Consider the following 144,179-nt stretch of genomic DNA (forward strand, 5'->3'; position numbering starts at 1 on the left):
AGGCTAAGAAGTGTCAAATAGGCCTAAACAGAGTGACTTACCTTGGACACCAGGTGGGTCAAGGAACTATCAGCCCCCTACAGGCCAAAGTGGATGCTATCCAAAAGTGGCCTGTCCCAAAGACAAAGAAACAGGTTCAATCCTTCTTAGGCTTGGCCGGTTACTACAGACGATTTGTACCGCACTACAGCCAAATCGCTGCCCCACTGACAGACCTAACCAAAAAGAAACAGCCAAATGCTGTTCAGTGGACCGGAAAGTGTCAGAAGGCCTTTAACAAGCTTAAAGCGACACTCATGTCTGACCCTGTACTAAGGGCCCCAGACTTTGACAAACCGTTCCTAGTAACCACAGATGCATCCTAGCGTGGTGTGGGAGCAGTTTTAATGCAGAAAGGACCTGATCAAGAATTCCACCCTGTAGTGTTTCTCAGCAAAAAACTGTCTGAGAGGGAAAGCAACTGGTCAGTCACTGAAAAAGAATGTTATGCCATTGTCTACGCTCTGGAAAAGCTACGCCCATATGTTGGGGACGGCGTTTCCACCTGCAAACCGACCATGCTGCACTAAAGTGGCTTCACACCGTCAAAGAAACGAAAAAAAACTTCTTCGGTGGAGTTTAGCTCTCCAAGATTTTGATTTCGACATCCAACACATCTCAGGAGCTTCTAACAAAGTGGCTGATGCACTCTCCCGTGAAAGTTTCCAAGAATCAACTGGTTAAAATCGTCCTTGAGATGTGGAAAATATTGTTAGTCTTTATGTACTTGGTAGTATATTTAGAGATGCATGTGTCTTATTAACTCTGTTTTCCTAGAGCTCCAGGAAGAAATCCCAGCCAGTGTTTCACCCTAGCTGAGATTTGGGGGGCGTGTCATAAATATAAAGGGAAGGGTAAACCCCTTTGAAATCCCTCCTGGCCAGGGGAAAGCTCCTCTCACCTGTAAAGGGTTAAGAAGCTAAAGGTAATCTCGCTGGCACCTGACCAAAATGACCAATGAGGAGACAAGATACTTTCAAAAGCTGGGAGGAGGGAGAGAAACAAAGGGTCTGGGTCTGTCTGTTGGTCGTCTTTGCCAGGGACAGAACAGGAATGGAGTCTTAGAACTTTTAGTAAGTAATCTAGCTAGGTATGTGTTAGATTATGATTTCTTTAAATGGCTGAGAAAAGAACTGCGCTGAATAGAACAACTATTTCTGTCTATGTATCTTTTTTGTAACTTAAGGTTTTGCCTAGAGGGGTTCTCTATGTTTTTGAATCTAATTACCCTGTAAGATATCTACCATCCTGATTTTACAGGGGGGATTTCTTTATTTCTATTTACTTCTATTTTTTATTAAAAGTCTTCTTGTAAAACACTGAATGCTTTTTCATTGTTCTCAGATCCAAGGGTTTGGGTCTGTGGTCACCTATGCAAATTGGTGAGGCTTTTTATTCAACATTTCCCAGGAAAGGGGGGGTGCAAGTGTTGGGAGGATTGTTCATTGTTCTTAAGATCCAAGGGTCTGGGTCTGTAGTCACCTAGGCAAATTGGTGAGGCTTTTTACCAAACCTTGTCCAGGAAGTGGGGTGCAAGGTTTTGGGAAGTATTTTGCGGGGGAAGGACGTGTCCAAACAGCTCTTCCCCAGTAACCAGTATTAGTTTGGTGGTGGTAGCGGCCAGTCCAAGGATAACGGGTGTAATATTTTGTACCTTGGGGAAGTTTTGACCTAAGCTGGTAAAGATAAGCTTAGGAGGTTTTTCATGCAGGTCCCCACATCTGTACCCTAGAGTTCAGAGTGGGGGAGGAACCTTGACACTGGGAAATGCTGGAAGAGTGTGGAATCACATTTCAAGGGTTCTGTATGAAAAGTGAAACTGTATAGATCTATAGTGCAGCCCACAATGCTGTAGGGGGTAGAAGGATGGGCGATGGAGACAGCAGATACAACATCTACACATGTTTGAGATGAGATCTCCTCATGTCATAAGAGGAGTTACACAAAGAAACAGATTTCAAAAGGAGAGTATTAGGATTGAAATCAAAGTCCTTGATGTGACTGACAAAATCCAGGAAGCTCCATTTTACATGTGTCTAAACCAGGAGAAGATGAATGAAGAGAATGAGGTGAAGGTAGCATGTCAAGAGAGGGTGGTAGGAAAGAGACTCTGAGCCAGAGCTTCGCGAACCAGCTGAGCGGCGGAGAACCAGCTGAGCAGCGGGGACAGCAGAGCAGCACACAGCAGGAGTTTGCCTGGGAGTTCGCCTGGAGGGAGCCCAGTGAGGCTTACGTCTTGCAAACTGTTCTGAGGAAGCTCATAGTAGGAAGGTGATATGGAAGGGGGGGGTTCAGCTGTTGTGACCTGCACTGGATGTGCTATGTTTGTCTTTCTTCCACAGGGCAGAAGCGACTTTGTCTGTACAAAGTGCAAGCTGGTCTCCATATTGGAAGAGAAGATTGAAGGTCTGGAGCAACAGATAGCAACCCTGCGTTGCATACGGGAAACTGAGGATTTCCTGGACGAAACTCAGGATAGGCTTCTAGGGGCACAAAGCTCTACAGATATAGAGCAGGTTGCACAGAGGAGCCAAGAGACCAGTGAAGAAGCTTGGCAACATGTGACCTCCAGAAGAGGTAAGCGGAATGTCCGGGTTCCAGTAACACAGACACAGGTAACTAACCGCTTTCATGTTCTCTCCACAGGTATCGTTGCGGAGAGTGGACCAGATGATATGTCTGGGGCGAGAAAGCAGAAGGAGACTCCGCTGGTTGGAAGGCATGAGATGCGCTGTCCTGAGGTTGGGGGTTCCACGACCACCACCCCCAAGAGGAGAAGGCGGGTGGTGGTGGTCGGGGACTCTCTCCTCCGGGGGACTGAGTCATCTATCTGCCGCCCTGACCGGGAAAACCGAGAAGTCTGCTGCTTGCCAGGGGCTAAGATTTGTGATGTGACGGAGAGACTGCCGAGACTCATCAAGCCCTCGGATCGCTACCCCTTCCTGCTTCTCCACGTGGGCACCAATGATACTGCCAAGAATGACCTTGAGCGGATCACTGCGGACTATGTGGCTCTAGGAAGAAGAATAAAGGAGTTGGAGGCGCAAGTGGTGTTCTCGTCCATCCTCCCCGTGGAAGGAAAAGGCCTAGGTAGGGAGCGTCGAATCGTGGAAGTCAACGAATGGCTACGCAGATGGTGTCGGAGAGAAGGCTTTGGTTTCTTTGACCATGGGATGGTGTTCCATGAAGGAGGAGTGCTGGGTAGAGACGGGCTCCATCTTACGAAGAGAGGGAAGAGCATCTTTGCCAGCAGGCTGGCTAACCTAGTGAGGAGGGCTTTAAACTAGGTTCACCGGGGGAAGGAGACCAAAGCCCTGAGGTAAGTGGGAAAGCGGGATACCGGGAGGAAGCACAGGCAGGAATGTCTGTGAGGGGAGGGCTCCTGCCTCATACTGGCAATGAGGGGCGATCAACAGGTTATCTCAAGTGCTTATATACAAATGCACAAAGCCTTGGAAACAAGCAGGGAGAACTGGAGGCCCTGGTGATGTCAAGGAACTATGACGTGATCGGAATAACAGAGACTTGGTGGGATAACTCATATGACTGGAGTACTGTCGTGGATGGTTATAAACTGTTCAGGAAGGACAGGCAGGGCAGAAAAGGTGGGGGAGTAGCACTGTATGTAAGGGAGCAGTATGACTGCTCAGAGCTCCGGTACGAAACTGCAGAAAAACCTGAGTGTCTCTGGATTAAGTTTAGAAGTGTGTGCAACAAGAGTGATGTAGTGGTGGGAGTCTGCTATAGACCACCGGACCAGGGGGATGAGGTGGATGAGGCTTTCTTCCGGCAGCTCACGGAAGCTACTAGATCGCATGCCCTGATTCTCATGGGTGACTTTAATTTTCCTGATATCTGCTGGGAGAGCAATACAGCGGTGCATAGACAATCCAGGAAGTTTTTGGAAAGCGTAGGGGACAATTTCCTGGCGCAAGTGCTAGAGGAGCCAACTAGGGGGGGTGCTTTTCTTGACCTGCTGCTCACAAACCGGGTAGAATTAGTGGGGGAAGCAAAAGTGGATGGGAATCTGGGAGGCAGTGACCATGAGTTGGTTGAGTTCAGGATCCTGACGCAGGGAACAAAGGTAAGCAGCAGGATACGGACCCTGGACTTCAGGAAAGCAGACTTCGACTCCCTCAGGGAACGGATGGCCAGGATCCCCTGGGGGACTAACTTGAAGGGGAAAGGAGTCCAGGAGAGCTGGCTGTATTTCAAGGAATCCCTGTTGAGGTTACAGGGACAAACCATCCCGATGAGTCGAAAGAATAGTAAATATGGCAGGCGACCAACTTGGCTTAATGGTGAAATCCTAGCGGATCTTAAACATAAAAAAGAAGCTTACAAGAAGTGGAAGGTTGGACATATGACCAGGGAAGAGTATAAAAATATTGCTCGGGCATGTAGGAATGTTATCAGGAGGGCCAAATCGCACCTGGAGCTGCAGCTAGCCAGAGATGTCAAGAGTAACAAGAAGGGTTTCTTCAGGTATGTTGGCAACAAGAAGAAAGCCAAGGAATGTGTGGGCCCCTTACTGAATGAGGGAGGCAACCTAGTAACAGAGGATGTGGAAAAAGCTAATGTACTCAATGCTTTTTTTGCCTCTGTTTTCACTAACAAGGTCAGCTCCCAGACTGCTGCGCTGGGCATCACAAAATGCGGAAGAGATGGCCAGCCCTCTGTGGAGATAGAGGCGGTTAGGGACTATTTAGAAAAGCTGGACGTGCACAAGTCCATGGGGCCGGACGAGTTGCATCCGAGAGTGCTGAAGGAATTGGCGGCTGTGATTGCAGAGCCACTGGCCATTATCTTTGAAAACTCGTGGCGAACCGGGGAAGTCCCGGATGACTGGAAAAAGGCTAATGTAGTGCCAATCTTTAAAAAAGGGAAGAAGGAAGATCCTGGGAACTACAGGCCAGTCAGCCTCACCTCAGTCCCTGGAAAAATCATGGAGCAGGTCCTCAAAGAATCAATCCTGAAGCACTTGCATGAGAGGAAAGTGATCAGGAACAGCCAGCATGGATTCACCAAGGGAAGGTCATGCCTGACTAATCTAATCGCCTTTTATGATGAGATTACTGGTTCTGTGGATGAAGGGAAAGCAGTGGATGTATTGTTTCTTGACTTTAGCAAAGCTTTTGACACGGTCTCCCATAGTATTCTTGTCAGCAAGTTAAGGAAGTATGGGCTGGATGAATGCACTATAAGGTGGGTAGAAAGCTGGCTAAATTGTCGGGCTCAACGGGTAGTGATCAATGGCTCCATGTCTAGTTGGCAGCCGGTATCAAGTGGAGTGCCCCAGGGGTCGGTCCTGGGGCCGGTTTTATTCAATATCTTCATAAATGATCTGGAGGATGGTGTGGATTGCACTCTCAGCAAATTTGCGGATGATACTAAACTGGGAGGAGTGGTAGATACGCTGGAGGGGAGGGATAGGATACAGAAGGACCTAGACAAATTGGAGGATTGGGCCAAAAGGAATCTGATGAGGTTCAATAAGGATAAGTGCAGGGTCCTGCACTTAGGACGGAAGAACCCAATGCACAGCTACAGACTAGGGACCGAATGGCTAGGCAGCAGTTTTGCGGAAAAGGACCTAGGGGTGACAGTGGACGAGAAGCTGGATATGAGTCAGCAGTGTGCCCTTGTTGCCAAGAAGGCCAATGGCATTTTGGGATGTATAAGTAGGGGCATAGCGAGCAGATCGAGGGACGTGATCGTTCCCCTCTATTCGACATTGGTGAGGCCTCATCTGGAGTACTGTGTCCAGTTTTGGGCCCCACACTTCAAGAAGGATGTGGATAAATTGGAGAGAGTCCAGCGAAGGGCAACAAAAATGATTAGGGGACTGGAACACATGAGTTATGAGGAGAGGCTGAGGGAGCTGGGATTGTTTAGCCTGCAGAAGAGAAGAATGAGGGGGGATTTGATAGCTGCTTTCAACTACCTGAAAGGGGGTTCCAAAGAGGATGGCTCTAGACTGTTCTCAATGGTAGCAGATGACAGAACGAGGAGTAATGGTCTCAAGTTGCAGTGGGGGAGGTTTAGATTGGATATTAGGAAAAACTTTTTCACTAAGAGGGTGGTGAAACACTGGAATGCGTTACCTAGGGAGGTGGTAGAATCTCCTTCCTTCGAGGTTTTTAAGGTCAGGCTTGACAAAGCCCTGGTTGGGATGATTTAACTGGGAATTGGTCCTGCTTTGAGCAGGGGGTTGGACTAGATGACCTTCTGGGGTCCCTTCCAACCCTGATATTCTATGATTCTATGATTCTATGAAAGCTGAGGAAGTGATGTCTGGATTGCATCAAAGAAGATAAGCAGATGGACTTTATTACTGCCTCGGACAGACGAAAGTGGTGGATATTTGCACAATGATTGGACAGTTGCTGGGACAGGTAGAAAAAGTGGTTTACCGAACCCAGACCATCCAAACCACCTCCCTGTCCACTGAACAACCAGCATGTGTGGGGAATGTGGCAATCTGGGCTGTCAGGCCTATGGAAGTCTTACTCCTGAAATTTATAAAGGCTCCTCTAGGGTGCAGCTAATCTCCTCTAAGACTTCGGAGGCCTGAAAACTTGCAGTGTGCCAAGGCCCTGAACTCAGCCGGGGTGCCCAAGCAGTTCACACCTTCTGCATCCTACTGTCTTTGTAGACACAGCTGTTGGTGTGTGCCGAATGGAGAAATAAAAATGTAAATCCTGAATTGTCTGTGCACTAATCTATGTCATGGTAACGTGCCAGGTCCAGGTTTGGAGTCACAGAGAGGAAGGCTGGCCATGCTGAAACACTGGACTTGGGTTTGGGAGATTTGGTTTCAATTCCACAGCTGTGCCACTGGCTCCCTGCATGACCTTGAGCAAGTCACTTCATCTCTCAATTCCCCATCTGTAAAATGAAGGTAATAATCATTCCTTCTCTTCTCCCATGCTTTGCCTGTCTCGCTAATTCAATGGACTGTGCCCCAAGGAGTTCCCAATCTGGGTATCTGTACCGTACCTAGCACAGTGGGACCCCAAATTTTCTTGCAGTCTCTAGGTGCACATGTGTAAACCAATAAGAGTAATGATGTACGTGTAAATATTTGGGGCACATTTAGTGGAGTCCATTAAGATGCAAAGATGCATAGCTGTCTTTACCGCATGGCCTTGGCAATTCTTGTGCTTTATACAAACGAATAGTGCTGTGCCCAAAGAGCACAATGACTTCTGCTTGCCCACAAATTTCAGAGCTTGAGGGAATTCTGTAACAGTACCAGCCATGCATTGGCTGGCCTGCGTGAAATGAAGTTTTGACCTTTAATTTTAGTGGAGAGAGAACAGGAAGCTCTCTCCAATTTGGCACAAATCAGCAGTCTCTGCAGAGAGGGCAGGTCAGAATGCATTTGACCCCTTTCTAAATCCAAGGACTGGCTCTGGCCATGGAGTGTGAGGCAGGGTGGTGGGCAGGGCTGTTAATCTGTTGTCATTGTCTGTCACTTCTGAGTTTTGGATAAGGAAAGGGCTTCAGTCTCCTGAGCTGCCTTTTTTACAAGTGCTACATTGATTTTAAATAACATTATCTGTCTGCATTCTGTCTGTGGGCAGTCACAAACAGCCCTGGTCTGTTCCCACTGAATAGGTGCCTGATGAAGGAGGCTTGTACTACTCGCACAGGCCAACCTCATGATTTATCGAAGCAGTTAAACTAAATTTTAAACTTGCCACTTAATTTATGCATATTTCTAAAGCACTTTGAGATCTGTGGCTGTGGGTGCCATGGAAGTGCAGAATATTAATGCTGGATGATCTGCCGGCCAAGCATACTGTATGTGCACCATTGGATTTTTCAGCAGCATTCAGCTCATGAGATGCTGCTGACTCACCTTTGAGATCTTGCAGGAGTGAATAGGAATGCAGGTGTCTTTCCTCTCAGGTCAGCCCTGAGGAGTTGGGAAGGGCAGTTACACCTCCACCTCCAGGAGTGATAGCAGGGTCCAGTGGACAGGGCTCCGGTCTGCGAGACAGGAGACCCGGTTCTGTTTCTGGTCTGGCCATTGACTAGCGAGTGACATCAGGCAGGTCACTTCCCTCTACCCTTGGTCTCTTTAGACTGTGAATTCTGTGGTGGCAGAAATTCTCTCCCGATGAGTTTGTACAGTGCCTAGCACACTCAGGCCCCGAGTGCTGCTACTGATTCAGGGATCTCAGCTGTGTGGTTCAACAAGTCTTTCTACACAGCTGCCACCTGTTTAACAGACATGTGAAGCCCAGTCATGGCATGGTTCATGAGATTCTGCCTTCAATCAAATATAGCAAAATACTATTGACATATCTTTTTCCTGTTAATTATAAATCCGTGACTTTGTCTATAATCCATTAGGTTAAAAAACTGTCCTATTTACTTTGGTTTGAAGCCAGGAAACCCTAATACTGCACAACAGGAAAAAAGTGTTTTTGGTTTCTTAGAAATGTAAAGGTTTGGCATATGCTCTTTGAAACGTTGAATTCTCTTACAATTGCTCATTATGTAGAAAATTCCCAAGCTTTTTCTCTTGGTGAAAGTTGCAAAGCGACAGCCAATTGAAGATGTGCAGCTGACAAGGCCAGAAGAATTAAGAGAAATGGAATAACTTGGTGCCTCTATTAGATTAGCATCTGGACCCTGTGAGGAAGGATGGGACAAACAGGATAAAGTGATCAAATATAATTGGTAAAACGTTTATAAAAATATATATACATATAAAGAACCTACCTGGTCTCTGCTGGATCTAACAATCTCTCCTTGAAAATGAAAAACTGAAGCGTTTCTTTATATTGATTTAGTCGGGGATCGGTCCTGCTTTGAGCAGGGGGTTGGACTAAATGACCTCCTGAAGTCTCTTCCAACCCTAATCTTCTATGATTCTATGATATTCAAAAAACATTTCTGAAGTATTTCTGGTGGCGTTCCGCAGGAATCGGTTCCCAGTGTTCGGGGAGATTTTGGCAAACCAGTAAAGAACCTAAACCACTATTGCTTTTTGCTAACAGTAGTCAAGTTAGCAGGCCATACTGAGCCATTCTTGCTTATTGCTAAAAGTAGCCAAGTCAGCAGGTCGTAAATTGGTCATGCAGCGGCCTCAGTGTAACCAAGGCAGGAGGGGAGGGGGTTTTGGGTGCCATGGACAGGGCAGCTTGACTCCATGTCCTATCTGCTGAGAATGTTGAAATTGCTGATCTAAGTATTTTAGAAAAAGAGAGAGTCTGTCTATATGTGCCCCCAGGAGTGTTTCTCAGGGACCTAAGGCATGGACATTCTGAAAAAAAAAAAAAAAAAACATATCTGGTAAACTGATGACCATAAGAAAATCTCTTGCTTGATCTTTAAAAACTGCTTGCTTAGCAAGTTTTCTTTAAGGGATATGTCATTCTATTACTAATGTATAAATAAAGGGGAAAAGTTTGAGGTCATTGGACTTCTCAGTAGGGGCTTTTCAGGGACACTCCCTCTGGACGCATCTTCGGGTCCCCACCGGCAGACAGAAGCAAGGCCAGCAGAAGCCTGTTATGGTGCTGCTTGAAAGCCACTCTCAACTTTGGTAATTATCGCAGGTTGGGGATGTTTTACTAACCTGTTGCAAATGTGTGTAAGTGCTTGAGACTAAGGGTATGTCTTCACTACCCACTGGATCGGTGGGCAGCGATCAATCCAGCAGGGATCGATTTATCGTGTCTAGTCTAGATGCAATAAATCGACCCCCGAGCGCTCTCCCGTCGACTCCTGTACTCCAGCACCACGAGAGGTGCAGGCGGAGTCAACAGGGAAGTGGCAGCAGTCGACTCACCACGGTGAAGACACCACGGTAAGTCGATCTAAGTACGTCGACTTCAGCTACGTTATTCACATCTATCGGTCGGATGGCCATGTCTCCCTTGATTTATTTCCTGACGCCACCTTGCACACAGTAAAAATGACCAAGAGCTTTGGGTTGAAAGAACCCTGGGTAACACCAGCTCTAGGCTATTTAACATTTTTAGCGACCTGGAAGGAAACATAAAATCATCACTGATAAAGTTTGCAGAGGACACAAAAATGGGGGGAGTGGTAAATAATGAAGAGGACAGGTCACTGATACAGAGCAATCTGAATTGCTTGATAAGCTGGGTACCAACAAACAATATGTGTTTTAATATGACTAAATGTAAATGTATTATCTAGGGGAAAGGATATCGGCCATACTTACACAATGAGAGACTCTATCCTGGGAAGGAGTGACTCTGAAAAAGATTTGGGGACTGTGGTAGATAATCAGCTGAACATGAGCTCCCAGTGCGACGCTGTGGCCAAAAAGACATGATCCTGGAGTGCATAAATGGGGATCTTGAGTAGGAGCAAAGGGGTTATTTCACCACTGTATTTGGCACTGGAATTGACCGCTGCTGGAATCCTGTGTCCAGTGTTGGTGCCCACACTTCAAGAGGGATGTTGATAAACTGAAGAGACTTCAGAGAAGAGCCATGAAAATGATGAAAGGATTAGAAAACCTGCCTGACAGTGATAGATTCAAGGAGCTCACTCTGTTTTGGCTGGAAGTTGAAGCTAGACAAATTCAGACTGGAAATAAGGTGTACATTTTTAACAGTGAGAGTAATTATCAATTGGAACAACTGACCAAGCATTGTGGTGGATTCTCCATCACTGACCATTTTAAATCAAGATTGGAAGTTTTTCTAGATGATCTGCTGTGAGAATTACTTTGTGGCAGGTCTCTGGCCTGTGTTATCCAGGAGGTCAGACTAGATAATCACAATGATCCCTTCTGGACTTGAAATCTATGACTATAATGTTCTTCAGAGAAAAAGAGAATGGAAATTACAGCAAATTTTGCATCCCAAAATGACTTTGTAATATTGTAACATGAATTAATATGAACTATCATGCCACATGTTGGGACTTCAAAATTTTGTAGAAATCAGCTAGTTACTGACTCCCATGTATATTAGCTTAAACTTCTATGCTGGCAGTGTAGTGCTGTAACCCTCTTGTTAAGAAACATGACACACATGACAATGTTGCACATTCTTGTCTGACAATAAACACTTCCAGTCTTCGCAGCGGATAACCGTCCTCTACACTGAACTTCATACAGTGATATTGTTATCAGAAGACAGTTTGTTGTAGTGTTATGTAATACCTTCTCTTTACATGGTGTTTCTTACCCAGAAGTTCTCCCTATAGTCTCAAACAAGGCTTCAAATTCAACGGTCAGAAATGCACATGCTGCTCCCATGAGGTCAGGGGTTCATGGAGGCAGCCCATTCAGGAATTGGTATTTGTCTGCCACGTGGGTTTGTACCTTCCGAAATTCATTACTTTGCACTGGTGATTTTGGAGGACACAATTCATAAAGGCTTTCATATCACAGCCAGGTGTGTTTGCCAATGGGTACACTTGAGGGTCGCTAAGTCTGTCATCTATAGCCACTAGTTTAGCAACGTGGATATAACTTATTGTCCATACCCGCTGAGGGCAGGATAGATAGATAGAGAGAGAGAGAGATTAGATAGATACATGCTCCCATTTACCTTCCTTTTAAGTTAGAGATCATGGATCTATCTGGGGATCCTGTACTGAGCATCCCATTGATCAGACAGGAATACCTGGTACCAAGGACCTGAAGGCATAGCCTCTGTGAAGCCAACCTGACTCTTCCTCCTCTCTTCTCTTTCCTCTTTCCCAGCTCAGAAAGGCATTTGGAAGTGAAGAAGAGCTGTGGGTGTAAGTCCTGGGACCAGGGATTGGAGGAACATTTCCACCTGGCTTCTCTTCCTGTTGATTATGATGAACTTTTTCTAAAGCAATGTCTGTGCTAAAGAGCGAAACGCTGTCGGTCAGATGGTTTTGTTCTTACATTCATTTTAGAGGAATGTCCTATATTATAAAAGAATTAAACCATCACTCTAAACATGGCATCCCATCAGTACAGTGCTGTGTTACAAGCCAGATCTCTGTACATTGTACATTCGTAAGCTGCGTGTGCAAGCTCCCAATAGCCATATCAGCTACTGACCATGGACATAGCCAGGGAGGTGCACACCAGGCCTTATAGGCATGCATATACGTAATTTGCCTGCAGACAGCTTATTTCCATCAGGTTCATGCAAACCTAGATATACAATAGCACAGGCCTAACTTTGAAAACCTAGATTTAATTGTTGCAGATGTTGGTTATTATTAGCCATTATTTGTATTAGAATAATGCCTCTGAGTCCTAGACATGGACCAGAACCTCAGTGTGATAGACTGTTGAGCTCCTTAGGGCAGGGACCCACCTAAGTACAAGATAAGAAATACCAGATGGTGACTAAAAGGAGACAATATTGGTGGTAGCCTGTAGTCACAGCACATCAGCAGTGTAACTGTCGTTGAGTTTATTGTAGGCATCACAGCAGAGGAGAATTTTAAGGAGGGATCTGGATGCAGATAATAAGGTAGCTTTGCAGATGTTTGCAGGGAGTACCTCCCATGCATGAGCGGCATGAGGAACAGCTGTTTTTTTAGCTGATACTGTGGATACGAAAACAAAAGGAATTTCAGGGAATACATAAGGGTTGTTGGCTTCAATGGGAGTTTTGCCCGAGTAAGGGGAGCAGGAGCTTCCAGGCAATAAGAGCTGGTCTGATATGCAGTGTGAATAAGAATAGGTTGCATTTTTAAATTTGTCCTCCCTTGGTATTTCTCAGGAGCAGTGATGCACATTGCTCATACGCAACACACCTGTGAGCTCTTCCAGAGGGAGCATTGCTGCATAGCGCTCTTTGGTGAGGGTGCTACCCGAGATAGCAATATGGCAGCATTATGCGGCTACCACTTCCTGGCATGCACTGTATGTGGATCAAACACCATCTCAGGCTCCGCAGCATGTGTAGGAAATGGAGATTGAAGCTCTCTCACAGTGTTTCCCAAGCAGCTTTGTGCAGTTCAAGTGTCCCAGCTGTTTCTTTGTGGTCAGTTGATAGCTGTTTTGAGACTTAGTTCAGAGTCTGTGGTTTGCTATTTCTTGTCGGGAGTTCTCGAGCAAACATGTCTGGCAGTTTGGGCTTTTTCCTGCCATGACTCAGTTCTGAAAACATACAGCGTCCAGAGAGGTCCTAGACAGAGGTCCCAGCCAGGCCCTGCTCAGCCAGCAGAGTCTGTTCGCACAGGGGGGAGGGATAGTTCAGTGGTTTAAGCATTGGTCTGATAAACCCAGGATTGTGAGTTCAGTCCTTGAGGGGGCCATTTAGGGATTGGGGCAAAAATTGGGGATTGGTCCTGCTTTGATCAGGGGGTTGGACTAGATGACCTCCTGAGGTCCCTTCCAACCCTGATATTCTATGATCTGGCCATTTTGGTCTGGAACTTCAGCAGATGAGCTGCAGTAGCAGAGCCCTAGGAGAACAGAATAAGGAATCACTGTTTGAGTCCTCAGAGTAGAACAATATCAGCTTGCGACTGTTCCCCAGAACCATTCAGGTATTTCTGTCCTCCTCAGTCTACAAGAGCCTCTTGGGGAGCATTGGAGTAGCCTGCAGCCCAGATAATGTCATGGAGTGCATTTAGGATTTGTCCTGTGGGAAACAACGGGAAAGATCAGTGATCCACCACCACAGGTCTCCACACTAATGACATTAAACTGAGAAGACAGAGGCATTTGAGCATGTGCAGTACAATGGCACATGGCTAAAGAGCCTGCATATAGAGGATTAACCCATTTGACAATAATGTCATGGACTTCCAGGGCCTCGCCTTAAAAGTGCTTCTCATTGAATGGTAATTTTTGCATTGCCGTGGGAAACTTCAGGCTTGCAAAATCTGTGCACATCTTTGGCTAGATACTTTCACAGGAACTCTGGGACACTGTCACTCTTTATCTCACTCATTATATTCCACAATATCTTAAAATGAAGGGCTTGCATAACAAGTTACAGGTCTGATTACATGTTGAATGCTGATTGTCTCAGCTGATGTGCCATGCACATGGGACTAGCTGCTATTCGTCCTTGCCATGGTCCTGTTCTCCAAGAGATTCAGAATGCCTTCAGTGGGACTGTGTTCATGTACAAGAAACAATATATAAAATGTGGTGTTTGTGTTATCTCTAGCTGAGATGTAGCCATCCCTAGAGTAGAACACGGCAGCTACTTAACAGTGAACAATGGAGTAAAAAATAAATGTCTCGTCATGCTTCTATCCAGAAGGATCCCAACGTACTTTACAACCTTAAGAATCTGATCTGAAGGGATTGTTGCCTGCAACACTGCACTGAAAGGCAGCTAATGTTTCACAGCCCAGAACACTACAGAAAATGTAAACCAGGAAGTGAAGAATGCCACAGTAGCCAGCTGAAGCTGTAGGGGATTTTTGTGTCTAGTTTACATCACTGCTGGACTTGGGTCTTGCTTGAAGATTTTCCGTCAAGGGTACTGATTCTGCCCAATTCTGGTTAGTGTGTGGGGGATTACTGCACAAAGTGCTATAGGCACAGCCAAACCAATTACAACTCCAGAGGACGTGTAAGTAGCAATAATAGTTATTCCATACATGTAACAGACTTGGAATGATGGTCCATATAGTACTTTACAGACCAGGTACATCTGCTGATAACTGGTATATCCATAAAAATCATGGAGCAAGTCCTCAAGGAAACAATTCTGAAGCACTTAGAGGAGAGGAAAGTGATCAGGAACAGTCAGCATGGATTCACCATGGGCAAGTCATGCCTGACTAATCGAATTGCCTTCTATGATGAGATAACTGGCTCTGTGGATGAAGGGAAAGCAGTGGACGTGTTGTTCCTTGACTTTAGCAAAGCTTTTGACACGGTCTCCCACAGTATTCTTGCCAGCAAGTTAAAGAAGTATGGGCTGGATGAATGGACTATAAGGTGGGATGAAAGCTGGCTAGATTGTCAGTCTCAACGGGTAGTGATCAATGGCTCCATGTCTAGTTGGCAGCCAGTATCAAGTGGAGTGCCCCAAGGGTCGATCCTGGGGCTGGTTTTGTTCAATATCTTCATAAATGATCTGGAGGATGGTGTGGATTGCACCCTCAGCAAATTTGCAGATGACACTAAACTGGGAGGAGAGGTAGATATGCTGGAGGGTAGGGATAGAATACAGAGTGACCTAGACAAATTGGAGGATTGGGCCAAAAGAAATCTGATGAGGTTCAACAAGGCCAAGTGCAGAGTCTTGCACTTAGGACGGAAGAATCCCGTGCAGCACTACAGACTAGGGACCGAATGGCTAGGCAGCAGTTCTGCGGAAAAGGACCTAGGGGTTACAGTGGACGAGAAGCTGGATATGAGTCAACAGTGTGCCCTTGTTGCCAAGACAGCTGTCATAAATATAAAGGGAAGGGTAAACCCCTTTGAAATCCCTCCTGGCCAGGGGAAAGCTCCTCTCACCTGTAAAGGGTTAAGAAGCTAAAGGTAACCTCGCTGACACCTGACCAAAATGACCAATGAGGAGACAAGATACTTTCAAAAGCTGGGAGGAGGGAGAGAAACAAAGGGTCTGGGTCTGTCTGTTGGTCGTCTTTGCCAGGGACAGAACAGGAATGGAGTCTTAGAACTTTTAGTAAGTAATCTAGCTAGGTATGTGTTAGATTATGATTTCTTTAAATGGCTGAGAAAAGAATTGTGCTGAATAGAATAACTATTTCTGTCTGTGTATCTTTTTTGTAACTTAAGGTTTTGCCTAGAGGGGTTCTCTATGTTTTTGAATCTAATTACCCTGCAAGATATCTACCATCCTGATTTTACAGGGTGGATTTCTTTATTTCTATTTACTTCTATTTTTATTAAAAGTCTTCTTGTAAGAAAACTGAATGCTTTTTCATTGTTCTCAGATCCAAGGATTTAGGTCTGTGGTCACCTATGCAAATTGGAGAGGCTTTTTATCCAGCATTTCCCAGGAAACGAGGGGGTGCAAGTATTGGGAGGATTGTTCATTGTTCTTAAGATCCAAGGGTCTGGGTCTGTAGTCACCTAGGCAAATTGGTGAGGCTTTTTACCAAACCTTGTACAGGAAGTGGGGTGCAAGGTTTTGGGAAGTATTTTGGGGGGAAGGACGCGTCCAAACAGCTCTTCCCCAGTAACCAGTATTAGTTTGGTGGTGGTAGCGGCCAGTCCAAGGACAACGGGTGGAATATTTTGTACCTTGGGGAAGTTTTGACCTAAGCTGGTAAAGAGAAGCTTAGGAGGTTTTTCATGCAGGTCCCCACATCTGTACCCTAGAGTTCAGAGTGGGGGAGGAACCTTGACAACAGCCAATGGCATTTTGGGCTGTATAAGTAGGGGCATTGCCAGCAGATCGAGGGACGTGATCGTTCCCCTCTATTCGACACTGGTGAGCCCTCATCTGGAGTACTGTGTCCAGTTTTGGGCCCCACACTACAAGAAGGATGTGGAAAAACTGGAAAGAGTCCAGTGGAGGGCAACAAAAATGGTTAGGGGACTGGAACACATGAGTTATGAGGAGAGGCTGAGGGAATTGGGGATGTTTAGTCTACGGAAGAGAAGAATGAGGGGGGATTTGATAGCTGCTTTCAACGACCTGAAAGGGGGTTCCAAAGAGGATGGCTCTAGACTGTTCTCAGTGGTAGCAGATGACAGAACAAGGAGTAATGGTCTCAAGTTGCAGTGGGGGAGATTTAGGTTGGATATTAGGAAAAACTTTTTCACTAGGAGGGTGGTGAAACACTGGAATGTGTTACCTAGGGAGGTGGTGGAATCTCCTTCCTTAGAAGTTTTTAAGGTCAGGCTTGACAAAGCCCTGGCTGGGATGATTTAATTGAGGTTTGGTTCTGCTTTGAGCAGGGGTTGGACTAGATGACCTCCTGAGGTCCCTTCCAACCCTGATATTCTACGATTCTATGACACCTCACTTTTGCTGGAGGAGGTCCTGTGACATTCCCCCCTTCTGTAGCAGTGCACACAGAGTAAATGTTATTTCTTAAGGAGTCATAACCCCCACAACCAAATCTAAGTATATACATGTATACATCGTCTACATGTCCAGTTTTCTGAAAAACACTAGTGATCCTCTCCTTTCTTACTGTATCTCCTTAAACAATCTGTAAAATCACTAACCTACTGTGCATAGCAGTAGTGACTACCTGGCATGAGCACATTGACAGGAAATGATGTGTTGACTCCATACTCATTAGCCTACTCCAAGAAAAGGAACAAATAATTCAGATCGTCAGCCGCAGTTACATGAGCCGCACAGACTGGCCCATGCCCAGCATGAGAGGGGAAGGTCTGGCCCTTGTTGTTCTGCTCCTGCCATCAGCACAGGTCATCTAGCTCTTGGTTCACTGTAGCCCTATGCTCAGGGAGCACTCAGGGCAGCCTGTTCTGCTTTGTACAATGCCAACTCAGAACAACTCAATTCAGGGCTGGATGAAGGAAATCTGGAGCCTTCAGCACAACACAACACTGGCACCCCTGCATGGCTCTGCCTCTGCCCTGGCCTGGTCTCCCCACCCCTGACACCACTTGGAGCAATAGGGGGCTCCCCTCTGCTCCCAGAGAGGCAGGACGTTGCAGGGACCACCCCCTTCCCCACCTGCCACCCAGAGCCCTCCTCTCCAGTGTTGGTAGTGTCAGGCTGCCCACAGCAGTAGCCCCTGGAGTTATGTGTTGTGATGCGTAATGATGTTCCCCCTTTTGGAGCTATTGTTTTAGGCACTCTGCAGATTCAGGTAGAGGTCACTGCATTGGTTGCACTTGGGGCACATTTTTAAACGTTGCTTTGCTACCCTGAGGTCTACAAATGTATCCAAAGCTCAGCTTCTGCTGTAAAACCATGTTCCAGAGACCAGGACCCCCAGCGTGAGCTGAGAGTTCCTGTGGCTCAGTCCAGCCTTGTCAACAAGGAAAACCACATTTTGCAGCACGGTCATGCCAGGCTTCGGGTGCACAGCTCTGCCTCTGTGGTGGGTCGATATGCTGAGCCCAGTGTGCTAGCCGTGTCTGCCCCATTCAGTTGTGCATACTGTAACTCCAGCTAGTGCTTCAGCTACTTCAAACCCCAGTCGCATGTGTGCACTGAATTGAGACTCTCAGCTGTGCAAGGGGGGTGGTGTGAGTTTGGCTTTCTCGGGATACCTCTATGGCTGCAGGCTTAGGGAAGTTAAGCACTGGGATAAATGGCCTAGGGAGGTGGTGGAATCTCCATCATTGGGGATTTTTAAGAGCAGGTTGAGCAAACACCTGTCAGGGATGGTCTAGATAATATTTAGTCTTGCCATGAGTGCAGGGGACTGGACTAGATGACCTCTCGAGGTCCTTTCCAGTTCTATGATTCTATAAGTTTGGCTGCATTAGATGTGACTTTCCATAGTTTTGAATGTTTGAGATTCTTTGAGTTTTTCATGTATACATGTAACATTACAGAAAGGTAAATACTTTCCACCACAGAGACAGTGCAGCCTCACAAGTTCTGGATAGATATTCATGATGTCTCACTGATTTCCATACCCAGTTTGTACACAAGCATGCTGTTTCTAGTTGTCAGCTCTGCAAAAGCTCTGGGCCCAGACAGTCAAAGCTGCTGCTGACCACAGGGTGTCCTGGCTGCATGTGTGGAGCCCCATTCCCAGCAGTGGAGACACAGGTGTCAGCGAGGGCAAAATCAGAAGTCAATCAGGCTGCACAGGTGTAGCTGAGGGGATGGTTTAGCCTCCAGAGCCTCTGTTATTGGACATAGGAACATAGTGTTACCAGGTGTCTGTTTTTTGACCAGAACACCTGGTCAAAAAGGGATCCTGGCGGCTCTGTTAAAAGTGCAGTCGGCGGCACAGCGGAGCTCAGGCAGGCTCCCTGCATGCCCCGGCTCTGTGTGGATCCTGGAAGCAGACCGCATTTCCCCCCAGCTCCTAAGCAGAGGTGTGGCCAGCTCCGCAGCTCCCATGGCAGGAACTGCAAGTAACGGGAGCTGCGGGAGCAGCACCTTTGGATGGGGGCAGTGTGCAGAGCCACTGGCCACGCTTCGGCCTAGGAACCGGATGGAAATGCCGGCTGCTTCTGGGATCCACCTGAGGTGAGTGCTGCCCAGAGCCCACACTCCTCCCACACCCCAAACCCCATGCCCCTGCACTCAGTCCCCTCCCACACTCAAACTCCCTCCTGTACCCTAACCCTCTATCCCAGCTCTGAGCCCCCTCCCCTCCCACACTCAAACTCCCTCCTGTACCCTAACCCTCTATCCCAGCTCTGAGCCCCCTCCCCTCCCACACACAAACTCCCTCCTGTACCCTAACCCTCTATCCCAGCTCTGAGCCCCCTCCCCTCCCACACTCAAACTCCCTCCTGTACCCTAACCCTCTATCCCAGCTCTGAGCCCCCTCCCCTCCCACACTCAAACTCCCTCCTGTACCCTAACCCTCTATCCCAGCTCTGAGCCCCCTCCCCTCCCACACACAAACTCCCTCCTGTACCCTAACCCTCTATCCCAGCTCTGAGCCCCCTCCCCTCCCACACACAAACTCCCTCCCAGAGCCTGCACCCCCCTCCTGCAGCCCAACCTCCTGCCCTAGCCTGGAGCCCGCATCCCTAACCCTGCACCCAAACTACCTCCCAGAGCCGACCCCTCGCACTCAGAACCCCTCAGCCACACCCCAGAGCCTGCATCCCAGCCCAGACCCCGTCAGCCCTTCCACACCCCAACCCCTGCCCAGCCCAGTGAAAATGAGAGATTGAGCAAGGGTGGGGGAGAGCGAGTGGCAGAATGGTGGGGGATAGAGTGAGTGGGGGTGGAGCCTCAGAGTGGGGGGGCAGGGCCTCGGGAAGGGGCAGAGCAGGGGTGCAGAAAGGATGTTCAGTTTTCTGCAATCGGAAAGTTGGCAACTATATAGGAACAGTCAAACCTGACTCTGCTTGCAGGATTCGTAGTTAGAAGAAACATTTCTCTAGCTGCAAACGGATCGTGTTATCTGCCACTGCCTGTGAGATGCAATGAATGCTGAAAGCCAAGAGCCATTCCTGCAAGGTCACCTTTAAGGTAGAGCCACATTTTAACCTACTTATTGAAAAGATGTGTCGTTTTCGATGTCTTGTTGAACACGGTACCTTAGTGGGTTTGAGTGGCATGTGCCCTTATTTTTAAAGCACTGCTGAGGAGATGCAACAAACAGTTGCACATTGAGGCAGCTGAAGGAAACCCTTGTGATTTTTATGAGCTGGAGCTCTGAGCTTTTCAGGTATTTTCCCATAACCCTCTAAGTCTTTGCTCTTTCCCCTTTTTCTCCCAGGGAAGAAATGACTTGACACAGCACATGCTTACCAATGAGTTTAAGCCTATGTGGACTTGCAGAGGTAAAGGATGGGGCTGTTATCAAGTTCTCGTTTTATGGCAGCACAAGATTCTATGTTCTTGAGACCCCTAGTCCAGCCAATCAATAGAGCACCAAATATTGAGGAAATTAGATGAATTTCAAGTGTAATGCATTCCACCCACCTGAATCTTGTACTCTTAAAAACCTCTGCCTTGTAGGTAATGTGCCCTGTGGCTAGAGCATGGGCCTGGGACTCAGGAGGCCTGGGTTCTATTCCTGCCTCTGCCAATGGCTTGTTGGGTGACCTTGGCCATGTCACTTTGCCTCTTTGTGTTTCAGTTTCCCCTCTTTAAAACAGGGATAACAAACCATACGTTTTGTAAAACACTCTGAAATCTACTGATGAAAAATGCTGTATAAGAGCTAGGCATTTATTTATTTATTATTAAATCCATCTGACAAAAAGATGCTGAAGCAGAAAAGCTTTGAAATGGTTCCCTAATCAACTGGGCAACAAAGTGACCTACTCTCCACAACTGCCGTATTTGTGAGAACTGTGCTGGACATTCTTAGTCAATGAGTATCTTCTGCATGCTGACTGCAAGATGTGGTCATCTATCACCTTTCCTCACACCTGCAATGCTTTGCAAGAACTGCTTTTTTAGGTTTTATGATTCCCCCCACCAGTCATTGTTCCTTAGTAAGGACACAGAAAGGCCAGTGGTGGGTTTAATGGCATTGTGCTCTGCTAATGCATAAAAATGTCACAAGTAAAGAGATGTGAGGGTAGCAATTTTCCTTTTATACACTAGTATATTAGACTTATGTATATTAAGGGGTAATTTTAAATCACTTTTCTTGTCAAAGGTGTGAAAAGTTTCCATCTTTGAAACAGTCTCAGAGGCACTTGGAGGAATGTGCTAATTTATCTGGTGAGACAGTTTCAAAAGACATTTATCAAGCTTGAATACCTAACAGTGGGACCGGTGATCATATCATAGCACTGAGGAGACAAGGCACTGAACAGAAAGTGCTTTCAGTACAGCAGGGCCATACAATGGCCTGGCTGGAGTCTCGGGATCTGGCTTCCCCAGCTGAGGCCAGCACAGAGCTCTTAAGAAGCTCCTGGAGCAGAGCTGCAGAGGGGCTGGCTTCAGGCCTGCTCAAAGCTGCAGCTGGCCACTCGCCCTAGTGGAGGCCACAGCCAGCTTCACTGACAAATGGGTAGAGCACCATCAACGTTTTCAGAGATCTCATAGAATCATAGAATATCAGGGTTGGAAGGGACCCCTGAAGGTCATCTAGTCCAACCCCCTGCTCGAAGCAGGACCAATTCCCAGTTAAATCATCCCAGCCAGGGCTTTGTCAAGCCTGACCTTAAAAACCTCTAAGGAAGGAGATTCTACCACCTCCCTATGTAACGCATTCCAGTGTTTCACCACCCTCTTAGTGAAAAAGCTTTTCCTAATATCCAGTCTAAACCTCCCCCACTGCAACTTGAGACCATTACTCCTTGTCCTGTCCTCTTCTACCACTGAGAATAGTCTAGAACCATCCTCTTTGGAACCACCTCTCAGGGAGTTGAAAGCAGCTATCAAATCCCCCCTCATTCTTCTCTTCTGCAGGCTAAACAATCCCAGCTCCCTCAGCCTCTCCTCATAAGTCATGTGTTCTAGACCCCTAATCATTTTTGTTGCCTTTCGCTGGACTCTCTCCAATTTATCCACATCCTTCTTGTAGTGTGGGGCCAAAACTGGACACAGTACTCCAGATGAGGCCTCACCAATGTCGAATAGAGGAGAACGATCACGTCCCTCGATCTGCTCGCTATGCCCCTACTTATACATCCCAAAATACCATTGGCCTTCTTGGCAACAAGGGCACACTGCTGACTCATATCCAGCTTCTCGTCCACTGTCACCCCTAGGTCCTTTTCCGCAGAACTGCTGCTTAGCCATTCGGTCCCTAGTCTGTAGCGGTGCATTGGATTCTTCCATCCTAAGTGCAGGACCCTGCACTTATCCTTATTGAACCTCATCAGATTTCTTTTGGCCCAATCCTCCAATTTGTCTAGGTCCTTCTGTATCCTATCCCTCCCCTTCAGCGTATCTACCACTCCTCCCAGTTTAGTATCATCCGCAAATTTGCTGAGAGTGCAATCCACACCATCCTCCAGATCATTTATGAAGATATTGAACAAAACCGGCCCCAGGACCGACCCTTGGGGCACTCCACTTGATACCGGCTGCCAACTAGACATGGAGCCATTGATCACTACCCGTTGAGCCTGACACTCTAGCCAGCTTTCTACCCACCTTATAGTGCATTCATCCAGCCCATACTTCCTTAACTTGCTGACAAGAATACTGTGGGAGACCGTGTCAAAAGCTTTGCTAAAGTCAAGAAACAATACATCCACTGCTTTCCCTTCATCCACAGAACCAGTAATCTCATCATAAAAGGCAATTAGATTAGTCAGGCATGACCTTCCCTTGGTGAATCCATGCTGGCTGTTCCTGATCACTTTCCTCTCATGCAAGTGCTTCAGGATTGATTCTTTGAGGACCTGTTCCATGATTTTTCCAGGGACTGAGTTGGGGCTGACTGGCCTGTAGTTCCCTGGATCCTCCTTCTTCCCTTTTTTAAAGATTGGCACTACATTAGCCTTTTTCCAGTCATCTGGGACTTCCCCCGTTCGCCACGAGTTTTCAAAGATAATGGCCAGTGGCTCTGCAATCACAGCCGCCAATTCCTTCAGCACTCTCGGATGCAACTCGTCCGGCCCCATGGACTTTAAGGCCAGAAAAGGACCATGATTAGATCATCTGGTCTGAGCTGCTAACACAGGCCAGAAAACCTCTCCCAGTGATTCCTGATCAAGGCCAGCAATTGTCGATAGGATTAGAGAGAGAAGCACCATTGTTCAAATTTCCTTATGTATTGCCGTGTAGCTAGGGCTTTAGCTGGGCTGCTAGAGGGAGTCAGAAATGCTAGACAATTTGCACCAACTTTATAAGGAGCCATTTTAAGCCTGTAAATATCAAAGTGCCTACACAGTTGGACTAGATGACCTACTGAGGTCCCTTCCAACCCTGATATTCTAGGATTCTACGATTCTATACACAGTTGACCTGGGACTGCCCGTGCTTGTGCTATTTGCTAATCAGATATAACCAAAAGCTGTAGCACCATGAGGGATTGTCAAGGTTCCTTCCCCACTCTGAATTCGAGGGTACAGATGTGGGGACCTGCATGAAAGACTCCCTAAGCTTATTCTTACCAGCTTAGGTTAAAAACTTCCTCAAGGTACAAACTTTGCCTTGTCCTTGAACCCTATGCTGCCACCACCAAGCGTGTTAAACAAAGAACAGGGAAAGAACCCACTTGGAGATGTCTTCCCTCCAAAATAACCCCCCAGGCCCTACACCCCCTTTCCTGGGGAAGGCTTGATAAAAATCCTCACCTATTTGCATAGGTGAACACAGACCCAAACACTCGGATCTTAAGAACAATGGAAAATCAATAAGGATCTTAAAAGAAGAATTTTAATTAAAGTAAAAGAATCACCTCTGTAAAATCAGGATGGTAAATACCTTACAGGCTAATCAGATTCAAAATATAGAGAATCCCTCTAGGCAAAACCTTAAGTTACAAAAAGACACAAAAACAGGAATATACATTCCATTCAGCACAGCTTATTTACCAGTCATTTAAACAAAAGGAAATCTAACTAATTTCTAGCTAGATTACTTACTAACAAGTTCTAATACTCCATTCCTGTTCTGTTTCTGGCAACAGCAGTATACAGACAGACACAGACCCTTTGTTTTTCTCCCTCCTCCCAGCTTTTGAAAGTATCTTGTTTCCTCATTGGTCATTTTGGTCAGGTGCCAGCGAGGTTACCTTAGCTTCTTAACTCTTTATAGGTGAAATGGTTTTGCCTCTTGTCAGGAGGGACTTTATAGTTCTGTATACAGATAGGTGGTTACCCTTCCCTTTATATTTATGACAGGGATATATGTATTTTTTTTTTACTTCCCAAGGGAAGTGTTGAGTCTAAATTAGCTTTAGAAAATGATCTCGGGTGCAGCCTTACTTGGGCAGAGGCTATTAACACTCCATCAGATTTGCCGGACCAAATCAGTCAAGAACAGATGAATATCTTAGACCAAGTATCTGCCATCTGGCTTTCTTTTGGTAAGAAGAAAATATACATTATATGATGAAAGTGATGAAGGATCAAAGTACAGAGCTCTGATAATGCATATTTGCTAAATAGCACATGGGCGTCGGGAGATGGATTTTATTCTGGTCAGAATTACTGTGGCACTGCTCCCGGAAACATGCTGTCTGTGATAACAGGGATTCACCTCTGCGGGTCTCACTGCAGGGTCCTGGCCTGAATCTGCAACTGAACTAAGTACAAATTACTGATGTTCCCTAGGTCCATACATGTTAATGGAGTGGGGAAGGTTTACATGGAAAACTTTTTTAATACTTATAGCATTTTGCAGATGAGTTAAATATAAGGCACCTGATAACTATTTAAAAAAAAAAAACACCACAAAAAGGCCTGACTTTCTCAAGGCTTTGCAGCATTTTCTGCTTCGTTTACATATGTAAGTATGGTACCTGCATCTGAGTGTTTGCATGTTCAATAACAGTAATTGTACTGATGATTTGCATGCAGCTTCTTGGCTTCTGATGGCTTGAAAATCAAGTTCTGAAACTGGATCTCATAACCCCTGAGTATAGGAAAAAGTGACTCAGAACAACTGATGGATCAAAAACACTCTCTCACGAAATCCAGTTCTAGTAAAAAAGGAACTAGGAAAACAAGGGCCTGCTCAGTATGATCCTGGAGGTTAAATGTTACTTCTCATTTTGAGTTTTCATGAATTACAGAGGCTGACCCAGCTTCCTATTGCTAATATGCTACAAAGGAGTGCTTCATGATGATGTTCATGTATTTCTAAATAGATGAATGTGGAATGCTACTAGATAAAACCAGCTGATATTTCCAAATGATACTTGGCTGCCATCTACTGCCAATCCAGTGGCCTCCCTCCTTCACTGTCTCCTTTCCCAGACTTATCGTCTCAGGAAATGAGCTCTTAGGCTCCCTTCCTATAACCAATAGTGTGTGGGTGCAGCCGCTCACCTGCTTGCTTTCGATTGCAGCACTGGGGCCTTGGCAGAAGCTGGCTTAGGATTCTGAGAGCAGAAATCTACAGGTAATGCAAAGGGAAAGCTCCCCTCTTACAGCCAGTGGTAGATGGTATAGGTAGCTTTGGCCAAACATGGTTTTTTTTTTTAGACAAAACCTTTTTTCACCAGAAAGGTATTTTTGTCTCAACTGAAACATTTTTTGAATGGGTCTTAAATTCACAAAATTGTTTTGTCAGAAAAACAGAAAAAAATCCATAAAAGTTGAAAAGTTTTGTTCAACATTTGAAATGGAAGATTTGATAATTTGTTTTTTTTTAATTTGCTTCAGTTTTATGTTTTGAAAAAAGGATTTTAAAAAATTCTCAAATGAAATAAAAAGGATTTGCATGACTCTAGATATAGCGATTCTTCTTGGGAATCTATTCCCTTCCTCCTGGCCTTCAAAACTTAGAAAAGCTATCCACCTCTGTTTATCCCAAAATAGGATCCACCTAGGAAGTTAAGACAAAATAAGAAAGTGGCTCATGTCACGTGAGACCCTTTGTCTGAGGACCCACAGATCAGCCAAGGTTAGGCGTTCCACTCACCAAAGCTTTGTCTACACTAGCGCTTTTGTCGGTAAAATCTTTGTTAGTCAGGGGTGTGAAGAAACCCTCCCCCCCCCCCAACTGACAAAAGTGCCTGTGTAGACAGTGCCACGTCTGTGGGAGATGCTCTCCCACTGATGTAGCTACTGCCACTCCTGGGGGGTGGTTTAATTATGCCGGTGGGAGAGCTCTGTCCCACTGGCACAGAGCAGCTACATGGGTGACCTTACAGCTGCACAACTGCCATGGTACAGCTGTGCTGCTGTAAGGTCTGTAGTGTAGATGTAGAAAACTAGATGATAATTACAGCCCATATTAGAGAGGAAAGTTCCTGAATAACCCCTTTTTACTGAGTCCATGAGCTTACTAAAGTTAATACAAGGTTCTTTTTGGGTCAACTTTTAACTTGAATAGTGCATCTGATGAAGTGAGCTGTAGCTCACGAAAGCTTATGCGCTAATAAATTGGTTAGTCTCTAAGGTGCCACAAGTCCTCCTTTTCTTTTTGCGAATACAGACTAACACGGCTGTTACTCTAAAACAGGACTGTGATACAGGCGGGCCAGGGAACAGTAGGAGAGTGCTAGATATATAAGCTCAAGGCTAATTAAGGCGTGGTTCCCTGTAGACTAGGGGTATGTCTACATTACAAAATTAGGTCGAATTTATAAAAGTCGTTTTTTTTAGAAATCGGTTTTATATATTCGAGTGTGTGTGTCCCCACAGAAAATGCTCTAAGTGCATTAAGTGCATTAACTCGGCGGAGTGCTTCCACAGTACCGAGTCTAGCGTCGACTTCCGGAGTGTTGCACTGTGGGTAGCTATCCCACAGTTCCCGCAGTCTCCGCTGCCCATTGGAATTCTGGGTTGAGATCCCAGTGCCTGATGGGGCTAAAACATTGTCGCGGGTCGTTCTAGGTACATATCGTCAGGCCCCCCTTCCCTCCCTCCATGAAATTAAGGGCAGACAATCGTTTTGCGCCTTTTTTCCTGAGTTACCTGTGCAGACGCCATACCACGGCAAGCATGGAGCCCGCTCAGGTAACCGTCACCCTATGTCTCCTGGGTGCTGGCAGACATGGTACTGCATTGCTACACAGTAGCAGCAACCCCTTGCCTTGTGGCAGCAGATGGTACAGTACGACTGGTAGCCGTCATCGTCATGTCCGAGGTGCTCCTGGCCATGTTGGCCAGGAGCGCCTGGGCAGACATGGGTGCAGGGACTAAATTTGAAGTGACTTGACCAGGTCATTCTCTTTAGTCCTGCAGTCAGTCCTATTGAACCATCTTATGGTGAGCAGGCAGGCGATACGGATTGCTAGCAGTCCTACTGTACCATCTTCTGCTGAGGAGCCAAGAGATGTGGATAGCTTGCAGTCCTTCTGCACCGTCTGCTGCCAGCCAAAGATGTAAAAGATAGATGGAATGGATCAAAACAAAAAATAGAGCAGATTTGTTTTGTACTCATTTGCTTCCCCCCCTCCCCCATCTAGGGGACTCATTCCTCTAGGTCACACTGCAGTCACTCACAGGGAAGGTGCAGCGAGGTAAATCTAGCCATGTATCAATCAGAGGCCAGACCAAACTGCTTGTTCCAATAAGAACAATTACTTAGGTGCATCATTTCTTATTGGAACGCTCCGTGAAGTCCTTCCTGAAATACTCATTGATGTAAAGCCACCCCCTTTGTTGATTTTAATTCCCTGTAAGCCAACCCTGTAAGCATGTCATCAGTCGCCCCTCCCTCCGTCAGAGCAACAGCAGACAATCGTTCCGCGCCTTTTTTCTGAGCGAACGCCATACCAAGGCAAGCATAGAGCCCACTCAGATCACTTTGGCAATTAGGAGCACATTAAACACCACACGCATTATCCAGCAGTATATGCAGCACCAGAACCTGCAGAGCGATACCGGGCGAGGAGGCGACGTCAGCGCGGTCGCGTGAGTGATCAGGACATGGACACAGATTTCTCTGAAAGCATGGGCCCTGCCAATGCATGCATCATGGTGCTAATGGGGCAGGTTCATGCTGTGGAACGCCGATTCTGGGCTCGGGAAACAAGCACAGACTGGTGGGACTGCATAGTGTTGCAGGTCTGGGACGATTCCCAGTGGCTGCGAAACTTTCACATGCATAAGGGCACTTTCATGGAACTTTGTGACTTGCTTTCCCCTGCCCTGAAGCGCATGAATACCAAGATGAGAGCAGCCCTCACAGTTGAGAAGCGAGTGGCGATAGCCCTGTGGAAGCTTGCAATGCCAGAGAGCTACCATAGAATCATAGAATCATAGAATATCAGGGTTGGAAGGGACCCCAGAAGGTCATCTAGTCCAACCCCCTGCTCAAAGCAGGACCAGTTCCCAGTTAAATCATCCCAGCCAGGGCTTTGTCAAGCCTGACCTTAAAAACCTCTAAGGAAGGAGATTCTACCACCTCCCTAGGTAACGCATTCCAGTGTTTCACCACCCTCTTAGTGAAAAAGTTTTCCTAATATCCAATCTAAACCTCCCCCACTGCAACTTGAGACCATTACTCCTCGTTCTGTCATCTGCTACCATTGAGAACAGTCTAGAGCCATCCTCTTTGGAACCCCCTTTCAGGTAGTTGAAAGCAGCTATCAAATCCCCCCTCATTCTTCTCTTCTACAGGCTAAACAATCCCAGCTCCCTCAGCCTCTCCTCATAACTCATGTGTTCCAGTCCCCTAATCATTTTTGTTGCCCTTCGCTGGACTCTCTCCAATTTATCCACATCCTTCTTGAAGTGTGGGGCCCAAAACTGGACACAGTACTCCAGATGAGGCCTCACCAATGTCGAACAGAGGAGAACGATCACGTCCCTCGATCTGCTCGCTATGCCCCTACTTATACAGCCCAAAATGCCATTGGCCTTCTTAGCAACAAGGGCACACTGCTGACTCATATCCAGCTTCTCGTCCACTGTCACCCCTAGGTCCTTTTCCGCAGAACTGCTGCCTAGCCATTCGGTCCCTAGTCTGTAGCCGTGCATTGGGTTCTTCCGTCCTAAGTGCAGGACCCTGCACTTATCCTTATTGAACCTCATCAGATTTCTTTTGGCCCAATCCTCCAATTTGTCTAGGTCTTTCTGTATCCTATCCCTCCCCTCCAGCGTATCTACCACTCCTCCCAGTTTAGTATCATCCGCAAATTTGCTGAGAGTGCAATCCACACCATCCTCCAGATCATTTATGAAGATATTGAACAAAACTGGCCCCAGGACCGACCCTTGGGGTACTCCACTTGATACTGGCTGCCAACTAGATATGGAGCCATTGATCACTACCCGTTGAGCCCGACAATCTAGCCAGCTTTCTACCCACCTTGTAGTGCATTCATCCAGCCCATACTTCCTTAACTTGCTGACAAGAATACTGTGGGAGACCGTGTCAAAAGCTTTGCTAAAGTCAAGAAACAATACATCCACTGCTTTCCCTTCATCCACAGAACCAGTAATCTCATCATAAAAGGCGATTAGATTAGTCAGGCATGACCTTCCCTTGGTGAATCCATGCTGGCTGTTCCTGATCACTTTCCTCTCATGCAAGTGCTTCAGGATTGATTCTTTGAGGACCTGCTCCATGATTTTTCCAGGCACTGAAGTGAGGCTGACTGGCCTGTAGTTCCCAGGATCCTCCTTCTTCCCTTTTTTAAAGATTGGCACTACATTAGCCTTTTTCCAGTCATCCGGGACTTCCCCGGTTCGCCACGAGTTTTCAAAGATAATGGCCAATGGCTCTGCAATCACAGCCGCCAATTCCTTCAGCACTCTTGGATGCAACTCGTCCGGCCCCATGGACTTGTGCACGTCCAGCTTTTCTAAATAGTCCCTAACCACCTCTAACCACCGGTCAGTCGGGAATCAATTTGGAGTGGGCAAATCTACTGTGGGGGCTGTTGTGATGCAAGTATCCCACGCAATCAAAGATCTGCTGATATCAAGGGTAGTGACCCTGGAAAATGTGCAGGTCATAGTGGATGGCTTTGTTGCAATGGGATTCCCTAACTGTGGTGGGGCCGTAGATGGAACCCATATCCCTATCTTGGCATCGGAGCACCAAGCTGTTGAGTACATAAACCGCAAGGGGTACTTTTCGATAGTGCTGCAAGCTCTGGTGGATCACAAGGGACATTTCACCAACTTCAGCGTGGGATGGCCGGGAAAGGTGCATGACGCTCGCATCTTCAGGAACTCTGGTCTGTTTCAAAAGCTGCAGGAAGGGACTTTATTCCCAGACCAGAAAATAACTGTTGGGAATGTTGAAATGCCTATAGTTATCCTTGGGGACCCAGCCTACCCCTTAATGCCATGGCTCATGAAGCCGTACACAGGCAGCCTGGACAGTAGTCAGGAGCTGTTCAACTACAGGCTGAGCAAGTGCAGCATGGTGGTAGAATGTGCATTTGGATGTTTAAAAGCGCGCTGGCGCAGTTTACTGACTCACTTAGACCTCAGTGAAACCAATATTCCCACTGTTATTACTGCTTGCTGTGCGCTCCACAATATCTGTGAGAGTAAGGGGGAGACATTTATGGCAGGATGGGAGGTTGAGGCAAATCGCCTGGCTGCTGGTTACGTGCAGCCAGACACCAGGGAGGTTAGAATAGCACAGGAGGTTGCGGTACGCATCAGAGAAGCTTTGAAAACCAGTTTCATGACTGGCCAGGCTACGATGTGAAAGTTCTGTTTGTTTCTCCTTGATGAAACCTACTGCCCCTTGGTTCACTCTACTTCCCTGTAAGCTAACCACCCACCCCTCCTCCCTTCAATCACCGCTTGCAGAGGCAATAAAGTCATTGTTGCTTCACATTCATGCATTCTTTATTAATTCATCACACAAATAAGGGGATGACTACCAAGGTAGCCCAGGAGGGGTGGTGGAGGAGGAAAGGAAAATGCCACACCGCACCTTAAAAGTTTACAACTTTAAAATTTATTGAATGCTAGCCTTCTTTTTGGGGGGGGCAATCCCCTGTGGTGGAGTGGCTGGTTGGCCGGAGGCCCCCCCCCACCGCGTTCTTGGGCGTCTGGGTGTGAGGGCTATGGAACTTGGGGAGGAGGGCGGTTGGTTACACAGGGGCTGTAGTGGCAGTCTGTGCTCCAGCTGCCTTTGCTGCAGCTCAACCATACACTGGAGCATACTGGTTTGATCCTCCAGCAGCCTCAGCATTGAATCCTGCCTCCTCTCATCACGCTGCCACCACATTTGAGCTTCAGCCCTGTCTTCAGCCCGCCACTTACTCTCTTCAGCCCGCCACCTCTCCTCCCGGTCATTTTGTGCTTTCCTGCACTCTGACATTATTGCCACGCATTCGTCTGTGCTCTGTCAGTGTGGGAGGACAGCATGAGCTCGGAGAACATTTCATCGCGAGTGCGTTTTTTTTTTTCTTTCTAATCTTCACTAGCCTCTGGGAAGGAGAAGATCCTGTGATCATTTAAACACATGCAGCTGGTGGAGGAAAAAAAAAGGGACAGCGGTATTTAAAAAGACACATTTTATAAAACAGTGGCTACACTCTTTCAGGGTGAACCTTGCTGTTAACATTACATACATAGCACATGTGCTTTCGTTACAAGGTCGCATTTTGCCTCCCCCCTCCACTGGTGGCTACCCCCTCAACCTTCCCCCCTCCCCGTGGCTAACAGCGGGGAACATTTCTGTTCAGCCACAGGCAAACAGCCCAGCAGGAACGGGCACCTCTGAGTGTCCCCTGAAGAAAAGCACCCTATTTCAACCAGGTGACCATGAATGATATCTCACTTCTCTGAGGTTAACACAGAGAGATAAAGAACGGATGTTGTTTTAACACCAGCAAACATACACTGCAATGCTTTGTTGTACAATGATTCCTGAGTACGTGTTACTAGCCTGGAGTGGTAAAGTGTCCTACCACGGAGGACACAATAAGGCTGCCCTCCCCAGAAACCTCTTGCAAAGGCTTTGGGAGTACATCCAGGAGAACCGCGAATGCCAGGGCAAATTAATCCTTTCACAAACTTGCTTTTAAACCATGTACAGTATTTTAAAAGGTACACTCAGCTTAGGTCCCTTCTCCGCCTGCCGGGTCCAGGAGGCAGCCTTGGGTGGGTTCGGGGGGTATTGGCTCCAGGTCCAGGGTGAGAAACAGTTCCTGGCTGTCGGGAAAACCGGTTTCTCTGCTTGCTTGCTGTGAGCTATCTACAACCTCATCATCATCATCATCATCTTCTTCGTCCCCAAAACCTGCTTCTGTGTTGCCTCCATCTCCATTGAAGGAGTCGAACAACACGGCTGGGTTAGTGGTGGCTGAACCCCCTAAAATGGCATGCAGCTCATCATAGAAGAGGCATGTTTGGGGCTTTGACCCGGAGCGGCCATTTGCCTCTCTGGTTTTCTGGTAGGCTTGCCTCAGCTCCTTAAGTTTCACGCGGCACTGCTTCGGGTCCCTGTTATGGCCTCTGTCCTTCATGCCCTGGGAGGTTTTGACAAAGGTTTTGGCATTTCGAAAACTGGAACGGAGTTCTGATAGCACGGATTGCTCTCCCCATATAGCGATCAGATCTCGTACCTCCCGTTCAGTCCATGCTGGAGCTCTTTTGCGATTCTGGGACTCCATCATGGTCACCTCTGCTGATGAGCTCTGGCCAGCGTGGCAAGCTGCAGGTGACCATGCAAACAGGAAATTGAAATTCAAAAGTTTGCGGGCCTTTTCCTGTCTACCTGGCCAGTGCATCTGAGTTGAGAGTGCTGTCCAGAGCGGTCACAATGGAGCACTCTGGGATAGCTCCCAGAGGCTAATACCGTCAAATTGTGTCCACAGTACCCCAAATTCGACCCGGCAAGGCCGATTTAAGCACTAATCCACTTGTTGGGGTGGAATAAGGAAATCGATTTTAAGAGCCCTTCAAGTCGAAATAAAGGGCTTCATTGTGTGGATGGGTACAGGTTTACATCGATTTAACGCTGCTAAATTCAACTTAAAGTCCTAGTGTAGACCAGGGCTAGGGAAGGTGGCTGCAGGTTAATTGGAGCATAAGCAGTCAATTAAGGCCCTGTTAGGAACCTAATAAAACCCACTGTGTCAGGCAGACAGAGGAGGAGGAAGGACTGGAGTTTGAAGGTGTGTTGAGAGATTTGGAAGACCTGAGAATTGGAGTAAGGGAGACTCTGCCCAGCAGGACAGGGAGACTCCCTTCCCCCCAGCATCTAAGCACCGAGGATAACCCCACGTAAGGGGGATGAGGGTAAGAAACCCACAGGGGTTGAGAGGGGCTGGGACTCAGAGCAAGGAGCAAACCCAGACCCCTCCCCTGCTTCCCCCCTTACTTACAGACTTTAACCTTCTTTTTGTTAAGCTAAATAGTGGAGCTCCTTGATTGTTACCATAAGACTTATTTTCTGATCCTTTAATAATTCTGATGGCTCTTCTCTGACCCCTCTCCAGTTTATCAAAATCCTTCTTGAATTGTGGGCCCTAGAACTGGACTCAGTATTCCTGCAGATGTCACACCAGTGCCGAATATGGAGGTAAAATAAATTCTCTGCTCCTACTCACAATCCCTTTGTTTATGCATCCAAGGATCACGTTAGCCCTTCTGGCCACAGTGTCACATTGGGAGTTCATATTATCCACCTCAAACCCCAAATCTTTTTCAGAGTCACTGATTCCCCAAGTAGAGTTGCCCACTGTGTGAGTGTGGTCTTCATTCTTTGTTCCTAGATGTATACATTCACATTTAGCCATAGTAAAACAAAAAATGTTTGCTTGCAACCGGTTTGCCAAGCAATCTAGATTACTCTGTATCAGTGACCTATCTTCTTCATTATTTACCAGTCCCCCAATTTTTGTATCATTTGTAAACTTTCTCAGTAATAATTTTATGTTTTCTTCCAGTTCATTATTAAAAAATGTTAAGTAGCACAGGGTCCACAATCAATTCCTGCAGAGACCCACTCAAAACAAACCTGTTCAATGATGATTCCCCATTTACAATTACATTTTGAGACCAGTCACATAGCCAACTTTTTATCCATTTAACATGTACCATGCTCATTTGATAGCTTTCTAGTTTTTAATCAAAATGTCATGTGACACCAAATCAAACTCCTTACAGAAATCTAAGTACATCACTTACATTACATCAACACTACGACCTTTATCAACCAAACCTGTAATCTCATCAAAAAAGATATCAAGTTAGTTTGACAGGATCTATTTTCCAAAAACCCATGAAGATTGGCATTAATGAAATTAATCAAGTCCAGTATCAGCCACTCCACTGTCTTACTTGGGATCTTTTTCAGACTGACAGGCCTAGAATTACCTGTGTCCCTCTATTTACCCTTTCTAAATATATGCTTAGGTCAAGGGAAGGCCTACCATCAAGGTTTCATGGGTGAACAAAGCCAGCACAGCATTCATTATGACATGGGGCCTGTATGAACAGGTTAGAATCCTATTCAATTAAACAAATTCACCTGCTGCCTTCCAACGGTGTACAGAGGAATGCCATATGGCTCCCACAGGTGAAATGTGTACTCCATTTGTGGGTGATGTCCTTGTGTGCAGCTGCACCTTGAACACATGGAGAATGTCAGGAGATTATTGCAACAGTTACAGAAACATGGAATTAAACTGAAAATTTCTAAATGTGACCATTTAAGAGACAGAGCAAGCCCTTGCCTGGGAATGGTAGAGCTGCTGGATTCTGTAAGAAGGAACTAGCACACACTTTGGCTATCCATGTTCTTCCAAAAAGCATGATAGGAGAACTCGGGAAGCTGCCACACCTTGCTATAAAAGGTACATTCAAGACTTCTCTTGAACAGCTTGTTAACTCTTCTACTGGAATCTGACACGCAACAGTATCAAAAGTGGACTCAAAAAAAAAGAGGAAAGCCAAAGGATAAGGGATGGGCTCTGGACAGATCCCTCCAAACAGTCCGTGAGCAACACCAAAATATTTTAAACCGGCTAATTGCCTCCCTGAAATAGCCATTAATAATAGCATAAGCTCATTCTGCCTTATCCTTTATAATACATCTAAATGCTTCCAATAAGGGATTAGGTGCCATCTCATACCAACGTCTGGAAGGTAAACCAAGAGTCCTCGGTTGGGGTGAAGAACACAGACTGCAGCAGGGAGGAACTGAAGAATTATCACCTTCATTCAGGAAAGGTGGAATTTCTAGTTTTGAAATTGTCTGTAACTGATGCATTTTGTGACTACCTTGTGGGGCTGCGCACATATTATATCATGAATATGGCCCTGTTCCAACTACAGGAAGGATTCTTGTCTTATTCTTCAGATGGAAGAGTTGAGATGCAGGGAATGAGCATGTCTTTCCTGTCCAGGCTGCAGCTGTCTAGTGATTGCAGGTAGGAGACCCAGGTTCCAGCCCTGAGTGCCTGGGACTCTGAGTCCTCGTCTCCAGAACAACTTTATCTTTACTCCCCATCCTCCCCTTTCCTTACGGAGTGAATTCCAAATTGGAACTATATGGCTCTACAGGTAGAGCAGTCTGTTTCCTGTTGCATCTGGAGACGAAGTGGGCTCTGTGTACAGCTAGTGTGGCTGAATAATGGTCATTGATTGTCAGATTCATCTACCAGCTACCTGGGGCTCACTGTAACACAGGAAACATTCCTCAGAAGGGGCAACTCTGACTTCAGCTAACTGCAAAACAAAACAGCTCAGCAGAGTTTCCCAAGATGGTTGTTAATCATGCTAAAGATAAGGAGCAGCGGACAGGCAGAAGATTACCATAGGCTGGAAACGCCCAAGGCAGGCTAATTCTGCTGGTTGCTGGAAACAGTCAAATGCTGTCAGTCTGTGAGAACCAAAGGCTAGACTCCCTGCCAATAACGGAAAGTGGTGTACTTGTTATGAGAATGTGTTTGAAAGTGACAGAAGATCCACTCTACTTGTACTGTCCCTTGTGAGCCTGATTCTCCTCTCCCAGCCTCCCAGTGCAATGCCAGGATCCTTCCCTGGCTCCAGAGGCTGATCCTGACCTCTGCCAGTGGACATACTGCCGGTCATGGCCACGGTGCCCCAGTGCATGCTGAAGGTGAAGCTGCCCAGCTGTCACGGCAGCCTTTGCGACAGGCTCAGGAGCTTTGCTACAAGCTTCCCAGGATAAGTGTCCGTTCCACCCTGCAAGAGACAATTGGTTTCTAGAAGTAATTGTCTTTCCTGTTTTACTTTGACTCGGACTCTCAAGTTGCTTGTCACTGGGTGGTCTGCCTCCCACTTTCCCCTGCTGGCCAGAGGTCACTCTGCAGATGGCCTGCCTCAGTTCCCCTCTGCCCCTCCCTCCTTCAAGGGGCTTCACAGGCTTTCATGAGCCCAGTGACAATAGCCTTTCGCAGGGTCTGGTTTGCTGATGTTCACAAACATAAATCTCTCCCTCACCTTAAGCTGGGCACAGCCCTAAACTCCCCTGCTCTCAGGCTCATCCATGCCAGAGCCTGGCTCGCTCTCTGCACTCTCACAGCTTCGTGAGCGTTCCCATCCACCTGCACCTTCCTGCTGTGCTTTATGGGGGAGTCAGGTCATCCCGGCTTGGATACATCTCCTCAGTAACTAGGTCTGGCAGGCCCCAGGCTGCTAGCCCTGAAGAAGCCAGCCACCCTGTTACACTTCCCCTGCCACGAACTTACCACACACTGAACCTGTGACAATGGGCTCCAACTTGCTGCTTTTCTGTACCACACACTTTAAAAGTGCCTGTTAGTAACAGAAAATTACACACCCTTCAGTTCAGAGCGTGCCCTTTGATACTTGCTTCCTCGTCTGAGTATCAGATTCCAGACACCGCCGGCTTGAATCTCAATGCTGGCTCAGTCCTTCACCCTGCGGTAAATGCCTGGAATCCCTTTGAAAACTGTTGGTGGAGACTTTTGAATAAAACTTTAATAAGGAAGTTCCTGTACTCTCTGGTGTGCAGGGACATTAGAGATCCCAAGGCAATTTTGAAAATTGTGGGCTTTGACCCTTGTGTCTGGCTGATTTCCCCTTGCCAAGTTTCTGTATAAGGCATTGTGTGTTTATTTGTGCAGTCCCTCTGTCCTGAATAGCAGCACGTCAGTGGAGAAGCTGTTTATGTGGGGCGTGAATGAATGAAATATTATTTATATTCTTACTGTTTTGTGACTCAAAGAATTACCAATGAAAAGACAAAACATTTCCTATAGTGCTGTACTGGACTATTCCCATGTCCTGGGTATTTTAGAAAGGCTTCTACACAGAGGCAAGGGGGAAACATTCCCAACACATGTGAGAAGGTTTAGCATTTCTCATTCTCCAATTGTTTTTTGCTGGACTGAAAGGCAATTATTTTATGGAAGATTTACCAAAGCAAGCCTTGCAGTATTTCACTCAGCTCTGCTCCTAAGCAACTCATTGCTATTTTCTCTTCCTGTATAGTCACCATTTCTTTTTTCAGAGTAACAGCCGTATTAGTCTGTATTCACAAAAAGAAAAGGAGTACTTGTGGCACCTTAGAGACTAACCAATTTATTTGAGCATAAGCTTTCATGAGCTACAGCTCACTTCATCGGATGCATACTGTGGAAAGTGTAGAAGATCTTTTTATACACACAAAGCATGAAAAAATACCTCCCCCCACCCCACTCTCCTGCTGGTAATAGCTTATCTAAAGTGATCACTCTCCTTACAATGTGTATGATAATCAAGTTGGGCCATTTCCAGCACAAATCCAGGTTTTCTCCCAGTGGCTAAGTCCTGGATTTGTGCTGGAAATGGCCCAACTTGATTATCATACACATTGTAAGGAGAGTGATCACTTTAGATAAGCTATTACCAGCAGGAGAGTGGGGTGGGGGGAGGTATTTTTTCATGCTTTGTGTGTATAAAAAGATCTTCTACACTTTCCACAGTATGCATCCGATGAAGTGAGCTGTAGCTCACGAAAGCTTATGCTCAAATAAATTGGTTAGTCTCTAAGGTGCCACAAGTACTCCTTTTCATTTCTTTTTTATCCATGCTTTTAGGGCCACAGAATTCCCTATGAATGCAAACAGAAGTGTGTGGTCCATGTTTACTTTGTATATTACCTGTAGTAAACAGGGTTCTTTCTGCTCACTCTCTACTTTAAAACACTTTTGTGATCTGAGACAGTTTTGAACTCGGGAGGCTGTTTCCCCTTCTGCTCCTGTTCCAGCATACGCACAGAGAAGTTAGATATGCATAAATAGTTTTGTTGGAAGGTTGTAAAGTAACAAAACTTTTTCTTAGGAAGCTGCCCACTTTCCGTGTGTCTATTTTGGGTTCTTCTGTGTTGTTATGAGTTCTAAGGCAGAGAGGCTCAAATCACCCCACCTTAGTATAGGTCTCAGTGTCTGCTGACCTGACAACTGCTCGGTCCACTTCTGGACAGAGCCCCCTGTCTGCCAGCAGAACCAGGAAACACCTGCCATTTAAAGTGACAGCCTATAATCTTAACAGAATTTTCAATACACCACACTGCTCAAACCAAGAGCATTAAATCCAAGCAGCCTCTCTTACCAAAGGAACAAGAAGTACCCTATGTTGATGAGCAAGGCAAATCCACTGAGGCAGCTGTCAAATTATACCATTGGTTTGCTGTATAACCAGGGCCAAATTGATGCATATACTGTAGATGAATGTCTAGGGCCCCAGCTACTGGAGTTGTGGCAATATCAGAATCTCTGCATCCTGTTTTCAGTTAAGATCTCTAGCTCTCATGGTGCCTCACTCACAGCTAGATCAATACAGCACAATAGTAAACAGATTAAATCTGGCTAAATGATGGATCTTTAAAAGTAATTGCAAACAGGGAGATGTCAGCCCATGGGGAGGTTTCTAGTGGGCTCCCACAGGAATATAATTGTTCCTCATATGCTATTCAATATCTTTTTTCAGTGATCTGGAAGAAAACCACTTTGCAGATTATGGAAAAGTTAGTGAAAGGTCAGTGTTACAGACTGAGATGGATCACTTGGGAAGCAGGGCCCACTTGAACGATGGGTTTTAGTACAGTCAAATGGAAGGTCACACTTACAAAATGGAGGCTGTATCCTGCTAAGCAACATCTTTGAAAGGAGTTAGGGGTCATGGTTAGAACTGGGTGAGCAACCAATTTGAGTTTAGTGGCTGAAGAAGGTCAACCTAAAACAATTTTTTGTGGCAAAATAAAAATTTGAAAAAATCATTTTAGCTGTGAGGGGCTTTTCACCTTTTCTAACTTTTTAATAACACTGTGTGAACTTGCAAAACATTTTTTTTCCAAAATGAAAGTCAAAACATTTTGATTCAGAAATGCTAAAATAAATTATTTTGACATTCTGATTTTTTTTATTTGACTGAAACAATGTGAATCCAACCCAAATTTGCAAGTTGTTTTCATTGACCCAAATCTGCATTTTGGCCCAAAAATGATTTGCATGAAAACATTTGCCCAGTTCTAATTAGGGTGGACAAGCAAGTGAACCTGAGCTCCCAGTGCAATGCTGTACGGAAAAGATCAAATGCAATTCTTGGATCTATAAGTGGACGGATATTTTTAATAGCAGGAGGGAGGCTGTATTGCCTCTTTAAATGGCATAAGTCAGATCTTTACTGGAATACTAAGTCCAGTTCTGGTGTCTTTTTAAAAAGGATGTTGACAAATTGGAAAGTGTTCATAAAAGAGCTACAAGAATGATCTAAGTTCTGCCTTTATATTGAGAGCCTAGAAGGGGATAATACAGTTTCTTGTCTGAACAAAAAGATGTTTGAGGTGATTTTAATCACAGCCTGTAAATACCTACCTGGGAGAGATTGCTGATTGTAGATGGCTCTTCAATCTAGCAGCAAAAGTATAACAACATCCAGCGGTTGGAAGCTGAAGTTAGACAAATCCAGATGAGAAATGAGGTGCACATCTTGAACAGTGAGTGTGATTAACCATTGGAGCAATTTACCAAGGGCTATGATAGATTCTCCATCCCTTTAAGTCTTTAAATCAAGACTGAGGTCCTTCTAAAAGATCTGTTCTAGCCCAAGCAGAAGGTATGGGCTTGGTTCAGGAATCACCTGTTGGAATTCTATGGACGGTGCTATAGAGACGGTCAGACTAGATTATTTTAGTGATCCCTTCTGGCCTGGAAATTCAGGCTTAAAACCCTGAGCCAAGTGTAACCAGTGCAGTGATGTCTGTGAGAGGCAACAGCTCTATGGGGGGAACTGTTCCATGCATTTCAGTTAGGTGTTTATTCCCAGCCCCACTGCTCGGGGAGAAGGCCGGGCCTGGCAACACCACCTCATGAGATTCAGTGTAACAGAAGGGGATGGGTGAGGTGAGGTCAGCCCTAGCATTCTAACAGATACACCCCAGGTGCTCAGGTACATATTGGGACAACTGTCCTGCAACCACCCCTGCTTTTGCCTGGGGTGAAGGGACCTGTTCCTCCATTCCCAAGGCGGGTAAAAGGGGACTCATGCTTCTCTGGGTGGTGAGTGGGATGCCCTGATACAGCCGCAGCGATGGGGGGAGGCTGGGCCATCTCACAGGTGGGGCCACCATGGACACAGTTCTGTGACCCCCAGGTGGCCTTAGAGTGGCCTTGTGTGACACGGTAGCCAATGGCATAAATTGGGTGGGAACCAGACGATCCATTACCTGGGAACTTTGGTGAATGAAACTGCTAAAATGGAACAAAACAACGTTTTGAAATTTCCCATGAAACCAAATTTGGAAAAAAAAGTCAGGTGAGTTGAAATGTTTTGTTTCAACTTTATCAAAACAAAATGTTCTGATTTCAATGTTCTAATCGTTTTTAAATGTTCTTTGTATACAACACAGAACCTTTTGTTTAGTCATTCAAAATGAAAAATCAAAACTTTTCATTGGACATTTCAGCATAACCGAGAAGCTTCATTCCAGGGTTTTGGCAGTTGACCCATTTTCCAAATGTTTAGATTTTAGCAAAAATGGCACTTTTCATAAAAAAACAAAAATTGTAACAAAACCTTTCTGAGCAGCTGTAGCTGTAATGCCCCTGTACATCACAGGCTCATTCCCATGGCAAGCCTGCCAACTATCTTGTGGGGAACAGGTGCTACTCCTGAATTTCTTGGGCAACTCGAACTCTCACTAAAAAAGTTGTATGATGGCAATCAAAGACCGAGCAATTTAGCACAGCAGGAGGGGAAAGTGAGAGGCTAGCTTAATGAACTGTCTCTAACTGCAGTTATGGATAACAAGAATTCACACCTGTAACAAAGTGGTATACACCTGTTCTCAACTCAGAAGATGCATGGCATTGAAAATAAAGAACAGAAATTTCACCTGAGTGGCACAAAACCTGTGAGTTCCCACCATCGCCCTAAGCAGTCTTCAGTGCAATCTTTTTTTCAAATATTACAAATTTGTTGCCATTTTGCTAAAATTTTACAGCAGTTGTTTATGGGGAGGGAAGGCAAGTGGCCCTGGGATGCACCATCACCCATTCCCCTGTCCCATCTTAGAAGGTACAAAAACCTGCCCTTTATGTATGATGAAAACAAAGAAATGAGGTATGACTTAATTTGCTTGCTCATGGAACCATTTGATATTTCACTCATATTGAACTCCTATTGCCACCTGAAGAGTTGATGAAAGTACAGTGTATATTTATATCATACACAGGACTAAACAAGGCTAAGGAAGAGACTTACAATTAAATTGGGATTCTTAAGTTTTCCAGTACATTTGAAAAAGTCACAATTATTGTCAGGCTTGACAAAGCCCTGGCTGGGATTATTTAACTGGGAATTGGTCCTGCTTTGAGCAGGGGGTTGGACTAGATGACCTTCTGGGGTCCCTTCCAACCCTGATATTCTATGATTCTATGATTCTATGATTGGGAAATACCCTAAACACATTACCTCACTTAATAACTAGGGCAGAGTCACAGCATCCATCACTAAAAAAGACCCGACTGCTGCAGTTTCTGTGTTGGACTAGTTCCACCATAAGTTTGGCATCAAAACCATAGGGTGCACCTATAGTGCAAGGAAAGACCCACAGCTGGCCTGGGTTAGCTGACTTGGGCTTGCAGGGCTTGGACTATGGGGTTAAAACTTGCAGTGTAGATGTTGGGGCTCAGGCTGGAGCTCAGGCTCTGAGACCCTTTTAAGGGAGTGGGTCTCCAGGGCCTGGGCTCCAGCCCAAGCATGAATGTCCACACTGCTATTTTTAGCCCTGCAAGCCTGAGTCAACTGACCAGGGCTTTAAGACTCGGTGTCACAGGTTTTTTTATTGCAGTATAGGTGTACCTATAGAGAACTGCAAGGTGTTTGGGTTTCCCTATCTCCCCCTGCCTTGGATAAGTTTTATTTCCTATGTTGCATGAAAAACATCTGAGTGACGTATTTGGAGTCACCTCAGAATTGGCCTACCTTCCTGTGCCCATAAAATTGCATGTGTCAGTAATGGTGGGCACAGTTAATGTAACCGAACACCCAAGTACCAGTGACTGCACTCACAAAGCCAATGCTCAGGTGTTGAAATGACATTCATTGTGTTAGTTAACCCAAGTTATTGGGCTCAATACAGGGATAACTGGGTTAAATTTAATGGCCTGTCTTATACCAAAGGTCAGAGTAGATGTTCTAATAGTTCCTTGTGGCCTTAAAGTCTACAAAACTACACTGAATCAACACTTTAAATTGCTAACTTTTCCTATAAGACAGGGTTATAAATGGGGCTGGTCCTAAACCAAATGGTGTCCCAGGCAAGGACCATCTTCTGCACACCCCTTCTCCATTTGTTAAACTTTGGAATACCTTATTTTTTATTACATCCGTAGCCCATTTCATGACTTCGATGCATGATTTGCATGCATGATTTATCATAGAATCATAGAATATCAGGGTTGGAAGGGACCCCAGAAGGTCATCTAGTCCAACCCCCTGCTCAAAGCAGGACCAATCCCCAATTAAATCATCCCAGCCAGGGCTTTCTCAAGCCTGACCTTAAAAACTTCTAAGGAAGGAGATTCTACCACCTCCCTAGGTAACGCATTCCAGTGTTTCACCACCCTCCTAGTGAAAAAGTTTTTCCTAATATCCAACCTAAACCTCCCCCACTGCAACTTGAGACCATTACTCCTTGTCCTGTCCTCTTCTACCACTGAGAATAATCTAGAACCATCCTCTCTGGAACCACCTCTCAGGTAGTTGAAAGCAGCTATCAAATCCCCCCTCATTCTTCTCTTCTGCAGACTAAACAATCCCAGTTCCCTCAGCCTCTCCTCATAACTCATGTGTTCCAGACCCCTAATCATTTTTGTTGCCCTTCGCTGGACACTCTCCAATTTATCCACATCCTTCTTGTAGTGTGGGGCCCAAAACTGGACACAGTACTCCAGATGAGTCCTCACCAATGTCGAATAGAGGGGAACGATCACGTCCCTCGATTTGCTGGCTATGCCCCTACTTATACATCCCAAGATACCATTGGCCTTCTTGGCAACAAGGGCACACTGCTGACTCGTATCCAGCTTCTAGTCCACTGTCACCCCTAGGTCCTTTTCCGCAGAACTGCTGCCTAGCCATTCAGTCCCTAGACTGTATTGCATTGGGTGCATTGGGTTCTTCCGTCCTAAGTGCAGGACCCTGCACTTATCCTTATTGAACCTCATCAGATTTCTTTTGGCCCAATCCTCCAATTTGTCTAGGTCCCTCTGTATCCTATCCCTGCCCTCCAGCTTGTCTAACACTCCTCCCAGTTTAGTATCATCCGCAAATTTGCTGAGAGTGCAATCCACACCATCCTCCAGATCATTTATGAAGATATTGAACAAAACCGGCCCCAGGACTGACCCCTGGGGCACTCCACTTGACACCGGCTGCCAACTAGGCATGGAGCCATTGATCACTGACTGGTGATGCCCCACCCCTTATCTATCCAGCAGAGCATGGCTGACAACACTCTAGGAGGCTCGAGGAAAATGTAGTTCTCAGAAAGTCTAGAAGGTTCCACGAGATTCTACAATGGTCCAGGACATTCAAGGAAGTCAGTGACAAATGAATCCACATATAGAATACCTGAAACATTTTACTTCAAGCATCCATTTTCCCTTTTGTCTCTAACAACAAAAACAGCCCCCGAGCCTGGAGCGCCCCAAGCCCGGCACCCCAGGTGGTCACCTAGGTTACCTGTCCCTAAATCCAGTCCTTCTTATAAGCATTATCACCGCTGCCTGAGTCTTCATTCTGTAGCAGGCTTGGTGGAATCCCCCGATATCTTCTCTGCAGTTCATCATCCATATGCATGTATCACACTCTAGAGCTCTTCGGGGAATAGGAGGGTGGCTATTGAACGCATGTTGATTAGAAATGACTGGAAAGCCAGAGATCGCCTTTGACGTTGTCAAAGAAGACTGAATTGTTTATTGATTCTGGATTATGATAAGTGGGCATAGAGGCTACTACAGAGCTGGGATTTCATCTGCATTAATCCAGCCTCTTCCTTTTATTTTATGGTCATGACGTATTTCTCTTGGGTTTTTTTTTCCTCCTGTTTTCTCAGGAGGATAAGTTAACACTCATGTAGACAAACAGCATGTTTTTTACATATATCGTATAAAAGTAATTGCAGTCAGTGTTAATAGATTTGATATGCTGCGTGTCAATAATGTGCTTATATCTCCATGAATAATTTATAAATGCCCATAGTTTTCCTTGGCAAAAACCAAGGTGTTTGTCTGTGACTATTCACACAATATTGTTCATAGCCTTGCTTAACATATATTATTCTCCGAGTATTAATGGCACACTTTAACCATTTAATTTTTAAGGTTTCTGTAAATGTGGTATTGACCTTGAGATTTCATCTTAACCCACAGTGCTTGATCTGATAATGCCTATCTTTATTTACACAGCATAATATTGGTTATGAGCTAATCACAATTTCCTAAGGGTTTCCAGTGATTTTACTGGCATTTATTAGAACAGGGCTTAAAATGTAGTTGCAATTAATTAAATGCTGGCTATCCAAAAGTCTAATTTGCAAACAGAATTTTACCAAGATAAAGTTACTGTACCATGTTTTTCATTGTAATTTTTTGTATTTTGTTTGCAGCTTAATCAGCATTAAGTTTAGATTAGTTTTCTTTGACCATTTTTCATCATTATGTTGTGAAGAACAAAACACATTAACTTTCCCTCATTTTTCACTCTGCTTATAATGGGGTAACCCTACCATATTGTCAACAGAGCAAGCTGGTGTCAGGGTGTGCTGTATCTGGAGCTGATCAGCAAGTCGTCACCTACATTGTTTGGCAGCTCATCAAAACTGAGACTCTTTATGGGCATGTACCTCTTTCGATGAAAGTTTCTGAGGTCTGGGATAGTGAGTGGGGAAAGGGAAAGGGAGGGAGAGGGGGTGAAGTTTCCCAGGCTGACGCCTCACCTGGGGGCTAAATCATGAGAGTTGCTGGATCTTTGGAAATTGTTCCCAACAGGGACTGGGCTAGAGGGCTTCTTGGGGCTGCACATCTCAAAGGCCTGTGCACTCAGCTTAATCTTCCTCGCTGGATCCTGGTGTGGAGGGAGCATGTCAGATGCCCCTGCCCCAGAATGGTTACTGTTAGGGTAAAAATGTGTTAAATGGCCTCTTCCTGCATGTGGGGCAGTCCCGTAATCTGGCTGGTGCTTATTTGGACACTTTGTTTCTCTTCTGAAAAACCAGGAAACACACACACACACAGTTTGGTGATAAGGCTTTTGTTCCACACAATCAGCTTTTATTTTTCAAGTGAGATTTTACTTAACTGATGAATCTTTTAAAAGTGTTCAAACACGAATTTTTGCTGTTGAGGGCACTGAAAGGTCAGCATGTGACCACATGTAATTATACAAATTACACCATGTTATAGTTTGCAGAAAATGCTTTTGCCCTGCTTTTTAGTTTCCTTTTTTTTACACACACACACAGAGCTCCACAATCTCAGCATATGTGATTCAGCTTTGGCAAGTAGCAACTGTGTACGTTCTGCATCAGAAAAGAGAGCTCCTCTGGTACATGGGTCATTCTTCCTACAAAGTCTGTGTTTGTGCCCATTTCCTGAGAGCAGAGCCAGGCCCGCTGGAGGCTCTTGGAGGTATAACCCAGGGCCCAAGTGTGTCTGTAAGTACTACCTGGCAATATTTACAGATATATGATACCAGTCCTGAAATTACTGCTTCCAGGACACAGTAAATTGAAGCAAAAACAATGAGGAGTCCTTGTGGCACCTTACAGACTAACAAATTTATTTGGGCATAAGCTAGAACCCACTTCATCAGATGCATGGAGTGGAAAATGCAGTAGCAGCTATATATATATATATACATAGTACATGAAAAGATGGGAGTTGCCTTACCAAGTGAGAGGTCAGTCTAACAAGACAATTCAATTAACAGTAGGATACCAAGGGAGGAAAAATCACTTTGTTAGTGGTAATGGGGGTGGCCCATTTCAAACAGTTGACAAGAAGGTATGAGTAACAGTAGGGGGAAATTAGGTTTTGTAATGACCCATCTACTCCCAGCATTTATGCAGGCCTAATTTGATAGTGTCCAGTTTTCAAATTAATTCCAGTTCTGCAGTTTCACGTTGGAGTCTGTCTTTGAAGTTATTTTGTTGAAGAATTGCCAGTTTTAAGTCTGTTACTGAGTGACCAGGGAGATTGAAGTGTTCTCCTACTGGTTTTTGAATGTTGTAATTCCTGATGTCAGATTTGTGTCCATTTATTTTTTTGCATAGAGACTGTCCAGTTTGGCCAATGTACATGTCAGAGGGGCATTGCTGGCACATGATGGCATATATCACATTGGTAGATGTGCAGGTGAACGAGTCCTTGATGGTGTGACTGATGTGCTTAGGTCCTGTGATGCGTCCCTTGAATAGATATGCAGACAGAGTTGAAACCGGGATTTGCTGCAGGGTTTGGTTCCTGGGTTAGTGTTTTTGTTGTGCGGTGTGTAGTTGCTAGTGAGTAAATTCAAGGACAGACAGTCATGTTTGTAGAATCTCAAGCATGGCTGAAAGCCAGCAGATACCAGTGTGAATGATGCTACGCTGTCACAGTCAGAAATACCAGCATACTTCCTGATAACGTTTTCACCATTACAATCCCTATGTGCCATGTGTTGTCTGGAATATCTCATCCTGGGTATCTGTGAGTTGGCCATACCCTCTGATGTTTCTGTCAATGTGAAGCACTGGCCTGGTGAATCATTCTCTACAAACATAGGGATTACTTTGATTCACTAATTTTCAGATCAGTTTACAAGTGACAATGTTTGTGTTTGTTTTTCCAAACTGCCAGCCCTTCAAAATCACTCTGGGATCTAAAAATCAGTCCTGTTCTTTCTGGCTGGTATTTAATCATTTGTAATAAACACTCTGTATGTAACACTCCAGTGCACATAAATTCCCTTCAGGTTCTGCCCTGGGTTACCCAGACATCCTCACTGATGACAATGCAGCTGCACAGGTATAATCAAGACACAATCTGATGAAACCCAAATTCCTTCCCTCACCCCTGTCTTTGCTCTGCAGGCCATAAGGGAGCAAAAGGAAAAGGGGCTTTGATTTGGCCACCTCAAAAGGGCCTCCTGTCTGTGTGAGGACTTTGGAAATGGGTCTGTGTCTAAATACCTTAATGATACTCAAACAGATGCCCCTGTACTCCTCAGCATTCTCCTGCCTGCATGTAGAAACATACCCTATCACTAATGCATTTAGAGCAGATACAATCTACAATAGTTAAAACAAGAGACCTTCTCTTGCACTGAAAATCTGCAGCATGATTGTCTGCCAGTGGTGTGAGTGCAATCAGTTTACAGAACTGAATGAAAAACAAGTTGTTTTTAAAAAAAAGAAATTAATAGCCCACATTTCTTGGTCTTTAACATTCACATCCATAAGTAAGTATATGGAAAAGAGCAGCCATATGTTTTTAAAATACTTTCTGTTGGTGTTTCATTTCAATTGATCAAAAAATAGCATAAAGATTTTTATTTGAACATTCCTTATTTACATAAGCATCTTAACTAAAGGTGCTATTTCAATATTATTATTCACACTTAATGTGTATAACACCCTTGAACTTGCTTATTAAGTTTCAGCATATTTAAAAGCACATTGAACACCTGTCCTTAGCCTCAGTGACAGACTGACTGATAGAATATGATTCAATTTGGTCAGAGTTTATTTCCTTCATCACATAAAAAGGAGATAGACGTGTTAATAGAATAGACAGTGTGGGGGAGAGAGGAACAGTGTTACAGGGAATTTACTTCAATGTTTCCCTTATAATATGTGCCACTGCAAGGAATCTCAGTGATTGTCTTCTAAAGAATTTCCCCAGATTTGTGGGGCTAACTTATGACTATAATTTTGTTCAGGCTCAGAGAAATGCTACTCCTTGGCTGGGATAATGAAAGGGCCATCAATATAGCCCTCTGGGAAATTATTTTGGAATTCAAAGTGATAGAGGGCTGAATTTTCAAAACATTGAATGGAAGTTGCATGCATGAAATGTAATTAGTCGTACATGTGATTTTCTATAATGCTATAGACACAGTTTTCATAGTGTTACATTTCATTACCACTCAGTATTGCATGCAGAGAAAGTGCCTTCTGTGGGTTTTTGAAGATTCAGCAACAGTTAGGAAAGGAAGGGAAACAAGGAAGCATTGAGAAACAAGGTGCCTTCATTTGTTGCTGTCTCACATGTTCCCATCAGTTTGTAACAAACGAAACACAATGAGGGAGATTTCACCACTATCGCTGAACTCTGCTATTAGGGCTAACACAAACCAGAATCATCTCCAGCAGCCTTTCAGATTGTTGAAATTGAATAAAGGATGATGAAAAGTGTGTACTGTGACAAAGTTCCTGCTCTACTTTGGTGGGTCTTGCGCTTATTGGCGGATTTGCTCACCTTGGAGCTTCACGGCAGCCCTCAGCTTGGCCGTTTTTCTGAATTCACAGTCCAGGTCGACTCCTCCTCTGTCTGACCAGGAGTTGGGAGGTTTGGGGGGAACCCGGGCCCACCCTCTACTCCGGGTTCCAGCCCAGGGCCCTGCGGAATGCAGCTGTCTAGAGTGCCTCCTGGAACCGCTGTGCGACAGCTACAACTCCCTGGGCTACTTCCCCATGGCCTCCTCCCAACCCCTTCTTTATCCTCAACATAAGACCTTCCTCCTGGTGTCTGATAATGCTTGTACACCTCAGTCCTCCAACAGTCCGTGTTCTCTCTCTCAGCTCCTAGTGCCTCTTACTCCCAGCTCCTCACATGCACAGCGCAAACTGAAGTGAGCTCCTTTTTAAAACCCAGGTGCCCTGATTAGCCTGCCTTAATTGATTCTAGCAGCTTCTTGATTGGCTGCAGGTGTTCTAATCAGCCTGTCTTAATTGTCTCCAGAAGGTTCCTGATTGTTCTGGAACCTTCCCTGTTACCTTACCCAGGGAAAAGGGACCTACTTAACCTGGGGCTAATATATCTGCCTTCTATTACTCTCCTATAGCCATCTGGTCTGGCCCTGTCACAGTATGTAGAATACAATTGAAACAATTACATTCCATCTACCTAGGACAGTGGAGAATAATTACATAGCTGCATATAACAATCTCAATACAAATGGATGCGGAGCAAAATAGTCAGTACTACAGATCGCACAAGACAACAGCTGCTACTTGTAACCAACATGAAGAATAAAAGGAATAGCAAGAATCTTGTTCCTGTGCACAGTCTGAGAGCACCATTTAATACTGTGAAGCTGAGCCAAGTGTTTGTGATGTTATTAAATCTGCTTATATAGAAAGAAAAACAAACAAAGCTGGGAAAGTGATTGACAATGATCTTCACCTTTCAACAAAGAATCGGGAGGATTACAAAGAGCAAGCACTTATTTACTAGGTTTCAGCAGAGTGCCTGCCATTTACCTCCACCAAAGTCTCAACACTGGAAAATCAGGAAAGAGGAAAAATATTTTTTGCTGCATTTTTCACCGTCATGATGCTGGAGTTGAGGTGGAGTTGCACTGATGAGGTCCTTCTACTCCACCGGTGGAAGGAGGACAAATTTGGCTTGGTTGCGTAGGGTTATGGTTCCTGCTTCCAATGGTGGTGGTTGTGAGCTCAAATCTCTCTGCTTCCTTAGCGGACAGAGTAAAAGTGGCTGTACCTGTACATTTCCTAGCTGAGTGCTTAAGGCATTGGGCTTGAAATCCACTGGGGTTTCCCTGTGCAGGTTTGAATCCTGTCTGCAGTTTGGGGAGTCGTTTAGCCTACATAACACAGGAGGTCAGACTAAATGATCACAATGTTTTCTTCTGGCCTTGGAAACTGGGATACTCTTCGCCTCTGTATTGTTGGCTTCCCTTTCTATTGTAGAATAAGACAGCTCTGTAGTGGGGCGGTCACCCCGCTCTGGCCCCAAAGGGGTTAAAACAGCCCTGGGAGAGGGCTGCCTGGGGGAGCCAATAGTAAAAGCAGCCCTGGAGAGGGCTGCGGCTGGAAAAAGCTGAGTGAGAAGCTGACCATGGGTGTGGCCAGCTCAGTCAGGGCCCAGCTGTCCCTTATAAGAGGGCTGGGGGCCAGGAGAGAAAGAGTCTCACTCTAGCGCGGGAGCGAGGTACCTGAGGTAGAGCAGTGCTGGGAAAGGGCAGAGGGAGCTGGGGAGCTCCAGCCTGGTAAAATCCCAGGCTGAGGCCTTGGTGAAGGCCTATGAAAAGGTCCTGGGGCTGCAGAGGGGCAGCCCAGAGATAAGCTGGTCCTAACCCCTTGCCAATGATGATTGGCCGTGACATTGCAGTCTGCCCCAGTGAGCGGGGGCTAGATGATGACTGGCAGTAGCCACTGAGGCAAGGTGGGTTTAGAGGGTTGGGGGTTCCCAGGGAGGGGAGACCCAGAGTGTGGGGTGCTGCTGGGGCAGAACCCCAGGGTAAGGGGCACTGGGGTCCGGGAGGGAGATGGGGGCCCTAAGGCAGGCGAGACACCAGCCTGCAGGGGGTGCTCTGGGCTGGAAGAGCTAATTCCCAAGGCTGCCAGCAGGAGGCGCCACACCAGTGAGTCGTCGCTTTGCTACAAGCTCTGCCTTCAGAGCAGGCACCCGGGCTGAGTGACCTCTCGCGCACGTGTCTGGGCGAGGCTAGAGCGTCACAACACGAAGGTGCCGAGGAAAGAGCAGTCCATAAACCACAGCAGTGCTACTGCAGCGGCCCTTTCCTGCGGCGCTGTCACTGCGCGTCTCGGTACTGGGCTCGCGCTTTCTTTAAACCCTGCCACTCCTACCCCTCCCTGCCCAGATTCCGGCCCAGAGTCAGGAGAGCGCCTGAATATATGATGAGGGCCATCTCTAATCAGCAAAGCATTTATGCGTGTGCTGAGCCTTCACTGACTTGAGTAGGATGCGGGGATTGCTTTTCTAAATCAGGGTCTTGGTCCCCTCCTTTTTCCTTTCCTCCGTGAATTGGCATGGCTTTGTAAGCTCTCACTAGCAGAAAGTGCAGCCTGTGGAGAGTCACCTTGCAAAGCAGGAGCCAGGGGACCATCCGGTGATCAGCGTAAGTCCCTCCTCGCAGCCCATGTTTCTGTTTCTCATCTAGTACACACCTCTGACTCTACAGGTTCCTTTATAGGTAACTAAGAACTGAATCATAGAAGATCAGGGTTGGAAGGGACCCCAGGAGGTCATCTACTCCAACCCCCTGCTCGAAGCAGGACCAATTCCCAGTTAAATCATCCCAGCCAGGGCTTTGTCAAGCCTGACCTTAAAAACCTCTAAGGATGGAGATTCCACCACCTCCCTAGGAAACCCATTCCAGTGCTTCACCGCCCTCCTAGTGAAAAAGTTTTTCCTAATATCCAACCTAGACCTCCCCCACTGCAACTTGAGACCATTACTCCTTTTTCTGTCATCAGCTATCACTGAGAACAGTCTAGATCCATCCTCTTTAGAACCCCCTTTCAGGTAGTTGAAAGCAGCTATCAAATCCCCCCTCATTCTTCTCTTTCACAGACTAAACAATCCCAGTTCCCTCAGCCTCTCCTCATAAGTCATGTGCTCCAACCCCCTAATCATTTTTGTTGCCCTTCGCTGAATTTGTTCCAATTTTTCCACATCCCTCCTTCATCCACTGTTCTGCTTTGCTCAGAATGACTTTCCACAGTGAAGCTCCTAGTTTGTGTTTCCTGGTTGTAACATCTCCCTTTCTAACGACTTTTTCCCAAGGTGAGACATCAGAAATGTTCTGAGATAAGAAACACTTGTGTCTCTTAGATATGCCTCTTGCTCATTCAGTTTATGCTACTGGAAAGAGGAAGAATTGCAACTGAAGAAGCAATAACTTAAGTATTTGAAACTGTTTTTAAAATGATCTGCTAGAGGGTGAGGAGGAAATTGCCAAGACAGGAAATGTGAACTCAAGTGGGAAGAGGAGGGAGGGAAAAGAGGACAGGGAAATGGTGACTGCACTGAGAATGCTGAGCCATGCACCCAAACGGAACAGAAGGTTCAAAACTAGCTCATCACCATCATTCTGTCTGTGATGTAGCTACGCAGGGCCACATGCTCATCTGGCATAAATCAGTGGACCTCCGTGGACTTACACCAGCTGAGATGGGCCCCAAACTGCGTTAGAATCAAAATCTAACGCGGAGGTGGAGGTGGTTTTGGCTCCAGATTTTCAAAATCAAAACCCAGGGCTAATTCATATCCCAACCCCATTTTATCCTGAGCATGAGGGTTCAGAGTTCAGACAGGTGGCTCTTGTTCACCTCTGCCCCAAAGAGATGGGAAACCGGAAGGGTTTGGGCTTGGTAAATGTGAAACGTTGGATGTTCTGCTCTGGCTTCCATGCTCCCCAACCCCTAAAGTTTCAGCCTTCTCTAGTCATAGCAGAATCCTATCCAACAGTGGTAAATGTCCGATTGGGTCCAGGTGTGCTGAGCACATGGCAGGTGAAAGCCACCAGTGAAACTCCAAAACGACACAATTCCTCTGTGGAACTAGGACTGCAGAGAGTCAGGCAGGGCTTAGAGTCAGAGCCATAGAAGAAAAGAGCACAGGAACAGCCCTTGCATGGGAGCATAATGTTGCTAGGCTCTGTCTTTAGTGTGCTCAGCACTGCCACAAACAGTCTTCTGCCCACGGCTGCTCCCCCAGGATAACTCGCCCTGCATCCTCCTCAACACTGTGAAATCAAGGAATGGATGAGCTTATGCAAATGGTACTCCACCCCCCAAGAGGGGGCAGCTATGTTGATGCGAGAAGCCCTGCTTTTGACATAGAGCCATCTACACCAGGAGGGTGGTTGGTATAACTGCAGATTCACCCCCGAGCGGCATAATTACACAGACATATGTTTGTCAGCAAGGTTGAAACTCATCTGTCTGGAATGGGGTTGCAGATTACAAATTGAAAAGCAACTAGGAAAAACCATGCCTGAGACAGGAAAGAGATGGCATGGCATGACACCTGGTCAGGAATACACAGGGTTGATAAAGGGCCCTAAGGGAACAACTCCCCAAGGCAATGTCTGACCTGTCCTAGGTTGGTCACACATGCTCCTGGCAGGTGCCTGGCCTTTTCCTTAGCTTTGCAACACTCGTAGAGTTAACTCAATTGACTGCAGAAACTCTGCCCAGAGCACCTCGCCCAGAGCACCTCCCTCAGAGGAGTTAAGGAGCTGCCCAGGACACCAGTGGGGTACTGGACCTGGCTCCTAGTGCAGACTGAGCAGTGAAGGGAGCAGGAACAGGAGAGCCCTGAGGAAACCCCATTACACAGGAATATTTCCCCCCACGGTCATTCCCACCCCTGTGGAAAAGCCCCAAGTGCTGTATCCAGCTAGGTGCTGATAGCTACCTCCGTTTGTGTTGGCATTTGTTCCTAGGTAACTCCTGCAGCCTTGCCTCTATGAGCTACAAGTCCCAGGATGCACTGGGAAAAGAGGAGAAGAGAGAATAGACGGAAAGGAAGGATGGGAGATCTGCAAATCGTGAAGGGAATAACCTTACCTCTGCTGTTATCGCACTTCCCAAGCCTCCCTCCAAGGGCTGCAGGGACAACACTCAGACCATGAGGAAGCCTTGCCACACAGATGTATCACCATGCACACGTGCACACACACACACACTCCTGGGCTGTTCCAACCCCTCTATCCAGGGGGAAGCGGTAAGGCCAGGTGGAAGGTCTGCTACCCAGAGGTATCTCCTGGAGGGCGCACCCTGTCCCTCACATTGCTTCAGCAACACTGGAGGCTATAACTGGGCGATGGCACGGGGAATCGGTGCCAAGGCATGTGTATCAGGCTAGCAGCCAGACCAGCCTAGGCTGACTAGATGGTCTCTGTGGGGCCTGCCTGGCTGGTAACTGGGTGTAATTTGCATTATCAGCAGGTTCCTAGCTAACATCAGACTAAATGGGTTTCAGGTTTGAATGCTCAGCTCTTTCTGTGGAGCTTAAGCCGTTTTTGTTCAATGTTAGAGGATTATTTAGGGTTAAGCTAGTATTTGGTTACTTAAAGCTCTTATCTTACCTAGACAAATTGGAGGATTGGGCCAAAAGAAATCTGATGAGGTTCAACAAGGATAAGTGCAGGGTCCTGCACTTAGGACGGAAGAATCCCATGCACCGCTACAGACTAGGGACCGAATGGCTCGGCAGCAGTTCTATGGAAAAGGACCTAGGGGTGACAGTGGACAAGAAGCTGGATATGAGTCAGCAGTGTGCCCTTGTTGCCAAAAAAGCCAATGGCATTATGGGTTGTATAAGTAGGGGCATAGCGAGCAGATCGAGGGACGTGATCGTTCCCCTCTATTCGACATTGGTGAGGCCTCATCTGGAGTACTGTGTCCAGTTTTGGGCCCCACACTACAAGAAGGATGTGGATAAATTGGAGAGAGTCCAGCGAAGGGCAACAAAAATTATTAGGGGTCTGGAACACATGACTTATGAGGAGAGGCTGAGGGAACTGGGATTGTTTAGCCTGCAGAAGAGAAGAATGAGGGGGGATTTGATAGCTGCTTTCAACTCCCTGAGAGGCGGTTCCAAAGAGGATGGTTCTAGACTATTCTCAGTGGTAGAAGAGGACAGGACAAGGAGTAATGGTCTCAAGTTGCAGTGGGGAAGGTTTAGGTTGGATATTAGGAAAAACTTTTTCACTAGGAGGGTGGTGAAACACTGGAATGCGTTGCCTAGGGAGGTGGTGGAATCTTCTTCCTTAGAAGTTTTTAAGGTCAGGCTAGACAAAGCCCTGGCTGGGATGATTTAATTGGGGATTGGTCCTGCTTTGAGCAGGGGGTTGGACTAGATGACCTCCTGAGGTCCCTTCCAACCCTGATATTCTATGATTCTATGATTCTATCTTTGGGTTTCAATACATTACCAAGCACAACGTGGAGAGAGCATGAATATATATGACAGGTTTCAGAGTAACAGCCGTGTTACTCTTCTGTATTCACAAAAAGAAAAGGAGTACTTGTGGTACCTTAGAGACTAACCAATTTATTTGAGCATAAGCTTTTGTGCATACTGTGGAAAGTTTAGAAGATCTTATTATATAATACAAAATATACAAAATATACAAAATGCAAGGATAAGTTCCTGGGTTAGTGGTTCTGTTGTGTGGTATGTGGTTGCTGGTGAGTATTTGCTTCAGGTTGGGGGCCTGTCTGTAGGCAAGGACTGGCCTGTATCCCAAGATTTGTGAGAGTGTTGGGTCATCCTTCAGGATAGGTTGTAGATCCTTAATAATGCATTGGAGGGGTTTTAGTTGGGGCTGAAGGTGACGGCTAGTGGCGTTGTTATTTTCTTTGTTAGGCCTGTCCTGGAGTAGGAGACTTCTGGGAACTCTTCTGGCTCTGTCAATCTGTTTCTTCACTTCCGCAGGTGGGTATTGTAGTTGTAAAAATGCTTGATAGAGATCTTGTAGGTGTCTGTCTCCGTCTGTGGGGTTGGAGCAAATGCGATTGTATCGCAGAGCTTGGCTGTAGACGATGGATCGTGTGGTGTGGTCAGGGTGAAAGTTGGAGGCATGTAGGTAGGAATAGCGGTCAGTAGGTTTCCAGTATAGGGTGGTGTTTATGTGACCATCGTTTATTAGCACTGTAGTGTCCAGGAAGTGGATCTCTTGTGTGGACTGGACCAGGCTGAGGTTGATGGTGGGATGGAAATTGTTGAAATCATGGTGGAATTCCTCAAGGACTTCTTTTCCATGGGTGCAGATGATGAAGATGTCATCAATATAGCGCAAGTAGAGTAGGGGCATTAGGGGACGAGAGTTGAGGAAGCGTTGTTCTAAATCAGCCATAAAAATGTTGGCATACTGTGGGCCATTTGGGTACCCATAGCAGTGCCGCTGATCTGAAGGTATACATTATCCCCAAATGTAAAATAGTTATGGGTAAGGACAAAGTCACAAAGTTCAGCCACCAGGTTAGCCGTGACATTATCGGGGATAGTGTTCTTGATGGCTTGTAGTCCATCTTTGCGTGGAATGTTGGTGTAGAGGGCTTCTACATCCATAGTGGCCAGGATGGTGTTATCAGGAAGATCACCAATGGATTGTAGTTTCCTCAGGAAGTCAGTGGTGTCTCGAAGGTAGCTGGGAGTGCTGGTAGCGTAGGGCCTGAGGAGGGAGTCTACATAGCCAGACAATCCTGCTGTCAGGGTGCCAATGCCTGAGATGATGGGGTGCCCAGGATTTCCAGGTTTATGGATCTTGGGTAGTAGATAGAATATCCCAGGTTGTGTTTCCAGGGGTGTGTCTGTGAGGATTTGATCTTGTGCTTTTTCAGGGAGTTTCTTGAGCAAATGCTGTAGTTTCTTTTGGTAACTCTCAGTGGGATCAAAGAGTAATGGCTTGTAGAAAGTGGTGTTGGAGAGCTGCCGAGCAGCCTCTTGTTCATATTCCGAACTTTTCATGATGACAACAGCACCTCCTTTGTCAGCCTTTTTGATTATGATGTCAGAGTTGTTTCTGAGGCTGTAGATGGCATTGTGTTCTGCATGGCTGAGGTTATGGGGCAAGTGATGCTGCTTGTCCACAATTTCAGCCCGTGTATGTCGGCGGAAGCACTCTATGTAGAAGTCCAGTCTGCTGTTTCCACCTTCAGGAGGAGTCCACCTAGAATCCTTCTTTTTGTAGTGTTGGTAGGGAGGTCTCTGTGGATTAGTATGTTGTTCAGAGGTATGTTGGAAATATTCCTTGAGTCGGAGACGTCGAAAATAGGATTCCAGGTCACCACAGAACTGTATCATGTTCGTGGGGGTGGAGGGGCAGAAGGAGAGGCCCCGAGATAGGACAGCTGCTTCTGCTGGGCTGAGAGTATAGTTGGATAGGTTAACAATATTGCTGGGTGGGTTGAGGGAACCATTGCTGTGGCCCCTTGTGGCATGTAGTAGTTTAGAAAGTTTAGTGTCCTTTTTCTTTTGTAGAGAAGCAAAGTGTGTGTTGTAAATGGCTTGTCTAGTTTTAGTAAAGTCCAGCCAGGAGGAAATTTGTGTGGAAGGTTGTTTTTTATGAGAGAATCCATTTTTGAGAGCTCATTCTTAATCTTTCCCTGTTTGCTGTAGAGGATGTTGATCAGGTGATTCCGCAGTTTCTTTGAGAGCGTGTGGCACAAGCTGTCAGCATAGTCTGTGTGGTATGTAGATTGTAATGGATTTTTTACCTTCAGTCCTTTTGGTACGATGTCCACCTGTTTGCATTTGGAAAGGAAGATGATGTCTGTCTGTATCTGTACAAGTTTTTTCATGCAGTTGATAGATTTCCACTCCATACGGCTAAATGCAGTGCCTTGCATAATGACAGGTTTCAGAGTAACAGCTGTGTTAGTCTGTATTCGCAAAAAGAAAAGGAGGACTTGTGGCACCTTAGAGACTAACCAATTTATTTGAGCATAAGCTTTCGTGAGCTACAGCTCACTTCATCAGATGCACACCGTGGAAACTGCAGCAGACTTTATATATACACAGAGAATATGAAACAATACCTCCTCCCACCCCACTCTCCTGATGGTAATAGCTTATCTAAAGTGATCACTCTCCTTACAATGTGTATGATAATCAAGGTGGGCCATTTCCAACACAAATCATAGAATCATAGAATCATAGAATATCAGGGTTGGAAGGGACCCCAGAAGGTCATCTAGTCCAACCCCCTGCTCAAAGCAGGACCAATTCCCAGTTAAATCATCCCAGCCAGGGCTTTGTCAAGCCTGACCTTAAAAACCTCTAAGGAAGGAGATTCTACCACCTCCCTAGGTAACGCATTCCAGTGTTTCACCACCCTCTTAGTGAAAAAGTTTTTCCTAATATCCAATCTAAACCTCCCCCACTGCAACTTGAGACCATTACTCCTCGTTCTGTCATCTGCTACCATTGAGAACAGTCTAGAGCCATCCTCTTTGGAACCCCCTTTCAGGTAGTTGAAAGCAGCTATCAAATCCCCCCTCATTCTTCTCTTCTGCAGGCTAAACAATCCCAGCTCCCTCAGCCTCTCCTCATAACTCATGTGTTCCAGTCCCCTAATCATTTTTGTTGCCCTTCGCTGGACTCTCTCCAATTTATCCACATCCTTCTTGAAGTGTGGGGCCCAAAACTGGACACAGTACTCCAGATGAGGCCTCACCAATGTCGAATAGAGGGGAACGATCACGTCCCTCGATCTGCTCGCTATGCCCCTACTTATACATCCCAAAATGCCATTGACCTTCTTGGCAACAAGGGCACACTGCTGACTCATATCCAGCTTCTCGTCCACTGTCACCCTTAGGTCCTTTTCCGCAGAACTGCTGCCTAGCCATTCGGTCCCTAGTCTGTAGCTGTGCATTGGGTTCTTCCGTCCTAAGTGCAGGACCCTGCACTTATCCTTATTGAACCTCATCAGATTCCTTTTGGCCCAATCTTCCAATTGGTCTAGGTCCTTCTGTATCCTATCCCTCCCCTCCAGCGTATCTACCACTCCTCCCAGTTTAGTATCATCCGCAAATTTGCTGAGAGTGCAATCCACACCATCCTCCAGATCATTTATGAAGATATTGAATAAAACCGGCCCCAGGACCGACCCTTGGGGCACTCCACTTGATACCGGCTGCCAACTAGACATGGAGCCATTGATCACTACCCGTTGAGCCCGACAATCTAGCCAGCTTTCTACCCACCTTATAGTGCATTCATCCAGCCCATACTTCCTTAACTTGCTGACAAGAATACTGTGGGAGACCGTGTCAAAAGCTTTGCTAAAGTCAGGAAACAATACATCTACTGCTTTCCCTTCATCCACAGAACCAGTAATCTCATCATAAAAGGCGATTAGATTAGTCAGGCATGACCTTCCCTTGGTGAATCCATGCTGGCTGTTCCTGATCACTTTCCTCTCATGCAAGTGCTTCAGGATTGATTCTTTGAGGACCTGCTCCATGATTTTTCCAGGGACTGAGGTGAGGCTGACTGGCCTGTAGTTCCCAGGATCCTCCTTCTTCCCTTTTTTAAAGATTGGCACTACATTAGCCTTTTTCCAGTCATCCGGGACTTCCCCGGTTCGCCACGAGTTTTCAAAGATAATGGCCAGTGGCTCTGCAATCTCAGCCGCCAATTCCTTCAGCACTCTCGGATGCAACTCGTCCGGCCCCATGGACTTGTGCACGTCCAGCTTTTCTAAATAGTCCCTAACCGCCTCTATCTCCACAGAGGGCTGGCCATCTCTTCCACATTTTGTGATGCCCAGCGCAGCAGTCTGGGAGCTGACCTTGATAGTGAAAACAGAGGCAAAAAAAGCATTGACTACATTAGCTTTTTCCACATCCTCTGTCACTAGGTTGCCTCCCTCATTCAGTAAGGGGCCCACACATTCCTTGGCTTTCTTCTTGTTGCCAACATACCTGAAGAAACCCTTCTTGTTACTCTTGACATCTCTGGCTAGCTGTAGCTCCAGGTGCGATTTGGCCCTCCTGATAACATTCCTACATGCCCGAGCAATATTTTTATACTCTTCCCTGGTCATATGTCCAACCTTCCACTTCTTGTAAGCTTCTTTTTTATGTTTAAGATCCGCTAGGATTTCACCATTAAGCCAAGCTGGTCGCCTGCCATATTTACTATTCTTTCGACTCATCGGGATGGTTTGTCCCTGTAACCTCAACAGGGATTCCTTGAAATACAGCCAGCTCTCCTGGACTCCTTTCCCCTTCAAGTTAGTCCCCCAGGGGATCCTGGCCATCCGTTCCCTGAGGGAGTCGAAGTCTGCTTTCCTGAAGTCCAGGGTCCGTATCCTGCTGCTTACCTTTCTTCCCTGCGTCAGGATCCTGAACTCAACCAACTCATGGTCACTGCCTCCCAGATTCCCATCCACTTTTGCTTCCCCCACTAATTCTACCCGGTTTGTGAGCAGCAGGTCAAGAAAAGCGCCCCCCCTAGTTGGCTCCTCTAGCACTTGCGCCAGGAAATTGTCCCCTACGCTTTCCAAAAACTTCCTGGATTGTCTATGCACCGCTGTATTGCTCTCCCAGCAGATATCAGGAAAATTAAGGTCACCCATGAGAATCAGGGCATGCGATCTAGTAGCTTCCGTGAGCTGCCGGAAGAAAGCCTCATCCACCTCCTCCACCTCATCCCCCTGGTCCGGTGGTCTATAGCAGACTCCCACCACTACATCACTCTTGTTGCACACACTTCTAAACTTAATCCAGAGTAATCCAGGTTTTCTCACTCCCCCCCCATACAAACTCACTTTCCTGCTGGTAATAGCTTATCCAAAGTGACCACTCTCCTTACATTGTGTATGATAATCAAGGTGGGCCATTTCCAGCACAAATCCAGGGTTTAACAAGAACGTCTGGGGGGGGGGGGTAGGAAAAAACAAGGGGAAATAGGCTACCTTGCATAATGACTAAGTCAGTTCCAGTCTCTATTCAAGCCTAAGTTAATTGTATCCAATTTGCAAATGAAATCCATTTCAGCAGTTTCTCGCTGGAGTCTGGATTTGAAGTTTTTTTGTTGTAAAATAGCGACTTTCATGTCTGTAATCGCGTGACCAGAGAAATTGAAGTGTTCTCCCACTGGTTTATGAATGTTATAATTCTTGACATCTGATTTGCTACATTTTATGAAAACATGGTTTATATTTACCAAGTGCACTGGGGAAGGAGTTCTTGCACTTTATAGGATTGTCCCCCCCATATTGATATTTTTAGACAAGTCTCCCGTGTTACATGCAGGATTCCAGGCATGCAGGAGCCTCACATTGTTCTACATCTTCCTTGTGGCTCCAGTTCTCATATTTAAGGTTCACATTTCAATGTGCTTAAAAACCTTCCTAGATCAAATACTGTGTGTCCAGCAATGTCTAGATACTTTCTGCTCTCTCTCATCAGAGAGCTCTGCAGCATGTGGTGCAATCTCTGCATACTTGGTGGTGGTCCATGAACTCTAAACAGTATGTCCAAGTCTATATCAACAAGTTAGTTCACTTTGATGATCACCAGGAAAAGAGAAATAACTGAATATGAGCCACCTCTGTTTTTAATTAATTTCCCTCACTTTTTAGTACATAGTCCAACAGCAGAAGATGTCACTGTCAGTGTTCTGTCATGTTTTCTTTTGATCTACCAAAGCAGTGCTTTACAAGGTGGGTATTCCGTTTCTTGTAATTATGAGAAGGAGCATTAGTGTGGAGAGGATATTTTTCTGCAAGAAATACCTGTAGAGATCACAAGTGAACATCCCCGTGTAACATGCTGTCTGTCTGTAGTGGTAATGATCAGTTAGTGTCTGTCCAAAACAAGGATAATTGCCTGCTATTTATGACATCTTCCAGAGTCCCTCCTTTGCCTCATTGGGTAGTGGCACCAGCTGGCCTGGGTCTGAGGACTGCCGGTGTCTGGCTGTGTGTGTGGCCCATGTTCATTACATCAGCAACTTTAATCATGAAGTGCACCTTGACTCATGACTAATTTAATCAGGAAGACAAGCCTAAGTTTTGGGGAACAGAAAAAGTAATCATTTCCCAGTATTATTTATTATAGCTAAGTGGTTAATAGCCCAAACTGGCAAATTTAAATGTAAATTCTCTCTGTCAGCAATCCCTTTCGTAATGAAGGCAAATGGTGTGTCCCTTTCAAAGCCCTGTGCCTGACTGACTTCTTGGAATATTACCCCAGGCCATATCTGACAAGGTGTGTCTGGCCTCGCCTTTCCCCAGGGAGCCTTCTGATTTGAAAAACTGACAGTTCCTGCCTAACACGATGATACACCTAATGTAATGTGGGTACAAATGTACAGAAAACATCATTTCCTCCAATGGGATGGGTACAGTTATTTGTTGCAGTCAAAATAGGAGGAGGATGTTGGTGAAGGGTTATGAAATTCCTGTATCTGTGTCAATTATAGAAGAGATTATGACTGTTAAATTATCTCAAGAAATTGATACATTTTGGATGAAATTCCAGTCCTTGGCCAATCACAGATCACCTGCACTTCTCTCATCAGACATTTTGTAGGCTTCGTTGCAGAAGTGAATTTTAAAGGAGGTCAGTGCAGTGTCTTTGCTCCCTTCAGTTAGCAACTTCCCATCTGTCTGCAATCAGGACATGGACGGTCAGCCCTAATAGTCAGAACAGTGGTGGTCAGGGCTCGTGGTCAGAGCTAGGGTCAGGAACCAGGAGTCAGAGCCAAGGGTGGGAGCTGGAGTCAGGAACTGAGCAGGGGAGCAAGGCTGGGAACAGGGCTGGAGCAGGACTGAGACCAAGGCAGATACAGCAGTGATCGCAGCTGCAGATGTAAGCATTGAGTACCAGGCATCTGCTGCTGCTGGGCTTAAGAGCTTGCTTGCTGGTTCCCCTCAGCAATCAGGCGGGTTGTCCTGCCAGGCAGGATTCTGCTGTAGCTCACGTATGTTCATTAGTCTGCCTGGAGACTGAGCTCGCTAGCCCCAGGCTCACAGCTGCAAGCATCATTCTACAACCACTGTGTAGTTTTATTTTGAAACTGCCTTGGTCACAGCATTTGCAGACCTTCTAACAGTCAAAATACTAGAGTTTCTAAACTAATTAGTGATTTTGGTTATCCAGCGTGAGACTTTCACAGGGCCTGATTTGAGAGGCTGAGTGATCAGGACTTTATGAAAATCCAGCCTGTACTAAAGGAGCCTCAGACTGGACACCGCAACTCCCTAGTCACTTCTGAAAACGTTCACCCTCGATCTTGAGTCAGTACCACCATCTGGGGAGAAGAGAAACACGTCCCTCTGGAATCTCCCGCAAGAGGCACTTGCCATTTTATCACATCACTTCTATTTTCTCTATGTGCAGGACTGATTCAGTGAGCTCAGGGCTGTTAAAAGGGCCCAGTTGAAGGCATGTTTTATGACAAAAAAGCTGTTCTCTTCTTTCAAAAAAGGAGAGAAACCAGATAGATGAAAAGGAGTTTGTGGGTGTGTGTGTGTGGGGGGGGAGGGGGCACGGTTGAAGAAAAAAAAGGTAACTACCTTGGTTTTGCTTTGCAAGGTGTGCATCTTTTCATGTTCAGCTCTTTCTTACAATAGAGCCATGCATGTCCCTTTATGTTGAACTACAGTTATATTTTAAAAATAAACTCGAGATTCAGAAAATAATTCACACTGACATTTATGTATACGTCATTGCAAACATTTGACAGTTTGGAATATGCATTTGGGTCAATGTGCAAACATAATTTCAGTTTGAATAACTCTTCTTCAAAGGTGTCAGAGGAGCAACCTTAGGTGCTACGAGTCCTCCTCTTCTTCTTCAAAGGTATTATAATCCACTAAAAAAAATCCTGTGCAGCTTCACTTGAAACAAAATAAACCATCAAAACCATGATCTTCTGCTTGCTAAAAGCAAAGAAGTGAAGTGGTCTTGCAAAAAAAAAAAAGTTTGTCAAAACCTGTAAACTTTATAAGATTGGATTTTTGTATCATAGCAGCAATGCATTTTAGCCATTGGATCGATCATTGTACTGGTACACTTCTGTCACTTTAAAATATTCATAACACCCCAGTATTTAAAAAACAAAACAAAACTCCTTCAGTTTCTCAGAGTACAATAAAAATTATTTAATGTATGTGAGAAATGGTTGGTTTTTTTCAAAACAATTAATCTTGTGTCCCTATAATTACTTTTTAAATACATTTTACTGAAGAAATCAAAAGAAAAGATTGAAATTTGTGATAAACAGAAAATAATGAAATACAGAACTGTTATTCAAATCATTCAGTGCATGTAACAGTTTGGAGCGTGAAGTAGGATAATTAGATGTACTCAACAATAGCGACACTTTGAAAGGCTAAGGGATGGTGTACATTAGAAAACTATATTGACCCAGCTAAAAAATCCACATCCCTAAGCATTGTCATTAAGCCAATCTAAATCCCTGTGTAGACAGTGCTATGTCAATAGAAGAATGCTTCCAAACTATCACCTCGTGGGGAGGCAGGTTTATTACAGCAGGAGAAGATTCCCTCCTGTCACGGTAAGTGTCTACACTAAAGTGGTACAGTGATACAGCTGCAGGCTGCTGTAGCATATGAAGTGTAGACATAGCCTAGGTAGACCAAACGCCTGAATAATTGATCCTTTTATTATTATAGGATCTGACCTGAAGCCCACTGAAGTCACGGGAAAGGCTCCCAGGATTACAGTGGGCTTTGGATCAGATCCACAGTCACTTTAATGATTCATCTGATGATACAGGAATACAAAGGCTGTTCTGAATAAAGCTGGTCTTACATTACAAGTATATGGCACTTCTTTCACATCTCTTGCCTTAACTCTTCATATTATGATGATAACCTCTGTGTTTTCAACTGAAATGCAGTGACACTAATGTCCATCTGGCCTAAAAATCCACAACTCTGAAAAACAAATTATTTTCTGCACAAATTTATAACCTACTTCTTTATCCCCAGTGTACCTTCAAGGCCAGAACTCCAGCAGGTATCATGATTCAGAGACACTTAAGGCCAGAAGGACCATTGTGATCATCTCTAATCTGCCTTCCTGCAGAACACAAGCCATAGGACTTCCCTGAATTAGCTCTTGCTCAGCTCCCATAACTGTGAATGAACTAGAGCAGGGGTCGGCAACCTTTGGCACGCAGCCTGTCAGGGAAATCCGCTGGCGGGCCAGGTTGGTTTGTTTACCTGCAGCATCCGCAGGTTCGGCTGATCACAGCCCCCACTGGCCGTGGTTCACCGCTCCAGGCCAATGGGGGCTGCGGGAAGCAGCGGCCAGCACATCTCTCATCCCATGCTGCTTCCCGCAGCTCCCATTGGCCTGGAGTGGCTGTCTTCTTTCAATTCCGAATTTGTTTTCCTCCAGTGTCCAGTTGTAGGATCATGTTATAACTTTATCTGCTACACTGAAGAACCCTCTATTTGAACATTTCTGCTCCCTGTGTAGGTACTTACAGATTGTGACCCCATCACTGATTAAGCTTCTCTTTGATTGAACTCCTTGAGTCTATCACTGTAAGGCACGTTTACAAATCTTTTAGTCATTCTCATGGATCTTTTCTGAATCACCTTCAGTTTTTCAGCCTCCCTCTGAAGTTTGGCCATCAGAACTGGATATGGCATTCGCATAGCATTTGCACCAGTGCCAAATGCAGAGGCAAAATAAACTCTCTACCGTACTCAATATTTCTCAGTTTATACACCCAAGGATTGCATTAGCCCATTTAGCCACTTTATCATACTGGGAGCTCATTATATACCATGACTCCTAACTCTTTTTCAGAGTCACTTTCCCAAGGTAGAGTCCCCCATCCTGTAAGTATGGCCTATGCTCTGTGGGGCCCCTGGACGATCAAGATACAAAAGGGGCACTTAAAGACGATAAATTCATCGCAGAGAAACTAAATTAATTCTTTGCTTCAGCCTTCACAGCTGAGGATGTTAGGGAGATTCCCAAACCTGAGCTGTCTTTTGTAGGTGACAAATCTGAGGAATTGTCACAGATTGAAGTGTCACTAGAGGAGGTTTTGGAATTAATTGAGAAACTTAACAGTAACAAGTTACCGTGACCAGATGGCATTCACCCAAGAGTTCAGAAAGAACTCAAATGTGAAATTGCAGAACTATTATCTATAGTTTGTAACCTGTCCTTTAAATCGGCTACTGTACCCAATGACTGGAAGATATCTAATGTAACACCAATATTTAAGAAGGGCTCTAGAGGTGATCCTGCTAATTACAGAACGATAAGGCTAATGTCAGTACCGGGCAAATTAGTTGAAACAATAGTAAAGAATAAAATTGTCAGACAGATAGAACAACATAAATTGTTGTGCAAAAGTCAACATGGTTTCTGTAAAGGGAGATCATGTCTCACTAATCTATTACAATTCTTTGAAGGGGTCAACAAACATATGGACAAGGGGGATCCAGTGGACAACTTAATTTACGTAAGAGCCTTTGGTGAGGGACCTTGTCAAAGGCTTTCTGGAATCAAATTTTATAAAGGTTACAGTTTTTGACAATTTTTTTTCTTATCATGGGATAAGAGGGAAGATCCTTTCATGGATTGAGAACTGGTTAAAAGACAGGGAACAAAGGGTAGGAATAAATGGTCAATTTTCAGAATGGAGAGGGGTAAAAGTGGTGTTCCCCAAGGGTCAGTCCTAGGACCAATCCTATTCAACTTATTCATAAATGATCTGGAGAAAGGGGTAAACAGTGAGGTGGCAAAGTTTGCAGATGATACTAAACTGCTAGGCAGCAGTTCTGCGGAAAAGGACCTAGGGGTGACAGTGGACGAGAAGCTGGATATGAGTCAGCAGTGTGCCCTTGTTGCTAAGAAGGCCAATGGCATTTTGGGCTGTATAAGTAGGGGCATAGCGAGCAGATCGAGGGACGTGATCGTTCCCCTCTATTCGACATTGGTGAGGCCTCATCTGGAGTACTGTGTCCAGTTTTGGGCCCCACACTTCAAGAAGGATGTGGATAAATTGGAGAGAGTCCAGCGAAGGGCAACAAAAATGATTAGGGGACTGGAACACATGACTTATGAGGAGAGGCTGAGGGAGCTGGGATTGTTTAGCCTGCAGAAGAGAAGAATGAGGGGGGATTTGATAGCTGCTTTCAACTACCTGAAAGGGGGTTCCAAAGAGGATGGCTCTAGACTGTTCTCAATGGTAGCAGATGACAGAACGAAGAGTAGTGGTCTCAAGTTGCAGTGGGGAAGGTTTAGATTGGATATTAGGAAAAACTTTTTCATTAAGACGGTGGTGAAACACTGGAATGCGTTACCTAGGGAGGTGGTAGAATCTCCTTCCTTCGAGGTTTTTAAGGTCAGGCTTGACAAAGCCCTGGCTGGGATGATTTAACTGGGAATTGGTCCTGCTTTGAGCAGGGGGTTGGACTAGATGACCTTCTGGGGTCCCTTCCAACCCTGATATTCTATGATTCTATGCTCAAGATGGTTAAGACCAAAGCAGACTGAGAAGAACTTCAGAAAGATCTCACAAAACTAAGTGACTGGGCAAAAACATGGCAAATGAAATTTAATGTGGTTAAATGTAAAGTAATGCACATTGGAAAAAATAAACCCAACTATACATACAGTGTGATGGGGGCTAATTTAGCTACAACTAATCAGGAGAAAGATCTTGGAGTCATCATGGATAGTTCTCTGAAGACGTCCACGCAGTGTGCAGCGGCAGTCAAAAAAGCAAACAGGATGTTAGGAATCATTAAAAAAGGGATAGAGAATAAGATGGAGACTATATTATTGCCCTTATATAAATCCATGGTATGCCCACATCTTGAATACTGCATACAGATGTGGTCCCCTCATCTCAAAAATGATATACTGGCATTAGAAAAGGTTCAGAAAAGGGCAACTAAAATGATTAGGGGTTTGGAACAGGTCCGATAAGAGGAGAGATTAAAGAGGCTAGGACTTTTCAGCTTGGAAAAGAGGAGACTAAGGGGGGATATGATAGAGGTATAAGAGTAGCAGCCGTGTTAGTCTGTATTCGCAAAAAGAAAAGGAGTACTAGTGGCACCTTAGAGACTAACCAATTTATTTGAGCATAAGCTTTCGTGAGCTACAGCTCACTTCATAAAATCATGAGTGATGTGGAGAAAGTGAATAGGGGAAAATTATTTACTTGTTCCCATAATATAAGAACTCGGGGCCACCAAAGGAAATTAATGGGTAGCAGGTTTTAAACAAATAAAAGGAAGTTTTTCTTCACTCAGTGCACAGTCAACCTGTGGAACTCCTTGCCTGAGGAGGTTGTGAAGGCTAGGACTATAATAGGGCTTAAAAGAGAACTGGATAAGTGCGTGGAGGTTAAGTCCATTAAGGAGATTTAGGTTAGACAAAAAAAATATATCTACAGGATAGCTAAGTACTGGATAGGTTACCCAGGGAGGTTGTGGAATCCCCATCACTGGATGTTTGTAAGAAATAACAGGTTAGATAAACACCAGTCAGGGGTGATCTAGGAATATTTGGTCCTGCCTCCGGGTCTGGACTAGAACTAGATGACATCTCAAGAATCTCTTGAGCTCTACATTTCTATAGAGTATATGACTGATATGTGTTAGATAGTGTAGGACCATACCTGGTCCCTGCAGTGCCCCACTAGAAACACACCCACTCGATGATGATTCCCCATGTACAATTACATTTTGAGACCTATCAGTTAGCTAGTTTTTAATCTATATAATATGTGCCATATTGATTTTGTATCATTATAGTTTCTTAACCAAAATGCCATACTGTACCAAGGCAAATGTTAGGGTTTTTTTTATTTTTTTATTTTAAAGATCTGTTCTAGTTCAAAAGGAATTCTATGGCCTGTGTTACGCCGGAGGTCAGACTAGATGATCACATTGGTCCCTTCTGGCCTTGGAATCCATAGGGTGGAAAAACTCTTATTTTACATTAACACTATGACCTTTATCAACCAAACCTGTAGTTTCATCGAGAAAAGAGATCCAGTTACTTTAGCATGTGAATGTCCACTGTGGAATATGGCCATAATTGCAGTGCCTAGAACAATGGGGTCCAGTCTGGTTGTGGCATTGAGGTGAAACCACAATCAAAATGTTAAATAATTATGAAATCGCCAATGTGCTTTGTGTTGGTTTATGCTCTCCAGTATGCGAGTGATCTAGAAAGGAAGGTGTCACATGTGGAAATGCACTTTCCTTGATCAAAGGCACAGGCCCACATTCTGCTCTCACTTCACTTCTCAACTCCTTTTCCCATTTACACAGGGTCAGAGGTGCCCATGATTCTTCGCCACCCCTTCCAGTCCATGGCACGAGTTCATAGACCTTGGTGTTCCAGTCCTTTTGTCTTCAAACTTCTTTTGACAGAATCTTTCCATCATATCTCTATAAATACATCAGAGGGATAAATACCAAGGGGGAGAGGAGTTATTTTTGGGGATTGGTCATGCTTTGAGTAGGGGGTTGGACTAGATGACCTCCTGAGGTTCCTTCCAACCCTGAAATTCTATGATTCTATTTAAAATAAGTGCCAATGTGGAGACAAGAACAAATGGATGTAAATTGGCCCTCAACAAGTTTAGAGGTGTGAAAGTGAGGTTCAGGAACAGCCTTCCAAATGGAGCGGGGGGAGGAGTGGGAGGGGGCAAAAATCCCAACTGGCTTCAAGACTGTGATTGATAAGTTTATGGAGGGGATAGTATGACAAGACTGCCTACAATGGCATGTAACCCATTGGTGACTGCCAATAGTGAAAATACACAATGGCTGTAGACGGGACACTAGATGGGGAGGGTTCTGAGTTACTACAGAGAATTCTTTCCCAGGTATCTGCCTAGTGGATCTTGCCTATATTCTCAGGGTCTAACTGATCATCATATTTGAGGTCAGGAAGAAATTTCCTCCCAAATCAGATTGGCAGAGACCCTGGGGGTTTTTCATCTTCCTCTGCAGCATAGAGCACAGGTCACTTGCGGGTTTAAATTAGTGTAAATGGTGAATTCTCTGGTTTCAGAGTAGCAGCCATGTTAATCTGTATCCGCAAAAAGAAAAGGAATACTTGTGGCACCTTAGAGACTCACAAATTTATTTGAGCATAAGCTTTCATGAGCTACGATGTGATGCATCCAATGAAGTGAGCTGTAGCTCATGAAAGCTTATGCTCAAATAAATTTGTGAGTCTCTTAAGGGGCCACAAGTCCTCCTTTTCTTTTTTCGGTGAATTCTCTGTAACTTGAAATCTTTACACCATGATTTGAGGATTTCAGTATCTCAGCCAGAGGTTAGGGGTCTATTACAGGAGTGGGTGGGTGCGGTTGTGTGGCCTGCAATGTGCAAGAGGTCAGATTAGATGATTACAATGATCCCTTCTGACCTTAAAGGCTATGAGCCTGTATCCTTGATCTTCCACATTCTTTCTTGCTGTCCTCTTCCTCCCATGCTTTCTTTGCTGGTCATTCTGCACATATCCAACCCACGTCAATAGTGCGCTTTCCAGGCCCTCTATCACTTAGAGTCCTAAATTCATCTCCTCCCTAATATCTTCCATTCACTTTTTGTCCAACCCATGCCTGTCTGCAATTCTCCTCAGTATATTATTTTCTACTACCAGTTTCTTTGTTTCTTCCATATCCGTAAGACCCACATATTCCAACTGGGAGATGGATCACTTACTGCTGCTCTCTTGCTCTGACCTGCCTCCTGGCTGGCTGCTGTGTGTGGTTTGGCTGATGCCCGGCTCCACAACTCAGGCCTGATTCCAAAAGAGCCCAGAATCAGCTGTTAATCCATCTGTGATTCATTTAAAGCTAACTGGAAATCTTGTGTCCAATGCAATTTACAAGGTTCATGGTTGATTCTACATCCCTGGCAATTTTTAAACCAAGATTGCATTTTCAAAGATATGCTGTATTTCAAAAAGAAAAGGAGTACTTGTGGCACCTTAGAGACTAACAAATTTATTTGAGCATAAGCTTTCATGAGCTACAGCTCATGCTCAAATACATTTGTTAGTCTCTAAGGTGCCACAAGTACTCCTTTTCTTTTTGTGGATACAGACTAACACGGCTGCTACTCTGAAACCTGTGTTTCAAAAGAAATTATTTTGTAGAAATTATCTGGCCTGTAGTACACAGGGCATCAGATGAGATGATCACAATGGTTCCTTCTGGCCCTGGACTCTATGAATTTTAGGAAGTTCAGACCACAGATTCATAGATGTAAAGGCCAGAAAGGACCACTATGATCATCTAATCTGTCCTACACGACACGGGCCAGAGAATTTCACCCAAGGATTTCTGTATTAATCCCATAACTTCTGGGTGAGCGACAGTGTTCTAGTTCCAGGCATCTAGTGCCAATGGTTAATTAACCTCATTGTTTAAAAGTTTTCTTATTCCTATCTGAATTTGTCTAGCCTCTTTGTTGTGCCCCAGCTCAGGTGTCTGAATGGTTTTATGGCATAGCGCCATGTAGAGCACACTGCTGTGTGGGCTTGGAAGACAGTCACAAGGTTGGCATCCAAAAGGAACAGTTGCATCTTCCTGGATAAATGTCCATGTGAAATCTGGTGACCTGGTCATGCTGCTCTAGCAGCTGGGGGGAGACTTGCCTAACCAATAAATGGCAGGCACATCCGCTGACATGAAGGAGCTGATGTTACTGTCGCCATCTCCTCTGGTTGCTTCCCCAGTTGTATTTGGCTGTTTGTATCATTGAAATTGTTGTCTTGTAGGTGAAATAGAACAGGGGCCAACTTTTTGTGGGCTAAATAGAATAGGGACCAACTTACTTGCATAACAAGTTTTTTTTGTGAATTTCATTATTTTATGCTTTTCAACCGGTGGAACTCTTTGCCAGTGAATGTTGTGAAGGCCAAGACTGTAACAGGGTTCAAAAAAGAACTAGATAAGTTCATGGAGGATAGGTCCATCAATGGCTTTTAGCCAGGATGGGCAGGGATGGTGTCCCTAGCCTCTGTTTGCCAGAAGCTGGGAATGGGTGACAGGGGATGGATCACTTGATGATTACCAGTTCTGTTCATTCCCTCTGAAGCACCTGGCATTGGCTGCCGTCAGAAGACAGGATACGGGGCTAGATGGACATTTGGTCTAACCCAGTATGGTGGTTCTTATGTTCTTGTGTTTTTTAGTTCCTGACCCTGACTAGTCTAAAGTCAATGTGAGTTAAGCTCTCTGAACGCCTTCCTAAATAGTCTCAGCCTTACTGAAGGTTGCTCTGTTTAGCTCAAGTTCTTTCAGTTCTGATCTGAAGGGCGAGCCTGCTTCAGCATTTATGTAATTCTTTCTTTAAGAATTAGTAAAAGTCATCAGTAATAAATAACGAAGATGCTGAATAGGAGTATGCAAGCTGATGTCCCTGGACATTACTTCAAAGCAAATCTATATTTCATTTCATGAGGTTACCATCAGATTCTTCACATGCTGCTAGGTTGTTTATCTTAAAATCTTAATGACACTCTCCACAGGCCTTTTTTCTCATATTTAATACTGCGTGTACTGCGGATACGTTGTGGTCAGAAATGTGCTTTCTAAAAGAAGGAAGGCCAATAAAGGGAACTGTGACTGTTGGGTCCCTACTGGAGCAGACCAAGTTCTCTTTAGTGCTTCCACTCGCTCTTTCTTCACTCACCCACTTTCTTCCAAGTGTCTCTCTTCCTGCTGTGTTTTTAAACGGACATACCATATGATCATATTAGATCACCTGACCCTTTGCTCTTGTCTCCGAATTCAGTTCTACCTTTCGCATCTACAGAAGCTACTCGCAGGGTGTATTCCATCCGACCAAGTGATGGTCAGGATTGTAATTGTCCACAAATATTTTATAATTGTAGTATATGGGAAATTATGTCTAATAATCAATTGCACTGCATTATAATACTTCATAAAGGGGAAATGGTTTCTTTCATGTTTCTATCTTTTTGGCATAAATTTGCACCGAAAATAAGATTTTTGTCATTTCTGAAAGGTTAACAAAGGGTCTTTGTAGTACGAGGCAATGCAAATAACTCACTTATTCTTTGGCTGCTTTTCATGACTCTTCTTTCCACATTGGCAAATTAAATCTTCGTGGTTGAAGAGCAGCCTGTTGCTTTCCAGCCCAAATTCTTTACCAATTTGATCCTGCAATTAAATCAGTCAGAGGGCTGAACTTGACGTAGCAACCGTCTCTTTTGATTGGCTTCACTGTAGAATCAAGAAAGAAGTCTAGCTGAGTCTTAAAGCACAAGCCTTTCAGTATAAATCTGTAATAATAAACTCATAGACTTTAAAGCCATCAGGGACAACTGTGATCATCTAGGCTGACCACCTGCACATTGCAGGCCACAGAACATCACCCACCCACTCCTGCAACAGACCCCTCACCTCTGGCTGAACTACTGATATCCTCAAATCATGGTTTAAAGACTTCAAGTTACAGAGAGTTCACCATTTACACTAATTTAAATCTGCAAGTGACCCATGACCCATGCTGCAGATGAAGGCGAAGCCCCCCCAGGGTCTCTGCCAATCTAACCCAGGTAAAATTCCTTCCCGACCCCAAATAATGATGATACATCACTAACAATAAACCACTTATATTTTTATGGAACCCTTCACCGATCTCTCAGAGAATCTTACTAGGCTACAAAAAGTGGCTCTTCAATGTTGATGTAAAAATCTTGAAAAGATCTATCTTCGAAGAGAAATAATAGCAAAAGGAATATAAAAATGAATTTTAAATAATGGTGTCTTTATTCAAGTTGTCCCCAGGTTCAACTTCCCCTTTAAGATTTTCAGGGAAGCCTGCTTGCCCGCAGTATGGCTGGACTTTCTGGAACTAAGGGTAGCTAGATTTTCTTGCAGCTGAGGCAGAGATTAGTAAAATGGCATGCGTTGTTGTTTTGTTAAAAAAAATTAAGTGGAGCACAGAGTCATTAGCAGTTTGTGGGGAAACACTGAATCAAAGTTCACTGCTAAGAAATAAAATAAGAATCAGAAATAAAAATGAGATGCTGGATTGAATTTAGTTTCAGAATACTGGACCTACCTGTAGACAGACACCTACGCTCGAGATCTATTTTTCTAGTACTAAGTACCACCAGAAAGGAGAGCAAATGAAACCTGAGGCAGGACTGGCTATATGTTTTGCATCTGAAAGGTGGGTGAGGTGGTTGCAGTAGGTCCTGCAGACAGTATCCAGACAAAAATGTAAAAAAGTCAGCCATTGAGGAATATGGCCCTCTTGCCTTTGGAAGGAACCATTTTGGAAAGTTCTCAACCAGGGTTGCTTCTTGACCTGCTGCTCACAAACCGGGAAGAATTAGTAGGGGAAGCAAAAGTGGATGGGAACCTGGGAGGCAGTGACCATGAGATGGTTGAGTTCAGGATCCTGACACAAGGAAGAAAGGAGAGCAGCAGAATACAGACCCTGGACTTCAGAAAAGCAGACTTTGACTTCCTCAGGGAACTGATGGGCAAGATCCCCTGGGAGAATAACATGAGGGGGAAAGGAGTCCAGGAGAGCTGGCTGTATTTTAAAGAATCCTTATTGAGGTTACAGGGACAAACCATCCCGATGTGTAGAAAGAATAGTAAATATGGCAGGCGACCAGCTTGGCTTAACAGTGAAATCCTTGCTGATCTTAAACTCAAAAAAGAGGCTTACAAGAAGTGGAAGATTGGACAAATGACCAGAGATGAGTATATAAATATTGCTCAGGCATGTAGGAATGAAATCAGGAAGGCTAAATCACACCTGGAGTTGCAGCTAGCGAGGGATATTAAGAGTAACAAGAAGGGTTTCTTCAGGTATGTTGGCAATAAGAAGAAAGTCAAGGAAAGTGTGGGCCCCTTACTGAATGAGGGAGGCAACCTAGTGACAGAGGATGTGGAAAAAGCTAATGTACTCAATGCTTTTTTTGCCTCTGTCTTCACGAACAAGGTCAGCTCCCAGACTACTGCACTGTGCAGCACAGCATGGGGAGGAGGTGACCAGCCCTCTGTGAAGAAATAAGTGGTTCGGGACTATTTAGAAAAGCTGGACAAGCACAAGTCCATGAGGCCGGATGCGTTGCATCCAAGAGTGCTAAAGGAATTGGCAGATGTGATTGCAGAGCCATTGGCCATTATCTTTGAAAACTCATGGCGATTGGGGGAAGTCCTGGATGAATGGAAAAAGGCTAATGTAGTTCCCATCTTTAAAAAAGGGAAGAAGGAGGATCCTGGGAACTACAGGCGGGTCAGCCTCACCTCAGTCCCCGGAAAAATCATGGAGCATGTCCTCAAGGAATCAATTCTGAAGCACTTAGACGAGAGGAAACTGATCAGGAACAGTCAGCATGGATTCACCAAGGGCAAGTTATGCCTGACTAATCTAATTGCCTTCTATGATGAGATAACTGGTTCTGTGGATGAAGGGAAAGCAGTGGACGTGTTATTCCTCAACTTTAGCAAAGCTTTTGACACGGTCTCCCACAGTATTCTTGTCAGCAAGTTAAAGAAGTATAGGCTGGATAGATGCACTACAAGGTGGGTAAAAGTTGGCTAGATTGTCGGGCTCAACGGGTAGTGATCAATGGCTCCATGTCTAGATGGCAGCCGGTATCTAGCAGAGTGCTCCAAGGGTCGGTCCTGGGGCCGGTTTTGTTCAATATCTTCATAAATGATCTGGAGGATGGTGTGGATTGCACCTTCAGCAAGTTTGCGGGTGACATTAAACTGGGAGGAGTGGTAGATAAGCTGGAGGGTAGGGATAGGATACAGAGGGACCTAGACAAATTGGAGGATTGGGCCAAAAGAAATCTGATGACGTTCAACAAGGACAAGTGCAGAGTCCTGCACTTAGGACAGAAGAATCCAATGCACCGCTACAGACTAGAGACCGTAGACTAGGTAGGCTAGGCAGCAGTTCTGCAGAGAAGGACCTAGGGGTGACAGTGGACGAGAAGCTGGATATGAGTCAGCAGTGTGCCCTTGTTGCCAAGAAGGCCAATGGCATTTTGGGGTGTATAAGTAGGGGCATTACCAGCAGATTGAGGGACGTGATCATTCCCCTCTATTCTACACTGGTGAGGCCTCATCTGGAATACTGTTTTGGGCCCCACACTACAAGAAGGATGTGGATAAATTGGAGAGAGTCCAGTGGAGGGCAACAAAAATGATTAGGGGTCTGGAACACATGACTTATGAGGAGAGGCTGAGGGAACTGGGATTGTTTAGTCTATGGAAGAGAAGAATGAGGGGGGATTTGATAGCTGCTTTTAACTATCTGAAAGGTAGATCTAAAGAGGATGGATCTAGACTATTCTCAGTGATAGCAGATGACAGGTCAAGGAGTAATGGTCTCAAGTTGCAGTGGGGGAGATTTAGGTTGGATATTAGGAAAAACTTTTTCACTAGGAGGATGGTGAAACACTGGAATGCGTTACCTAGGGAGGCGGTGGAATCTCCTTCCTTAGACGTTTGTAAGGTCAGGCTTGACAAAACCTTAGGTGGGATGATTTAGTTGGGATTGGTCCTGCTCTGGGCAGGGGGTTGGACTAGATGGCCTCCAGAGGTCCCTTCCAACTCTGTTATTCTATGATTCTATGATTGTTTGTTTCCTCTTAATCTCCTCCCTGGGGATTTCCCACAGGAGCTGAGATTGGCCCCTTGGTATCCAAAGAGTGTTCATATGCCCACTGCACATGTTTGTCCCCATGGTGGGATGGCAGGGGAGGTATTCATGTGTGCAGCTCAAGTCTCAAGTAACTGCTGTAAGTCCTTCGGCACAAATTCTGAACTACAAAGGACTGAATGAGGCCCCACTAGGTTTACATGCCATAAATGTGGCAAATGCCAGGCACTGTGTTTTCCCACTGCAGCAGTGTTGTAAATGAGAATTACTGGTATCCTGTGGCAGAATAATATGGTGTCTAAGCAAGGAAGTGGTGTCTGCATTCAAGCATAAAGAGAGAGAGATTGAGCCAAGAAAGTGCAATATTCAGTCTTTGTCCCTTCCTCCACATGTACTATCCTCTCACACCAAGCCATTCCCAAAAGCACAGTTCTTTGAGTTCTTGTGCATTATTCTACTCTAGCTCCTCCTCTTGAGAAGCTGTTTATCTTAACATCCCTTCTGTCCCATTTATCTGAGATAGTGAAATTAAATTTGAGTCTCGTAACCTGCTTACACTCGGATACCCCATAAAGCCTAGATCTTCCCAGATCTAGATTAACACTAACATGGTTTTTAATTTACTAACTCTCTTAATTTCCTTGGCTGCTAATGTAGTTTCCTCTTGGTTTGCAAGGATTGTTTTTTCATGCCTTAGTACTGTACAAAGTCTTGTGCACACTTTGCAGGTGGTTTGATATTGGAGTCAGTGTGTGTCTTTCTTTTGATGACAGGAGATTGCCTTGCACTTGTCTCGTTGGGTGGTGTTTTGAGAGTCTGTTCCATTCATTTGCAGTCAGACATTCATTTGCTTGTGTTCCTTTTCTGTCGGGCTGAGCAAGTCTCAGTGGAGTGCAAATTTCACCATCCTCCATTTCACGTTTTTGTCTTGTGTTTGTAGTGGCAGATGCATTTGTGGTTTCAGTGTAATATATGCCCATCCACTGCTAAGTTATATGAAAGAGGATTTTTTTGTTCACCCCACACTTTTTTCCAAATCCAAGATTTGTCTTGAGGAAATAAGGCAGGGTCTCCTGGTTGTAGTTCTGGAAGATCTTAGGTTGCTCGTCATAGTAGGCTTTGGCTTTTTTGTGTGTCTCTCTTTTTGTTACACCTCCAGCGATGCTGGTTGCCATAATGCTGGGCTTTAGGCACCAAGGTGTGTGTGCATAGAATCATAGAATATCAGGGTTGGAAGGGACCCCAGAAGGTCATCTAGTCCAACCCCCTGCTCAAAGCAGGACCAATTCCCAGTGTCAATCATCTTGACATCAAGTGTTATCCTGGACTGCTAATAATACCTTCTGTGGGAATGTTGCTCCATACAGGAATGGCCTGTGATACATTTTCTTTGTAGCTTGCAGATTTCCTTAATGGATCTTAGCAATGTTATCTGCCAGGTCAGCATTGCTATATGATTGGCTGTGGTAGTATGATGATGTGGCAAGACTGAATTCTCACTCCTGGGTAAATTGTGCAAGCTCACTGCGAGTAAATTGGGTTCTGTTCTCTGATACTAGATCGTTTAGGTTTTTGTTTGGTTGCAGTATTCTTCATTTCTGATTTCACATCTTGCCAAAGCTGACTCACTTCTGACACCATGTTCTGTGTGCAGAACTAAAGAGAGCCAAGACAGTGCAACATGCCCACTTTATTCCTTTCTCCACGTAAACTGTCCTTTCTCATCATGCACTTCCTGAATGTAGAGATCTCTGTTCCTATCCATAATCATACCATAGCTCCCTGTATTGGGAAGCTGTTTATCACAACATGGAGATGCCCTGCAGTAGACTGAGGCTGTATAGGATTAGTGAGACAAGCCAGTGTTTGGGCTCTGTATTTGAGATCCTTTTGCTGAAGACTTTAAGGGAGCAACATTGATTGACAATTTAGGGTTGCCAACTTCTAATAGCAGAAAACCGAACTCCCTTGCTGTGCTCCTGCCCCAAAGCCCCACCCTTCACTTCCCCTTCTCCGAGATCCTGCCCCCTGCTCACTTCATCCTCCCTTCCTCCTTTGCTCATTCTACCCCACTCTTGCTTACTTGCTCATTTTCACCAAACTGGGAGCATGGGGGCTATGGCTGGGAGTCCTGGGACCCAGGGCAGAGACCGTTGTTATGCCTGACAACCTCCTGTGTTGTTGGGAGAGTGTATTCAGAGGAAGGGGGGCAGCGACGGGACTGTGGGGGGGTCTCCCTGAGTCTGAGAAGAGACAAGTGGTCTGATGGTCTGACCAGGATCCAGGTCACTGATGTCTGGGTATAACGACTCCCATCCCCAGAGGGTCTGTGCTTGGAATGATCCCGAGTTAGCATCGCTCTGCCCCTTGTTACCTGAGCAGGACTGTTTTACCGAACCCATAGAGCACTGTCCCCAGTTTCCAGATCTTCATGCACACAGCACACACCCACACAAGCAAGCATCCAGCACTCTGGCATTCAGAGGAGCGGCGGGGGGCAACCACAGCCAGTGTAAATGTAAGCTGGTTACGTTTCATTTATTTATTATTGAAGTACCCCTTCCTGACTTAAAGTGCTGGTAACACTTTAAATCTGTCATGTTTTTCTAAATTAAGTAAAGGTGTGTTACCACTAATATTCGAGTGCATTGTTTGTTGCTAAAGCGTTTATATTTGGTACTTTTGGGGTTAGACCCATTGCATAGATTAGCTCTGGTTTACTCCTGGCGGCTCCCAAGGCAGGCCAGGGAGTGTGTGCAGGGCTCAGCCAGGAGGAAACACAGCCCGGATTAATTTCCTTTACAAGTAAAAGGGCTGCAGCAGATGGGTAGTTAGAAGATTCCCACTTGTTCAACATCACTCCTGGGGTACTCAGAATCTCCTTTACTATCAACAGCATCAGGCACCTCGGTACACAGGGCAGTGTCGCCTGCTCCCACCTAAAACCAGGAAGGAATGGGAATTACAGTTGTTGAAGTTAAAAATAATTCCTCATGATTTGCTACAAATAAACTTTCTGAAGATCTCACTAATTACAATTAATAAAGCACAAGTCATCCCAGCGTGGGCGACACAAGCCTCAACTATTCACCAGTCTCTTTTACAACACTGGCAACTTCCTCATTAGGAATTTATTCAGTAGAATGGTCAAGGAGTTTTAGCTTCATTTTTCACTCTATTTTGCTAGCTGCAAATATATACAATATTAGTGCAGGATGTTTTATGTAAATGAGCCTGATTATCAGGGCTCAGTGCATGCTCTAATCCTGTTAAAACAATCTCATTTTCTATTACTTTAAACACATACACTTTTCAAAGACTTACAGGAAATATTTTGTGAAAATGACTGTTGAAGCAAGCACTAATATTCAGTGATGCTGTTGAAGATGGTATTACCCAGTGGAAAGCATTCTTTCTGCCTGGATTACTCTACAGAATCAGTAGCCAGTTATTTAATTAGTCACTGTTGAGTTGTTACCTAACAATTTTCACACACATTGATACTGTGCCTGTTCTGCTGAAGTTATTATACAAATCTTCTTGGTATTTGTTTTTTTGAAGTGCAATGAGTGCAGGCGGTAAAACAGACCTGCGGCTGGGAGCGGTAGCACAACTGAAGGAGGCAACTTATTCCATCGGTGCACGTGGGATTCGGAGTCAGACGCTCTTGATTCACTTTGTCTCATGACGTGAAAGTTTCACGTGACCTGCAAACACAAGGGAAGCTACCACCTGGATAGTAGCATATTAAACCATGTTCGGCATGAGCCTATGTGGATGTCAGCAGGGTCTGAATGAGCTGTCCCCAATGTCTAGTGATGCGCTAGGGGGAAAAGACTGCAGGAGCAGTCTGTATTGGCATAGACATGCCTATTCTGCCTAGGTATTCGGCAGATGGAGCTGCTTTGCCAGCATGATCAACTTTGGCTAGTTTTTGGTTACAAATCATGTTAGTATGGAATGCAGGAGTAATGAAATGTTGTTATCCTTATTGTACAAGTAGAGGGCTGCGGGGTGGGGGGTCACCCTAAAAGGAAACGCTCTTGCTAAGCCGGGGGGAGGGACACCAAATGAGATGGTGTGGGTGTAGTTGTTCTTAGCTGGTGGTGCGGATGCTGCTTAAAGAGGGCTAGAGGCCAATTCCTGCCCCCAGCATTTAAAGACAGATCTGATTAGGCTCAATGGAGTTTAAGTTCTGTGTTTCTGTTCAGTGGTTATTCGTGCTGACATGACTGTTTATTCGTGCTGACATGACTGTTGAGCAGGTCTAGGGCTTGAACCTTAGACCTAGTGTGGGGACAGCGTTGCAGTGAAAGCCAGCACAGACACTGCACCAGCAGTGGGGTTTGCTGCTGCTGGGTGAAATCACTGAGAGCCGGGGTATGTGGCGGACATGCAGCCTGGGACATCGCAGAAGGGACAGTGAGCAGCAGCAGTGACAAGGGTAAAGGAGGTGGCAGTTCAGCGTCATCAGTCGCTGAGAAAGCAGCAGACATGAGCCAGCTGCAGAGGCTGCAGCAGCGACATTGCTCAACGGCCTCCCCTTGAGGGACAGGAGGTGAAGCCGTGTGAACGCGTAACGCCGACAGACCCCAGTCATCGGCAGGCGGGATCGAACCGGGAACCTCTGGAGCTAAGGCTGTAAGCAGACTCATTTTATATCTCTCTCTAAGTGGTGTCAGTGACACGGGATAGGACAGAACACCTTACCCAGAAGGTGTTTGGGTTACAAATGCACCTCTGAACTCTGGGGCCTTGCTGGCCAAGGACAGCAGCTGTGAGTGGGGTGGTGCGGACGGAGAGGGGAGTGGCATGTTAAAGGAACATTTGTTTGTTGGACTTTCATAATGCAAGGTGGGAAACTGAGGCAAAGGACACTGCTCAACATGCTGTGGCGGGGGGTGTTTGCTGACATTCACATGCTTTTGGCTCATGCTTGTGGTGTTTTCCAAGATTAAAGCTGGGTTCCCTCTCCCTGCTAATAAAAGTTTTCCTTTGTTATACACAGACTCCTTGCCCGTGGGAGAGGAAGTATTGCCTCCTAGATGCACCTAGGGTTACCTTTGGGCTTTGTATTGCTAAGACAAACAGAAATCCATGAAGAACTGTCCTCTTTCAAAATGGCTACCATCACCCCCTGGAAACCATGGCAGTGATGTCAAGCTGCCCTCAGTTAATATGGTGGGCCCTGGCACCCTAGGAAGCAACCATCTTTGCTGAAAACTCTGTTCTTCACTCTTATTTTGAACAATAAAAGGAAGTTGGCATTTTGAAAGAGGGTGCCTTTGCAAAGCAGCGTCTTCCGTGCCATTGAGAACAATGGAAAAATGTAACACCATGATGGGGGAAATGATCAAACCTAATATGCCTTTAAAAATCAGTTTAATTTAAAATAGATTTTCCAATTACAAACGCTATTTTGCAGTACTCATAATTAACAACTGCACCTTTCACAGATGGTCCTGATCATAATTAACCATAATGTCAGGCTATTGCATGACATCATTGTGGGGCAGAGTTAAGGTTGTTTAGGTACCTTAATGGTGCATTTCCACACATTAACATATTTGCAAAAAGAAAAGGAGTACTTGTGGCACCTTAGAGACTAACCAATTTATTTGAGCATAAGTTTTCCTGAGCTACAGCTCACTTCATCGGATGCATTGAAGTGAGCTGTAGCCTACAAAAGCTGATGCTCAAATAAATGTGTTAGTCTCTAAGGTGCCACGAGTCCTCCTGTTCTTCTTGCGGATACAGACTAACACGGCTGCTACTCTGAGACCTGTGATAGCTCAGCGTCTCCACCGACACCACGCCCACTTCCGAGCCTTGGTGCCCCCAGACACAGGGCTTCACCTGCCGAGCTGGGCAAATGCATGCCTCAGCTTGGGCACCCACAGCCAGCAGCTCCTCCACCAGGCTCAGTTCCCCTCTCCTGGGGGGAACCAGGCTCCTGCCCTTTGCCTCATGCATGTAGGGCTGGACACGGCGCTGCGCATTATTGAACCCGACAGGGACCTGGCGCAGCATCCTGCGTGCCCACTACCCCCCTCAAAGCAGCTGCCGGTAGGGGCCCGACAGTGGCGGAGAGGAGACGTGGTGGCCACCTCTCACCATGCACAGGGTTGATTTCTGCCCAAAGATTCATTGTTCTGGAAATCTGGGTAAAAACTGCTTCTGTGTGACTTTCAGTTGTTTCACGTGTACAAGGAGACGGGGGTAGAAATAGTTTTCACCACTATAAAATAAGTTTTGCTAGCTGTTTAAAACAAGTACCCTGCTGTAAGATCCCAAAAGGAGCATAAAGGTGAACTAGGACAGGAAATGAATCCCCACTGATGAGACGGGTCCTCGCGTGTTCCAATATATTTGGTCTAATGTGACTGGATCTGAGCTTTCCAAACACGTCGATTTGAGCAGCACATTTTGCATGGAGTATTTTGCAAAGTTGATAACGTGTGCCACGAGGGAGGACTGCCATGCGCGTCAGCATGACTAATCCACTTGTGTAGTGAAACGTGTACTGAAGGTGTGGCTGGTCTGTGGTGTTGGCCTGAAGGAGGCATCAGCTCAGTTGCTCCTGGCCTTACAAGGTGGTGGGGGAGGCCATGACTCGCTTTGTAAAGTGAACAGGAGCAAAGGTCTCCTTGCGGTCACTTGACTGTGCTCTGTTGGCTGTGACGTGTGCAGGAGTGTGAGATGAGTCCCTCTCTGGTTCCCCATCGTGCTGAGTGCACGGCAGTCGAAGTTCCATCCCTCTGTGCAGCTCCTAAAGCTCATCAGAGAGGTGCTACTTCCTGCAGACCTCCGAATGTGCCTACCACAGGCTCCCCACCTGCCCCAGTGTTACTCCAGCAGCTGCCCCCAGCGCAGCCCCCAGTCCTGCAGAGGGAAGCCCTTTGCCTCAGGGTTTCTTTCTCCATTGTTTTTAACCTACAGAATGACACAGAATCCCTGGCTACATCCCCAGGTGGCCAGGAACACTAACATGCAGCTCTGGGTGAACAAGTCCCCTCCCTGCCTTAAACCTTGTGAGCTGCAGAGCTCCTAACCCTTTGAAAGCATGCCACAGCTCTCCCAAAGGCTTAGCTTCCCTTCATTTCCAACGCTGATTGGTTCAGGGCTCAGGATTCTTCCCCATCCTTCCCTGTCACTTGTATCCACACATAGCACAACCTGACAATAAATGCTGCTGAAACCCTACATTATATTGAAAATGTAACCGTGCTACATGCCACTTGAGATGCTATTGTGACTTGAGAAAAAAATAATTCAGGCATAGGATAGGCCACAAGTTACTGATACTCAGGACAGACTCACAAAGTGATTGTTTTAAAAAGTAGAATCTAGTGCTGATGCTAAATACATAAGGAAGCCAACTCTGTGCCTTCTGAAGGGATAGTGCCAAGGGAAAAAAATTAACACGGAATGAAGAGAAACCATCTCTTAGTGCAACCAAGTATCATAGACTCATAGGGCTGGAAGGGACCTTGAGAAGTGATGTAGTCCAGTCCCCGGATATGTGTGATAATGTATATTTATTTTTTAAAAATCGATCAATAGGGGAATGGGAATGTTCTCCGCTCTTTGAGGCGAGATAAGTCTCAGTGAAGAAACAAAAAGAAAAGGAGTACTTGTGGCACCTTAAAGACTAACCAATTTATTTGAGCATGAGCAACAAAAATGATTAGGGGTCTAGAACACATGAATTATGAGGAGAGGCTGAGGGAGCTGGGATTGTTTAGTCTGCAGAAGAGAAGAATGAGGGGGGATTTGATAGCTGCTTTCAACTACCTGAAAGGGGGTTCCAAAGAGGATGGCTCTAGACTGTTCTCAATGGTAGCAGATGACAGAACGAGGAGTAATGGTCTCAAGTTGCAGTGGGGGAGGTTTAGATTGGATATTAGGAAAAACTTTTTCACTATGAGGGTGGTGAAGCACTGGAATGCGTTACCTAGGGAGGTGGTAGAATCTCCTTCCTTAGAGGTTTTTAAGGTCAGGCTTGACAAAGCCCTGGCTGGGATGATTTAACTGGGAATTGGTCCTGCTTCGAGCAGGGGGTTGGACTAGATGACCTTCTGGGGTCCCTTACAACCCTGATATTCTATGATTCTATGAGCTTTCGTGAGCTACAGCTCACTTCGTCGGATGCATACTGTGGAAACTGCAGAAGACATTATACACACAGAGACCATGAAACAATACCTCCTCCCACCCCACTCTCCTGCTGGTAATAGCTTATCTAAAGTGATCATCAAGTTGGGCCATTTCCAGCACAAATCCAGGTTTTCTCACCACGCCCCCGCCACACACACACACACAAACTCACTCTCCTGCTGGTAATAGCCCATCCAAAGTGACCACTCTCTTTAAAATGTGTATGATAATCAAGGTGGGCCATTTCCAGCACAAATCCAGGTTTTCTCAACCCCCAACCCCCCTCCAAAAACCACACACACAAACTCACTCTCCTGCTGGTAATAGCTCATCCAAAGCGACCACTCTCCCTACAATGTACATAATAATCAAGGTGGGCCATTTCCAGCACAAATACAGGTTTTCTCACCCCCCACCCCCATACACACATAAACTCACTCTCCTGCTGGTAATAGCTCATCCAAAGTAACCACTCTCCCTACAATGTGCATGATAATCAAGGTGGGCCATTTCCAGCACAAATCCAGGTTTTCTCACCCCCCCACCCACCCACACACACAAACTCACTCTCCTGCTGGCAATAGCTCATCCAAACTGACCACTCTCCTTACAATGTGCATGATAATCAGGGTGGGCCATTTCCAGCATAAATCCAAGTTTAACCAGAACATCGGGGGGGGGGGCAGGGGGTAGAAAAAAACAAGGGGAAATAGGCTACTTTGCATAATGACTTAGCCACTCCCAGTCTCTATTTAAGCCTAAATTAATAGTATCCAATTTGCAAATGAATTCCAATTCAGCAGTTTCTCGCTCGAGTCTGGATTTGAAGTTTTTTGTTGTAAGATAGCGACCTTCAGGTCTGTGATTGCGCGACCAGAGAGATTGAACTGTTCTCCGACTGGTTTATGAATGTTATAATTCTTGACATCTGATTTGTGTCCATTTATTCTTTTACGTAGAGATTGTCCAGTTTGACCAATGTACATGGCGGAGGGGCATTGCTGGCACATGATGGCATAGATCACATTGGTGGATGTGCAGGTGAACGAGCCTCTGATAGTGTGGCTGATGTTATTAGGCCCTTTGATGGTGTCCCCTGAATAGATATGTGGACACAGTTGGCAACGGGCTTTGTTACAAGGATAGGTTCCTGGGTTAGTGGTTCTATTGTGTGGTATGTGGTTGTTGGTGAGTATTTGCTTCAGGTTGGGGGGCTGTCTGTAGGCAAGGACTGGCCTGTCTCCCAAGATTTGTGAGAGTGTTGGGTCATCCTTCAGGATAGGTTGTAGATCCTTAATAATGCGTTGGAGGGGTTTTAGTTGGGGGCTGAAGGTGACGGCTAGTGGCGTTCTGTTATTTTCTTTGTTAGGCCTGTTCTGTAGTAGGTGACTTCTGGGAACTCTTCTGGCTCTATCAATCTGTTTCTTCACTTCCGCAGGTGGGTATTGTAGTTGTAAGAATGCTTGATAGAGATCTTGTCGGTGTTTGTCTCTGTCTGAGGGGTTGGAGCAAATGCGGTTGTATCGCAGAGCTTGGCTGTAGACGATGGATCGTGTGGTGTGGTCAGGGTGAAAGCTGGAGGCATGTAGGTAGGAATAGCGGTCAGTAGGTTTCCGGTATAGGGTGAAGGAACAGTCTGACTTTCAGTTTATTCACACATCAGTTTGCTGCATCAGTCTGCCTGCTACACACCCATTCTTGGTGGCAATAGCATACTGTATGGAGATATTTCTTCCATTAAGTTCTTATGGGCTCAGTGATCTTAGATGACTTACATCTGCATTGATTTACCAGCTCTCTCTTTATTCCATTAGCAAGCATATTTTGCTTTTAATACAACTGACTCTAAATATTTCAGTAGCTCACAGTCCATTAAAATCAATTAGTATGAAATCTCTGTGGATGACAAAATGAGAAATTAAGTTATTAGTAAATCAGTCAAAGAGCAGTGCAAGCATAGCAGAAGTGAATATTAATTAATCCTTGGTATAAAATGTGTTTTTAAATGTCATCTATCATTCAAATCAATACCTCTCTTCTATTTTCCACTGTCACTTCATTCTTGCCTGGATTTAACTTGAGCCAGCTGCTCCTCATCTGGGCAGTGATTTCCTGTAGGCACTCTGACATCCTAGTACTGACCTGGTTTCGTTCACGGAGAATGAGTTACAGAGCTGAGTATCTTCTGCATAGTGCTGGCAACTGAACCCGGGGCATTGCAGAGGGGCTGCTCTCTGCGGGCAGGGAGCCTCCTCAGGCAGGAATCAGGCTGCATCTGTCCCAGGATCTCCCCTCACCATAAAGGGGTGCAGGGCTCAAGGTGTAGGCTACACAACTACACTAACATCCAAACTGTAGCCTCCTAGCCCAGCCTCCAGACTGACTCCAGAATGGCTTCTTCTCAACTCCCTGGGAGGGCCTCTCACTCCCTATTGGTTGCTGGGCGGTCTCTGAGTCTGCCTTGGCTCCCCCTCCCTGCCAGGGACACTGTACCTCTCCCTGAGCTGCCCGCAGACCGAGCCCCAGGAATCTGGGTAATCTCCTCGGGGTTACACTCTCCCTGGGCGAAAGTTCTTCCCACCCTAGGCAAGGGTCATTTAACCACAACACAAACATGCAAGGTCCTTTCTATCAGGTAATAATAGACATGGCTTAGTGGACAATAAATGTTATTTGCCAACAAGTAGGTACTGCCATGCCCACATACAATATTAATTTAAAACAACATTAATTATTATTTAATTTACATTAATAACCCATTTTTACTGTATTGAAAGAAATGACTTAACCTTGGAGTTTTTATGAACTATTAGGCACAATAAAAGGCCACCTTTCCCCCCTTTATTTACTAAGTGCAAAGAGACAGAGATGGAGGTTTCTGGAATGTCAGAAATGAGTTTTTGTACAGGTTTTTGCTTTTGTTTTGAACGTCGAAGTACAGGAGCCTTTTTATTTTTAGGGCTTTTAGCAGTAATGGCTGCAGGACAATTAATGATCTTTCTTTCTGCAGGTTGCATGGCTTGTTCCACGTTTTCTGCAAGTGGAACCATACTAGCTGGTAAACCATTTGCCTCTTCCACGGTACCAACAGGCATGGGTTATCATGCTGTATTGTTGACTGATGGGTTACAAATGGTGCAGCTTCAGGGTTAAGTATTTGAGCTAGAGGAGGCCCAGATTTTTGTCTTTTTATTAGTTTTTACCTCATGTAACAGCTCATGAAGCATAGGAGGCATTGGATAATAGGGGAAGAATTCCTCCTCACTGCTACTTTTTGAATGAGAATTATTTTCTCCAGAGGAGGTTAGAGACGCACTGTCTGCCTCCCCGGCAGATTTAAATTGTGCAGTAAGGCTTTTTTCTGCAGGAACTTGCTTCCTTAGTTTGGAACGAGTCACAGGTTGCCGGGAGGAACAACATTTACTATTTTTTTTTCACGTATTAATCATAGAATCATAGAATCATAGAATATCAGGGTTGGAAGGGACCCCAGAAGGTCATCTAGTCCAACCCCCTGCTCGAAGCAGGACCAATTCCCAGTTAAATCATCCCAGCCAGGGCTTTGTCAAGCCTGACCTTAAAAACCTCTAAGGAAGGAGATTCTACCACCTCCCTAGGTAACGCATTCCAGTGTTTCACCACCCTCTTAGTGAAAAAGTTTTTCCTAATATCCAATCTAAACCTCCCCCACTGCAACTTGAGACCATTACTCCTCGTTCTGTCATCTGCTACCATTGAGAACAGTCTAGAGCCACCCTCTTTGGAACCCCCTTTCAGGTAGTTGAAAGCAGCTATCAAATCCCCCCTCATTCTTCTCTTCTGCAGGCTAAACAATCCCAGCTCCCTCAGCCTCTCCTCATAAGTCATGTGTTCCAGTCCCCTAATCATTTTTGTTGCCCTTCGCTGGACTCTCTCCAATTTATCCACATCCTTCTTGAAGTGTGGGGCCCAAAACTGGACACAGTACTCCAGATGAGGCCTCACCAATGTTGAATAGAGGGGGACGATCACGTCCCTCGATCTGCTCGCTATGCCCCTACTTATACATCCCAAAATGCCATTGGCCTTCTTGGCAACAAGGGCACACTGCTGACTCATATCCAGCTTCTTGTCCACTGTCACCCCTAGGTCCTTTTCCGCAGAACTGCTGCCTAGCCATTCGGTCCCTAGTCTGTAGCTGTGCATTGGGTTCTTCCGTCCTAAGTGCAGGACCCTGCACTTATCCTTATTGAACCTCATCAGATTTCTTTTGGCCCAATCCTCCAATTTGTCTAGGTCCTTCTGTATCCTATCCCTCCCCTCCAGTGTATCTACCACTCCTCCCAGTTTAGTATCATCCGCAAATTTGCTGAGAGTGCAATCCACACCATCCTCCAGATCATTTATGAAGATATTGAACAAAACCGGCCCCAGGACCGACCCTTGGGGTACTCCACTTGATACCGGCTGCCAACTAGACATGGAGCCATTGATCACTACCCGTTGAGCCCAACAATCTAGCCAGCTTTCTACCCACCTTATAGTGCATTCATCCAGCCCATACTTCCTTAACTTGCTGACAAGAATACTGTGGGAGACCGTGTCAAAAGCTTTGCTAAAGTCAAGAAACAATACATCCACTGCTTTCCCTTCATCCACAGAACCAGTAATCTCATCATAAAAGGCAATTAGATTAGTCAGGCATGACCTTCCCTTGGTGAATCCATGCTGGCTGTTCCTGATCACTTTTCTCTCATGCAAGTGCTTCAGGATTGATTCTTTGAGGACCTGCTCCATGATTTTTCCAGGGACTGAGGTGAGGCTGACTGGCCTGTAGTTCCCAGGATCCTCCTTCTTCCCTTTTTTAAAGATTGGCACTACATTAGCCTTTTTCCAGTCATCCGGGACTTCCCCGGTTCGCCACGAGTTTTCAAAGATAATGGCCAATGGCTCTGCAATCACAGCCGCCAATTCCTTCAGCACTCTCGGATGCAATTCGTCCTGCCCCATGGACTTGTGCACGTCCAGCTTTTCTAAATAGTCCCCAACCACCTCTATCTCCACAGAGGGCTGGCCATCTCTTCCCCATTTTGTGATGCCCAGCGCAGCAGTCTGGGAGCTGACCTTGTTAGTTAAAACAGACTGCCCCGCTGGCAAGAGGTGGTTTTGGGGAATAGTTTTACAAACATTTTTTTTATTTTTTATTCTAAGGCGGTATACAGGCAAGTTGGGTAGCTTATTAACCACTATACAGGAGTTTGCACTTCACCAGTTAGCTAATTTGTGCTTTTTAGTGAGACGTAGATTTTGGATTAAGACTCTGTCTTCTACCTGCAGATTCTGTTCATGGACCCGACTATCCTATCTCTGCTTGTTGGCAAGGTTGCTTTTTTTGGCTGCTTGGGAGGTCAGTTTGTAAGCTTCCCACAAGTCACATCTAAGACTCTGAACATACTGGAGATAAGTTGTTTTGCTAGCTTCATCAGAGGATATTCTAAAACATAAGTTAATTGGTAGACTTGCTTCTTTCAGTGTCTTTACGGTGGTTGCACAGTTGAAGGGATGGTTTCAATTTGTGAAGACAGGAAGATAGTTTTTCACTTGGCTGTTGGTAACAGGACTGAAATTGAACGCAGAGGTCTTTCCCTTGTTTCTAGACTTCCAAAGGCATCCTCCGTCACCGAGAGGTAGTTATTAACAGTGGCAACAGGCTTGCTGGCTTTTAATGGGCAGATTACATTCCCTGCAGGTCTTCGCAGGCTTTCTGCCACACGTTTCCTTTTTTTCAGCCTCACTACATTGCCATTCCTGCATCATCTGTTTTAATTGATGCCTCCAGGTGTCATAGTCATCTTCCCCTACAGGCGCTGGTTTAATGCCTGAAAAGTACTTCAGCTTTAAGGGCCCAATTCATATGCTGTCTTTATGGACTCCCCTATTGCTTGTTCCATACCAGAAATGATTTGGTCCATAGAACTGGGAGGAGGCACGGGACTACTTCCCAAAAGAGTCCTTAATTCAGTCATGGTCTTTCCTTACTGCCTAAGGAAGTCCCCAAGTTTGGACTGAAAATTGATAGTTTTAGACGGTGGGACAGATGGGGAGGGAAAACGTGATTGTGCTTGTGTGGTCACCTTCCATCCTTCCTTCTTTTCCTCTGGTAGAATTACATGGGGAGTCTCTACAGTAGGCAGTACAATCTTGCTCTCTATAAGAGGGGATAATGTAGCTTCCTCTTTTGCTTGCATCTGACTTGCATCTGACATTGGTGAGGCCTCATCTGGAGTACTGTGTCCAGTTTTGGGCCCCACACTTCAAGAAGGATGTGGATAAATTGGAGAGAGTCCAGCGAAGGGCAACAAAAATGATTAGGGGACTGGAACACATGACTTATGAGGAGAGGCTGAGGGAGCTGGGATTGTTTAGCCTGCAGAAGAGAAGAATGAGGGGGGATTTGATAGCTGCTTTCAACTACCTGAAAGGGGGTTCCAAAGAGGATGGCTCTAGACTGTTCTCAATGGTAGCAGATGACAGAACGAGGAGTAATGGTCTCAAGTTGCAGTGGGGGAGGTTTAGATTGGATATTAGGAAAAACTTTTTCACTAAGAGGGTGGTGAAACACTGGAATGCGTTACCTAGGGAGGTGGTAGAATCTCCTTCCTTAGAGGTTTTTAAGGTCAGGCTTGACAAAGCCCTGGCTGGGATGATTTAACTGGGAATTGGTCCTGCTTCGAGCAGGGGGTTGGACTAGATGACCTTCTGGGGTCCCTTCCAACCCTGATATTCTATGATTCTATGATTCTATGACTCCAAACCCCACAGGTTCCCCATTCTCTAACATTAGGAATTTTCTTTTCAATTTTTCCAACTTCCCATTCAGTGGGTACATTAGTGAGCAGGAAGTGGCGTTTAGGGTCAGCTCCCTCCAGCTCACACCAAGTTACAAGCCTTTTCTGGTAATCCATACTGGGAATTTACTTAATTTCCCAGGAAGACAGCAGGGGTGTATATAAGGTCTGAGCTTAAAAGATGGGATCCCAATGGTACCTCTGAAGTAGCGACCCCTCTCCACGTGGTTACCTCCTTTAATGCACATCCGCTTACAGGTCCGGGTTTTTTTGGATCCCACCACCCACTCAGCAGGGTGTATCTTTTTTCTTTTTTCCTATGAAATTATTTGGCTCTGCCTCCCCCAACCCCTCGCTTCTTCCTGGCAGGGTCACCAGGGCAGCTTGGGTGGAAAATTCTAAATACAGGGTAATCCCCACTTACTTGCCAGATAGTTGGAGACTTTCAATCAATAACACAAACACACACAATATATTCAACACAATAATTATATTAAACGGGAGACAAATAGAATCATAGAATATCAGGGTTGGAAGGGACCCCTGAAGGTCATCTAGTCCAACCCCCTGCTCAAAGCAGGACCAATCCCCAACTAAATCATTCCAACATAAACTGGGTAAAACACTATTTTTAGGGTCACCGGTGCCCACACTGAAAATACCCGGGACTTGATGTAGCAAATGTAAAATTAGTGTCCCGTTGGTACGTGTACTTTGCTGGGGCCCTTGATGACCTCTTACCACAAAATTCTTCTATGCAGTGGTTTAGCAGCGTGGGTGACTGGATTCAGTACAGCCCAAAGTACTCACAAGTGGGAGAAGATGATAAATTTCTCCTCAGGTGTAACATGCAGCAGGTTATAAAATCCTCAAACCTTACTCCCTGGCTTGAGGACACAGTTCAGGGAGTAGGGGGTCCCCAAAACAAATTCCCTGACTGTCTAAATGATGGTGCACTCACAAACTTCATGAATGATCCTCAGGTTCAAAGATGACTCTGGACTCATCAGTCTCTGCAGAGGGGCTGCTCTCTGCTGGCAGGGAGCCTCCTCAAGCAGGAATCAGGCTGCGTTGGTCCCAGGATTTCCGCTCACCACAAAGGGTTGCAGGGCTCAAGGTGTAGGTTACACAACGCACCAACATCCAAACTGTAGCCTCCTAGTCCAGCCTCCAGTCACACTCACAGCAGGCAGCAGCCCAGGACTAGCAGACAGAGCAGAGCTGACCATGTGGTGACTGGTCTCACCTAGGGAGCTGGGGGGCGAACTCAGCCTGGCTGGGGAAGTTTCCCAGCAAACACTACAAATTGGGAATCATCAGTGGGGAAGGAAAAACCCAGTGGAGGGATCTGCTGTCAGGTCCCTAGAGGCCTGTTCTCAGAGGGAACCCTGCATGCTGGCCTGGAACTCCCCAGCTCCCCACACAGCCAGTCCTGCCCTATTCCTGGCTGGCTCCAGACTGACTCCAGCATGGCTTCTCCCCTTTTCTCAACTCCCTGGGAGGGCCTCTCACTACCTATTGGTCGCTGGGGAGACTCTGAGTTTGCCTTGGCTCCCCCTCCTACCAGGGACACTGTGCCTCTCCCTGAGCTGCCCGCAGACCGAGCCCCAGGAATCTATGAAATCTCCTTCGGGTTACACTATTCTTTCTACACATCAGGATGGTTTGTTCCTGCAACCTCAATAAGGATTTTTTAAAATACAGCCAGCTCTCCTGGACTCCTTTCCCCCTCATGTTTTTCTCCCAGGGGATCCTGCCCATCAGTTCCCTGAGGGAGTCAAAGTCTGCTTTTCTGAAGACCAGGGTCCGTATCCTTCTGCTCTCCTTTCTTCCCTGTGTCAGGATCCTGAACTCGACCATCTCATGGTCACTGCCTTCCAGGTTCCCATCCACTTCTGCTTCCCCTACTAATTCTTCCCGGTTTGTGAGCAGCAGGTCAAGAGAGCTCTGCCCCTAGTTGGTTCCTCCAGCACTTGCACAAGGAAATTGTCCCCTACACTTCCAAAAAAAAAGCAGCAGACTTCTCGGTTTTCCCGGTCGGGGCGGCAGATAGATGACTCAGTCCCCCTGAGGAGAGAGTCCCTCACCACCACCTGCCTCCTCCCCTTGGGAGCAGTGGTCAAGGAACCCCCATCCCTAGGGGGGTGTATCTCATGCCTTCCAATCGGCGGAGTATCTTTCTGTTCCCTTCCCTCAGATGTATCATCTAGTCCACTCTCCGCATTAGTACCTGTGGAGAGAACATGAAAACGGTTGCTTACCTGTATCTGTGTTACTGGTACATGGACGCTCCCCTTTCTTCTTCTGGAGGTCACATGCTGCCAAATTTCTTCACCGTCCTCCTGTCTCCACTGTGCAGCCTGCTCTGAATCTTCAGAACATTGTACCCGTAGAAGCATATCCTGATGTCTGTCCAGGAAATCTTCAGTTTCTCTTATGCAACACAGGGTCGATACTTGTTTCTCCAGACCTTGAACCTTCTCTTCCAATATGGAGACCAGCTTGCATGCCAGGAGTGAGGCTGGTCCTTCACCTCCTATTACCGGGTCCTCAAGGAGTCTAGGGAGGTGGTGGAATCTCCTTCCTTAGATATTTTTAAGGTCAGGCTTGACAAAGCCCTGGCTGAAATGATTTAGTTGGGGATTGGTCCTGCTTTGGAGGACTAGATGACCTCCTGAGGTCCCTTCCAACCCTGATATTCTATGATTCTAAGGAAGGGTGTGAGTATGTTAGGTTAAGGCACTTATAATATAAATGTTACCACCAGGAGCTTTGGAATTCTTTTACTGTTTTGCAGTTATAAGTTTCATAGCATTTATTATTCTTTTGTTAATCAAGTTTTTTTCAATTTGGTATTGTCCTCAGCGTAAGTGTTTTTGCCAAGCACCCCAAGAGTCCTCTCCTGATATAGAACTCTCTGAATTCTTGAACCCTGTAGTCTAAATTGGACACGAACCTACAAATATTCTGTTCGGATGCGATCAGTGGTGAGCGATAACTAACCCAACAAATTCAGGTCAACAGCAAATGACAGAACAAGAAGCAATGGTCTCAACTTGCAGTGGGAGAGGTCTAGGTTGGATATTAGGAAAAACTATTTCACTAGGAGGGTGATGAAACACTGGAATGGGTTCCCTCGGGAGGTGATGGAATCTCCTTCCTTAGAGTTTTTAAGGCCTCGCTTGACAAAGCCCTGGCTGGGATGATTTAGTTGGGGTTGGTCCTGCTTTGAGCAGGGGGTTGGACTAGATGACCTCCTGAGGTCCCTTCCAACCCTGATATTCTATGATTCTTCTTCCTGCAGGGGTCTTTTGTTTTGATTTGGAGGGGTTAAAAGGAACAGATCAGATGCAATGGCCACTGTGCATGAGGGGCTCAGGAGACTGCTCCACAACACCAGCTAGTCTCTCAGCATTATTGTCCATTCCTCCTGTTTCTCCTACTATCCATATTCTAGTCATTGGCTCATGTTGTGTGTGTGTGTGTTTAACAGTGAGGGACTGTCATCTTATATAAGTTCAAACTAGACTGTAGGTGGAGTTAGTTAAATTCATCTGTTAACGATCTACAATGTAATATAAAAGTTTGTTTGTTCCACTCACCAGCATATGGTGCTTAATTGTCTCTTGAATAAATCAGTTGTAATGATTGCATAGGTTTCAGGCTTCACTATGTCTCTGCTGCCTAATTAATTAATCGTGCATTTGTGCATGAGCCACCGTGATTTACCAATGCAGGAAGTATTCAAATTAGCTGACCAAGGGGAAAAATCTTTGCTGCAAGGGCTGGTTGAACTATGCTATTTTGAAGATATGCAGACTCTTATCCTGTACCAGCCCCATGTTTGTTGGGACAGGAACATTTTACTTCCCTTTAGGAGTCCGATTTCTATATCTTTATGATGAACTCAAGTGACATCGAGAAAAAGGATAATTTTATCAGTGCAAACATCTTGTTTTTCAGTATTGGGCAGTTCTGGCTATTGAATGAGCCGAGAACTCTAAGATCTTGTCATCTCCACAACAAAATTGCAACAGTTGAACATAAATAAGTTATCAAATCATTGCAAACCACTGTTTGGATGCACTTTTATTTTAGTTTGACTCTCCAGGTTAGTCCGAACTTTTTCCTACTTGACTTAAACTAAACTGTAGTAAATCTGGTTTAAAATGAATTAAAAGTGTCTGAACTAGGATTAGTAGTCCATTTACTATCCAACATTTAGTTAAACCAGTGTGACTTTCTCATTTGGACCCCTCTGGAGACAGACTGGGCCAGTCTAGCCCCTTTACCTCTTTCAGCAAGAGTGGGTGAAACCCCAGTGACTCTGTGCTACGGGATCTGGATGTAGAGATGGTGCCTCTGCAGCACTTCCCTCACATGCCTTTATTTTGGGGGCTGCTGTCTTCTCCATTTGCACCCCTCTCCTGTTCTCATTGGCACTCTGGCTTCTGGTGAAAATTTGGAAATTTCTGCTTGTCCAAGAAATCCATGAAAAGGTCACCCATTCAAATATTTTGTGTTAGCTTGAAATTTGAACAGACTGACACTTATGCAGGTTAAAATGAAAGCACTGCATCATGAGAGATCTTTGGGAATTTTCTGCCTAAACATTTTTTTTTTTATGGAAAATGAGGATTTGTTGAAACCAAAATGCCTTCACAGAAACATTACAGTTGCAACAAACATCTGCTGAAACTGGGTGGGTTCCATCAGAAACCACTCAGCTCGCCTGGTGGGCTTCTGGGGATCATGGGCTTCCAGGGTCTTTGGTTCCAGGCCACCTCCACCATGTGGACTGCCCCAGGGCTGGGGTCCCCAGGACCTGCAGCTCCCAGATTTGTGGCAGTGATCTGGGGAGCCTCAGCTCAAGACAGGGCTCTCAGGACTTCCAGGCTCCCTGTACCACCTAGGGGGACTCCCCCGGCTCTGGGTGACACCCCTGGAGTCAAGGTAGATGGATGCTTTGTTTAGTTTTGAAAAAAAATGACTAAAAATATTTTTATTTCTCTTACATGATATTTAAGGGATTTCCCTTCTTCTGGAAATTTCAAAGTTTCCAATTTGTTCCAAGAAGAATCTGTTTTTGAAATGTGAGACTCTTCAGTGGGACAGGAATTCTGATTTGTGCCCAGCTCTCTTTATCATGATGTATGAAGATCAGAGCCACCAGTGGCACATTCCCCCTTTTGCCTTGTACAGGCACACCATGCAGCCATATTGGCCAAGCCCCTGTGCGTAGCAGGACACAGCCGCCATGAAGGCTATTGAGCCGTAGCCTGGAAGGGTGCCCCCTACCCCTTGTCTCCAGGCAGGCCCCTGAACCAAAGTCCACTTCCTCAGCCTGTGCCCCTGGGGGAAGAATTGGGCCTTTGGTTCAGTCTCGACAAAAGTGGCTCTCAGACTGGGGTCTCTTCAGCGTGCCGGAAATAGGAACACGGGTTCACATTAGGCAAAAAATAAAGGACAGGAGAAAGCATAAAGATGGAAATGATGTGTCAGATGGCGCCTCTGGCCGGGGAGCTGGCCCAGCAGCAGGGGCTCTGCCCAGGGAGCTGCCCGGCGCTCCGGCGGTGGCTCTGTCTGGAGAGTGGCCGGGCGCCCAGCGGCTGCAGTTCTGCTTAGGGAGTGGCTTTGTGGGATTTTTAACTTCACCTCAGAGAATTTCCAGTCAGGGGAGAAGAGGATTTATTTTTGCCACTGTAGTTTTCTTCTGCATTGAGCAAACTGTTACTTGAAGCAGCTGTCTCTTCTTTGTGCAGGCAATGAGTTTTGCAGATGATCAGTGGTCCGTAGGAGCCAGGTATTAATATTCTTATTCACAGCCAACCAAACCTAACACTTCTCAGGTAGCAAATATTCCAGTGTAATAGTGGCAAGTTTGTGTCTACTTGATACACATCCAAATTCCACTGGGACCAAACAGCTAGAAATCTTATGCAAACATACACCAATGATCTCCGGTACTACCCCATGCATGCTTGTGGTAGAGGCCAGTGCAATACAGAAATCAGACAAGTCTTCAGGGACTGGTTGAAGGCCACCCATCAGGTATTGAATTGTGTTAAACAGTGTTGACTAATTATGTCAAGCAGTGACAGCTAATTATCTGGAGTGAGTTTAAGTAGATTGCATTTTATAATCATTTTAGTTTGTTAGAAAATATAATGCGCTTACACAAGGCAGCCTGGGTATTGAAATAGATTAACATACCCACGCACGCCCACTCAGTCCCAACCTGGCCGCTCTCTGTGAGAAATTATCACTGTAATTTCACAGAAGAACCTTCTCATTTGAGATGGACTCCAGGAGACCCAGCAGCGAGCAGGGACAGAAACACAATGCCCTGCTGCCTTGAATTCAGCCCTTTTGCATTAGTCACATTCACATAGAATCATAGAATATCAGGGTTGGAAGGGACCCCAGAAGGTCATCTAGTCCAACCCCCTGCTCGAAGCAGGACCAATTCCCAGTTAAATCATCCCAGCCAGGGCTTTGTCAAGCCTGACCTTAAAAACCTCTAAGGAAGGAGATTCTACCACCTCCCTAGGTAACGCATTCCAGTGTTTCACCACCCTCTTAGTGAAAAAGCTTTTCCTAATATCCAATCTAAACCTCCCCCACTGCAACTTGAGACCATTACTCCTCGTTCTGTCATCTGCTACCATTGAGAACAGTCTAGAGCCATCCTCTTTGGAACCCCCTTTCAGGTAGTTGAAAGCAGCTATCAAATCCCCCCTCATTCTTCTCTTCTGCAGGCTAAACAATCCCAGCTCCCTCAGCCTCTCCTCATAAGTCATGTGTTCCAGACCCCTAATCATTTTTGTTGCCCTTTGCTGGACTCTCTCCAATTTATCCACATCCTTCTTGAAGTGTGGGGCCCAAAACTGGACACAGTACTCCAGATGAGGCCTCACCAATGTTGAATAGAGGGGGACGATCACGTCCCTCGATCTGCTCGCTATGCCCCTACTTATACATCCCAAAATGCCATTGGCCTTCTTGGCAACAAGGGCACACTGCTGACTCATATCCAGCTTCTCGTCCACTGTCACCCCTAGGTCCTTTTCCGCAGAACTGCTGCCTAGCCATTCAGTCCTTAGTCTGTAGCTGTGCATTGGGTTCTTCCGTCCTAAGTGCAGGACCCTGCACTTATCCTTATTGAACCTCATCAGATTTCTTTTGGCCCAATCCTCCAATTTGTCACAGAAGTGCTGTGATCAATCCATGCCACCCCTGTGATGCTGATCTTTGTCCCTCCAGCGCAGAGAACTCCTGGGGCATCCACCCTAAGACAGGTCACAGACCCACATGTGCGAAGGCAAATAATCACTTGACACTACCCCATCAGGTGGCTTCACAAACACTATGCAATGCCTTTGCTGAGCAAGCTAATCAACAAGCTAGACTGCATAGCATTGCTTAACCAGCACTCCTGGGGCTGCAGGGTGAACTGGCCAGCAGAGCTCAGGCCTCCCTTCACACCAACCCCAAGAGGTTCTTGTACTGACAAATGAGGCCTTTTCACTCCATCTTGTTCTCTTGCTCATCTCAGAACTGATAACAGCTGGTGTGCAACTATAACAAACTATGAGGCAGCTGTTCAGATGCACAGTCACAAACTCTGCGTGTAGACGCACAGTCTCTCAGTACCGTGAAAGCAGTTACAAAAAAGGAATCAGATTTCTCCAATCTGCTCCGAGAGTAGCTCTGGAGCAAATCCTGTGTGTGGCTGGTGTGTTTCCCCTCATGTCAGTCGCACAGCAGGCTACTTCTCTGCCAGGTGCTCCTACACACAGCAGGGGAACAAATGTCAGTGGCTTCCATTGTGGGGATGTATACCCTGTGCTCAGGGATCACCATTCTGCGGTTAAACTATTATGGCACTGTCAGGCGGTACAACCCTCACTGCTGGACTGGCACTTCCTCCTGGGCATGCTGGGCATTCGCTAGAGGCCGACACCTACGCCCGTGGTCTGCACACCGGCATTCTGTGTCTGCTACTAGAACTGCAGCACCCTCTTTGCAACCCAGCCCTCCGACTGAGTATCCCCCCTCTGGGGGGGAGGGTATCTCTGTCCAACAGTCCAGCCTCTTCCACAGTGGTGAGTGGGAGGGACCTGGGCTCGCCCACTACTCTGGGCTCCAACCCCGGGACCCTGTAAATAGCAGCCTCCTGCTGCTCTTCCGTAACCTCTGTCAATGCTGCTCTTTTTCCCTGGGACACTTGCCCAGGATTTTCTTCGCCCTCAGTTCAGGGACTCAGCTGCTCTGTCCCACAGCCAGCCGGGAGTTCCGTCCTGCTCCCCGCATATTTCAACAAAAAAAATGAACCCGACAATCTAGCCAGCTTTCTATCCACCTTATTGTCCATTCATCCAGCCCATACTTCTTTAACTTGCTGGCAAGAATACTGTGGGAGACCGTGTCAAAAGCTTTGCTAAAGTCAAGGAATAACATGTCCACTGCTTTCCCCTCATCCACAGAGCCAGTTATCTCGTCATAGAAGGCAATCGGGTTGGTCAAGCATGACTTGCCCTTGGTGAATTCATGTTGACTGTTCCTGATCACCTTCCTCTCCTCCAAGTGCTTCAGAATGGATTCCTTGAGGACCTGCTCCATGATTTTTCCAGCGACTGAGGTAAGGCTGACCGGTCTGTAGTTCCCTGGATTCTCTTTCTTCCCTTTTTAAAATACGGGCACTATATTTGCCTTTTCCCAGTTATCTGGGACCTCCCCTGATCATCATGAATTTTCAGAGATAATGGCCAATGGCTCTGCAATCACATCAGACAACTCCATAATAGTCCTTAACCTGTTCTTTCACCACTGAGGGCTCCAAGCAGATGTCAGGGTGATTGAAGTCCCTCATTAGAACCAGGGCCTGTGATCTGGAAACATCAGTTAGTTGTCCGAAGAAAGTATCATCTACCTCATCCTCCTGGTCCAGTGGTCTATAGCACACGCACACCACAACATCATCCTTGTTGCTCTCACCTCTAAACTTAACCCAAAGACTCTCAACAGGCTTTTCTCCAGTTTCATACTGGAGCTCTGACCAATCAGACCGCTCTCTTACATACAATGCAACTCCTCCATCTTTCTATCCATACCTGTCCTTCCTGAACAGTTTATACCCATCCATGACAGTGCTCCAGTCATGTGAACTGCTCTACCAAGTTTCTGTTAGTCCAATCACATCATAGTTACTTGATTGTGCCAGGACTTCCAATTCTTCCTGCTTGTTTCCCAGGCTTCTTGCGTTCATGTACATGCACCTAAGATAACTAGCCGATTGCCCTTCTTTCTCAGTATGAATCAGGAGACTTCCCATCTTGTACCCTCCTCCTTGTTTCAGAGTAGCAGCCGTGTTAGTCTGTATTCGCAAAAAGAAAAGGAGTACTTGTGGTACCTTAGAGACTAACAAATTTATTTGAGCATAAGCTTTCATGAGCTACAGATTGACAGAGTGAGATGGGTACCCAGAAGTCACCTACTGTAGGACAGGTCCAACAAGGAAAATAACAGAACACCACAGGCCATCACATATAGCCCCCGCTAAAACCTCTCCAGCACATCATCAACGATCTACAATCTATCCTGGAAAATGATTCCTCACTCTTACAGACCTTGCGAGACAGGCCAGTCCTCGCTTACAGACAACCCCCTAACCTGAAGCAAATACGCAGCAGCAAATACACACCACAGCACAGAAACACTAATCAAGGAACCAATCCCGGCAACAAACCCCATTGCCAACTCTGTCCCCATATCTACTCTAGTGAAACCATCAGAGGACCCAGCCACATGAGCCACACCATCAGGGGCTCATTCACCTGCATGTCTACTAATGTGATATATGCCATCATGTGCCAGCAATGCCCCTCTGCCATGTACATTGGCCAAACCAGACAGTCTCTACGTAAAAGAATAAATGGACACAAATCAGACTTCAAAAATGGTAACATACAAAAGCCAGTAGGAGAACACTTCAACCTCCTGGACATTCTATTACAGATTTAAAAGTAGCCATCCTTCAACAAAAAAAACTTCAAAAACAGACTTCAAAGAGAAACTTCAGAGCTACAGTTTATTTGCCATTAATTTGGGCTTGAATAGGGACTGGGAGTGGCTGGTTCACTACAAAAGCAATTTTCCCTCTCTTGGTATTGACACCTCCTCATTTATTATTGGGAGTGGACCACATCCACCCTAACTGAATTGGCCTTGTTCTTACTGGTTCTCCACTTGTAAGGTAACTCTCTTTTCTTCATATGTCAGTATATTTATGCCTGTATCTGTAATTTTCACTCCGTGCATCTGAAGAAGTGGGTTTTTTACCCGTGAAAGGTTATGCCCAAATAAATCTGTTAGTCTTTAAGGTGACACCCGACTCCTTGTTGTTTTTGTGGATACAGACTAAGAAGGCTACCCCTCTGATACGTGACACCCTTCTATGCCTGTATGGGTTAGGGACCCCATCACAGGCACAATTAATGAATGTATGAAATTAAAGAAGCTTGGAAAAACCTGCGTGCACAGTATGAAAACTATCCCACTCTTAATTGAAGAGTACACAGTTCTCTTTTAAGTGGACTTTAAAAACAATGTTCACTGAAAGCGTCTATAAGATTTTTTCCCTCCAATAAATTACTCTCCTCCCTGCAAGTGCAATATTTGAGTTATGCATGGGAAATGAAGACACTACAGCAAACTCCCTTCTCCTGCCCCAATCAAATCTTTCTGCAGCTACTTCCAGTGTCAAAAACCTTGTTGATGCCTTGGTCATCTCTCTCCTTGATTACTGTCGACAAGTCCTCTTTACATTGAGCCAACCCGAGTATTGCTATTAAAATGATCTTCCTTGCCTGTCACTCTGCTGACCATGTCATTCCCTCCTTGAATTCCATCTCTGCTTTCATTTTATTGCTCCTCTTGGTGTGCCTTCCTAATCCTCTGTCCTTACTGTTTTCCTTCCTTCCACTCTTAGGAATATAGAAATTGCTAGACTGGAGCGGACTAACAGTCCATCCAATTCAGTATCCTGTCATTGACAGTGGCCACAGTACCAGTTGCTTTAGAAGAGGGTACAAGAAACCCTGAACAGACAACAAAGCAATAAGCTACATAAGTAAAATTTCTTCATAAGCTTGACCTTTGTTTGATTTACCCCTGAGTCATGACAACTTATATCCTTGCTACATTTTCTAATGTTACATAGCTAATATAACAGTGGATCTAATCCTTTTTGGATTCCTCCTAAGCCTTTAGCCTTAATAGTATCCTATGGCTCTGAGTTCCACAGGCTAATTGTATAATGCACAAAGAACTATTTTATCTTGTCTTTGTGCCCTATTGCTCCCGCCCTCTAATGCTTGGAACATACAGGGATCCTTATTATTTTGCTCTCTTTACCAAGATTGAGCTACACCTTCCCCTATCTGAACTATTCTCTTGAGTCTTGTTTTAGTCTCTATTTATCCATCTTTGATTGCAAATTATTATTACAGCAAGGAACTGAATTTTACCCTGTGTTTAAGTGTCATGTGCATTTATTTATAACACTCTGTATATTATTAACACACACTGATTATTAATAATATTCTGAATTAATAACTGTGGCCTAACCTTTCTGGCTCGCTGTATGGACTTGCCCAGTTCATTGACTAAAATACTATAAGAAGCTATTGGTAAATGCTATAAGAAACATATATATATTTTTACACAAGCATGTTTTTAGTTGCTTTCTCTTTACAACGTTAAAATTCATCAAAATAAGATACATACATTTACAATTGTTATGCTGGTGTGAAACTTCTGAATTAAAGTAATTTATTTCTATGTCAAATAAATCCTAGTGACAATTCTAATCCCTTTCCCTGCAAATTACATTAGAAACAGTAGCATTAATATTTCATTGGTGAAGATGTTAGAATTGTAACATGATAATGAGATGGGAAAACATTTTTAAATCATCACTCTTAACAAAGATGCAATTTTAAAACCATTTCTCTCACTCTCCAATAATCGCTGCGAAGAATAAGAGAAGTGAACTTAGTGCAAACATTTAAGCTTTGTCCGCACTACAGACCTGACAGCAGCACAGCTCTACTGCTGCAGCTATGCCACTGGAAGGTCTCCCGTGTAGCTGCTCTATGCCTATATGTATAAAATGATGGGGTAAAATTCGCTGTTATGGCTCAAGAATGAGATCTTGGACTAATTGTGGATAGTTCTCTGAAAACATCCACTCAGGGTGCAGTGGTAGTCAAAAAAGTGAACGGAATCGTGGGAATCATTAAGAAGGGGATAGATAATAAGATAGAAAATATCATGTTGCCTCTATATAAATCCATGGTACTCCACATCTTGAATGCTGTGTGCAGATGTGGTCGCCCCATCTCAAAAAAAGATAGATTGGAATTGGAAAAGTTTCAGAACAGGGCAACAAAAATGATGAGGGGTATGGAGCATCTCCCATATGAGGAGAAATTAATAAGTCTGGGACTTTTGAGCTTGGAAAAAAGACAACTAAGGAGGTATATGATAGAGGTCTATATAATCATGACCGGTGGGGAGAAAGTAAATGAGGGAGTGTTATTTACCCCTTCTCATAACACAAGAACCAGGGGCTCCCAAATGAAATAAATAGGCAGCAGATTTAAAACAAACAAAAGGAAGTATTTTTTCACACAACGTATGGTCAGTCCGTGGAACTCCTTGCCAAAGGATGTTGTGAAGGCCAAGACTATAACAGGGTTAAAAAAAGAACTAGATAAATTCATGGAGGATAGGTCCATGAATGGCTATTAGCCAGGATAGGCAGGGATGGTGTCCCTAGCCTCTGTTTGCCAGAAGTTGGGAATGGGTGACAGAGAATGGATCACTTGATTACCTGTTACGTTCATTCCCTCTGGGGCATCTGGCATTGGCCACTTTCGGAAGACAGGATACTGGGCTAGATGGATCTTTGGTCTGACCCAATATGGTCATTCTTATATTCTTATGTGGGTTGCTTCACCCATCTGTGAGCCCCATTGTGTCTGTCCGCCTTTGACTGGGCCGTGGCTCCTAAAATAGAGGCCTAGCTGAATCCACGTCTGTACAGGGACACCCAGGAAGATTCATCCTTCATTAGATTCAGTTACAGTGAACTAGGCCCACTTTACTCCTGAATATGAGCATCCACACGTTTAACATACTTTGATTTGTGCACATTGACTTTACATCTTTAGTTGCTTTGCCTTAATTTCCTGTGTCCCTGAGTACACATGGCCTCTCTTTTAAAGACTCATACTCATAACAAAGTGGATTTGTCACAATAGGGGAATCCCAATGAGAACTCCCGCCGAGGCAATCATCCCACAAAGGCCTCTGCTCTCAGATTATTATGGCAATCCTGAACATGAATAGCAGTGAGGGTTACCATCTGGCTGGTATTTGACCAGCCTGTCTGTTTTTTTATGGATTTTCCATTTGCCAGAAAAATAATTCAATCTGCCATTGTTTTTTGTTTGTTTGTTTTAATGTGGGTCTAAAGATCTGCATTATTCTCAGAATGCAGTGGGATATCTAATGTTAAAAGTTCCTGTGTCCAGCTAAAGATGCTGCAGTGTTCCCACTTCTGCAGTTTAAGCAATAACAGATCAAAACTGCTGAAAACTGCAGCTGTCTACCCACCAATACTCAAGCGCACCACACGGGTGTGTGAAAGAGTCTTTGTGTCACTTGCAATGTTATCAGTCTCATATATATAAATATGTGTTATCTCTCTAGATACTGTAAGTGGCTGTTGTGAGAGGAGGGTGTTTGCACGGTTGCCTTGTGGCTGGGTGTGGCGTCTTGCCCTGTCCTTTTTGCTCTGGTGGAGCTTGCAGCAACAGCGACTGAGTAAAGCAGATGACTCTGTGACCCTAACTTTTCTATTTTCAGTTACCCACAGGCCCCAGCTGGGCACACGGGAAGGCGTGGCTTCTGCCCTAAAGAGCTTATAGTTTGAAACCCCTCATAACCTAAAACAGGCGGATGGGAAAAGCTGACATGAGCACCAGAGAGCTGTCGGACAGAGCTGGTGAATGCATGGCTGGGTGAGACGCTCTGATGGCTCAGGCCCTTTCTTTCAGGCTGGACTAGCTCCCTCGCCCATCTCAACTCAAAGTTCATGTTCTCAAATACCAAAGAAATGGCCTTTCTGAAGCATTGTTGAGCTCATCAGTAGTGGTGCCGAGCACATGTACCTTTGAGGTCAGCCAAAGGGGGATGTGCACCCAGTGTCCTACCCACTGGATAAATGACAGGGAGAGCGCTACACACCGTATGTTCTTCAGGAAAGTAACAGCTGTATCTTTTTGGTTATGCCACCATCAGCATTCAGAAAGCTACTTGAGCCACAATGCGCAAACAGAGTTGATTATCAGTATTAAATTGAGTAACTGCCAACCACTGTGCTTGTTTTAGAAACTTTATCATCTGGTTTGTCGTTTGGTATATTCAAAGCTTATATTCTTTCATGCTGTGACAGAATCTTTAATTAAGAATAAAGTATTCTAATGACTGGTGCCGTGTAATTTGAAATTAAATTGACCAGATTCTCATAGTTCACAGAAAAGGAGTGATTTTTAGTTATATTTAAATACACTAAGGACAGTAAATTACATTTTTGACAAATTGATAATTCAACAACAGTGATTGTGAATAAGTCACATAGGAAGAGTTATCACCTGCTGGTGTCTGAGGTACCAGTTATTTCCTGTTGTAAGTATAAGGCTTGGGAAGTGTATGAGTCTATAATGGAACCTCTGTACTTTACATTTAACATGGTTAAAGCACTATTTTACTCTGTGCAGGTTCTTATACCACCATCATCACCAGGTATCTGACCTCACTACCATGGCATGGTTTTCACTGTTTTCTCTCATCGTCTCCCCCAGAGAGGGAATTGTGTGCACAGTGGAGTATTTGGTTTTGGGTGGGTTTATTGTTTGATGGACACACAACGCTGTTTATATTTGAGAAGGCAGCTCAGAGGAGCCCACCTTGCACTTGGGGAGAAGGTCGGGGAGGTTGTGGTGGTCCTGAATTCCTATGGGAGTTCACTCCAAAGTCTGGGGCAAGGCCCCAAGAAAGCTGTACTCTTGTGATAGGGAGTTCCATTGTGGCTGAGGCACAGAGCTGTCAACCAGTCCTCATCCTGGAGTAGGGTGACCAGATGTCCCGATTTTACAGGGACTGTCCTGATATTTAGGGCTTTGTCTTATGTAGGTGCCTATGACCCCTCCACCCCTGTTAGGGGGCTTATCCCTTCACCCGCTTACCTCCCTGGTTTTTCTCACATGAACAGAGAGCAACAATACCCGAAGTCCAAAGATGCAAACAATTCGATGTTTATTGGGGTGAACTTCCAGCAAGCATGATTCCAGTTTCCTTCCTTAATGTCCCCTTTCCCAGCTCTGGCACCACAGAGCCTTACCTGTGTCCCTGTTCCCATTCCCCATCCCCCTTAGCAAAACATGATTCCAATTCCCCACCCCCCATTCCCTGTTCCCATTTCCCCCCTTACTTCCTGATTGACTGCAGACTACATAGTAAAACTTGAGTTCTGCTTAGCTATACCTTAACCAATCATTTTCCTGAAATTTAACTAACCAATCCTAACATATTGTAACATGATTATTTAACCAATTATATCCCACCACCTTAATTAGTTTACACCCGGCAAAATTAATTATACAGCAGACAGAAACAATCACAGAACCAGACAGAGATTATACTGACAAACAATAGGGAAATGGGGACTACAGTGATAGAACAAACACAGAAGTGAGGATTTCACATCCCAGCTATTGATAAGTGAGTTCTTGCCAGACAGGATGCTATCAAATTAAGTTTCCTTTTACATTTTCTAGGCACTTCCCTTTCTCTGGAGGCAATAGGAATACAATCCTGGCCTAACAGCCCAATAACACCTTATTTCAATGTGACTAGTGAGAATGTGACCGATAACTTCCCAGCTTATGGCTGCCTCTGCTGCTTAGCCAGAGGCCTTAGCCTAAGCACAGGGCCTCAGACTGTCACAGTAAGAGAAGACCCTTACACCGGCAGACAGTGATTTTGATTCTTTCTTTTATACCTCTATAACTAGCCAAGTGATAAGAATACACCTAAATTCTTAGAGTATAGGCCTTTACAGACAGGCCTGAATATCTATATCCTAACAACCCCCATCCCGGTTTTTCCCACTTGCTATCTGGTCACTCTATCCTGGAGCTTCAGGGTCTTTAGAGACCCTGGGCCCATGCCACTGAGTGCCTGGACAGTAAGGGCTGAGACCTAGAATTTTACTCTGAGTTCTGTGGGAAGCTAATGGAGTGAGCAGAGGGCAGGCGTGAGGTGCTTGTGGTTGCCCATGTTGCTGAGAAGACGTCCTGGTGCCTATGTAGTAAGGCCATACAATGTCACGGAGTTCCTGTTCATCTCCTGTTCAACAGTCAATGCAAATAAATTAGAGAGTGCATTCAGGTTGGTTCTGAATGAGGTGCTGGGTGCAGTCTAGTTAGGTTGGACTGATTCAAGGGAGTGTTACAAAGTCATGTCATTACCTTGCTCTTCGCTCCTTCTCATTTTTACATCAGCATAATGTTATTCAGCACTAAGATTGTGTACACAGGTCCAAATCCTGAGAGGTGCTGGGCACCAGTAATACCCATTGGTTTCAGTGGGCCGGTGAATGTTCAGCCCCTCTCAGGTTTTGGCTCTATGCGCCATGTGGAGTGAAACTGGAAAACACTGATCCTACACCAGCTTAGAGAGACAAGGTGGGTGAGGTAACATCCTTTAACTTCTGTTGGGGAGAGAGATGAGTTTTCCAGTTATACTGAGCTCTTCTTCAGGTCTGGGAAAGATCCTCAGTGTGTCACAGATAAATACAAGATCAAACAGATAGTTCAGCATAAGTGTTTAGCACATATTCTGCAACACCCTTCTAGGTGAAGTGGCCCATTTACACCCCGCCAGGCATAGGACAGAAAGGGGGTTAGTGGGTTACAGATTGTTGCAATAAGCAATAAAACCAGTGTCTTTATTAAGACCATGATTTTTAGTGCCTAACAAAGGTATGAATTTAAGCTGTCAGGCTCATCTTTTGAAAGCATTGTGTAGGTTTCCTTTGAGCTTGAATTCATAACCTTGCTAGACACTACGTCTACACTACCACTTTTGTCGCTATAATGTATGTCGCTTCTCCTCCGCAGCCCGAGCTACCCTGTCCTGGGCCATCTCTCCCCACAGGACAGCATTTGGTGCTGCTGCTTTGCAGCCACAGCAGGTATTCCCCTGTCTCCTTTCTAACGTCCCTGATTGTTTGTATGTGAAAAGATTAGAGCCTTGTCTGCTTTACTGTTACCATAATGTCAGCTTGTTTGGTCAGTTTTCAGCCCAGGTCTGGACTTGGATAGATTGCAGAGTACCCCCAAGTACCTGATTGCAGGCAGTACTTGTCTGATGTGCAGCCGTGGGGCTGACTTCCAAAGTGTCTGTATCAAATAAGAGCAAAAGGAACCAAAACAGGCAATTAGTTTCTGATGAGTGCGAGTCATTATGACAGTTGTCCTGGCTTTTTTTCTGTGCTTTTCTCCTTACTGCTGTACAGGCCCAACTTTCTCAAGAAGATAGTAAATGACACTTCTCATACCTTTAACTCCCCTGAATAAGCAGATATTGTGGCATGTTCTCTTGTTTGTTACAGCTCAGGGCTATCCTTGCCTTGATAGAGAGGCAAAGCTGATCCAGAATTTTACACAGTGACTGTCAAGGTTCCTTCCCCACTCTGAACTCTAGGGTACAAATGTGGGGACCTGCATGAAAGACTCCCTAAGCTTATTCTTAACAGCTTAGGTTAAAAGCTGCCACCACCAAAGTGTAACACAAAGAACAGGGGAAGTGCCCACTTGGAAATGTCTCCCCTCCAAAATATCCCTCCAAGCCCTACACCCCCTTTCCTGGGGAAGGCTTGATAAAAATCCTCACCAATCTGCATAGGTGAACACAGACCCAAACCCTTGGATCTTAAGAACAATGAAAAAACAATCAGGTTCTTAAAAGAGAATTTTAATTAAAGAAAAATTAAAAGAATCACCTCCGTAAAATCAGGATGGTAAATACCTTACAGGGTAATCAGATTCAAAACATAGAGAATCCCTCTAGGCAAAACCTTAAGTTACAAAAAGACACAAAAACAGGAATCTACATTCCATTCAGCATAGCTTATTTTATCAGCCATTTAAACAAAACAGAATCTAATGCATATCTAACTAGATTGCTTACTAACTCTTTACAGGAGTTCTGACCTGCATTCCTGCTCTGGCCCCAGCAAAAACATCACACAGACAGAGAGAGAGACCCTTTGTTCCCCCTTCCCCCCTCCAGCTTTGAAAGTATCTTGTCTCCTCATTGGTCATTTTGGTCAGGTGCCAGCAAGGTTATCCTAGCTTCTTAACCCTTTACAGGTGAAAGGGTTTTTCCTCTGGCCAGGAGGGATTTAAAGGTGTTTACCCTTCCCTTTAGATTTATGACAGTGACTTTCAATTCATTTTTCAAAAAATGATCAGTGAGATCCTGACACCTGCCAGTTACTCTGGGAGCTGGGGCCCCAGGCTGAGCCTTCATTTGGCTTTGCTTCTTGAGCTCGTGGCTTGGTCTTTAAGGTGAGGGTAGGACTCAGTCTCTAAAGCTGCTGCATCTGCTGCCCTTCCCTTGCAATCTGTGCTGCGAGTGCTTCCCCTGCCCCTCACCTTGCTCATGCCTCAAAGATTCCCCCTTGTTTGCTCTTCTCTCTCGGCTCTCTCGCAGGGATAAGATGTGTGTACGTGCAGCACGAGGCCAGTGCACTGATTGTGATCACAGCTGCGTGGGAGCTGGTGGGCGCAGTGCGGGGACGCCGCCTCACCCAGTCAGTTGCTAGCTGCTGATGCTCTCTTCTTCCTCTCATGTACATGATGGCCAGGGCGCAGGAGGCTGGCCTGGGCCCTGCTCAGCGCTGGAAACAGAGCTGCCTGCAGCTGTTGATGTTACACCATGTATTGAAAGGCTGGGGTGGGATTAGATAAGGTGTTGTGGTGAAAACAAAGGGCTGGGGGGTTTGGAATATCCAGGGTCCATTCGTAGTGCTGGGGCTATGACCTAGGGCAAGTCACCTACCCCGCCCTCCATGCCTCAGTTTACGCAATGTTGGTTGCTCACTGCCAGGGCTCATGTGGGGTTTAACTTGGTCTAGCCATCCCTGCTTGCTGTCAACCCCATTGACATTTCCCAGACTAAATGTAAATCTCTATAGAAATGTCACGTATGATCAGACACATGCAGATGGACCTGTACATATGCATGCATATGCAAGCCAAGACCTCTCTGACTAGCCCAGGAGCTGTGGCAGACCTGTTAAAGCGCACACAGCAAAGCAAGAGGCAGTCCAGGTGACGCCGATTTAAACCAATGGGGACTCCTGTGATTTTAATGCCATCCACTCCTCTCTGCTGCTGTCTCGCTTACCCTTTGCCTGCGTTAAATTATTTAACAGACCTCACTCCGGCAGGAAGGGCTGCAGGCAGATGTAGAGAATTAAATTAGAAAGGATTCCTGCTGTTCCTCCTTGTGCATCCCCTATCCCTCATCCCCTCCAGTTGGGCAGCATGCCAGCTACTCAGGGAATTTGGAGCATAAGTGGATTTAGTTTGGGTGCACCCCCTGTTTCTCAGATTTATTGCAGCCCACACCTGAGGCCATGTAAATATATGCATCTAAGAACAAAGAATGCAGGCCATACTTACATAATATGGGTGGAGGGTTGGGGGGGAGAGCTCTATCCTGCGAAGCAATGACTCCAAAAATGATTTGGGGGCTGTGGTAGATAATCAGCTGAACATGAGCTCTCAGTATGATGATGTGGCCAAAAGGGCTGATGTAATCCTTGGATGTATAAACAAGAATCTCAAGTAGAAGTAGAAAGATTATTTTACCACTGTATTTGGCATTGGTGTGACTACTGCTGGGATAATGTCCAGGGCTGGTATCCAGAATTCAAGAAAGATGTTGATAAATCAGAGAGGTGTTCAGAGAAGAGCCAAGAGAATGATTCAAGGTTAAGAAAACCCACCTTCTAGTGATAGGCTCATGGAGCTCAATCTATTAAGTGTTACAAAGAGATGGTTAAGGGGTGACTTGATCACAGTCTGTAAATACCTATATGGGGAATAAATATTTGATAATGGGCTCTTCTATCTGGCAGAGAAAGGTCTACACGATTCAATGGCTGGAAGTTGAAGCTAGACAAATTCAGACTAGAAATAAGATGTACTTTTTAATGGTGAGAAGAATTAACCATTGGAATAATTTAAGAAGGGTTGTGGTGGATTCTCCATCACTGACAAGTTTTAAATCAAGATTGGATGTTTAATCGAATAGGTCTGTTCTCAGAATTATTTAGGGCAGGTCTCTGGCTTGTATTGTGTGGGAGGTCAGACTTGACAATCATAAAAAGAAAAGGAGTACTTGTGGCACCTTAGAGACTAACCAATTTATTTGTGCATAAGCTTTCGTGAGTTACAGCTAACTTCATGGTCATAGTGGTCCCTTCTGGCCTTGCAATCTGTGAATTACCCCTCTTCCCTTCCAATTAAAAAGTTATCACATAGGAAGTCTGATGTAAAATGCCAAGCTGGGTATGCTCAGTGACTCCTCACCTGTTATTAGTGTGAAACTTGGCTAAGAGTCTGAGGTTAAGATCAAAAGTCTCCTGTGTAATGAAGTCTGCAGAGATGTGCATTTCCTGTCAGCGTGTTCTGAGAGGCTGTGGAAAGCTGCTAAAGCAGTATGTTTGTTCCCAGGAGTGATCACAGGGGATGCCTCACATTTCTCAACAAATTCCTCAGGAGGATTAAGGACCAGGAAGATGGGGTCTCCATGCATTCAAGCCCAATTTGGTGAATGGATAATGATGTCCTGAGATGTGGAAGGAATGAGGGGAATTTCTCAGGGCTCCATGGGAGGGTGCGGATATTTGACGCAATGCAGAGGGCTCCATGGACACAGAATCATAGAATAAAAGGGTTGGAAGAGACCTCAGGAGGTCATGTAGTCCAAACCCCTGCTCAAAGGAGGACCAATACCCAACTAAATCATCCAGCCAGGGCTTTGTCAAGCCTGAACTTAAAAACTTCTAAGGAAGGAGAAGTCCACCACCTCCCTAGGTAATGCATTACAGTGTTTCACCACCCTCCTAGTGAAAAAGTTTTTCCTAATATCCAAGGTGGGGGACTTGCACTGTATGTCAGGGAGCAGTATGACTGCTCAGAGCTCCAGTATGAAACTGCAGAAAAACCTGAGTGTCTCTGGATGAAGTTTAGAAGCATGAGCAACAAGGGTGATGTCGTGGTGGGAGTCTGCTATAGACCACTGGACCAGGGGGATGAGGTGGACGAGGCCTTCTTCCGGCAAATAACCGAAGTCACTAGATTGCAGGCCCTGGTTCTCATGGGAGACTTCAATCACCCTGATTTCTGCTGGGACAGCAATACAGCGGTGTACAGACAATCCAAGAAGTTTTTGGAAAGTGTAGGGGACAATTTCCTGGTGCAAGTGCTGGAGGAACCAACTAGGGGCAGAGCTCTTCTTGACCTGCTGCTCACAAACTGGGAAGAATTAATAGGGGAAGCAAAAGTGGATGGGAACCTGGGAGGCAGTGACCATGAGATGGTCGAGTTCAGGATCCTGTCACAGGGAAGAAAGGAGAGCGACAGAATATGGACACTGGACTTCAGAAAAGCAGACTTTGACAACCTCAGGGAACTGATGGGCAGGATCCCCTGGGAGAATAACATGAGGGGGAAAGGAGTCCAGGAGAGCTGGCTGTATTTTAAAGAATGCTTATGGTGGTTACAGGGACAAACCATCCCGATGTGTAGAAAGAATAGTAAATATGGCAGGCGACCAGCTTGGCTTAACAGTGAAATCCTTGCGGATCTTAAACACAAAAAAGAAGCTTACAAGAAGTGGAAGGTTGGACAAATGACCAGGGATGAGTATAAAAATATTGCTCGGGCGTGCAGGAGTGAAATCAGGAAGGCCAAATCACAGCTGGAGTTGCAGCTAGCAAGAGATGTTAAGAGTAACAAGAAGGGTTTCTTCAGGTAAGTTAGCAAAAAGAAGAAAGCCAAGGAAAGTGTGGGCCCCTTACTGAATGAGGGAGGCAACCTAGTGACAGAGGATGTGGAAAAAGCTAATATACTCAATGCTTTTTTTTACCACTGTCCTTCACGAACAAGGTCAGCTCCCAGATTACTGCACTGAGCAGCACAGCATGGGGAGGAGGTGACCAGCCCTCTGTGAAGAAATAAGTGGTTCGGGACTATTTAGAAAAGCTAGACGAGCACAAGTCATAGAATCATAGCATATCAGGGTTGGAAGGGACCTCAGGAGGACATCTAGTCCAACCCCCTGCTCAAAGCAGGACCAATCCCCCAATTGGTTTTTTTGCCCCCGATCCCTAAATGGACTCCTCAAGGATTGAACTCACAACCCTGGGTTTAGCAGGCCAACGCTCAAACCACTGAGCTATCCCTCCCCGCTGCCCCCCCGTCCCCATGGGTCTGGATGTGCTGCATCCAAGAGTGCTAATGGAGTTGGCGGATGTGATTGCAGAGCCATTGGCCATTATCTTTGAAAACTCATGGCGATCCGGGGAAGTCCCGGATGACTGGAAAAAGGCTAATGTAGTGCCCATCTTTAAAAAAGGGAAGAAGAAGGATCCTAGGAATTACAGGCCAGTCAGCCTCACCTCAGTCCCCGGCAAAATCATGGAGCAGGTCCTCAAGGAATCAATTCTGAAGCACTTAGAGGAGAGAAAAGTGATCAGGAACGGTCAGCATGGATTCACCAAGGGCAAGTCATGCCTGACTAATCTAATTGCTTTCTATGATGAGATAACTGGCTCTGTGGATGAGGGGAAAGCGGTGGACGTGTTGTTCCTTGACTTTAGCAAAGCTTTTGACACGGTCTCCCACAGTATTCTTGTCAGCAAGTTAAAGAAGTATGGACTGGATGAATGCACTATAAGGTGGGTAGAAAGTTGGCTAGATTGTCGGTCTCAACGGGTAGTGATCAATGTCTCCATGTCTAGTTGGCAGCCGGTATCAAGTGGAGTGCCCCAAGGATCGGTCCTGGGGCCGGTTTTGTTCAATATCTTCATTAATGATCTGGAGGATGGTGTGGATTGTACCCTCAGCAAGTTTGCAGATGACACTATACTTGGAGGAGAGGTAGATACGCTGGAGGGTAGAGATAGGATACAGAGGGACCTAGACAAATTGGAGGATTGGGCCAAAAGAAATCTGATGAGGTTCAACAAGGACAAGAGTCCTGAATTTAGGATGGAAGAATCCCATGCACCGCTACAGATTAGGGACCGAATGGCTCGGCAGTAGTTCTGCAGAAAAGGACCTAGGGGTTACAGTGGATGAGAAGCTGGATATGAGTCAACCGGCTGCCAACATACCTTAACATACAGCATGTTACCATCCCTGCAGATGTCTTGCTCGGAAATTTGAGTACTACGTGTAATCTACCAGCATTATTTATCACCCATTATAGTGCTGTGCTGCCAGTTAGTGAAATCTTTTCAGTGGGAGCAGCCTGTTCCATGTGCATAATGAACATATTCATTTGCAGAGCATTATTGTTTGGTAAACAAATCGCAACAATAGGCAAACACATATATGGAGTACATCCTGCAGAACATGAGTGCTGTTGTAAGGCTCCCGTGGAGAAATGGGCAGGATATACTCAGTGAATCCAGTCACCGGGGGAGCAATATCAATAATTATCTTGGTCTCTCTAGAGTCTGGATACCTTACTGAACTTCCTGCAATTCAGAGGCACCTTCTCCACATTGTATCATTTCCCTTGTTAATAGATTGAAAACCAAGAGTAAGTAATAGCAATTTTTTTAAGTACATCAGAAGCAGGAAGCTGCTAAACAACCCGTGGGGCCCTGGATGATCGAGATGCTAAAGGAGCACTCACGGAATATAAGGGCATTGCAGAGAAACTAAATGAATTATTTGCATCTTTCTTCACGGTTGAGGATGTGAGGGAGATTCACAAACCTGAGCCTTCTTTTTAGGTGACAGATCTGAGGAACTATCCCAGACTGAGGTGTCATTAGAGGAGGATTTGAAACAAATTGATAAACTAAACAGCAGTAAGTCACCAGGACCAGATGGGATTCACCCAAGAGTTCTGAAGGAAGTCAAATATTACATTGCAGAACGATTAACTGTAGTCTGTAACCTATCATTTAAATCAGCTTCTGGACCAAATGACGGGAGGATAGCTAATGTGCTGCCAATTTTTAAAATGGGCTCCAGAGGTGATCCCAGCAATAACAGGCCAGTAAGCCTGACTTAAGTACGGGGCAAACTGTTTGAAACTATAGTCAAGAACAAAATTGTCAGAAACATAAATGAACATAATTTGTTTGGGAAGAGTCAACATGGTTTCTGTAAAGTGAAATCATGCCTCAATCTGCTAGAGTTCTTTGGGGTGGGGGGTCAACAAGCATGTGAGTGAGGGGGATCCAGTGGATATAGTGTATTTAGATTTTCAGAAAGCCTTTGACAAGGTCCCTCACCAAAGGCTCTTAAGCAAAATAAGCTGTCATGGGATAAGAGGAAAGATCCTCTCATGGACTGGTAATTGGTTAAAAGTTAGGAAACAAAGGGTAGGAATAAATGGTCAATTTTCAGACTGGAGAGAGGGAAACAGCAGTGTCCCCAGGGGTCTGTACTGGGACCAGTCCTATTTAACATAGTCATAAATGATCTGGGAAAAGGGGTAAAGAGTGAGGTGGCAAAATTTGCAGATTATACAAAACTACTCAAGATAGCTAAGTCCCAGGCAGACTGTGAAGAGCTACAAAAGATCTCTCAAAACTTGGTGACTTGGCAACAAAATGGCAGATGAAATTCAATGTTAAGTGTAGAGTAATGCACATTGGAAAACATAATCCTGACTATACATATAAAATGATAGGGTCTAAATTAGCTGTTACCACTCAAGAAAGAGATCTTGGTGTCAGTGTGGATAGATCTCTGAAAACATCCACTCAGTACTTGAATACATCTTGAATACTGTGTGCAGATGTGGTCGACCCATATCAGAAAAGATATATTGGAATTGGAAAAGTTTCAGAATAGGACAACAAAAATGTTGAGGGGTACGGAGCGTCTCTCATATGAGGAGAGATTAATGAGACCAGGACTTTTCAGCTTGAAAAAGAGACGACTAAGGGGGGATATGATTGAGGTCTATAACATCATGACTGGTGTGGAGAAAGTAAATAAGGGAGTGTTATTTACTCCTTCTCATAACACAAGAACTATGGGTCATCCAATGAAATTAATAGGCAGCAGGTTCAAAACCAACAAAAGGAAGTATTTCTTCATACAACACACAGTCAACCTGTGGAACTCTTTGCCAGAGGATGTTTTGAAGGCCAAGACTATAACATGGTTCAATAAAGAATTGGGTAAATTCATGGAGGATAGGTCCATCAATGGCTATTAGCCAGGATGGGCAGGGATGGTGTCCCTAGTCTCTGTTTGCCAGAAGCTGGGAATGAGCAACAGAGAATGGATCACTTGATGATTACCTATTCATTCCCTCCAGGGCAACTGCATTGGCTACTGTCAGAAGACAGGATACTGGGCTAGATGGAGCTTTGGTCTGACCCAGTATGGCCGTTCTTATGTTTATAGAGGTTTGGCCATGGCATCATCACCAAAGCATCTGGTTTCCAGAACTCAGTTTGACTTTTGAAATGGGGACCTGGAATTCAGCACACACAGAAGGCATCCACGGAATGTGTATATGCATGTCTGCTTACATATCACACATGCAGATCATAGAAGATTAGGATTGGAAGAGACCTCAGAAGGTCATCTAGCTCAATCCCCTTGTCAAAGCAGGACCAATCCCCAACTAAATCATCCCAGCCAGGGCTTTGTCAAGCTGAGCCTTAAAAACCTCTAAGAATGGAGATAACCACATGAAAGTAAAAGTTTCAGAGGGGTAGCCATGTTAGTTTGTATCAGTAAAAACAATGAGGAGTCCTTGTGGCACCTTACAGACTAACAAATTTATTTGGACATAAGGTTTTGTGGGATATATCCCACTTCATCAGATGCGTGGAGTGGAAAATACATTAAGCAGGTATAAATATACAGCACATGAAAAGATGGGAGTTGCCTTACTAAGTGGGGGGGTTAGTGCTAACGAGGCCAATTCAATCAAGGTGGATGTGGCCCATTCCCAGCAGTTGGAAAGAAGGTGTGAGTATCAACAGAGGGAAAATTATTTTTTGTAGTGATCCAGCCACTCCCAGTCTTTTTTGAGGTCTAATTTGATGGGCTCAAGTTTGAAAATTAATTCCAGTTCTGCAGTTTCTCACTGAAGTCTGTTTTTGAAGTTTTTTTGTTGAAGAATTACAACTTTTAAGTCTTTTTTGAGTGTCCAGGAAGATTGAAGTGCTCTCCTACTGGTTTTTGAATGTTACAATTCTTGATGTCTGATTTGTGTCCATTTATTCTTTTGCGTAGAGACTGTCTGGTTTGGCCAATATACATGGCAGAGGGGCATTGCTGGCACATGATGGCATGTATCACATTGGTAGATGTGCAGGTGAATGAGCCCTTGATGCTGTGGCTGATGTGGTTGGGTCCTATGATGGTGTCCCTTGAACTGATATGCGGACAGAATTGGCAACGGGGTTTGTTGCAGGGGTTGGTTCCTGGGTTAGTGTTTTTGTTGTGTAGTGTGTAGTTGCTTGTGAGTATTTGCTTCAGGTTGGGGGGCTGTCATAGAATCATAGAATATCAGGGTTGGAAGGGACCATGTTATTATGGTTAATAAAGGGTCTTGGCTAATTGAAGTTGGATTATGTCCCTTGAGGCAGTGATGTATGCATGGAGTCTCTAAACAAACAGCTTGATGCATCTTAAATGTACCCTCCAAGGGAATACAGACTTCCCATTCCTCTCTCCATTCACAGCTTTACAAAGGACTTTGCAAACAGGTTTCTCATGTGCTAATGTCATAAGCAGCACCCCACTCCTAGAGTCAGAAGCAGAGTTGTATTCCTCCTTCAGTCCGTTTTGATTCCTGCACATCAGTTTGTTTAAATAGCAGCCTAGCTCTTCGAAGTTCTGTCTTGTTCCAAGGACTGAGTCCCAGGTTCTACTCCGTGTATGTAGTGAGCCTGGTTGAGGAACATGTGGCACTGTACATGGACTGCATGTACCACCCAGTCAGCTGCATAACTTGATAGATAAATAGAGTCCATAGAGGGTGAAATATACCTATAGGAAATTAAATCAAACTGGGAAGACTCCCTGCAGAAATCTATAAGGTCACTACATTATTCTTCTTTGACTGTTTCCTTAAAACCCACCTCTTTTGTGACTGTTTCCTTAAAACCCACCTCTTTTGTGATGTCTACATAACACTTGACGATGACAAGGCAGCTGGTGTTCTGTGGCCATTGCTTATTACATGGATCATAATTGTTTAATTCTTACTTTGTTATCCCTCTGTGTTTGCTGTAGCTACGTGTTTCATCTCATCATGTACTTCAGTTCTGAGCTTGTCAGACAGGGACCATCTTTTGGTTATGTGTGTTTTCACATTGCCTAGTACAATGAGTCCTGACTGCTGCAATATAAGGGAACATTCCATGAAATTAAAAGGTGGCAAATTCATAACTGATAAAAGGAAATACTTCATCACAGCACACACAACTAGACCATGGAACTCACTGCCCTAGGAAGTTGTTGAGGACAAGAAGTTAGGAAGATTCACAAAAGGATCAGCCGTTTATATGAATACCAAGACTATTCAGTTACAGTAGTTGTTAACATTTTGGAATGGATATTAAACATCATACTTCAGGACTTAAGCCAAATGCTAACTATTAGAGACCAGGATAAAACCTATTTTAGGGGGCAAAGTATTCCACTGCTGTCAACTGTGGATTTCTTACATCGCCCTCTGCAGCATCTGGTGCTGTCTCAGCCGGGATACTGGATTGGGTGGAGCTCAGTTCTGATCCAGTCTGGTAATCCCTATCAGTGATTACTGAAGATTACTAATTTGTGCTTTGGTTAGTTAAAGTTCTCTTGCTTCAGAGGAAAAGTATTATAAATAATTGATTAATATCATCAGTGTGTCCTTAAATGCCAGATGCATTTGTCTTTATTTCAGTATGAAAAGTACATGAGATATGCAAAGATGCTGATGGATTTGGATATAAGAAAAAGGAACCTAGATGAAATAACAGGAACTGAATTTAGGAAAGCTAACTCCAGGGACCACATGAAAACACCTGCCTTCAAGACCAGGAACATCTGAAAAATACAAATGTCTGAAACTTGACTTTTGTAGAAGGTCTGCTGCTTCCCTGTAGAGTCTAGGAAATGTGAGTTCTCTGTCTCTCAGGATTATAATTCCACTTGTGATTGGCCCTAGAGTCTGTGGAACAATTAGCATTAGATTATTACTTTTGTCATGAACAGTCACAGAACAAATGTGCAGAAGCTTTGACTGATGGACTTAAATGAGTTGTAGTCATATTGTTCTGTGCCTACATTCTAGATCTAACTACTTTTTATTTCTGGACGTTTCACCATCACATAATGTGGAAAGAAGAATTATTTGTAAAGGAACTTCAGATCTGTGGCCACATCAGTGAGAATATCTCATGCTTATGGGGACCTTGCAACACTTCATCAACTCCACCATGTAGGCTGTGCGTGGGGTTTTGTCTGATATTGCAGTCTCAGTGAAGGCAACAAGTAAAATGCTACTTTTGTAACAACCCCTCCTTCTCCTCCGCAAATGACAAGAGTAAAATGCACAAGTGCTAATAAGGGTCTTAGATAATCCCCGCATAGTTACAGGAGCCGTAGGGCTTCCTTTAGCCAGAAGATATAGGAACATGTTTGGACTGGGCATGGGTAGAGCATTCGGGCTGAAAGGGGCTCCTGCACACCTTCCATGGGGGTGTCATGGGACAAGTAGGCTCCCGGAGTGGGCAGCTCATGCCCTGGGTGGCTGGAGGCTGTGCTGGTCCATTGCATCCCCTCACCAATCCCATTTGGGGAGTGCCCTGATGAAATTAAAGTTGCCCGCCTAAAAGAAACCTCAAATGAGGAGAAGCAGAACCCCCCCAACACCAGAATGCAAAGTGAACAGACACATGTACATTAGTGTAGGCAGTGCAGCTGTGGTCATGTTGGTCCCAGGGTATTAGAGAGAGATGGTAGGTAAGGTAATATCTTTTATTGGACCAACTTTTGTTGATGAGAGAGACAGACGCCTTTGAGCAAGAAGAGCTCTGGGTGCAGAGGCGCTGGAACTGTGGGAGCTGGGCGAGGGAGGTTGCCGTACCCTCTGGTTTGAGTAGTAATAACACACACCAAATACATAGTTTTGAGAGTGTCCATCATCAGCACCCTTTCTATAAATATTGTTCCCACACTGTTACGAATTATACCTGGTAGGACACGCATACAACTGCTGCGAATTACACCTTGTAGGACACGCACACCAATGCTGCGAATTATACCTGATAGGACACGCACAGTTCGAATCTAGGCTGAGGCACAGAAACAAAGTCCACAACTGCAGAGTTCCCAAAAGACACTAAGTTTATTACGCTCGAGCGTGGTGCCCCCCTGCTAGCCAGGGGGGAACCCTGAGTACAGATTATACAAAGGTTATATACTTTTTAGCAAAGCATGTTGCCCTCGTGCATCGGAAACCTTAGGCAATAAAGAAACCCTTGTCTTATCTACCACCTGTCCCTGCTTGGTGCATTCCTCATGCTATACCAGTATGTTAATTACACAGCATGGTCCTAAAGCCATGCATCAGTAACTTTTATTATCAGAATGGGAGGCCTCACATCGAGGCCAAGAGACAGGGAGTTAGAGACTGACAAAAACCAGATACTGGGAGTCAAGGCAGGCTGGAGACAAGGAGGACGATTTTCACAGGGATTCAGTATCTAAGGATCACTCCTCCTGGTGTATGATGTGCTGCCATTTAAACAATGGTGGGCCCCAAACCAAAATGGAGTCACATGTGCTAACTTTTCCTTAACAACACCCACCCCTGTCTGTGCAACTCAAAGGTGTGTCTCTCTCACCAACAGATGTTGGTCCAGTGAAAGATATGACCTCACCCGCCTTGCCTCCCAAATGTGAATGATGCTTTCCTAGCATGTTTGGGTGAGTCTGGCCCACAAGACAGCACTCTGTGTATGAGCGGGTGCACCCCAGTCCACTCTGTACTGCGTAAAGTCCAAACTTACCCCTTTTCTGAATTTGGCTTTATCAACAACCAGCCAGCAATAAGAGAACAAAGTCCAGGTTGGCTGCTTCTAGGGATCCTCCCTCTGGATTGTTCTGCCTGTACGCTAGATCATCTCTAGAGAGACACTTACCTCCCTTAGATCCAGATGGGGTGAGGAGCAAATTGCCTTGGTGAGTCAACACAGGCCACTTAATCCAGTGAAGCCCAAACTTTTCCTGTCACTCCCGCCTCCCCCTTACCAGTAACGGAATCTGCCTGCGCCCCTCCCCATTGCTGCGCCGCCAGGGCTCCCTCAGTAGAGGAGCTAGCGCTGAAGGTGGAGTTGGGGGCAGAACTGGGGGTGGGGGAGGAGCTGGGGTAGGTGCGGAGCTGGTCTGGGGGCAGAGCAGGGGGGCGCAGTGGAGTTGCGGCAGTGGGCGGAGCTGGTCTGGGGGCAGAGCAGGGGGGCGCAGTGGAGTTGCGGCAGTGGGCGGAGCTGGTCTGGGGGCAGAGCAGGGGGGCGCAGTGGAGTTGCGGCAGTGGGCGGAGCTGGTCTGGGGGCAGAGCAGGGGGGCGCAGTGGAGTTGCGGCAGTGGGCGGAGCTGGTCTGGGGGCAGAGCAGGGGGGCGCAGTGGAGTTGCGGCAGTGGGCGGAGCTGGTCTGGGGGCAGAGCAGGGGGGCGCAGTGGAGTTGCGGCAGTGGGCGGAGCTGGTCTGGGGGCAGAGCAGGGGGGCGCAGTGGAGTTGCGGCAGTGGGCGGAGCTGGTCTGGGGGCAGAGCAGGGGGGCGCAGTGGAGTTGCGGCAGTGGGCGGAGCTGGTCTGGGGGCAGAGCAGGGGGGCGCAGTGGAGTTGCGGCAGTGGGCGGAGCTGGTCTGGGGGCAGAGCAGGGGGGCGCAGTGGAGTTGCGGCAGTGGGCGGAGCTGGTCTGGGGGCAGAGCAGGGGGGCGCAGTGGAGTTGCGGCAGTGGGCGGAGCTGGTCTGGGGGCAGAGCAGGGGGGCGCAGTGGAGTTGCGGCAGTGGGCGGAGCTGGTCTGGGGGCAGAGCAGGGGGGCGCAGTGGAGTTGCGGCAGTGGGCGGAGCTGGTCTGGGGGCAGAGCAGGGGGGCGCAGTGGAGTTGCGGCAGTGGGCGGAGCTGGTCTGGGGGCAGAGCAGGGGGGCGCAGTGGAGTTGCGGCAGTGGGCGGAGCTGGTCTGGGGGCAGAGCAGGGGGGCGCAGTGGAGTTGCGGCAGTGGGCGGAGCTGGTCTGGGGGCAGAGCAGGGGGGCGCAGTGGAGTTGCGGCAGTGGGCGGAGCTGGTCTGGGGGCAGAGCAGGGGGGCGCAGTGGAGTTGCGGCAGTGGGCGGAGCTGATCTGGGGGCAGAGCAGGGGGGCGCAGTGGAGTTGCGGCAGTGGGCGGAGCTGGTCTGGGGGCAGAGCAGGGGGGCGCAGTGGAGTTGCGGCAGTGGGCGGAGCTGGTCTGGGGGCAGAGCAGGGGGGCGCAGTGGAGTTGCGGCAGTGGGCGGAGCTGGTCTGGGGGCAGAGCAGGGGGGCGCAGTGGAGTTGCGGCAGTGGGCGGAGCTGATCTGGGGGCAGAGCAGGGGGGCGCAGTGGAGTTGCGGCAGTGGGCGGAGCTGGTCTGGGGGCAGAGCAGGGGGGCGCAGTGGAGTTGCGGCAGTGGGCGGAGCTGGTCTGGGGGCAGAGCAGGGGGGCGCAGTGGAGTTGCGGCAGTGGGCGGAGCTGGTCTGGGGGCAGAGCAGGGGGGCGCAGTGGAGTTGCGGCAGTGGGCGGAGCTGGTCTGGGGGCAGAGCAGGGGGGCGCAGTGGAGTTGCGGCAGTGGGCGGAGCTGGTCTGGGGGCAGAGCAGGGGGGCGCAGTGGAGTTGCGGCAGTGGGCGGAGCTGGTCTGGGGGCAGAGCAGGGGGGCGCAGTGGAGTTGCGGCAGTGGGCGGAGCTGGTCTGGGGGCAGAGCAGGGGGGCGCAGTGGAGTTGCGGCAGTGGGCGGAGCTGGTCTGGGGGCAGAGCAGGGGGGCGCAGTGGAGTTGCGGCAGTGGGCGGAGCTGGTCTGGGGGCAGAGCAGGGGGGCGCAGTGGAGTTGCGGCAGTGGGCGGAGCTGATCTGGGGGCAGAGCAGGGGGGCGCAGTGGAGTTGCGGCAGTGGGCGGAGCTGGTCTGGGGGCAGAGCAGGGGGGCGCAGTGGAGTTGCGGCAGTGGGCGGAGCTGGTCTGGGGGCAGAGCAGGGGGGCGCAGTGGAGTTGCGGCAGTGGGCGGAGCTGGTCTGGGGGCAGAGCAGGGGGGCGCAGTGGAGTTGCGGCAGTGGGCGGAGCTGGTCTGGGGGCAGAGCAGGGGGGCGCAGTGGAGTTGCGGCAGTGGGCGGAGCTGGTCTGGGGGCAGAGCAGGGGGGCGCAGTGGAGTTGCGGCAGTGGGCGGAGCTGGTCTGGGGGCAGAGCAGGGGGGCGCAGTGGAGTTGCGGCAGTGGGCGGAGCTGATCTGGGGGCAGAGCAGGGGGGCGCAGTGGAGTTGCGGCAGTGGGCGGAGCTGGTCTGGGGGCAGAGCAGGGGGGCGCAGTGGAGTTGCGGCAGTGGGCGGAGCTGGTCTGGGGGCAGAGCAGGGGGGCGCAGTGGAGTTGCGGCAGTGGGCGGAGCTGATCTGGGGGCAGAGCAGGGGGGCGCAGTGGAGTTGCGGCAGTGGGCGGAGCTGGTCTGGGGGCAGAGCAGGGGGGCGCAGTGGAGTTGCGGCAGTGGGCGGAGCTGATCTGGGGGCAGAGCAGGGGGGCGCAGTGGAGTTGCGGCAGTGGGCGGAGCTGATCTGGGGGCAGAGCAGGGGGGCGCAGTGGAGTTGCGGCAGTGGGCGGAGCTGGTCTGGGGGCAGAGCAGGGGGGCGCAGTGGAGTTGCGGCAGTGGGCGGAGCTGGTCTGGGGGCAGAGCAGGGGGGCGCAGTGGAGTTGCGGCAGTGGGCGGAGCTGGTCTGGGGGCAGAGCAGGGGGGCGCAGTGGAGTTGCGGCAGTGGGCGGAGCTGGTCTGGGGGCAGAGCAGGGGGGCGCAGTGGAGTTGCGGCAGTGGGCGGAGCTGGTCTGGGGGCAGAGCAGGGGGGCGCAGTGGAGTTGCGGCAGTGGGCGGAGCTGGTCTGGGGGCAGAGCAGGGGGGCGCAGTGGAGTTGCGGCAGTGGGCGGAGCTGATCTGGGGGCAGAGCAGGGGGGCGCAGTGGAGTTGCGGCAGTGGGCGGAGCTGATCTGGGGGCAGAGCAGGGGGGCGCAGTGGAGTTGCGGCAGTGGGCGGAGCTGGTCTGGGGGCAGAGCAGGGGGGCGCAGTGGAGTTGCGGCAGTGGGCGGAGCTGGTCTGGGGGCAGAGCAGGGGGGCGCAGTGGAGTTGCGGCAGTGGGCGGAGCTGGTCTGGGGGCAGAGCAGGGGGGCGCAGTGGAGTTGCGGCAGTGGGCGGAGCTGGTCTGGGGGCAGAGCAGGGGGGCGCAGTGGAGTTGCGGCAGTGGGCGGAGCTGGTCTGGGGGCAGAGCAGGGGGGCGCAGTGGAGTTGCGGCAGTGGGCGGAGCTGGTCTGGGGGCAGAGCAGGGGGGCGCAGTGGAGTTGCGGCAGTGGGCGGAGCTGGTCTGGGGGCAGAGCAGGGGGGCGCAGTGGAGTTGCGGCAGTGGGCGGAGCTGGTCTGGGGGCAGAGCAGGGGGGCGCAGTGGAGTTGCGGCAGTGGGCGGAGCTGGTCTGGGGGCAGAGCAGGGGGGCGCAGTGGAGTTGCGGCAGTGGGCGGAGCTGGTCTGGGGGCAGAGCAGGGGGGCGCAGTGGAGTTGCGGCAGTGGGCGGAGCTGGTCTGGGGGCAGAGCAGGGGGGCGCAGTGGAGTTGCGGCAGTGGGCGGAGCTGGTCTGGGGGCAGAGCGGAGCTAGGTGGCTCTCCTCCTCATCCCCCTCCTCTGGGGCTCTTCCGGGCCCCACCTCCCACAGGGGCTAGCCCGGCCTCACCACCACAGGTGCTGGAGCCTAGGGATGCAGGGGGGTGCTGCCGCACCTGCCTTGAACTTTTTTCCATTATATACAGGATTTACCGTTCGGTTCAATGGCTCTCAGCACCCTCACTATACAAATTGTTCCAGCCCCCTGCCTGCCATACACCCCCGAATGTTCCTCCACACCCCCATTAAAGGGATGTGCCCCACAGTTTAGGTATCACTAACGTAACCCTTTCTGAACAAGATCAGCATCTCCTAGTAGGGTGGTGGATCTATGAATGTTTAATGTCTAGGCATCTAGTAATGGACCAATACTATTGCCAGGATTCTTTTTGTTTCCAATATATTTAAAAAACTCCTTATTGTCCATAACTGTAACTATAGATTTTTCCTTGTGTCCCTTTACTTCCCTTATCAATTTTCTACATTTCCTAACATCTGATTTATATTCACTACTATCAACTTCCCCTTTCATCCATTTGTTACATATTATTTTTAAATTTGGATAGCTGCCTTCACTTCCCCTCTAAACCCGGTTAGATTTTTTTACCAGCACAGCCTTTTCCCTCAGTTGTGGGATTGAGGCTTTTGAGGCATCTAGTAAGGTGTTTTTAGATTATTCTAAAATATCATGCACATTTTTGGACAGATTCTTCCTCCCATCTGATTTGGTTAATAACTGTTTTTAGCTTTGTGAAATTGGCCCTATTTCTACACCAAGCATAACAATTACTGATTTGGCCTTTATTTTGCTTGCACATTATAAACTGATCAAACCATGATTATTTGTACCTAAGCTACTATTAATTTTTATTTCTGTGATCACTTTATCTGTTAGGGCAAGATGTAATTAAGAATTCCTTCTTGTTGGCTGAAACACTTTCATGATTTTTCTCTGACCCTTCTCCAATTTATCAACTTCCCCCTTGAATTGTGGGCACCAGAACCCATTAGCCTTTCTGGCCACAGAGTCGCACGGAAGCTCATGTTCATGATTGTCCACAATATCCCTAAATCTTTTTCAGAGTCACGGATTCCCTGGCGGGAGTCTAAGTCTAATAACCAGGACATAGTACAAAAAGGACTGAACTTTTGTAGTATGTAAATTAAAACTGGAGTTTTTCAATTTGGCATTTTCTTCTCTAGTGTAACTCATTTTCATTTCAAACAGAAGTAGCATGTACCAGTGCAAAATGCTGTTTGCCTTTCAGAATGAAGATTACTTGACTTCCTGCCAGAAAGCAGTTGGATGTGGCAGCATGAGAGGCTGCAGGATTCCGTCTCCCCACGTTGTGGTTGAAGGCATGTTTCCTGAGAGGAGATACACCTCTGCCCAGCAGTGGCAGTAGCCATTATGCCAGAGTCCAGCTGGGCTACCTGTATTGTGCTAGCATCTTTGGGTATGTCTACACAGCTGATGGGAGGGAGTCTCAGAGCCTCTAAGGTGCCACAAGTCCTCCTTTTCTTTTTGCGGATACAGACTAACACGGCTGCTACTCTGAGACTTGCACTAGAATGCTAAAAATAGCTATGTAGGGGTTGGTTTGTTGTTCAGGCTGATGCTGGAGCTCCGACTGTGAAGCCTGGGGCAGGCAGTGGGTTTCAGAGCCCAAGCTCCAGCCCAGCCCAGCCCATCACACTGAGACGAGAGACAGCAGCTGGCTACAGTTTTGTGTCCGTTTTTTTTTTTTTAAAGTTCTGGCAGAGGTGTCTGGAGCATCAACCTCCTGTGCCTTCTACTTTTGAACAGAAATCTGAACAGATGGGGAAAGCACAAGGTGGTGATTAAACTGTTTTGAATCCCTCTAACCTCAGGTCAGCAAGGTGAGGGCCCCTCACTTTGCTCTGAGGGGCTTTCTCCTAAACCAGGGTGATGGTGCCTTGCTCCAGAACCAGTTGCTTCCCACTTTCCTGAGCCTGGAGGGCAGTTTTTGGCTCCATGAGGAAGAAAGGAAGGGTGAAACAACAGAATCCCTGAAACATCTTCTAAGCATGGGTGAATCCATTTAAAGATAATGATTTAAAGATAATCTTTAAATGGACTTCTAAAAATATCTAATTTTAGCACTGCCCCAGGCATTCTCAATAACTGCCCCCATGAGAACAGAGCTCACTGGAAGCTAGACTGCTTCTCCTACTCATTAGGAGAGCACTGAGGATGTAAACCTTGGGTGGGACTGAAGAAAGCATGGGAGCCTCTTTAAATGCCAGTTAATTATATCATTCCCCTCCAGTATCAACAAGGGCATACAAGCCACAATTATGAGCACTTCAGCATGTTCAGGGCAGCAATTTGCTATAGCAAGCTGCAAAATGGAAATTGTTCCTTTTGACGGCTTAAAGGGTAGGCTGGGAAGAACAGCACTACTGGAACAAGAGACGGAAGTCAGTACTATACCAAGAGAGAGGTTTTCTTCTCTGTGGAGCAAAATGGGAGATGGAAGCTGAGATAAGAACTTTCCCACTAATTTACCCTGAATGGCCAAACACATCTGGAGCCAAACTGCTTGCACCACAGTGAGGATATAGACATGGTGACCTCTCACCCATGCAAAGAGAAACGTGAAAGTGGAATCTATTTCCAGCTCCTCAGTGAGCAAACAGCAAAAGCTGGTGAAAGCCCTCTTGCATTTGAGGACAGTGGAAATGATGCCTTCAGTGGGAGAGACCTCAGTGCAGAATGTGGAAAGGGAGAGTCTGACTACATCAGACCTCACATGTGAGAGTGGTTAAAGCTGTAGGACCCAGGAGAGAGAAGCTGAAGGGAGTAGCAGTGTTACATCCCATGGCCTGTGCCAGAGGCTGTCTGTCAGTGTGCTTAGAGTGAGAGCTAAGTCAGTGTCCAGCCCTACCATTCTCATATAGCAGGGTGTTGTGCCTTTGTCCACACAGGAGAAATAGACACCATAGTTATTCTGGGATAACTATTCTGCTATAATTTAGCCATTCCAGAATAACTTCCCCAAGTCGATGCTTTATTATGGAATCTTAAAGACTAACAGATTTATTTGAGCATAAGATTTCATGGGTAAAAAACCCACTTCTTCAGATGCATGGAGTGAAAATTACAGATGCAGACATAAATATAATGACACATGAAGAGAAGGGAGTTACCTCACAAGTGGAGAACCAGTGTTGACAGGGCCAATTCGATCAGGGTAGACTCTTCCTGACAGTCAAAATGACAGACTGGACTTCTACATAGAGTGCTTCCGCAGACATGCACAGGCTGAAATGGTGAACAAACAGCATCACTTGCCCCATAACCTCAGCTGTACAGAACACAACGCCATTCACAGCCTCAGAAACAACTCTGACATCATAATCAAAGGGGCTGACAAAGGAGGGGCTGTAGTCATAATGAACAGGTCAGATTATGAACAGGAGGCTGCCAGGCAACTCTCCATCACCACATTCTACAGGCCACTATCCTCTGACCCCACTGAGGAGTACCAAAAGAAACTACACCATCTGCTTAAGAAACTCCATGCTACAGCACGGGAACAAAGCCCCGACCCCTCATATTCTATCTGCTACCCAAGATCCATAAACCTGGAAACCCTGGATGCCCCATCATCTCAGGCATTGGCACCCTGACAGCAGAATTATCTAGCTATTTGGACTCTCTCCTCAGGCCCTACGCTACCAGCGTTCCTAGCTATCTTCGAGACACCACCGACTTTCTGAGGAAACTATAATCCATCGGTGATCTTCCTGAAAACACCGTTCTGGCCACCATGGATGTAGAAGCTCTTTATACCAATATTCCACATGAGGATGGACTACAAGCTGTCAAGAACAGTATCCCTGATGAGCCCACAGCACACCTGGTGGCTGAGCTTTGTGACTTTGTCCTCACCCACGACCATTTCAGATTTGGAGACAACTTATACCTTCAAGTCAGTGACACTGCTATGGGTACCCACATGCTCCCACGGTAAGCCAACATTTTTATGGCTGACTTAGAACAATGCTTCCTCAGCTCTTGTCCCCTAATGCCCCTACTCCACTTGCGCTAAATTGATGACATCTTCTTCATATGGACTCACGGGAAGGAGGCCTTGAAAAATTCTACCTGGATTTCAACAATTTCCACCCCACCATCAACCTCAGCCTGGACCAGTCCACACAAGAGATCCACTTCCTGGACACTACAGTACTAATAAGTGATGGTCACATAAACACCACCCTATACCGGAAACCTACCGACTGCTATTCCTACCTACATGCCTCCAGCTTTCATCCAGACCACACCACACGATCCATTGTCTACAGCCAAGCTCTACGATACAACCGCATTTGCTCCAACCCCTCAGACAGAGACAAACACCTACAAAATCTCTATCAAGCATTCTTACAACTACAGTACCCACCTGCTGAAGTGAAGAAACAGATTGACAGAGCCAGAAGAGTACCCAGAAGTTACCTACTACAGGACAGGCCCAACAAAGAAAATAACAGAACACCACTGGCCATCACATACAGCCCCCAGCAAAAACCTCTCCAGCACATTATCAACGATCAACAACCTATCCTGGAATATGTTCCCTCACTCTCCCAGACCTTGGGAGGCAGGCCAGTCCTTGCTTACAGACAGCCTCTCCTGGAATTGACACCTCCTCATCTATTATTGGGAGTGGACTACATCCACCCTGATCGAATTGGCCCTGTCAACACTGGTTCTCCACTTGTGAGGTAACTCCCTTCTCTTCATGTGTCAGTATATTTATGTTTTCATCTGTAATTTTCACTCCATGCATCTGAAGAAATGGGGTTTTTACCCATGAAAGCTTATGCTCAAATAAATCTGTTAGCCTTTAAGGTGCCACCGGACTCCTTGTTGTTTTTGTGGATACAGACTAACACGGCTACCCCCGATACTTATTATGGAATAAAAGTGATTTTATTGTGGAATAAATACTTTGCTTTGTGAGTGGAGCAATTATTCTAGAATAAAGTCACTTTTATTCTGGAATAGAGTCTCCACATGAGGAGCTATTCTGGAATAAGCTATCATGCAATAGCTTATTTCACAATAGCTGTGCTGTTGAATTTTCCATAAAAACCTAAGAACAGCCATACTGGATCAGACCAATGGTCCATCTAGTCTCGTATCCTGCCTTCTAACCATGGCAGGTGCCAGATGCTTCAAAACCAATAAACAGAAGAGGGAAAAATATCAAGTGATACATCCCGTCATCCAATCCCAGCATCTGGCACTCAGAGGTTTAGGGACACCCACAGCCTGGGGTTGCATCCCTGAACACTTTGGCCATTAGCCATTGATGGACCTGTTTTCCAGGAACTTACTGAATTCTTTTTTTTAATCCAGTTTTTGTTTTGAACTTCACAGCATCTCCTGGCAATGAGATCCACAGGTTGGATGGGTTTTGTGTGAAGAAATACTTCCTTTTGTTTGCTTTAAACCCGATGCCTGTTAATTTTATTGATGACTCCAAGTTTGTGTGTTGTGTGAAGGGGTAAATCACACGTCCTTATTCACCCTCTCCACACCCGTCATGGTTTTATTGACCTCGGTAGTCTCCCCCCTCAGTCGTCTCTTTTCGAACCTGAACCATCCCAGTCTTTTTGCTCTCTTCTCAGATGGCAGCCGTTCCATCCCCCTCATCATTTCTGTTGCCCCTCTCTGTGCCTTTTCCAATTCCAATCTATCTTTTTGAGATGGAGTGACCAGAACAGTACACAGTATTCAAAATGTGGGCATACCATGGATTTATATAGAGCCATTATGATATGTACTGCCTTATTATATATCCCTTTACTAATGGTTCCCAACATTATGTTGACTTTTTTGACTGCTGCTGCACATTCATAGGTTTCAGAGTAGCAGCCGTGTTAGTCTGTATCTGCAAAAAGAAAAGGAGTACTTGTGGCACCTTAGAGACTAACAAGTTTATTTAAGCATAAGGTTTTGTGAGCTACAGCTCACTTCATCGGATGCATGCAGTGGAAAATACAGTGGGAGATTTTATATACACAGAGAATATGAAACAATGGGTGTTACCATACACACTGTAACAAGAGTGATCAGGTAAGGTGAGCTATTACCAGCAGGAGAGCGGGGGAGTGGAGGGGAGGGACCATTTGTAGTGATAATCAAGGTGGGCCATTTCCAGCACTTTACAAGAACAGTAGGAGAGGAAATAAACAAGGGGAAATAGTTTTACTTTGTGTAATGACACATCCACTCCCAGTCTCTATTCAAGCCTAATGTAATGGTGTTGAGTTTGCAAATTAATTCCAATTCAGCAGTCTCTCATTGGAGTCTGATTTCGAAGTTTTTTTGTTGAAGAATTGCCACTTTTACGTTTGTAATCGACTGACCAAAGAGATTGAAGTCACTAAAGATTGAAGATCGCACGCCCTGGTTCTCATGAGTGACTTTAATTTTCCTGATATCTGCTGAGAGAGCAATACAGCGGTGCATAGACAATCCAGGAAGTTTTTGGAAAGCATAGGGGACAATTTCCTGGTGCAAGTGCTAGAGGAGCCAACTGGGGGGGGGGAGCTTTTCTTGACCTGCTGCTCACAAACCAGGAAGAATTAGTGGGTGAAGCAAAAGTGGATGGGAATCTGGGAGGCAGTGACCATGAGTTGGCTGAGTTCAGGATCCTGACGCAGGGAAGAAAGGTAAGCAGCAGGATGCGGACCCTGGACTTCAGGAAAGCAGACTTCGACTCCCTCAGGGAACGGATGGGTAGGATCCCCTGGGGGACTAACATGAAGGGGAAAGGAGTCCAGGAGAGCTGGCTGTATTTCAAGGAATCCCTGTTGAGGTTACAGGGACAAACCATCCCGATGTGTCGAAAGAATAGTAAATATGGCAGGCGACCAGCTTGGCTTAACGGTGAATCCTAGCGGATCTTAAACATAAAAAAGAAGCTTACAAGAAGTGGAAGGTTGTACATATTACCAGGGAAGAGTATAAAAATATTGCTTGGGCATGTAGGAATGAAATCAGTAGGGCCAAATCGCACCTGGAGCTGCAGATAGTGAGAGATGTCAAGAGTAACAAGAAGGGTTTCTTCAGGTATGTTGGCAACAAGAAGAAAGCCAAGGAAAGTGTGGGCCCCTTAATGAATGAGGGAGGCAACCTAGTGACAGAGGATGTGGAAAAAGCTAATGTACTCAATGCTTTTTTTGCCTCTGTCTTCACGAACAAGGTCAGCTCCCAGACTGCTGCGCTGGGCATCACAACATGGGGAATAGATGGCCAGCCCTCTGTGGAGAAAGAGGTGGTTAGGGACTATTTAGAAAAGCTGGACGTGCACAAGTCCATGGGATCGGACGAGTTGCATCTGAGAGTGCTAAAGGAATTGGCGGCTGTGATTGCAGAGCCATTGGCCATTATCTTTGAAAACTCGTGGCGAACGGGGGAAGTCCTGGATGACTGGAGAAAGGCTAATGTAGTGCCAATCTTTAAAAAAAGGAAGAAGGAGGATCCTGGGAACTACAGGCCAGTCAGCCTCACCTCAGTCCCTGGAAAAATCATGGAGCAGGTCCTCAAAGAATCAATCCTTATCACTTATCTGAGAGGACAGTGATCAGGAACAGCCAGCATGGATTCACCAAGGGAAGGTCATGCCTGACTAATCTAATCGCCTTCTATGATGAGATTACTGGTTCTGTGGATGAAGGGAAAGCAGTGTTTCTTGACTTTAGCAAAGCTTTTGACACGGTCTCCCACAGTATTCTTGTCAGCAAGTTAAAGAAGTATGGACTGGATGAATGCACTATAAGGTGGGTAGAAAGTTGGCTAGATTGTCGGGCTCAACGGGTAGTGATCAATGGCTCCACGTCTAGTTGGCAGCCGGTGTCAAGTGGAGTGCCCCAGGGGTCTGTCCTGGGGCAGGTTTTGTTCAATATCTTCATAAATGATCTGGAGGATGGTGTGGATTGCACTTTCAGCAAATTTGCGGATGATACTAAACTGGGAGGAGTGGTAGATACGCTGGAGGGCAGGGATAGGATACAGAGGGACCTAGACAAATTGGAGGATTGGGCCAAAAGAAATCTGATGAGGTTCAATAAGGATAAGTGCAGGGTCCTGCACTTAGGACGGAAGAACCCAATGCACAGCTACAGACTATGGACCTAATGGCTAGGCAGCAGTTCTGCGGAAAAGGACCTAGGGGTGACAGTGAGCAGTGATAGCGAGCAGATCGAGGGACGTGATCGTACCCCTCTATTCGACATTGGTGAGGCCTCATCTGGAGTCCTGTGTCCAGCTTTGGGCCCCACACTACAAGAAGGATGTGGATAAATTGGAGAGAGTCCAGCGAAGGGCAACAAAAATGATTAGGGGTCTGGAACACATGACTTATGAGGAGAGGCTGAGGGAACTGGGATTGTTTAGTCTGCAGAAGAGAAGAATGAGGGGGGATTTGATAGCTGCTTTCAACTACCTGAGAGGTAGCTCCAGAGAGGATGGTTCTAGACTATTCTCAGTGGTAGAAGAGGACAGGACAAGGAGTAATGGTCTCAAGTTGCAGTGGGAGAGGTTTAGATTGGATATTAGGAAAAACTTTTTCACTATGGAGGTGGTGAAACACTGGAATGCATTACCTAGGGAGGTGGTAGAATCTCTTTCCTTAGAAGTTTTTAAGGTCAGGCTTGAGAAAGCCCTGGCTGGGATGATTTATTTGGGGATCGGTCCTGCTTTGAGCAGGGGGTTGGACTAGATGACCTCCTGAGGTCCCTTCCAACCCTGATATTCTATGATTCTATAAGTGTTCTCTGACTGGTTTTTGAATGTTATAATTCTTGATGTTTGACATTATAACATTCAAAAATCAGTCGGAGAACACTTCAGTCTCTTTGGTCAGTCGATTACAGACTTAAAAGTGGCAATTCTTCAACAAAAAAACTTCGCAAACAGACTCCAATGAGAGACTGCTGAATTGGAATTAATTTGCAAACTCGACACCATTACATTAGGCTTGAATAGAGACTGGGAGTGGATGTGTCATTACACAAAGTAAAACTATTTCCCCTTGTTTATTTCCCCTCCTACTGTTCTTGTAAAGTGCTGGAAATGGCCCACCTTGATTATCACTACAAAAGGTCCCTGCCCCACCCCTCTCTCCGGCTGGTAATAGCTCACATTTTTTCTGATTACTCTTGTTACAGTGTGTATGGTAACACCCATTGTTTCACGTTCTCTGTGTATATTGTGACGGGGCAAGGCCAGATGTCTATAGAAAAGTAGTGGGAAATAGATATATTAGCTCCAGACTAAACAAATCCCTGGTACCAGGTTATGTGAAATGGAAGCTGCTCCAGGTCAATTAAGACCTTTTTCTGTGGAAAAGGACCTAGGGGTGACAGTGGACGAGAAGCTGGATATGAGTCAGCAGTGTGCCCTTGTCGCCAAGAAGGCCAATGGCATTTTGGGATGTATAAGTAGGGGCATAGCGAGCAGATCGAGGGACGTGATCGTTCCCCTCTATTCGACATTGGTGAGGCCTCATCTGGAGTACTGTGTCCAGTTTTGGGCCCCACACTTCAAGAAGGATGTGGATAAATTGGAGAGAGTCCAGCGAAGGGCAACAAAAATGATTAGGGGACTGGAACACATGAGTTATGAGGAGAGGCTGAGGGAGCTGGGATTGTTTAGCCTGCAGAAGAGAAGAATGAGGGGGGATTTGATAGCTGCTTTCAACTACCTGAGAGGTAGCTCCAGAGAGGATGGCTCTAGACTGTTCTCAGTGGTAGCAGATGACAGAACAAGGAGTAATGGTCTCAAGTTGCAGTGGGGGAGGTTTAGATTGGATATTAGGAAAAACTTTTTCACTAAGAGGGTGGTGAAACACTGGAATGCATTACCTAGGGAGGTGGTAGAATCTCCTTCCTTAGAGGTTTTTAAGGTCAGGCTTGACAAAGCCCTGGCTGGGATGATTTAACTGGGAATTGGTCCTGCTTTGAGCAGGGGGTTGGACTAGATGACCTTCTGGGGTCCCTTCCAACCCTGATATTCTATGATTCTATGATTCTAAGACACTCTTTACCCTTTTTCCCAGATCATTTATGAATATGTTGAATAGGACTGGTAGAAGTATAGACCCCGGGGGACACCACCATTCTGAAAACTGACCATTGTTTCCTGTCTTTTAACCTGTTACTGAACCATGAGAGGACTGTCCTCTTATCCCATGACTGCTTACTTTATTCAAAAGCCTTTGGTGAGGGATCTTGTCGAAGGCTTTCTGAAAATCTAAGTACACTGTATCCACTGGATCCCTCTTGTCCATATGCTTGTTGACCCCCTCAAAGAATTCTAATCGTTTGGTGAGGCATGATTTCCCTTTGTGAAAGCCATGTTGACTCTTCCCCAACAAATATGTATTCATCTATGTGTCTGACAAATCTGTTCTTTACTATAGTTTCAACCAGTTTGCCTGGATCACCTCTGAAGCCTTTAAAAAAAAATTAGCATCACATTAGATATCCTCCAGTCACCTGGTGCAGAGGCTGATTTAAATGGCAGATTACATATCACAGTTACTAGTTCTGCAGTTTCATATTGGAGTGGCTCAGGTGTGGGGATCTCCCTCACATCCTCAGTCCCAGTCCCTAGATCCAGAGCTGAAGTTGTAAATCACGGCTAGCATATAAAGAGAGAGAACAGCCAGGGAGAGCGGTGTTTGCTACCCCTGTACTGTAGCTGTTGATATGTGTATTGGCCACTCTTCTCTGCTGCATGGAAGGAGATCTGCTTTGGGATGTGCTAGCCCAGTGCCCTGCATGTAGGTGGGGTCTCACTCCACACCTTCACAATGGACTGGCACCCAGTCCAGCATCAGAACTGAAGTGTTTGCAGCCATGGATTCCTGAGGCTGTATTGCTCTGTGAGCGTTCCATTTCAGGGTGTCCTGTAGATCTTATTTACTTATGTAGTTAGACTTGTAAAATGTGCTAGGTGCAGGCAGCACATCTTTTAAGAAAAAGACACCCCAACACTAATCCCCAAGAACTAATTCCATGAAGCCAATGTCAATACTAGATGAGCCCAGAACTACTAAGGTCCACACCAGGCTTCCTTCACTCAGTTTCCCCATCTGGACAGCCCTAGTAAATAGATGAGATTGTACAAGACCGGTAGTCGAGACACTAAACCAGGGGTCTCAAAGTCCCAGCCTGCGGTCCAAGAACCTCCCCACTGCAGCCCACGTAAACTTTTTAAAAAGTTCTTTTCATCCGGCCCTCCTGGCTGTTGGCTGGGGGGAGAAGGGTGGGCAGGAGAGATTCACATGCCCCTCCCCCCCAACGTTGCTCCATCCTGTTGCTCCTGGGGCCCTCCCAGGGGTTGCACTCAGCAACATGTCATTCACCTCGGGCAGCTCGGCTCCCTGCAAGGGGTTCCCTATCCCTGCTGTTGCCGGGAGAGCCACAGAGGAGAGATCCATACAGCCAGCTGTCTGCTGCAGGTGCCACCCCCCACAGCTCCCATTGGCTGCGGGAGAGGGACAGAGATACCATCACTAGTCGCTAGGTGGAGTCAGCCATGGAGGCAGCATCACTAGTCATGGGGCAGAGTGAGCCAGGGCAGCATGAAGCCACAGAAGCGAGGGAAAAGGGTGGGAAACTGGCTGGGAGGTGGCGTGAACACCATCTTCAGTGACAAAACGAGGCTCTTCAGGGGATTCTATAGAGTCCAGGGGAGGGTGGGGTGTGACCTGAGAAGTGTTGCTCCCACTTCTGTGCCCTCGCCAAGATGTTCTCTTCTGCTGGGAGAATAGGGGAAAAGTGGGATCTTCATCATTTACTCAGTGCTTGTTTAGCAAAACTGCAATTGACTTCAGTGCAAGTTCTGCTGAGTAAGGTCTGGAGAGCCTAGAAGCAAGGAACCAGGGTCTGAGCTGTTAGGAAGCAGTATAGGCACTTTATGGATGGTCAGAGCAGTGTCTCTTCAGGAAGAGAAGGTAATTGCTGGGTACATATGCTGCCCCTGGCTACCTCCAGGACTGGGGAAAGCCCTGCTCAGCTCTTGCAGCCCAGTCCAGCATATGCACAGTCCAGCCAACACATAGGAGCTCAGAGGAGATGGAGCACGCCGAGTACAGATGGAAGCTTATGAGAATTTAGCTGCCAAACTCTAACAAGACTCTACTGAGCATGTGCAAACTGAGATTTTTTCAAAGCATTATAACTTGGCCAGCTCTGGGAAAAACACATACCTGTAATGCCAGGGTGACCCTCAAAACTTCCCACTCAGCTGCTGCCTGACCCTGTAGGCCTCTTAACTTCCTGAGGTGCCTAAACATTCACTGGGGAAGTATACTAGGCACCTGAATGTCTCCCAGTGGCCATAGGCAAAGCTACCTTATTACAGCACCTCAGTCCCCTTGGGATTCGCGCACTGTGCCCCTCCCCTATCTGGCCTGCAGAGGGGTCATTGGACCAGTGAGAGAATCATAGGATCATAGAATCATAGAATATCAGGGTTGGAAGGGACCCCAGAAGGTCATCTAGTCCAACCCCCTGCTCAAAGCAGGACCAATTCCCAGTTAAATCATCCCAGCCAGGGCTTTGTCAAGCCTGACCTTAAAAACCTCTAAGGAAGGAGATTCTACCACCTCCCTAGGTAACGCATTCCAGTGTTTCACCACCCTCTTAGTGAAAAAGTTTTTCCTAATATCCAATCTAAACCTCCCCCACTGCAACTTGAGACCATTACTCCTCGTTCTGTCATCTGCTACCATTGAGAACAGTCTAGAGCCATCCTCTTTGGAACCCCCTTTCAGGTAGTTGAAAGCAGCTATCAAATCCCCCCTCATTCTTCTCTTCTGCAGGCTAAACAATCCCAGCTCCCTCAGCCTCTCCTCATAACTCATGTGTTCCAGTCCCCTAATCATTTTTGTTGCCCTTCGCTGGACTCTCTCCAATTTATCCACATCCTTCTTGAAGTGTGGGGCCCAAAACTGGACACAGTACTCCAGATGAGGCCTCACCAATGTCGAATAGAGGGGAACGATCATGTCCCTCGATCTGCTCGCTATGCCCCTACTTATACATCCCAAAATGCCATTGGCCTTCTTGGCAACAAGGGCACACTGCTGACTCATATCCAGCTTCTCGTCCACTGTCACCCCTAGGTCCTTTTCCGCAGAACTGCTGCCTAGCCATTCGGTCCCTGAGACTGACCCTGTAACCTAACTGATAGACCCATGCCAGTTGGGTACAGCAGAGTAGTCGAAGGCACATATACTGGCCACTGGATAAGCAGTTTTTTGTTCCCTGACTGACCAGAGCAGGGGCTGCTCCAGACTAGTGTGGACACATGACTCCAATTAGCCTGCAAAGAGTCAGTTGAAGCTGTTAGGCTAATGAGAACACCTGACTCTAATTAAGGCCCCTCTGATACTATAAAAGCGCTCACTCCAGTGAGGCTGGAGAGAGCCAGGGAGTGGAAATGTGGCTAAAGGGCTGGGTAGTGAAGACACACTCAAGCCACTGTAAAGGGAACCCTAAGGTAGGGGTGAAGAAGGTGTTGAGAGAGAGAAGGAGGAGAGCTGTGGGGAAGTAGTCCAGGAAAATGTATCAACTCTGGCAGTGAAAGGTCATCTGCCAACAGTTGCTGCCATTTCGGTCTCTGGGCTGGAACCCAGAATAGAGGGAGGGCCCAGGTTCCCCACAACCCGCCACTACAGAAACACCTCCTGGGAGGGGAAGACAGGCCCCTGTCAGGACAGGAGGCTAAACTGTTCTGGAATAAACCCATAGGGACAACAGAGACTGTGGGAGTTCTCTTACCAACCTCCTTGCTGGCTTATATTGAAAAGGGCTCTGTAGACTGTAACCCTGGCTCTAGAGAGAGAAGGGCTACGTGGAGGGTCGCAGTGAGCCTCTGAGGCTAGCATAAACTGCCTAGAAGCGTGGGACCCACGGGGACAAGGTCAGAGCTCTGCCACACCTGGTACTTAGCGCATTCACCCGGGACATCCAGTCCCTGCATTGGTGAGTATTTAATGATTTCATGCAATATAGAAGAGCTTCAGCAGAACAGACTGAGAGAGTCATGCACTGTAGCCCAAAAGTTAGGGTGCTTTTCTGGCATATGGGAGAGCTGTATTCAAGTCTTTGCTCCACATCAGGCAGAGGTGGGTTTCGAAGCTGGGTCTCTCACCTCCTGGGCATGTGCCCTCACTGCTGGGCTGGGCTAAGGGGTTGGCAACAGCACCACTATCATTACTACTTGTGCAGGGCCCGGTCCAGCAGGCAGCTCTCAGATGGCATCTGAGTACACTGACAGGGTGAGGCCCGACAGCTGAGCTGGCAGGAACACCTAGTTTGTGAATCCCAATGGGGCTTAGGCATGAAATAGGCACCGGGTGTCAGGATACAGGGAGCTGTGTGACTGCCCACCAGCAGAGAGTGCTTTGCCAGCAGAAACGTAGGCACCTCATGAATCTAGGGGCCCACAGGCTCGGGTGGCAGCTGAGTGGGGGGTTGAGTATCTAAATTTTGGATTCACAGGCCTAAAGTGGGAGTTAGATGCCTAAATCCCTTTGTGGCTCTAGCCCTAAGTGCCTACATTGCTTTTGAAAATGGACCTTAGCCATCTAAGTTACAGAGCAATAAATGCCTTTAAAATTCTGGGCTTTAGTTACCAGAGAGAAGTAATTTTACAGCAGTAATTAGTCACATAGCAAACAAATGTAGCCTGGTGTAATATACATGCAGATAGTTACAGAAACCTCATAATATTCTCACAGTGTACACTGTAAATGCCTTCAGACTGATGTTGTAATTAGACAGGAAAATGAAGTGAATGGAAAAAAGAGCTTTTTGCTGAATAATCGAGAACATACATGGGAAAGGTCTTTAAACATGTGGAAGCTCAGGTAATGAGGAAAAGTAGATGGCTGAAAAGTGACCCACTTGGAATGACCTTTCCATTTGGTTTCACTACACTGAGGAGAAATGCAGTTTTTAACCGTGCATTTAGTGATGCAAATAGCATTAAGTAAACAGGTCTTCACGTACTTTATACAGCAAATGAAATCCTTTGCTTGAATGGTGAAGTTTCAGAGTACTGCCATGCTTCTCCTGTACCATTGTATTGCTCTGGAGACTCTTCAGCAAGAACTAAATTCTGCTCAAAGTGATCATCGGAAATCAACAGTTAAGAAATCAACAGTAACACAAGGAAAGAGGGGTTTTTATGTGGATTTACACTAACAACAGCAGTCACACAGTTTAGTCAAAAAGCATACTTACTGCATGAGTGACAGATTGAAGCTAGCACCGAATAATGCTTACGTAAAGCAAGCTTGATGTGTATTTCCCTTCAAGTAGTGAACCTGGTATTAGTTCTGGCAAAAAGGGCCGTCAATAAATAGCTTTAGAAAGTTAGAGTCAACAAGTTGCATTAAACTAGATGGTGGTCTCTCCTAGATCCTCACATAAAAATGCAGAAGAAATAATGTTACTGATGTGTCCTGCCATTGGAAATATTGCAGCATTCCTAAGTTGTCCCCTCAAATCAGACACCTTCCTTCTCTGTGCTGGTTTGATGCTAGCAAGGGGGTTTCTGACAGCAAAGGAGAGACAGGCCCCCAGCTCTCAGTTCTGGTGCCCAGTCCCACCCCAGACTGGAGCAACTATTACGGGGACATCATCTCTGGACTGTGGCTGGAGTCGCTCTGTGCGGTTGTTCACGTGCAGTCTGGTGAGCAGGAGGAGCTGTGATGGAGTACGCTCTGTGAAGATGGAATCTTTGGAAGATTTATCTGTTACAATGAAAGACATTTCTACTGAGCATGTGTGAACAGATTTTCCAAAGGCTTACAATTTGGCCAACTTTGGGCAGGTGATCACAGGGATGGCAAGAGGAGTGTTCCTGATGAAAAGGCCACCCCAACTGTCATAAATATAAAGGGAAGGGTAACCACCTTTCTGTATACAGTGCTATAAAATCCCTCCTGGCCAGAGGCAAAATCCTTTCACCTGAAAAGGGTTAAGAAGCTAAGGTAACCCTGCTGGCACCTGACCCAAAATGACCAATGAGGGGACAAGATTCTTTCAAATCTGGAGGGGGGGGGAAACAAAGGGTTCGGTCTGTCTGTGTGATGCTTTTGCCCGGAACAGATCAGGAATGCAGCCTTACAACTCCTGTTTAAATTAGTAAGTAATCTAGCTAGAAATGCGTTTGATTGACTTTTGTTTAAATGGCTGGTAAAATAAGCTGTGCTGGATGGAATGTATATTCCTGTTTTTGTGTCTTTTTGTAACTTAAGGTTTTGCCTAGAGGGATTCTCTGTTGTGAATCTGATTACCCCGTAAGGTATTTACCATCCTGATTTTACAGAGGTGATTCTTTTACCTCTTCTTTAATTAAAATTCTTCTTTTAAGAACCTGATTGATTTTTCATTGTTCTTAAGATCCAAGGGTTTGGGTCTGTGTTCACCTATACAAACTGGTGAGGATTCTTATCAAGCCCTCCCCAGGAAAGGGGGGGTAGGGCTTGGGGGGATATTTTGGGGGAAGACATCTCCAAGTGGTCTCTTTCCCTGTTCTTTGTTTAAAATGCTTGGTGGTAGCAGCATACGGTTCAAGGACAAGGCAAAGTTTGTACCTTGGGGAAGTTTTAACCTAAGTTGGTAAGAATAAGCTTAGGGAGTCTTTCATGCAGGTCCCTACATCTGTACCCTAGAGTTCAGAGTGGGAAGGAAAGTTGACATGGTGGCAGAGCGGTGGGATCATTTTGAGATCATTTTGAACCAGAAGCACAGCAGGATTTTAAAAGGGTTTGTAAAAGGTGATTGCAGCTGTAGATTCTGTCTCTCTGCCTGGGGGACAGAGCAGCAGGCATAACAAAAGGCAATCTAACGCATTTCAAGCTAGATTACTTACTAATTTAACAGGAGCTGTAAGGCTGCATTCCTGATCTGTTCCCAGCAAAAGCATCACACAGACAGACAGACAAACCTTTTGTTCCCCCCCCACTCCAGATTTGAAAAAAATCTTGTCCCCTCATTGGCCATTTTGGTCAGTGCCAGCTGGGTTACCTTAGCTTCTTAATCCTTTATAGGTGAAAGGGTTTTGCCTCTGACCAGGAGGGATTTTATAGCACTGTATACAGAAGGGTGGCTACCCTTCCCTTTCTAGTTATGACACCAACCATGACATGTATTTCATGTATCTCCTCCAAAGCATGGGGTACTAAAGCATTTCAGAGAAAAAGTCTGAAGAGCACAACCTTGGTCTTAGAAACGGCTGTACTGTTTTGACTGAAAGTTTCCCATGATAATTCGGCCTGAGGCAGACAGCTGGCATGAACAGTCTCAATTCAGATAGTTAATATGTCACAGATTTATAAGCAACTGAACTCGTGTCTTCTAATGGGAAGTATCAGAAACCTTTACTAGCAGGCGGTGCTGCCATCTTGTCTGGAATTACAGATCGCTTCCATGTCTTTACATAAGCATGGCCATATGGGGTCAGACCAATGGTCCATCGATCTCAGTAGCCTGTCTTCCGACAGTGGCCAGTACCAGACACTTCAGAGGGAATGAATAGAACAGGGCAATTATGGAGTGATCCACCTGCCTTCCACTCCCAGCTACTGGTAGTCAGAGGGTCAGAGTCAGTAATGAGAAGCAGATGAATGCATGGGTTTCTCAGCAGGAGTTGGATGATTCCTCTGCATTTGGCACTGGAATACAGTGTCTGGATCTGGTGCCCACAATTAAAAAAAGCAGGTAAAATGTTGGAGGGAGTCCAGAGAAGAGCCCTGAGAATAATGGAAGTTTAGAAGACATGCCTTCTAGTGATAGATTTGAGGAGCTCAAGATATTTAATTTAACAAAGAGAATGCTAGGGGGTGATTTGATCACATTCTAAAAGTGCTGATGGGGAACAAAAATCTGGTATTAGATAGTTCTTTTATCTAGCAGGAAAAGATATCACAAGGTCCAATAGTTGGAAGCTAAAGCTAGACACATTTTGCACCTTATTTCAGGTCTGAATTTAACAGTGAGGGCAATTAACTATTGGAACAATTTATCTAGGTTTATGGTGGGTTCCTGAAAACTGGAAACTGTTAAATCAAGATTGGTGTTTTTTTCCTAAAAGATCTGCTCTAATTCAACCAGAAATTAATACAGGAGGTCAGACTGGATGATCACATTAGTCCCTTCTGGCTTCCTGATCTATGATTCTGTGCTGCTCCTGATGCC

The sequence above is a fragment of the Lepidochelys olivacea genome (genome assembly GCF_965140295.1).
Source record: "Lepidochelys olivacea isolate rLepOli2 genome assembly, chromosome: 6".
Taxonomy (NCBI): domain Eukaryota; kingdom Metazoa; phylum Chordata; order Testudines; family Cheloniidae; genus Lepidochelys; species Lepidochelys olivacea.